The following is a 144,179-nucleotide window of genomic DNA, read 5'->3' as shown; positions in this document are numbered from 1 at the left end:
CTTTTTAGTTGCTTGGTTGGTCTGTTTTCTCTCTCTCTCTCTCTCTCCCTCACATTCAACACATATGTTCAAAAAACAGCTTACAGTTCTCATTAAAACACTTGAGTTTGCATGAACTTGCATCAGCAAATGGAATAAATTATTAAGAGCTTATTCACACACATTTTATCATTCAAGCCATGTGTTCCTGTAAATATCTTATTGAGTTGTTCTATTTAAAAATAAAGATGCTGTGTCATTCAATATATTAAATTCAGCATTTCATCTGAAATTCTCCAAGGCCTTGAGTTACAGTGTCATAGTTTTTTACCAAGGAAAGAATTTCTATCTTTGCATCATTCAATTTAAGATATTGTGGCTCAAAATTACCTTAGCAGAGAATCCACTCTCCCACAGAAACACTTACTGGACAGGAACTGATATTCTGAATGTTATATTTTTTTTCTTCTTAAAAGAATTAGCACATAGCACAGGGAGATCAGCTCGGTGCTTTGTGACCCGCTAGAAGGGTGGGAAAGGGAGGGTGGGAGGGAGGGAGATGCAAGAGGGAAGAGATATGGGGACATATGTATATGTATAACTGATTCACTTCGTTATAAAGCAGAAACTAACACACCATTGTAAAGTAATTATACTCCAATAAAAACGTTATAAAAAAAAGAATTAGCTTTGAAATCTTTATTTAAAATGTTAATTAACTTTTATTCTATCAAAAACCGAACAATCTCAAACTTCCGTATTTTGTGTGTTTTGTGTAAATGTATTTATATGTGTAAGTATCTATGGCTTTATATGTATTTTGTGTATGTGTACACACACATAGAAAGGTAAATGAAATAAAAAATAAAACAGAAGTCACAGTAGAACATTATATTTTCACAACTTTCTGTTAGTTTTACAATCCTACCACCACCAGAAAATGTCTCTGGTGGGCATTGAAAATCTAGCAGATGGAGATGACTACATGCACCCGTAGCTTCCCTAGAGCTCTGAAATGATCATGAGGCCATGCCTCTCTGTCATTCAAGGAGCCCTTCCGCTCCTCATTAATACGGGGCAGTTAAACTGAGTGCAATGCTTACTTCCCGGGTCTCAACGCCTATCACCACAACCTGAGGAGGTAAGAAGGTACTTCCTCTTTATCCACAATTTTGGCACAAGTTTCTTTGACCAAATTTCCAGAAATTAGTTCAAATTATCCACCCAGTTATATCTGAGAGCCCAAGGGAACCATATCACATACCCTCCAGGATAAAGATCTCAGGTTTTCAGATTCCAGAAGACTTGACCTGCAGTCACTCAGCTGCATCAGGTAAGCCATGGTCCATCTGCTGGCTTGGACTATGAAGGTGAATATGTCAGAAGTTAGAAGTTACACTGCTATCTTGCAGAGACGTGGAAAGTGATGTGTATGCTGTAGAGCCTAAAGCCAGACCCTGGGGACGCAAAGACCAGGGCTGAGGATATTGTGCGTGAACTCCACAAGAGGATGGTCACCACTGGAGAGAACAGAGGCCAGAGATGAGCAAGAAATGGTGGGTCTCCACCAGGAGTCAAGCAGTAAGATCCAGGCAAGTTACTCTTCAGTGAGACAGGCAAGAATGCACGTTCTCACCTCCTCAAAAATACGAGTGACAGTTTGTAGTTGTGCTCATTTGACATAATTAAACTCACTGCAGATGGTATAATTCTTTGCATTGTCATGTAGATTATACGACTACTCTGAAAATACAGCCATTTCAGTGGTGCATCACTTCATTTCCTCTGCTCTCTCAAATTCTTTGATGCACCAGCTTCATCTCCAAGTCATAGCACTGTTACCTTCAAGATTCTGCAAGCACTAAGTAGCAATTATAGTGACAACAATTCCTGTAGAATTTACGAAGTGTGTACTCAAGTTAAAGCCTGAGCTGAGAAAATGGAATGCCTTTATGAGATTCTATTGCAGAAATCTCTATCCTAACAACATGATACTATCTTCAAGGTGATTAATGTAGGACCAAGATAGCACACTTCTTCCCCAGTCAGGGTATAAAGATGATTACTACCGATGTACAAATATTCCTAAACAACATATTTTGGTTCTACCCTCTAAGTATAACTGAACTTGACTTCATAATCCCAAATTCTCAGACTAACAGTAGAAGAGCATCTTTCAAACAGAGCTTCCAGAGTGTACAGGCATCACCAGCCAACCAGCAATCCTGTCTAAAGAGCAGTGTCCATATGCTAACACTATAATCTGCCCTACCTAGAATGACCTTCCCCTGGAAGCTATGTTTTACTAAACTTTCCAGACTCTGACCCAATACAATTTAGTGCTTTTGTTCAACCACACACATGCATGATCTCAAGTCATCGTTTCATTTGTCAAGATTACTAACAAATGGCAAATGGATGAAATCATACTGAGAGAATTTCTCCAGGTCAGAGATAGACTGTGATTCTCGTTTCATTCACCTATAATTTCTTATAAGTAAACAGTTATTTCATTGATCCCTTCCAAATATTTTCAACTCTATTGTAACTGCTACATTCATGTTTACCTTGATTCCTCTTCATTTTTGGCCAGCTTCGTTTTGCTGTCTAGCTATAACCATTAAAGTGAGGAGTCAAAAAGAATTTTCAGTCCAGGATAAAACCTTTAACCTCCAACACGTCTATTTCATGACTGTGATGACGTGGACCCAAAGAAAAGCCCTGGGAATTGGATGATTTCATTTGGGGCCTTTGACCTTTTCCACCTGCTGTTCATACCCAGCAAGCTTAAAGCCTCACCTTACTCTCGCCCTGGGGTTTTCCTAACAGTGGGCAGTAGCATACTGTTTAGCTCTGTACAACTTTCCACTCATAGATACAGACCCGTTTTAGGAAGAAAAGAACCAAGTAAGAAATTTTACCATCTCATCTCAAGGGGTTCTGGGTACAATAATTTTTCTTACTCCTGACCCTCATGGCTGATTCCAAGATGTGACAACTGACTCTGACCCAGCTCCTTATCTGAATACTTTGGCTTGTTTATTTCTTGGTTCTCACTCCTGAATTCCTCCAGCAACTTAATATCCTGATTCATTGGTTTGACTGAGTTTTTGTACTAACTGGCAAGTCAGACCTCCCAGCCTCCCACAGAAAGCCCCTTATGCCTACAACTTACCCATACAGCACTCTAGCAGTACCAGTACTGCCTGGTAGTACTAATACTGTCTAGCAGTGCTGTCAGCTGAAGCTGAATCTATGCTGAGGTATTTCCATTAAAGTTCTAGCAACTACTAAAACAGTTGCTTTCTGATTGCCACTTGTTTTGGAGCTACTTGCCCATTTGACGACATTATGTATATTTATTTTAAAAAGTTGTCTTCTACTTGTAAATTTGCCCAAAGCCTCACCTCACTTTTTTTTTTTTTTTTTTTTTTTTGCCCCATTCAAGCCCTTAGCCTGGGTACATTCTTGAGGGATGACTTTGGCAATATGTCCAGTAGAGAGTAGAGACAGCCCCCATCTGAAGATGTGAATGAGTTTCACACTCCCAGGCTGCTTCTACTTATCACCCCCAGTAGAATTTGCTTAGGCAACAAGTGGAGATGTGGGGATTTTTCTTTTTTTTTTTGGAAGATTTTTTAGGAGGTTCTTTGTAAGAAAAGCCATCAGAGTGAGAAAAGAGCCCAGCTTTTCCAAGAAGCACGGCCACAGATGTCTTTGTGAGCGAGCAAGGACAAGAGGGCAGACAGCTGTTGGATCCTCTAGCTGCCTCTGAGCAGGCGGGGGCAGGTCCCCGGAATCACTCCCTCACAGGGGCGGCCAAGCGTGCCTTTTCGAGAGACAGGAAGTGAGAAGCGTGGGTGGGCAGGGCGTTCGACAGCATTTTGAGGAGTGGTTTCAGAATGAGGCAAGAAGGGCTCCAGATCTGCTTGATGGATTATAGAACGAGGGATAGGAGATTGTGCTGTCTTGTTTATTTTTCTCAGAAGTGGTGCTGTGGGCTGTGAGATACCCTTTAATGTTTTTCAAAAGACAAAAATAAAACCAGAATTAAATTTTAATGTTTGATGGTTATTGTACATTTTTTAGTGTCTCATAGGGCAGTCTATCACTTAGTATTTGCTGTGTAGCATATCACTCTAAAACTGAGTGATAAAACAACTAGTTATTTAGCTCACAATTCTGTGGACTGTCAGTTTGGCCTGGGCTCAGACAGGCAGTTCTTGTCTCAATGGGACTCATATATGTTTTCAGGCAGCAACTGGTCAAGCAAGGCAATTACGCTTCGGGGGGTTGCTGGCAATTAACTAAGCAGGAGATGGGGGGGCGCATCTGGGATACACGTCTCTCCTCTTGTTGGGAGAAACTAAAAAGTCGCATTGCTTCTACCAGCACTAGGGTAGAGTCTATTTCTCTGCTGCCTGAATCTGGGCTGGCCTTGTAGCTTGCTTTGCTGACTTAATGTGTAGGAAGCCAAGTTGCATCATTTCTGAGCGTGTTTGCTTCTGCTCTCTTTTTTTAGAACCCTACCAGGTTACCAGTGAAACAATGAGGAAATGTCATTGAAATCTGAATTGCAATATGGGGGTGAACACACGGTTCGACACTGGCTACTTCAGGTAGAGAATCAAACTTACATGATATTGTGTTGCTTCAATAACTTAAGGAAAACTCAATATCTCTCTCGTGAAGTTGTGAAGCTGTCATCAGTTTTCACCCAACATCCATGAAGCACTGAGTTTCCTGAGAAATGACAAATAGCTAAGTGGGTATCCTTCTTGCTTGGATTATTGCAGACTTAATTGCTCTGCTTCACTAATTGATCGCAGATTCTTTATGCAGGTGGCTATTACTGTGTGACTTGTAATCAAGCAAGCTTTGAATTATGGGCATAAGGTATTTCACCATAAACTGGACAAATTCACAAAGAGCATGCATCTCTGAGACCCTAAGGAGAAGACGGAGTCTTGTAAACTATACCAGTGACACAAGACAGGATGGAAGTCTCAGAGGCTGAAAAAAAACAGCAGGCAAAAGAGAGGTTTCTGGGATGGTTCATGATCTCAGAGACACACAGACCATGTAGAATGACCTCACTTCCCAAGAACAAGTGATTCAGAGTACGGTGACAAGGATTCTCATGGCTTCGGCTTCCCATTCCAACTGGAAGGCAACCTGTGGTCAAAGCATGTCGCCTGCCATGTCAGTAAACAAAGGATGTGGGGGCCATCTAGCGATCAGCCACTGCAGCTACCCCCCAACTGTGCACCCTGAGGGGATTCAGGATAGAAAAAACAGGACACTGGCCCTAGACAGCTAAGGTGCATATCAAAGGAATGATTTCAATGAGCCCAGACTCTTGCATCTTCCCGTACATCGAAAAGTGCTAAATTCATTAACTTGAGATATCCGGATTTTTTTTCAATTAACAGTAATCTTTTGATGTTCTGCCTGGTTTTTGTTGCAAAAACTCCTGTATATCCTGGCTCCTCCCTCACCTCTTCGGAGCAGTCCCTCAGAGCTCTCCGAGAGGTTCTCTCCCGGGCCTAAGTCCTCAGTAAGTTTGCCAAATAAAACATGATTCTCAACTTTTAGGCTGTGCATTTTTTTTTCAGTCGGCAAACCGCAACCGATCAACTGGGAGAAGTGACAGGAAGATGTTTGACAAAGGAGAAGAAAGGTCCAAGTGGAATATACTTATGGCTAACGACGGCTGAAGAATCTTGATATTCCCACCCTAAGATGAAGTATAAAGAGATGAGTCTTCTGTGGCTCTCCAGGAGCAACACAGAGGAGGGAGAGTCAATCCCAGAAAATGCAGTGGACTTTGAGGGCTGCAAATAACACCACAGCTTCTGAAGTCAGGCCCAACAAACAAGAACCTGGTGTTGGAAATAATCAGGTTCCCCTATTCTAATCAGCAGACATCCCAACCACAACTTACTGTCCAAACCCCCACCTTCCTGTCAGCCTGGACCTCAGACTGTGGCTACATTTACAAAGTTGACTTCATCAGCCTGAGATGGGTCACAAACAGGAGGGCTGCAATTCACAAACCCTGCCATGAATGGGCAGCTAAAAGGCTGCCTCCTTGGTAAGGTTCTGTTTCTTGAACTGGGTGTTGGTTACACAGGTATATTCAGGTTTTAAAAATTCATCAAGCTGTATACTCATGATACATGCACCATTTCTATATATTAATACATCAATAAAAAGTTTAAAAGAAAAAATGACTACTCCCTAGATGCTTCCAACACTGGGGTTTGGACATACCTCTGACTTTGCTTGTAACTGTGAGATGATACTTTCCAGAGAAACAAATATTCCTTTTCCCATTACTTGTGGTCACAACCCTAGGAATAAAAAAAAGAAATCATGCAGACACTTCCCCAGCAGAGCCTGGCAAAGGCAGGGGAAGTGCAGTGACACTGACCAGGGAAGAAGGAGATGACGGTTCCTGCTGGCCTGTGAATAGAAGGACGGTGAGGAACAAAAGGAGTCTGGACTTCTTGGAACAGAGGCTGACATAGATGTCATTTGGGCGTCACCAGAAAAACTCCATGATCACTTATGGTGAGAAGAGCAGTCACAGAGACAAAATTTGTACATTTTGGAGGATGGGTTATAAAACGCCCCAGTCCTCCACCTGTGAGTCTTTCAGCTGTTGTGTCTCTTTTTGCTTTTAAACTATTACCACACTCACACAGGACACTTCACATTTGACCCTCTGCTCACAGTACGTGTGGAAGTTTTCCCCCGCAGCAAGTAATTCTCTGCCACCTCAGCTGGGTGTCCATGAATTCAACTAAATTCTGGTAGGGCAGAGGGATTGAAATGGAGAAGTGAATGGGTAGAGAAAAAACCAGAAACAGCGAAGGCTTTTACATTTAGCTTTGAATCTACTTCTCACCCCAACTGACCTTAGAAATTCTTGATTTATTTGTGTAACAGTCATAAAATCACTCTGTAGGATAGTGTGAAAAATATGTTTCTGCCCCTCATAAACCAGGGTCTGAATCTTAGCTATGCTAATTACCGGCTGAGGTAAGGTGACTTAGATGGGTCCTTTGGTTCTCGGCAGGGTTGAATTGGATACCTGCACCTACTCTTGTTCCGTTCTCCTCTCTTATTGGCTGATGCCGTGTTGAATCAGGTGTCAAATATTTTGAATATTACCTCTGCTTCTCTGAGCTTCCTTTTCCTCATGGATAATAGGGGGCTAGTGACACCTTATTTGCTAGTTACTAAAAAGAAAAAATGAGATAATGCAGTGCTTCTCAGACTTTAGTGTTCTTTAATGAGATCCCCTCTTATAGCTACCTGGAGATCTTGTTAAAATGCAGATTTTGATTCAGTAAGTTTGGGTTGGGGCCTGAGATTCTGCCTTTATTACACTTTCTTACAAGTGTTTTGCTGGTCCAAAGACCTCACTTTAAGTAGCAAGGAGGTAATGTTTGTAAAGCAACTGGTACATAATAGACGATCAGAAATTATTGCTAGTCATTATTTTCGATTATTATCATCAAACTCATAAATGTAAATTGCTTCCATTTATATTTAAGTATCATGCAACACAATAATCATAAGTTATTAAGTTATGCAAGCTAACTTTTCTTATAAACTTGGCTTAATTTCAGCAATGGTCTCTGTCCATATGTGTTTATTCTTTATATTACATGGCTCATTTATACACAATTTTAAAAACCACAGAGAGAATGACATGAAAATCACTTCAGTTTATAATTTTTTAATTCTCTCTCTCTCCATTTTAGTATATAAAGAGGAAACTATAACTTATTAAACTGCAAGAGATATTCCTAGTTTCATCCAATCAAAAAATATTATTGTCACTAGTAATACTTGTTAGCTTCATCCAGTAACAAAATATTATGCTCAATAATGATACCAATTATTATGTGTATGAAGAAGAAAAAACCAAATAATAATAATAATAATAATGATAATTTGGTGCACCAAATTATCTGAAAATGGTGTTGTCTTTCGAAATCACAGCCTTATATCAGAAGTTCTTTCTCCATTTTTTCTCTTTCCTTAATATAGTTGTATACTCTTAAACTTTGCATAAGTCCTATGTTTGACCTTTGTAATTAAAAAATTAAAGGAAAAATATTTATTATTTTGGGTCCTTGTTTACTCTTGACTTTCCAGAACACTAGCATCTTTGTAAAATAGAGAAAATTTCCTTCAGAGTGAAGTACTTTCCCTTACTGTCAAACATTTTTACAGAACAATGAAGGACATGATGAGAACAGTTTTTCCTAAGGCCTAGTTACTCCTTGGTAGTAAATTCGGCATTCAAGTATACAACTATTAATTGTGCCGGGAGTCCAACTCTTCTAAGTCTTTAATACTTTGGTTTAAGAGCTGAAAGAGTTAATATAATTCCATGAGTAGAATCCACTCAGAGTCGACACGTGGTAGAACAATGTGAGAGTAAAATTTTTGTGATTTTTTTTTTCTCAACTATATAAGGGAACTTAAAAAGCATAAAGCCAATCAAAATGGAAATGTGTTGTTTGCTATTTAGGGTGTTACCAAATTATAGAATCTTTGACCTGGAAGAGATTTTCAGGCATCATCTGTCCCAGTCTCATTTTTAGGAAAAGGAACTGAAATCTCCAAGGGTTAAATGAGTCTGATTTGTAGTGAGGTTGTTAGAATGAATGCCATGGGAGAATAATGCATTGGTTTAAACTAAACTTCTATAAACAGATCTCAGCATTTTGCTCCTTGGTGTACAAAATTATTTCCAATACAAGCTTCAAAATTATCTTGTGAGTTTCAAAGTGTTGGAGGTAAAGTTTTACATTTGTTATGTAACCTTCTGAGTCCTTTGCGATAAAACACTGAGGGCCCCTCCCAAACTTTAGCACAGTAAATGGCTTTTCCTTAAAATATCCTTAAAGCTAATCATTTTAGTAACTGTTCCTACAGTTTTAAAGTTCCTGTCTATTCCCAAGTGTGCAAACCCCGCAATGCTGTAGATTTGGAGTTAAGATCTGAAGATCACACGAAGATCATTGGCTGTAAATGAGGGTCATAGAAGGTAGAAATCACAGCTTAAGATCAGAAGTTATTTTTCTGTTTTAGATTTTCAACTGAAAACAAGAAAATGCTGTAAGAAATATGTCTCTTCAAGTAGGATGTGTAGGCCTTCTAATACCCAAACTCAGTTTTGGCACAGATGGAGAATGTATAAATTATTCAGTGTTGGTCTTATAAAATTTGGTCCAAAATGCCTGACTTCTAAGTTAATGTTCTTTGGGTGGTAATTCCTGTAAGATAGGAATGATCAAAAGCAAATTTAATGTTGAAAACAGGTATGGTCCCTAAATTTGGATGAGAAAATATATTCATTCATATTGAAAACAGGAAGGAATACAGTTGTGGTGAAGATAAAAGTCTAAGAGGTTGAGTGTCAAAGATTTCTCCTGGGATGTCTCTACACTGTCAACACCTGGGGTTGCCTTTTAAAGATCACCATGTCTCTGGGCCTGGCATACAGTAATAACTAGACTTTGGTCCCAAACAGCTGCATTTCTGATTTATCTACAGCCATGATTCATATCCATTCTCTCATTCTCTTTAGAAATAAGATTTTTGCCCCTTCTCCCTCCCAACTGTTTGCCTGATATATCCTCTTTTATGGTAGAATTTTTCAGAAAAAAAATCAGATCTAGTCAGGAAAAAGTGATATTTCAATGGTTTACATTATATGCTATTTAGCCCTTTGTTATATACACTGGAGTTTTTTTTTTAAAAGCATGCACGCACGCGCACACACAAACACACACACAGTAATGAGGAAGAACTCAGTGAAAATGTGTAGAACTACTCAATTCCTTAAAATTTTTTTCCATTGGGAAAAAAAGAATGGACAAAAAAGTCAAATTTAACCATTATACCTTGAGTACAACTGTTCCCAGATTTTTATGAAGGGGTATTCAGTTTTGCAAAATGATGACAAAAATTATCTGTTCTCTATGTCAATTTTCATCCAGGTGAAATTTTATCAAATAGTGAAATCAGCTCTACTCCTGGTTGTTACTGGAGTTTGAATCTGAGAGAAAAAAATGCCTTTTTTTTTTTATGAAGTAGAAAGCCCAAATTAATACTAAGGTTTATTCTTCATAAACTAGGCTAGGAGACAGTAGAGCAGAAGTCGCAATATTACTCTTCTGGTTGGCTAGCCATCCAGATGAGGCTCCTGGCACAACTATCTCCGTCCTTGAAGTAATATTACAGGTGATGTCCTGAAGTTTTCATGGAAATACACCCTCTAGTTTGAATCTCTCATGGAAATAATGAGGACCAAAATTTGGCAAGAGGTCATGGCCTCCCTCTTGAAGGACTCTGGAGGATTATCAAATGTGTCTTATCTTCAGGAAGCTGTCACCCAACAGACGGAATCTAGTTTGAACAACTCCTGAGGACCCTGTATTTTAATGGGACAAACATTGCTAGGTTCATTTTACCATATTTCTTTTAAAAACCTTATGATGATGAAGCCTTTGAAAGTGAATTTCTCAACTGTGGTACCTACATGATCGTCTCCATTCAACCTCCACTCTTACTCATGATTCGGAATCTGGGATGTTGAGAGGCTGGGAGGAAAAAGAGCCTGAGTTAGGGGTAGAGAGGGAGAGGAGAGGGCCTGGAATCATGCCAGAAAGGAAGCATGTGGAAGCACTTTGCCTGTCTTCCTCAGGATGCCTGCCTTCCTCAGGATGCCTGCGGACTGCCTGCTCACGAGGCGCAGCTGAGGTCCATGGGAGCCTGGTTACCGAGCGACACATTTAGCTCATCTTTAGGGACAGGTTGGATTTGCCCTTTCCCAAGCCTAAAGCTGGGAAACTTCCTTACCTTAGCCTCTTTAATACTCTTAATATTACTTCCAGACAAAGGAAGAAATACTGAATATGACTTTCTTTTTCCCAAACTCAACTCTCAGTGGCCTTGTCTTATACTTTACCAGTCTCGTTTTCTCCGTTTTCCCCCTTTTCCCTCAGACACTTGTACCCTCAAGCCATGTGAAACTAATTTTGGATCAGTCACTTTAGGTATTAGTCTTCACGTTTCATTAAATTTTTTTCAACTCATTTCCTTATTTTTCCCTGAAGGTAAATCACTAAACAAAATGCTCTTTTGTGAACAGTAAAAACCATTTGGTCGATAGTCAGCTTTTGCTTGCCGTTGATGTTACGTGGCTTAGATGTGTACTAGAAGCAATGCAGTGCTTTACGGACCAGTAATGCCTTTATTTCATGACGGTGTTCTAGAGAGAGTCCAGCTTCCCTTTTACAGTCAGAATGATGGGCGGTAGAGATAAGAAGATCTGTTCTTGAGTTTTAGAGACTCTCCCTTCTCCAACATTTCATGAGGTAAATGAAAATGATGTCTTGTTCCATTTTCCATTGACCATCCCCCTGTTCTTCCCATAGTTTTTAATGGAAATAATCTTCTTGCTTAATCGTCAATAAACTCTGAAAGAAATGTCTATGCTCTGTCCAACACTTTAATTTATGGGATCATTACTAGATTGGTCCTGAGACACTCTGGGAACTCTTCAAAGTTTTAATAGCAGCAATTACGTGGTGCATTTGTATAGCACTCTGTAATTTTTATAGAAATTTCAGAAAAGGAAAATATCAGTTAGATCTAAAGCTTCCAATCTATAAGAATGACTTGACTTTCCACCTTATGCTGTTGGCTGATAAATGTCTCCTTGCTCTTTTGACATCACACTAAAATGGCATATCCTTGTGAAACATTAAGTAATTATTCTTCTCATATGGAAAGAAACTGACAGGGTAAATGTCATTTTGTGTTAACTCAAAAGACCTTTTAGAAGACATGTTCAAAAGATTTTAGGAGACCTTAAAGCAACAGTACTGGTATTTCGATGTCAAATATGTTTACTTTAATAACTCAGATTAAAGACATTGTTTACTTCCTAGTTTCTGTTTAGATTTTTTTTAGGTTGATTGTATGTGCAAACTACATTGCATTATAGGCTTTTCTTCTTGTGGAAAATTTTTGAAAGTACAGAAATAAAGTGAAAAAAATATAACAAACAGTCATGATTTCACCACTCAGTATTGATATTTATAACATTTTTGTCATAAAAAGATAATGTTGAAGTTCTCTTTGGAATCCACTTACTTTCCAAAATGTGTTTGTGGAAGTGGAATTGTAGAAGTGAAATATTCTCATGGTGTCAGTCTATTTTTCTGAAGTACAATGCCTGTTGTGATAAGAGCTGAAATGTACCAAACAGTCAAACTCCAATACAGTCTGTCTTCTCCAGCGTATTGCCCACATGCTGTTGGCAGTTTACTCTCACCATGTCTACCAGAAAAATTAACACTCCAATATAATCAAATGGTGTAAATAACCCCTAATGATTCCTATTGGGTTCTTCATCCACAATGATTTCATTTCTGAACTTGTAAAAATTTTTTTTATTACTTTGGAGAGGTTTGCCCCTGCTAAAAATTCTATGGACTATCTTCTCGTATAATGAGAAAAATATACATGATTCCTATCCTATAATGCCAGTGAAGCAATATAGAGGCCATAAGTACAATTTCCCCTCTAAGGAAACACTCAGCAACTCCTTTTTAAAAAGGGAGTGGGCTTATTTCTAAATTACTTTAAAGAATGAGTGTTTAAGTGTTAACCTGGCTGCTAGCTCTCTCAGGGAAAGAAATAGGAAGATGAAACAGAGGAACATTCCTAGAAATGAGTGTGTGACCTACGTGGTCCTTACAGTAAATTATACTAATTTTACATTTATGTTTATGTGTTGTGGCCCTATTAAGCTGATATAACTTTTCCATTAAGTGGGCAGGTGGATTTCCTGTAGTACCTCCAAGTGCCTGAAGAGGTATATTGTTTTCTTGTTTCCATTACAGCATAGAGACTAAGAGGGAATCCTCTGTGGTATTTTCACATAGGTTGTGAATCTTTTATCTGTAGGTTGTATTTGTATCCAAGAGGTGAATATTAGTAGCCTCTTGGTGGCAGAGTGACTTTCTTAAGAAAAAGGGGTTTCCCTGTGCATGGGGGGATTAACCTTTCAAAATATATGTTTCTACTTCAACCACTTAGTTACTGTTTGATTCAAAGGCTGTCATAAAGACAACCTCTCCACGTCTTTATTAGACCTTGTAGTACACTTACCTAGATCTGAGAGGAACTTTCAGTATAGAGCATGGTGAGTAACGTATCCTCCTGCCTTTACTTTCATTTCGCTTACTTACCAGAGTTTGCCGTAACTTAATTTCTTTTTAAAATGCCTAGAGTTTTCATATTAAAACGGCATGTGTGATTGGTTTTTGAATTTGGTAATATTAGCGATTAAGATCCGGTTTTGTGTATTCCAGGTGGGAAATGAGATAGAATGTATAAAATGTAATAATGTGTGATGTTCTCCTTTAAAATTTTTATAGCTTTCACCAGTTAGCCCCTTTGTCCGTGTCAGATAAGAGATTTTGAAATGACACATTTAACTATGTGATGTTATCCTATTTACTATTTCTAACAATTCTGTAAATAATAACCAAATCGAAGCACTCATATGAATAATTTTACTATGATTGTCCTCTTAGGCAATATTGCAGGGTTCAACAATCTTGATTAAGCAATGAGCCGTGCAAGGATCCAGGCAATGTGTGTCCCTGTAGTGGATAACCTTCATTGTATTCTTCATGGTATTATAGAATCATGTTGATGGGAAGCATAAAACGTTCTAAAAGAATGTATTTCTAAATATAAAGTCACTGGGTTGATTTATTTAAATTGTCAAATCTTCCAAAGGAGATTGGAAAATAAACTTCCCTAGGTGCAATTTAACTGTAAGCAATCAGATTGACATCCAAGGAAGGTTCATTTTAAAAGCCAGCGGTGGACAAAGGGAGACCAGTTGGCTGTGAGCACAGTGATGATTTTTTTCATTAATCTAGCAACATTAAGTTTCTGGCTTAGCCAAAAAATGTTCTGTTGTGAAATACTAAGGGGCTTCATTATTCTTGGGAATCTCAGGCAATGCCCTGTTGCAGAAACTCTGAAAGCCCCTTTTTAAATGGCAAAGCATCCAAGGACCTGCTCCCACAGCACAAGGCCTTAACATGATGGGTGACAAGCAAGTATCTGTAGAATGGGTCAATGTTAACACAGACAATTTTCAGAAATGTTCTCCTCAAATTTTTGAGGCTAATTTTATTTTTCAATTGGAATTGTAATGTATTTTTAAAATCCAGAAAATAACGGGAAACAAATCCTCTCATTTTCTCCTTTCCTTTTCACTCTGTATCTTTGTCTCTCTCTGTCTCTTTCCTGTCTTTCTGTCTCTCTCTCCCTCTCTCTGTCTCCCTCTCCACTGGCTTCCCTCGCTCTCCACTAAGTCTACATTTTAATTAGTACATCATTGGCTTCCAGTATAATTATTCCATTGAAATTTGCAGTCACTGTACAATTTCCCAGTTTTAATGAGATAAATGAGGCATGAATGAGGAAGAAATAATCATTCTTAAACATGGGAAATGTAGTATTAAACTCAATTCCTGCAGTTAAAGGAACCTGAAACACAGGTGTTAGAGGGGCCTGTGGAACAACAGAAGAGACAGGCACCATACTATATGCTTCATCAATCAAGGTCCCTTACTCCTTGACCATCTTCTTCCACTGGGGTTAAGCATCTTTACCTAGATAGTGAGGGGGTAGGGGGAGGGGGGAATGAAGATGCTTACCAAGTTCTTTGTCGACTGAATACTTCCGGCAGAGAATAAAACCTTAGGCCTTGTTTTAACTGTTAACTTTTAAAAATTGCTCTCTAATGTTTTATGCTTAAGTGCTGTAGCTATCACTTTGTAAACTTCGCTTCCTCATTAAGATCAGATAATGAAGAGGTCTCAGAGGAAAACCTGTTAGGCACAGTTGTTCTCCCATCTGTTTGGAGTTGTGACAGTTTAGATATTTCAAACATTGTTTTCATGAAGGAAGAAGGATTTAAAATAAAAGAAACATATTTTACACACATATGTCCTCAAGTCTTTAAGAAAGATGAGAGAATTTTAAAAATGTCTTTCTACTGAAATTGCACAGAGCATGAGTAAACAATCAATTTTATTTGAAAACACTGCCAAGATGAAATATCCCCAGGGTTTTAAAATAAAAACAACATATGGGTGAAAATTATTCTAGTGGCTGCAAAGCACAGTCCCAACAAATGGATCCCTTGATTGATCTAAGAATGTAAAAAACTGTGGATGACAGAGAAAGAGTCACAGTGGGGCAGTTAGTACACAGTTAATAGATTATTATGGTAAGTAATCAAAGTTAATTATTCTATACTTTTGCTAAGCTGAGAGAAGAAATATATTAAGTGGCATAATTCATAAAATACATTCAAAAGTAAATTACTCCTTTCACAGCTTTAAAATACATCTTTAATTACAAGATGGTGAAATGTTTCCTTTTTTTAAAAATTTTTATTTATTTATTTATTTATTTTATTTTTGACTGTGCTGGGTCTTCGTTTGAAATGTTTCCTTTTGATGTGAATAAATATTGATAGATTATGTCCAGATGACAGATTGCATGCTTACAAGGTATATCAGTACATTCTTCAGTAGGTTGCCATATTCACCTTTTTTCCTTCAGTTTTGAAGAATATGTTATCACTTTTCACAAACTCTTTACTAGGAGAAGCTGTTCAAAAGTGTTCTGGGAAGAAAGCTTACATTTTTTTCAACTACAAAAGGCAAAACAACTGTAGATATTAAAATAAGCAAAAAGCTTTTCAGCCTGAACAATAGGAAAATGTGCTTCCTCTTTGAATTTTTCTTGTAGAGAGGAACATAAAACATTGGAACAGTATCAAAACAATCAAATTTGATTTATAGTTGCAAAAAGTGAGTAGGAAGATTCTCAACCTTAAAGTGTTTCATGTAGACAAATTTAATCCTACCTAAATGTGTGTCAAAAAATAAGATAAATTTCTAATTAGAGATTATTCTGTTGCTTTTTTTTTTTTCATTTTTTAAAATATTTATTTATTTATTTATTTTTTGGCTGTGTTGGGTCTTCGTTTCTGTGCGAGGGCTTTCTCTAGTTGCGGCAAGCAGGGGCCACTCTTCATCGCGGTGCGCGAGCCTCTCACTATCGCGGCCTCTCTTGTTGCGGAGCACAGGCTCCAGACGCGCAGGCTCAGTAATTGTGGCTCACGGGCCTAGTTGCTCCGCGGCATGTGGGATCCTCCCAGACCAGGGCTCGAACCCGTGTTCCCTCCTGCATTGGCAGGCAGACTCTCAACCACTGAGCCACCAGGGAAGCCCTATTCTGTTGCTTTTTTAAAAATAAGAAAAAATATCAAAAAATAAAACTGTAAACATTAACGTTAGATAAGACTAAAGCAGAGACTATGTAATTAGTCTGGAAGGATCTTGAATTTCACATGTAAAAGCAAAAGGATGGATTCTGTATCTGAAATCCAGTGTCCGGAGGTCAGGTCTCATCTCAACTTTTCCTTACCAACAGAAAGCATTTATTAAAATCTCAGGGCTGAGCTCATTAACTATTCATTTTTATTATACTAAACAGTCATTTATTTTCCTTTGAGTTGTATTGAGATGGCATAGTTCTTTATATATGTATATGTTTGTTAATCTGGTGACAATCACCTGGATGTTAAAATTCCAAGGTAATTTCTATGTAGTCACGGATATTTAGATTTATCACAAGTCCTTGATGTTAATAATAATAATCTTATATTACTATAATAATAACATAATAATAACATGGTAAGTAATGTTAAGTACTTATAATAATAATAATAATAACATATTATTATCATTTTGCAAGTACACAGACTCGGACATGGCTTCTATTGCTAAAAATTTGGTGCAGGTCAGAATACACCCATCTGAAGTATATTCCCATAAAACAACACCTCCTTAATCTCCCAGTTTCATGACTATCAACAAAACATTCAACATCCATAAATAATAACATACATAAAATATTCATGTCCCATAAAAATCACTTTCTCTACAGGTTTTCCAATGAGTTTTGAATGTTAAACAGTATTTAAATTCTGCAATAGTTATTTAGAACTTACTATTCACCAGACAACTCCGGGCAAATCTCCTTGTAGTGCAGGCAAACTGGCAGTGCTTTCAAATGCAACCTCTTGTGTTTAATCTTTATGTTTTTCCCTTTGAAGATAGGAAGCATTATTGTTACTTCACAGATGAGGATATTGGGGCTCTGAGAGTTCAATTTGCCAAAAGTCACAAAGCTTGTTGAGTATAAGAGATAGATTGGGACTCACATCTTTTGACACTTACTTAATCCAATCATTCTTTGTAATATGCATGTTAAGAAAGGTGAATTTCTAAATTGGGGGACCTCAGGGGAGTCCTTCAATAGAAATCCACAGAAAGAGACTAATTCCCCAGATAGAGCTGGATAAAGGCCCAGAGCAAGCACATGCTTGTCTTGCTGCAGAATGAAAGGCCATGCTATGGACAACAAGACCCTCTCTATGAGGTAAGAATTGGCCACTGGTCATATTTCAGTAAGCCTCTAAGACATTGTGTCACAAGAGATATTGCAATATATATAACGCTAGGATGACCAATTTCACAGCACCTAAGTGTTGGAAAAGCTCTTAGCCATTATAATGTCCAATCACTTCAAATCTGTGAGATGATGATAAACAACTTATCCAGGGACGAGCAAGTTTAGTGACAGCCCTGGTAACAGAATCTTGGTCTCTTGACTCCTGATTCAGGAACTTTTCCAATTTCAGTCCCCAAATGTTAGTTTTTCATAAAGAGGTAGTGCAGGTGCCCTGAAGTGCTTGAACAATAGAGTATCTGTGGTGGTAAAGAATTTTACTCTATTGCTATAAAACAAAAAGACTTCTTAGAAGGAAATAGATGATGAAAGTCCCCTGATTGGGCAACTTTCTCAGAAATATGAAATGGAAAAAAAAAAAAAACACAGCTCTTCTTTTAGGTATCTCTTTCTTTTGGTTTAGCCAAACAATGTGTAGCCAAAAATCTCTTTCCTATTCTCGATCTCCCTTGAGCCATTACTGTAAATGAGAGTGATGTGTAATTTTTCTCTCTTCCAATTTCTTCCACAACTGTACTCAAAGGGCCTTAAGTACCTGTTTAGATATAGGGATCTTTTTTTTGCCAGAGAAAATAAATGAATGAAAACCTAGAACAAATGCTTACTTTTTTTTGAGTGGCATTATCGTATTCTTAAAAAACCCTGTGCATTTGCCTTATTTATCATAGAAATTATCTGAAATATTTCAGTGGAATTTAACCCTGTTTCTAGGCTAAGTGAATTCCTTTTTCTTTTTTAATTTTTTTGACTATAAAATTATTTTGATAGGGAGCTCTGGGGATAAAACTTCTTGAACATACAAACAGGTTTAAAGAGTGATTTAGACTAAACTAAGGTATTATTAGGAAACCTTATTAAGATTTTGTATTAAAAATGTTAAAGTTCCATGTACAACTTACTGCTGGCATAATTAACATCCTTCAATTCATTCATTCAACATGTGTGGCACATTTAGCATATTACAGACACTGCACCAGGTACCGGGGATTCAGCTGTGAGCAAAACAGATGTAAAAATCACAGAATTTACAGTCTGGTGGCGAAGAAAGGCCTTAAGCAAATACTCACACACTAAAATAGTGAAATTACAATTATGATAAATGCTACAAAGGGGAGATGCATACAGTTGTAAGAATGGATATTAAAGGAATTTGTACAAGATAAGTCAGGAAAGATTTACTTTCAGGGGAAGAGCAATCTAAGCCGGAGCAGCTTCAAAGGTTACAGCAGAAGGGAGCGTGGTACCTTCAAGGAACTGACAAAAAGGCTAATGGGTGATAAGAAAAGTGGTTGGAAGGTGCTTGTGGGTCAGTGGGTGAGAGAGGGGAGCATTTTCAGTTATCATAATGACTGGAGGCTGGTGATGTCAATACCAGAAGAGTTGCCACACAGCAAAGAACCATCACTTCCTATATCCAATAGTGACTGGTTTGAGACAAGCAGAGCCCTTTAGTTATGATAAGGACTTTGGTCACTGTAATGGAAAACCATGAAGGTGGTTTATTTGGGGGGTGGAGAGAGGGGAGATGACAAGATCAAACATGTGTTTTGAAAAGAACACTATGTCTACCATGTGGAGAGCCAATTGAAGGGAGCCAACACCAGGAAGAGGCAGACCAGTTAGGATGCTACTTTAGTGGTCCAGGTAAAAAGGAATGGTATTGTCAGTGGTTTGCAAGCATTGGAAAGAAGCTATACAATACTTGAAGTTATTTCTTACCAGCCAATGTAATAGAACATTAAGCATAAAGAAAAGTTTGGCCCTTTATCTCCCCAATTTGTTCTTGAGTTTTGTACAAGTCACTTAATTCTTAAGTCACTTAAGGAGAATCAGACACAGAGAACAATAGCACCCGTGTCTCCTTCCCACCATAAGGGTTGACCCAGTAGTGATCCTGGTCGTCATCCCCAGTGCTGACAGTAAATATTTGGCAATAATCATCATGGAATTTTACAATTCAAGGGACATTAGAGATAATCCAATCAGGCCTTGATTCTGCCGAAGAGGGCTGAAATCTAGAGAAAATAATTAAAATGCTTAAAATTTTACATCTAGTTAATTTAGGAATTGGGACCAGAAAAAACTAATAAAAACGAAAGAACTTCTAGTTTCTAATCTAGTGCCGTTTTTCATATTTCTTTCTTACTAATAATCGCAAGGATCTCAAAACTTATGCATGATTATCTACATATTGGCAACAAATAAGCTCATGCTTTGGAAGTTACAAACGGCTATGAAAAATAGACTTGATAGTTGCTGAAAGTCAACAGAAATATTTTTTAAGAGCATTGTTTTTTGTTTGTTCACTTTGCTTTTTTTAAAAAAAATTGAATTTGAAAGCCTTGAGGCAGGACATTCATTTACTTGTTCTCCACAGGCCCTACCACCACCTAATGTGGCCAATTTATCTTAGCTTCCTGATACCCTGCAGGCACTTTCCCACTCCTGACTGAAACCACTGCTCTTTTTCCAAACTCCACTTAACCAGCTCAGCATGCATTAACCATTCTGTCTATTCTCTCTGTAAACTGGCACTCAAGGCACGCCAAATACTCCCAGCTAAGGACATTCTCTTATTTCTGCCTCCAAAAGTTAAGTGGTACGTTTACCAAGGGTCAGTCTTATTTTTTCCCCCAAGCTATGTGTGACAATTTTAATTTTTTGGCAATTACATAATTTAAATAAAATTTGTATAAGCTGATGTTTCATGAGTACAAAAAAGGTAAAAGAATTGTTCTGTACAAGCTAATGTGAGTACCTTGGAAACATCCAACACAGGTGAGTTGCCAAATTTAAATTGGATCTGGGTGAGGCAAATTTAAAAGACTGGAAAAATATAAACATCGAAAAGCATTCTATTTTCAGACAGCTTTGTAAATGTCTTACAAGTCTAATGCCCTTGTAAACAAAACTAAAACTAGAATTCATGGAGGATTTGCTGTGGGCCAGAAAGCCTACGTGGAACACCATCAGTTGATTCCTGCTGGGAAAAGAGGGCTTGGCGACTGAGGTGCACTTGTGTATTTTAAGTTACAATAACTTATTATGATAGTAATGTGTTATATTCTTCATGAGTCCCAGTTTTAACCAATTTTTTGATCAACTGACTACTTGTAGGTCTCTTATGTGATGATAAGAAAGCATTTGTGTGTTAGACACCAATATATCATTTCTTTAAAAATCAATATCAGTGATTTCATGTATGTAAGTTTGAGGGTATAAGTATGTATGTCTTCAGCATATTATAAAATCTTTATTATTTATCATATATATTTAGATATAAGGATAATAATTTTCATAATGGTTTAGTACTTACCTAGGACATTTCATCCTAAATCTATTGGACCTGGTTAGCATTTGATTTTGAATTTAGTTAAGGTAGACTCTGGAATGAAACAGATTTTCCGGGTAAGTATTATGAGTTCTAAATCGTATGCCCCAGAGGGCAGAGCATTTTATATAGATAAAAATCACTTGTCAGCCTCAGCTGACAGCCTTCTTTCTGTTTTAAGTAAAACTTTCATGCCTTTGATTGCTCATTTATTTTGACACATTCCAATGCTATAGCATAGACTTGACCAACATAACAATGTTATACAATTGTAGGAGAATTCTTTGGCCATTTTTAATGTGATATTTTCAAGGTCTGTAAAAACCATTTCTGCACAGTTGACCATGACTGGTAATGCTCACACCCTAGTCCTTGAACCTGACTTTAAAAATCCAAGTGTATTAAAAACTTGTCACCACAAATGGCAAAAAGCTCATAAAACTTGGTTTACTTCCAAAAGTAAGTTTATCCTCTAAAGTTGGGTTATTTTGGAACTGTGGATTGTGTAAACTTCTGCTTAAACAATCAAAGAGTTTATGATCTTCACTGATGTACTGAAATCCATCCAAGAATCCAGGACATCTTTTGGTTAAGTTAAACAGAAAGCAACAGCCGCTTCTGGAGCAGTGAGAAACTCCTTAAAAAGAGGAGGAACTGGTGGGGGAGAAGAAGAGGAAGAAGAGAGTAACCAAACAATGGAAACAAAGAAATGTGTTCGCTTTTAGCTGAGAGGACGCTGTCAGCCAGTTAGGTACTCTAACTTCCGTGGTCTTTAATTGTAAATCTTTTGGTTCCCAGACATTAAATGTGGTTTATACTAGTCTTCCCGCAGGAAAACAAAAGTATAAAACAACTTAAGCAAAATTTTAAGCCCTCTTGTTGTCAAATTTCCTTGATATAAAAGGTAAAAATAAAACAATGTAAATAATCCATTAAAAACATCAGAGCAACTGCTGTTGGCCATAGTTAGGTCCTATAATCCTCAAACTCTTAATTGTCAGTATCAGTTATTTTTCATTTTCACATCTCTCCTTTTATACAGTTAGGTATCCTTCTTAATTCTACTGTTAAAATATTTGGCCCTCACTGTGAGATAAGTACCAGGTAGGATCCTGGAGATATGAAAATAAGAAACACCTGGATTTGAGTCTCTAAGGCTTAGCATCCTACACTCTCAATAGGATGTGAATTCTTTGAAAGCAAGCACCTCTTTCTTTCCTCAGAATCTTAGAAGCAGAGAATTTTAGAGTCAAAAGGAACCTTAAAAGATATCATCTACACCAACCCCCATAAACCAAGCTCTCCCAGTATGAGCTCCTCCTACCCACCATGAGTCAAGGTGATGAAATGATCAGTTATTTACCTCCTTCCTCCTCAGACTCTGTCAAAATGACACCCGTAAACAAGTAGAGCACACTAACTACAGGCCAAGCACTACTGTATAAATTTTACATATATCAACATATTTAAGCCTCATTACAGCCCTAATGAGGCAGGTACTATTATTATCCCCATCTTACCAGAGAGGAAACAGAGACACAGGAAGACTGTAATCTCTCAATGGGTCACCAGAGGGGCCGGGACTCTACTTGGGCAGTCTTGCTTCCCAGCCTGCTCTTAATCACTATGCTACTCTGCTTCTATCCATACAAAGAAAACATATTTTAAAAGTTTACAAAGGAGGGAAGGAAGACAGCTCTATTTTTCACCCTATATTTTAAACCACTGATATTACTTAGCTTTACTGTCTTCACCTTATTTCCTGAACTTTAACCTGATAACTTAGGTCTTTTCCAAAAATTTTGAAAAGAATGTGCCATGAATTCTAGAAGTGATTTCAGAAGAGAGATGTCAGTACTTAATTCACAGGAGCTTTGTTGGCAGAGAGCAGTCACATTACGGTCACACTTCTTATCAAGGATGATAGGGTACAAAGGTTCAGTGGCTCGTGGACCACATAGCGAACATATCTGGGAGAAATAATGGCTTCTCGGATGACCCTGCAGGGTAGAGACCAATATCACAGACATGAGAGAAAGATCTGTTGACGTCTACCTAGAAGTTAATAGAAATAAGAGTAGAGCAGGCAGACACCATAATCAGCAGTACAAACTAGACTAGTTTATATTGCAAGTACTTCAGGATAAACTGAGAAATTCACCTTGAATGGGCAAAGGTTAAGAGGGGTCAGGTACCCTATCTTTCCTTTATCTTTCTACTATTTGATATTCAGATACTCTTCGTTTTAATGAAAGTTCACCCTGTTCTATATCTGACTTGGTTGTCCCATTTGGGATCTGCCTCAACCATTTTAAATGTTTAGCAAAGCAAAAATGCTTGAATTACACATTTTACAAGAAATGAATGAACCTCAATCAAGCTGCAGTAGGCTGCGATGTGCTGCTATAGAATTGGGGGTTCTGACCACAGTGTCTCCTGGTTTGGTGTAGCAGGTGCTTTGCTCCTGCCTGTTTCATGTCTCCACACTAGCCAATTAAATTTCAGGAAGTCCATTACCTCCCTTCCAGGCTGATTCTGTGAAAAATTAAAGGAGCAAGAACTTCAGTAGAATTCTTTATCTTATGGTTTAACGTCACCCTGACTTACAGTTAGTAGAGATAAAGTGCAGAGAGGCACACACATGTTTACTAAGTCTTATGAGACTCCTAAAGTGGTTCATTTTCTCTACAACTAAAAAAAAAGTGAGGCACTGACATTGAGAAAGGCCCTGTGTCTTCAAGGTTGGCTTGATTTGTTTGCTTTCACTTGAAAGAGAAGCCCTTTAATTGCTGAGTGTCTTTTTCTGATTGTCTCCTTTGTTTCTCTTCTGATGGAAAGACAGCCCCCATTAACAGAAATGTATAAACTATTGGAAATTATGATTATTCCCGTGATATTGACTTTTCTGATTATCATCAGTTGATATTTCGACTTCCTGGGTAGAGGAATAACAAGTGTAAAATTCCAGCCTATGAAAAGGCTCTTTAGAAGGAATTACAATGTTCAGTAAAGTACACCTTTGAGACAATACCTATTTCATCTGTTTCTAGTGCCTCGGAGGTATTATCTGTGAATTTTAAACTATAACATTTGGTAGGTTTGTTTGTTGTTTTTATTTTTTCATTGTGGTATAAACTATAACATTTTAAGTTTGGATATTTCCCTTTCCACATGCTGTTTTCGGGGATTTTTTACCACCAGAGTTCAAATAATACAATGTCCTTGCCTAAGAAATATGTTTTTATGAGGTTTCATTTATAATGTAAACATTTCATATATTACTTTTTAAATATTTTAGCATTAGATCTCATCTTATTTCAGACTTGAAATTTCACCTGTATAACGTTCAATTGTGGAACAACAATAGAAAGTCATGGACTAGGGGTCAAATGGCTAGACATCTAATCCTAGATGAGGCATTAATTAGTCAAATCATTTGTCCTCTATGGGCTTCTGTTTCCTCTTTTGTAAAATGATGATGTCATAATTCTCAGTATTCTCCAAGGTCTCAAATTCTATGATTCTCTAATAATCCAGGACTCCATGTGTCATTTCAGCTCTTCTAGGAAATTAACATTTTTTAAAAAGTAATTTTAGGAATAATGAAACCATTGAAGATATTTTTTAAAACTTACTGCAATTTTATTTTATAAATGAATTGTTTTAAAAACCTCATCTTCCAGAAATTACAGAGTGCACACTTAATTGCAAGTCATGCTTTGTCAGGTATTACCTCACTTGCATGCCTTTTCAAAGCATCTGCAGAATTGTATGGTATTTCCAGAGTGCCACATGAAGAAACTGGGCAATTTTGCAAATTTATATAACTAAAAGATAGTCGTACTAGTTGGTGGTCTAATTCCTACAACAGTCCTGAAAGGCATTTGCTTTCATCTAGCAACTGGCTACTATGGTGGTAATGGATGACTTTTAAACAGCTGTCACAAGCTGAAAAGAAAACAAAATAAAAAAGCCACCCTCCTACACTATGTAAAGACAGCTTGCCAATAGCTAAAACAAATCCTTCTTGGAGCAATTTAACAAACAAACTTTTTGTTGTTGTTGTTACTATTAAATAGAAACTCATAAAACTCAAACAAACTGGCTTCATGTTTCCCACAGACTTGAACAGCCTAACTTTTCTAATGGGATCACAGCAATTAGTGGTTTCCAGATGTATTTCAAATGTGTTAAGTGCCTGCAGGTATTGGCTTTTAAAACATACACACGTCTTCAAATGCTTCAAACTCAAGAATCTACTATAATCCCCATGAGGGACTATGATGTCTGTGTAATGTTTGACCACAGTTTGGTGCTTAAGTTGCAATTAATATTAAATAGGAAAAAAAATTGGGAAATGAAAAATATTCTTACACACCTTTTAAAATTTCCTCCTTTTTTAATGATCACATTACCAGTTCCCTTGTTATCCTGAAAATCATGGAAATAATCACTAACTCCTAGTGGAGAAAAAGCTGGAATGAATGAGATTCTGAGAAGAAAGCTCTTGGTGTCACTGGGTCGTTAGGCACTCCTGGAAAACTCATTCCTGGACTGTGGCTAATTGAACTACAAACATGTCAGTCTGACAGCATTAACAGTTTATGACTCGTGCGTTGGAACGTCCAGCTTTCTTCACTTGCTCCTGGACAATTTCTCCCTGTCATGAGACTCTTCCTTAACTGGAAGACTGGGTCCTTAATGTTTACACCCAGTATTTTACCTTTGATTGAAACTAGACAGAAGGCAAGTTCATGGTCTGTCTTCTCGTAACTGTCAGTGCTGAAAACAAGACATGAGAATAAAAACATGGCTTTTGGGAAAAATGCATTTAACAAGTGGTTTCTCCTCCATTGACTGACATAGTTATCTTCCCTTGAGATACGGCCAAGTCTCATGTCCTTTATATTTTTTCCTTTTAGTTTCCATGTGGACGACTCTTAAATAAAAACAAGAAACACGAAGAGAAACTAGTCATGCTCACCAATCAGTCAGAAGATTCTGAAAGGTAATTACAAACACATTATTTAGAGAATACATGCCTCTAATAGTAATATTCTAGTAGGAGCACTTCAGCTTTCAGACAAAGGTTTTCAGTCTATTAAGAATAGACGAGGGCTTGCCTGGTGGCGCAGTGGTTGAGAATCTGCCTGCCAATGCAGGGGACACGGGTTCGAGCCCTGGTCTGGCAAGATCCCACATGCCGCGGAGCAACTAGGCCCGTGAGCCAAAACTACTGAGCCTGCGCGTCTGGAGCCTGTGCTCCACAACAAGAGAGGCCGCGACAGTGAGAGGCCCGCGCACAGCGATGAAGAGTGGCCTCCGCTCGCCGCAACTAGAGAAAGCCCTCGCACAGAAACGAAGACCCAACACAGCCAAAAATAAATAAATAAATAAATAAATAAATTTATAAAAAAAAGAATAGACGAGAACTTATCTGGATACAACCATAAAGAGTTGATAAGAAAGATATGGTGGATAACAGTGTGGACTATTTGAACACATTTTTTTTCGCTGCTCTTCAAGGGTCAAGAATCATAACAAGTTACGGAAGTTATTTGATTTTGTTTAAAGTATTTGATAAATTTCCCTTGACAAGTTTGGTTCTTCAGATAATTTCTCCTGAAGAGCACACATTTTCTCCTAGGAAACAACTCTATATCTTTTTTTTTTTTTTTAATTTATTTTTTGGATGTGTTGGGTCTTCGTTGCTGCGCGCGGTCTTTCTCTAGTTGTGGCGAGCAGGGTCTACACTTCTTTGTGGTGCACAGGTTTCTCATTGTGGTGGCTTCTCTTGTTGTGGAGCATGGGCTCTAGGCGTGCAGTCTCAGTAGTTGTGGCTCACTGGCTTAGTTGCTCCGTGGCATGTGGAGTCTTCCCGGACCAGGGCTTGAACCCATGTCCCCTACATTGGCAGGAGGATTCTTAACCACTGCGCCACCAGGGAAGTCCCAACTCTATTTCATTATTAGGGTGAAGAGTAGCTATATCTTCTCTCCTGAGTTCTTAAATCCTCAGCTCAGGTATAAGGTGAGAAATTTACTAAGTCCCTTATCAAAAGATCCCTTCTTCAGTCACTTTCTACATTCTATTGACCATTTATGGCTTTTCTCAAGCTTCACTCTATTCATTGACCCATGTAGTTATTCCTTTGACTTCTTATTTGGCACCTTTTTTTGTGCAAGATATTGGGCCAGCTGCTTCTAGACGATGAATCAGATCCAGTCCTTTTCCTCTAGCTGCTTGCAGTTTAGAAGTGAAAAGCCACACACCTAAGTTTAATAAATGTTAAATGTTTTGTCTCATAAAAGAGGCACAGATAATCTGCCCTGAGAAATCAGAGGAAGGTGAGAATCCTAGTTGTGAGCATAAAGAGATGCGTGAAGAAGGATTTGTTTGACCTAATTTCTGGCAAAAAGAAAATAGGGAGACAGATGATGGAAAAAGAGAAAAAGGAAAGCGTATTCCAGGCTGAAGGCAGAATGTATACAAAAAAGTTGTGTAGGTAAGTTGAGGACTTGTGTTGGTTCCAGTGAGCTGTTCGGTTTGACTTCTACATCTGGCATGTCATACAAAACTCATCTTGAGTGAGAGACTAAATAGTTGAGGACTTACTGTACACGCCAATGTTTCTCTGTGTATAAAGACAAAACTTCTTTCAAGTGAAAGATAATTTAAAGAAATAATTACCCTCAGGTTCTCAAGTCGGTGTTGCTCAAACTTGGGCTCTCATAACCTGTGGATCTGGAGACATATTCTCAGGGTTCTTGGTCTATGAAAAACTTTTCATTAAAAGAAGTCCATAGGTACTTCCACTGTGAGAATCACGACTGTGCACAAGGGAAGCCAATAAGAATTCTGAACAAGAATTGACAATAGGCTAACCTGGCGACAGTGTCTGAAGTTGGCAAGGGGGGGAGGTGACTAGAAGCTTGAACAAATATAGAATTACTGATTTATCCCATTCCTCTCAACCAGTTACATTCAGTATCGATAACAAGCATTTTAGCCTTTAATTGTATAAATTTAGCATTTTATTATGTATCACAGTTTATTATTCTATAATTGTGCTGTATGTGTAAGTCTTGTCTCCTTGATGAGATTTTATCTACCTCAAGGGAAAGAACTCAGCATACAATGGTATAACCCACTTTAGCAGTAGGCGTATAATAAGCATTGATCAATTTCATATAGATTATTATAAAATGTGTAAGCAAAATAGAAATTCAGCTCACAGGAGTAGTTTGAGGATTAACCAATTATACTGACAACCTCTAAGATACTATAGATATCGTAGAAGCGTAGAAGACAACATATGATGTTGAATGATTTCTAGGAAAGATGATACCCCATATTTGCCAAATATGGACCTTTGGTAGCAAAGGTCCATATTTGGCAAATTTTACCAGTTTAAAACCAAAAAAAGAATGAAAGAGAGGAAAGGAAAGAGAAGAAGGGAGGAAAGAAGGAAGGAAGAAAAGCAGGCAAACAAACCTATTGTTTCTGTGTTTTGAAGTTATGTATAGCCTAGCTTTTCCTTCAGTATAACCACAATGCAAAGAAGTAGGGATTACCTCCCCATCCCATCCCACCCCACACACCATTTTCTTCCAGGTGGAGAATTATAAGGACTCTGTAAGCTCCTGAGTCCCATTCTATTGCCCTCTCTCCTCAGCAACCCAAATTAATGTTTAGATTCTCTCCATTTACCCATGATGAAAATTACTCAGAATTTAGTAGTTAACATATTTTTTTCTACAGTAGTAAAACTTTTGTATTTCTAAGAGAATGAGACAGGTAGGTCCTTTGACAGTAATTTAAAATGCTCAGGAGCTGGTTTTCAGGTTAACCTTTTTGGTGTATATGGCTTGGGGTCCAGAAGGATGGTGGGTGAGTCAGATGCTGCAGTCCATACCCTCCTCTCAAGGGAGGTGAGAAAGAGAGAAGAAAGCAGGGAGATGAGAGGCCACAGACTAGGAACTGAATAGTGAGCGCTGGTCATCTTTCCCTCTTTCTCTCCTGAACTGACCCCTTTCTACTTGAACCATTTTAGGTTCTGCAGGGTAAAATTTGCCACTTCTTGAAGGTGATACACTGATATCATGGTTGTCATACCAAACTTCTTTCTAAAGTAAAGGGGCAGAGGAAACAACTTTGATCCCAGTGAGAAACTATCAAAGTCAAAACAGTATTTTATGGTTTTTATATTTCCTGTTAACAAAATCTCGAAGCATATTGTTTAAAAAGCAGCCCCACTCAATATGTCATGATCCTGGGGTCATCCTTGCTTTGATGTACTCTTATAAGACCAGCTCCTCATTTAAATTTTCCTAAAGCAGAATTTTTTCCCTGTCCTAGTATTTATTTTAAGAAATTTTTTTAATAAATTATGTGTTCAGAAAATTATAATTATTACCTAGCAAGGAAAACTATTATGATTCATTATAGCCTCAAGTAGAGGTAATCACAGTAGAATAAAATGAATGTTAAATTCCCATGACGTGCCTCCTTTACCTGGCATTAAACTCACTCACATTAACACCTCTTCAACCTACGTATTGAACGTGGTCAAATACAATCTCTGTTATTCATTGCTTTCTGGGAACAATACACTGGTTTCAGATGCCCTTAAGGAGCTCCTGTGTCTTTCCCCATATTCAAAGCATTTAAATGTCTTGATGCAAAACACTGGTGGACTTTAAGAAACTAAACAGGTTTTTGTTTTTTGGTTTTTCTTCCCCTACATGAAGAGTACACTACCCGCCAGATGCAGTATTTGGCAGCCAAAGAGCTGCTGGCTATTAAACATCCCTTAAAGCTTCATTTTTTGCTCACAAAGGGAAGAACTGTGTAGGGACGTTTATGGGGTGATAGGCAGATGTTTTGGTTGGAACAAGACTGTGTGGTAACCGAAAGCTAAAAAGATCATTTTTATGATATCATAAGCATTTTTACAGTTCTTTTGGCCTCTTCATTTTTAACCTACTTCTTACCTGACCCTAAATTAAACTATTCTGGGAGGGCAGAATAAAGGGCCATTTATACAGCTGCTGTCCACATGGTGAAGAGAGAAGTGAATGGTATCATCTACTTTCTCAGGCTGGCATACGTATTTTCTATCCATTCACATTGTTTTGTCAGATAAAAGAGAAATTAATTTTGAAGTGCTAAGTGTTTTTAATTACTCACAGAACATCACAGATCCTCACCTATATTTTCTCATAAATTTTGTTAATTCTTAGTCATGCTTTAAACAGTTTCAATATTTAAACTTATGAGACAAATTTGTCAGTTTTTCAGAAATTATAGTTCTTCAAACTAATAAACATCAAAGTTACATTGGGTTTCTGGACAACAGTCTAATTAAGTCTCTTCTCTTTCCAAAATAAGAAATAGCATCTCAAGCATGTGTTTATGTGTAATATATTACATAAAATTAACTTTTATTGGATGGATACATTCACAGAGATATAAGACAGGGGGCTTTTAGAAAACTTGTGTTTTCAGCCAGACTCCATAAAGCACATTTCAGAAAAGCTTTTTCCAGACAAGCAACGCCCATGGGATGAACATAGACTTTCCATTTTCTAAGGCCCAGCTTAAACAAAATGCCAAAGAAGGTATCTATGGTATATCTTGTGTCTGTCTGTTTTTAATACTTTATGCCCACATAAACTCTTTGTTTGATTCAACGCGACAGTAACTTGTAAAGTTACTACCATGTGCTAGGAAGTGTTTGGGGAAATACTGTTGGAAAGAATACCAAATTAGAATTCTCCAAAGGAGTTACTTATCAGTTAATCTTGGAAGAACTGGCACTACCTCTCAGCATGAAATTTGTGTATCTGGAGACTGGATCTGCCAGATTTACCTCAATGGAAACATCTTTGGCATTAACTGGGAAGGCACAGAGCTCACTTGGAGGTCTAACTAGGCCCCAGGCAGGCTGCAGACAACATGCAGCCAGCTGAAGGGGTTATAAGTCTGTTCTTTCTGTGTGCGGCAGTTCTTGAGTTGCCCTTTTTTTTTGCAGAAGGCTTCAGAGTTTAAGCTAATGGCATGTCCTCCAACGTGGTAATTAAATACACAGACCCTTCTAAGGCAGTACATTTAGTTTCGTGGCTTGAATTTGATGTGGTTCAAAGCCAATTAACATGATGGAAGATATTGTATTAGCAAAATTCCAGTTTTCAGGGCAATTTGGAAATAACAAGTTCACAACTCTCTTTATGCTGCTCTGACAGGAAGTTATGTCAAAACACTAAGTGAGGAAATAATGTGGAAAAATGAAGGGACTTGAGTTTGGAAAATTCAATTTGGTTTTGGTTTGGATCTTTCTCTTTTATTCCTTCATATAAATTGAAATTTTAAGTTTAATACCCTCAGTGAACTGGGTTTTTTCATTGCTGGTAGGCTTCTACTTTGAATACTATATATGTCTCTGCTCAAACATAGGTTTACTTTAGAAAGGAGGGAGGTTATGTTCAGAATTTGTTTGAAATCAATTTTTATTCCCTGCTTTTAGTCATTTATATCATTTGCTAATTTTTATATTGACATAGTGTTCACTTTATATTCTGAATATATTGCTCTGTTAGGAAGGATTGTAATTACTTAAATCACACATCACCTCACTTTCCAAGGCAACTGCACTAGGGAATCATTTTTCCGTTTCACATCTAGGAAATATTTCTAAGCCGGAGACATCTACTTTCCAAATACAATTACTTTCATTGTTCTAACCATGTGGGTTCCATTATTCTCCTTATATTACCAGCTCAGTATTTTCAATTATCGCAGAAAATATCAGCACATTAAAAAGTGAAATCAAATTTATTTTAAGACTCCAATCATTTGGATGATTTGCCTTTTTAAAAGTTTTTACTTTGTACTATATCACACTTTATTTATTTTAGAATATAAACAGGAAGGGAAATGTAAATATTAGCAACAAAACTTAGATGAGTTTCACACCCTATACTGTTGTTATTATCAGTACTTGAATATGACACTCTTGAGGTGCTATTGTTCAAAATCAGATTTACATTTATTTAATATCTTACACAGCTTGGACAGTCTTTTCACATTTATATCTAAATTTAGAGTAGATTACAAGCTACACAGAAAAGTAAACTTCAATATGTGATTCTTGGTTGTTTCCAACTGCTTCTGTGTCTTACCTGCCAAAAGGTTAGTTGCTCTTTATAGGAAAAGAGCTGTTCACAGTGAGTAGCACATGGTAAAGGCTCTGAAATGTTTGCTGAATGATTAAGTGGAGACTAATTTAGCTGATAAGTTTGCTCTGCCCCTCTGCTAAACAGAACATTTTTCTGACCATTACAAATGAACCAGCCACCATGCCATCTTATTCTCCTTGTCTCTTTCTTTTTCGAAAATAGTTTCTATTTTCTAATTATAACAGTAAAATGTGAGTTATGGCAGTTCTTTCTGTGTGTGGCAACTCTAAGAGTTGTTATATTTATGTAGAAGCCTTTAGTGTTTGCAAATACAGATGAAAAGAAAGAAAAGAAAACTCAGGTTTAGTCCTAACACCCAAAATAACTGCTGATAGAATTTTTCAGATCTCTCTCTACCTCTTTTTATCTTTTTCTTTAAAAACGGGACTATAGAGAAAAGGTTGCTTTTGAAAATTTTTAAGTAGGTAGATTATAAATATTTTCCCAAGTAAATATTCACCTCGATCGTATCCAGTTATATAGCCATATCAATATTGGTTTAACTGATTCCCTGTTTGAGACATATAGGTTGTATTCAATCTTTTACTATTAGGAACAACGCTGCAACAGATATACTTGTATTTAAATCTTTGTGCACATTCACTTTTGTTTTCTTAGGGTAAATTCCTAAAAGTGGAGTGTTGAGTGAAAGTACAGAAAAATTTAAAACTTCTGATGTGTACTTAACAATGCTCTCAAGCAGAATAACCCGTTTACCTTCCCTCCAGAAATAATTTTTCTACGTTGTTATTATTGCTCTAAATATTATTCACTGTTGAACCAAGTACTTCACTCTGGTCAAAATTTCTTTCCTAAGAATACTATCCCTTACTGGAGTTAAAGTTGCTCTGCCACTTCAGTTGGTCAGCTTTCTAGAAGTCCTTCTCACCAAGTGAGACAACGTACCCATACTATTTTCTCTACAGTCAACCCTGTGAGTTACTTTTTTTCTAACACCCTCACTTCTCGAGCTCTCTGTCCTTCTCTCCAATCTGGATTGTTACTCTTTGGCCAGCAGTGCAGTCTTTCCTAGAACCTTCTTTACCACCTCAGAATTTCTAATCGTTGGTCTTTTCTGGCTGTTCAGTTTTTCTAGTGAGGGTCTTTCCAATTTGTAGTCTTGAGATATATGAACGGCTGTACTATTTAGAGCAAAAGTGAGGGACGAGATCTCAGACTACTACAGTTTACTATGCAACCCCTCAACCCCACCCCAGACCTCTTCTGTGCCTTCTATCTCTGAATCCAGAGGCTTTGGGTTTCATCTTCCCAAAAGAATCAGCCTCTGGCCATGTCTGGGGTATCAAGACAGCTAGCTGCCTGGGAATAAAGACGCAGACTTGAGAATGGACTTGAGGACGTGGGAAGGGGGAAGGGTAAGCTGGGACAAAGTGAGAGAGTGGCATGGACATATATACACTACCAAATGTAAAATAGCTAGTGGGAAGCAGCCGCATAGCACAGGGAGATCAGCTCGGTGCTTTGTGACCACCTAGAGGGGTGGGATAGGGAGGGTGGGAGGGAGACGCAAGAGGGAGGAGATACAGGGATGTATGTATATGTATAGCTGATTCACTTTGTTATAAAGCAGAAACTAACAAACTATTGTAAAGCAATTATACTCCAATAAAGATGTTAAAAAAAAAGAAGAAGATAGTTGCCTGGCTGCCAGGTTCACGTGAGAGGAGACCTCAGGGACTCAAATGCTCCAAAAGCAAAGAGTGAATCCCTTCTCTTGTTTCAACTTTTTCTTCAGTCCTTTCAAGTGCTCAGCCTCTCAGAGATTCTACGGGGCAAACTGGCCTCAATTCTCCACCGCTTCTCTCTCTAAAGACATGGGTTTTAACTTCCTCTGCTCCAGTAATTCAGCTACGACTTCTGCTTTTCTTTTTCCAAAAGTTGATTGAAAAAAATTCGTCTAAGTTGTCTCCTCTCCCAGTTCTGTGTTCTTGTGGATTAATGATGGCTTAAAGAATTCATTTCTTGGTATTTTAACAGGGCTTTAAGAAAAAAAAGTTAAATTCATATGTGCTATATACATTATGGATATCTGCCTATTACTGAAACAGAGTAAGGCAAGGTCAATCCTGAGAATTATTTTATGAGTGACACTTGCTGTTTCCATACTATCTGAGGCTTAATGTGTTCTGACATTTTCAATTCAATGGCCAGAGACTTGGTATGTCATCAGGTGTATTCACATCCAGTTAACTTCAGAGAGTATTAATTTGTCTCATTTAATGCTTTGCACCCAAATTTTACCTTGCTGATCTCAACCCCGGCACTCTTACTGTTGTTTTCGTTTGTCTGCTAGGTCAATCCCTTACTTTGAGCCTCTCAGGATCACTTGGTTTTGGAGTGTCTTTTCTACTCAACATAGATATGGGTTTTGCTTTGTAAGCCACATTCAAAATCATGTTCATTAAATAGCCTAATTAAGTCCATTTACATTTGTTGATATGATCAGCATGTTTGTTCTCAATTCTGTCTTATTATTTGATGTTAATATTAATGTTAGATTTACTATGTTTCTTTCTCTACTTGATCTGTCTTCTTTGCTTATTTTTAGTACTTATTTTTGCATTTAGAAAAGCTTATATTTTTATTCTAGTAGTTGCCTAACTCTATGCTAATAACTCAAACTTCCCTTGATCTTTTTTTCCCCCTTAATTAGGCTTCTCCTATCTGCTTTGTTAGATTTAAGTGATACTCTTTGACTCCTGTCTATAATCTATGCAGCTACGAACTTATTCTAATTTTACTTTTTCCCTTCTCCTGCAACTTTTTAAATTACTTTTATTTTGTCAGAACCCATATTTAGATAATGCTTTTTCATACTTGTTCTCCCTTTTGTTTTAGTCTTGGGTATAATCTTAGATCTACTATTGTAATACTCATCAACAGTCTTTTTTTTTTTTTTTTAAACATTTATCCTCCTACAGTTTCTTTTTTTTTTTTTTTTAATTTTTATTTATTTATTTTTGGCTGTGTTGGGTCTTCGTTTCTGTGCGAGGGCTTTCTCCAGTTGTGGCAAGTAGGGGCCACTCTTCATCGCGGTGCGCGGGCCTCTCACTATCGCGGCCTCTCTTGTTGTGGAGCACAGGCTCCAGACGCGCAAGCTCAGTAGTTGTGGCTCACGGGCCCAGTTGCTCCGTGGCATGTGCGATCTTCCCAGACCAGGGCTCGAACCCGTGTCCCCTGCATCGGCAGGCGGATTCTCAACCACTGCGCCACCAGGGAAGCCCCATCAACAGTCTTTTTGCCAAAGTTTCCTTTAGTTGTTTTTTTTTTTTTTTCCCTTTAGTTTTAATACATGTAAAACAGCTTAACTGGATACAAGATTCTTTACTCATACTTTCCTAAAATTTTTTTTAAAATGCTGTGTCATTTTTGTCTTGCTTCTTATGTTTCAGTCAAGAAACTTTGTAAGTTTCTTGGTATTTTTTTCCCCCAGAGGACGGATTCTTGAAAACTAAATAGTTTTACTAGACTCTGCCTTGTAATTTCGAAGGTATACGGGGGTGGGGGGGGCACTTTCAACAATAAGATTAAGATTTCCTTTTTTTACTTTGATTATAGTTTTAATGGTTGTTCTATTTCATTGTTTTATTTTTCTTATTCAGAAAATCAAATGTGCATTGGATATTTTTTTCTGTTCTATATGAAGCACTTCCTTTCTGATCCTATTTATTTCTTCATTTGATTTTTGTTCCTCTACTCAAAATCTCTTATGAGACTTGTAGCTAAATCTCTTCTTCCTTGGATACTTTGTAATTTCGCCTTCACCCATGAGATGATTTTTATCCTTTTTTCAATTTTTCTTTCCTGAATTTGGTCATATCTCATCTTAAATTGTGCTTTTGCTCACTTCTGTCCTGGGTTTTCTTGAATTTATGATTTAAGGTCCTCTTTTATATCTAAAAATGCTTATTAGAGATGTTTAAAGCTTGTTGGAGTTTTATTACAGTTTTCCTGTGCATCTTTTATTACAGTTTCATTACAGTTTTCCTGTGCTTCATGTTTGGTTTTTTAGAGAATATTTGGATCAGCTAAAATCTGGTGATTCTCACTTTCTGTTTTTCTTCTTGTAGTTTTTAGTGGTTGTCAACTGTCCATTTTATAATCAGTTTCCTAGACTGGAAATAATAGATGTCTCGATGTAAACTTGGTGAGAATGTCTTACTAGGTTTCCTAGTTCAAGAGGACCCTCCTCTGCTGGTAAAGATAAATGCTTTTATCTTTGGTGGTTGGTGTGTTCAAGGGTGATGTATCTTCTGATTTTGTTTTTATAGGGTTCAATTCCACAGCCTGCTTTCTTACATCCCTTCACCACCAGACTCCACAGGATGTTTCCTCCTTCCATGTCTCATACTCTCCTTCAGAGTGGTGCCCACCCAAGGCCGCCACTGTCAGGGGACAATTCTCCATGGGTCTCTCATGTTCACGCATGTCTTACAAGCAGAGACACTGAGTGCCTTTGTTCTGGGTTACCTTCCCAAGACATTTATTTTAAAAAATTCTTAGAAGACAAAAGTAATGTCTTCCCTGGACTGAAGGGCACGATTGCTTACAGTTTTGGAATATGGTGTCCCCCTTCATAGCAGGGGCAGTCATATTTACTGTCCAGTATAAAATATTCATTTTACTAAGATCAGGGCTCCTCCTCTGTAATGCAATAAACTTGGTCACATGTGCTACCTGGCTACCTTTGCACCTCGCTACGAGAACTAGGCTTGAGGAACTAGCCCAGCTTATCAAAAACGCCGATACCTGGCTACTGCTATTTCTGTGAGCAATAAAGTCCTTTGTCTCTGATATATAAGTCTCATCTCTTCTGTCAGTATCCATGAAACACTGATGGGCTAAATTGTTAGTCTGCAAGGAGAAAGTCTCAGCCTCTTCACAGTTCTTGACGGCGGCCTTTTGATCTTTGGGTCCCCAGAAGCCAGTTCTCAGACACATTCTGAGTATTTTCTCATTCAAAAGGGGACTTTCACCTCCTTTTTTTTTTTTTTTTCAAAATTCTGATATATTCCTTTTGAAAATGTATTATGAATATTTTCAAACATATACAAAAGCAGAGAGAATATTATGGTGAAGCCCTTAATCATCACAGCAGTTTTTATAATATTCAATACATGGGCAGTCTTATTTCATCTATATCCACACCTACCCCCCAACTTTGAATTATTTTGAAAAAAATCGAAGATGTCATTTCATCTGTGGATATTTCAGTATTTCTGAAAGATAAGTATTTCTTTAAAAAAACATACTCACAATATCGTTATTACAACTAACATATTTAACAACACTTCCTTAACATCACAAAATATCCAGTGTTAAGATTTTTCGCAATTGACTTGTTTCTATTTACAGTTTATTGAACTAGGATCAAACATTTGATAATTCTAGCTAATTATCTTTTGGTCTACAGCTTCCTCTTCTTCTTTTTCTTGCAGTTTTGTTGTTGCTGTTTTGTTTTGTTTTGCTGTTGTTGTCTCTTGAAGAAACTGGGTAATTTATAGAGTTTGCCAACAGCAATCACGATCATATAATAGATGTTCCTCTGTCCACTGTATTTACTATAAATTGCTTCTTAGATCTAAAGGCTTGGTCAGAATCAGATTTTATTTATTCATTTGGCAAGACTACTTTATAGGTGATGTTGTATACTTCTACCAGAAAATACTTAATGTTTGCTCATCTCTTTTTTGGATTACTATCAGCCTCTGATAATTGCTTAGATCCATTCATTTATTATTATGATTATAAAATAGCAATAGAGCATTCTACCATTTCTTCTTTATTATGTAGAATAATTCTATAAAAAATTTCCCCAAAACTATATGACTATTCTGAGATACAGATTATATAGGAGAGGCAATATAAATAACTTGATTCCGTCATGTACCTGTTTTGAAATAATGGGGACATTTTTTTCTCAGGGAGATTTTTTTGATGTTCGTCACTACTAGACCACAATGGGTTTGCTCCTCTTTTCAACTCATTCTTCACCAGACCCTGTTCTGGCATGGTTCCCAAATCTAGCTTTGTTGGTTTGAGATTGAAATTTGTAGTACTCTCTGTCTCTTATTGCTATGAACTGAATGGTATTCTCCCCAAATTCATATGTTGAATCCCTAAACCAGTGTGACAGTAACTGGAGATAGGGCCTTTAGGGGATAATTAAGGTTAAATGAGGTCATAAGGGTGGGGTCCTGGTGCAATAGGATTAGTGTCCTTATGGGAAGAGACATCAGAGAGCTGCCTTGAGCTCTTTCTCTCCACACACACACACACACACACACACGCAAAAAAAGAAGAGATCATGAGACGGCACAATCCTCAAGCCAAGAGAAGAGGCCTCAGAATAAAACCTACTTTGCTGGCATCTTGATCTTGAACTTCCCAGCCTCCAGAACTGTGAGAAATAAATTTCTGTTGAAGCCACCCAGTCTGCAGTATTTTTTTATGGAAGTTTGAGCAGGCTAAGATACTTATGTATGCTACAGATGCCTATTGTGGATTTTATTTGCCCTTCTTGTTGATCTGTAAGCATTTTGGAGGATGTGTGGAGGAATTTGGATTAAGCAACTGCTAAAATGTAACAGGAATCTAGAAGTCCATGCAATATATTGAGAAATAATCCCCTAAAGAAACACATGCACTTTTATTATCAAAGATATGATTGATTACCAAACCTGGTTCAATTTAAGACTATTAGAAATGTTCCAGAGTACAAGGATTTATTTCATCTCTATATAGTGGTAACCTTTCTTTTCTTTATCATATGGTATAATTTATTAGAAGATGATGAGACCCCTTCCCATCAATGGCTCAGGAAAACTCCTACCTATCCTTTTGAGCAAAGCTGATAGAAGTTCTTATTTACTGACAAGTAAAGAGCATCCACTATATCAGTGACACCATTTAAAAACAGTCTTGTGGTTGAAAGTGTGGTTTCTTGAGTCAGACTGCCTGAGTTCAAATCGCACTTTTTAGGTAAATTACTTAATCTCTCTAAAAATCGTCGTTTTCTCATCTTCCTGATGGGAATAATAATAGTCATGAGGATTAAATAAGATAATACATATAGAGCTTCTGACACATAGTAAGCATTCAGATGCATTTAAAACAACCAACTTAGCTTATGGATAGAAAATGTCTCACCTTAAAAATATTTCAGTTGTCAATAATTTTCTCTATACTTAGAAGCAGTCATGTAAAATTAGGTTCAAGTATATATAATACCCCCAAATGTGTCACTGACTTGTTTCTTACAATAAGAAATATAAGAAGCATTGAGGACAGTTCTTGGCCCATAGTAAACTTCAATAAATATTTGTTAGTGAGTGAATTAAAATCACATAATAAAATTATGTATCTGATATTTATCTCTCCCCATCTGGGATCAAAGGATAGAAGACCTTGATTCTTCCACAATTATTTTATAGAGCTTCAGAGACACACATGAATACATGTGAGACTTTCCATAACTTTACTGATCTAAATTTACAAGGCAATATTCTTTCTGTGTATAATGCTTCTTGGATTTATATAAGCATCACTTATGCCCATTGTAACATCTTTTTTCTGACACCAAATGAGTGACATTTTCCACAACCAATTCTCCAACACCAACTGTGTGTCCAGCAATTCAATTCAATTCTGACACTAGCTACCTGGAGTTAGACCCCACAGGTTAAGGGCTCAGTCCCACAAGACTGGCCTCACTTTGAATTCCAGTCACAGGGGCCACCTATACTTCTGACTGACAGGTTATAAATTTGGGGGATCCTATAACCCTCTCCTCAAGTTCTATAATTCACTAGAATATTAATACCTTAACTCAGTGTTAGAGCAGTTAAACAGAACATTTAAAAATCACCAGACTTATGAAATAGTCTAGAGAGATTTAAAGAAGTAGAGCATCTATATAGAATTAGTTGCTTAATTCATTAACATTTAATAAATCATGTACAGAGGTCCCCAACTTATGATGATTTGGCTTATGATTTATTTAATTTATGGTGGTGCAAAAGCGATATGCACTCAGTAGAAACTATATATCAGATTTTGAGTTTTGATCTTTTCCCTGGCTAGCGATATGCATACCATACTCTCTCATGATGCTGGGCGGTGGCAGTAGACAGAGCTCCCAGTCAACCGTGCGATCATGAAGATAAACAACCAATACACCTACTACCATTCTGTCCCCATACAACCATTCTGTCTTTCACTTTCAGTAAAGTATTCAATAAAATAGACTTTGTGTTAGATGTTAGATGATTTCACCCAACTGTAGGGTAGTATGAGGCTAAGTCTTGATATTGGGTAGGTTGGGTGTATTAAATGCATTTTTGACTTATGATGGGTTTATTGAGATGTAACCCCATCTCATAAATCGAGGAAGATCTGCATTAGTGTATCCTGGTTTCTACAAAACTTGAATAGATTTAATATTAATGAAATCTTTGATTTTCCTGAGACTTGTTAATTAATTTCTCTCTGTGATTTAGAAGTTCCTGCACTTAAAGCTGTCAAAGCTTAATGTCTTCTTTATGTTCTCAGTTATACATCATTGATCACTGTTTTTTTACTGATCTTGAGGTTATTTTTCTCTGCGCTTCTGAACAATTCTCTGAACTTTCACGGTCCCTTTATCTTTTCTCTTCAATTGTGGGTATTTAACAACACCAACAAACAAATGGCAAAAAACATAAAACAAAACAAAAAAACCCAGACCACATGTAAAGTAGTCTCACTAATGTGACTCTCCATGACTGTTCTTTTCCAATGAGAAGATTTTACTCTACCTGACCACCTTTTTCTGCTCTTAGCTCCTTGCCCTTTGGAGTCAATACTTAAATTTGTTTCTATTTTGAGGCAAAATGTCAAGAGGCAACTCCCATAAATATAAAATTAGATAGCTCTGTACCCTCAGGGGCTTAGTACAAGAAAAAAAATCCAGGTTATATCTAAGTCTAACATTTCAACACCTTTAAGTTAACTTGTATTTAAAAAGTCAGAACACTAAGTAATGTGTCTATGATAAAATGCGTCTGACAATAATGAACACTTTGTAGACTTCTCATTTCTCAAACTACCCAAATTTGCTCCTCCCTCAGTCTTCTGTCTCAGTAAAGGGCAACTAGCATCTCTGCCCAGATTACTGAGTAGTCTCAGTAGTCTCCATGCGTTTTCCCTTGCCTCCCTGCAGGCTACTCTAAACCCAGCAACCAGAGTGATCTTTCCAAAATATGTCACATCATATTACCCTTTTGCTCAAAACCCTCATCTCCTCAGAGTAAAAGTCAAGATTTTGTTAATACCTACAAGCCCTCCATGAGCTGGCTCCCTTTTACCTCTAGTATTATTGACTACAACCTCCCCTCCAGCTCTGTCTACTCCAGGCACACCTTCCTCCTTGGGTTCGTTGGACACACCAGGCAAGCTGCAGCCTTCGAGTTTTGACACTAGCTACCTCAGCAGGGAGTGGAATGCTGTTTCCCCAGTAAGCCACAGGCTCACTCCTACACCTCCCACAAGGCTTGCTCAAATGTCACCTTCTCAGTGAGCCTTGCCTTTGATTACCCTACATAAAGGAATCCCTACTTCCCCTACTTCTGACACTCCATAGTTCTGATCCCACTTCCCTTGCTTTGTATTGTTTTCTGTAACACCTCTACCTGTTAAAATGATGACTAGACAAAGAAGTACTACAAATGGGAAAGGGAAAAGGCATCCACAAAGAAAAGTCAGTCAAGAACCAAGACTAACAGTTACAGAAGAGAACAAGCAAATAAAAACAAATATATTGAAATATGATCAATATCATTGGTAATTAGGAAAATACAGATTAAAACAACAGTGGAATACTCATTGTTGGCAAAGATGTTAATACACATAGAGCTGACGTCAGTTGTAGGAAAATAAAAATTCTTATATATAGCTGATAGAAATGAAAATTGCTATAACTAATTTAGAAAGTAATTTAGAAGCATTGTTAAAAGTTTAAACGTTTATACCCTTTGGCTAACAATCTAAATCTATTCTATGTAAATAAAGCACCAGTATGTAAGAATATATCTAGACAAATATTTCTTTTATGATGTTAACTAAAGTGACATTAAAAAGAAAAAACTGTTAGAAACAACTTGATATTCCATCATAGGGAAATAGTTAAATAAATTTGGCCCATTTATAATTTTCAATATTATTCGGCCATTAAAAATAATTGGTTAGATCTATATGTATGAACCTGGAGGAATGTTCAGAAAAATGCAAAATAACCAAATAATTAGCAGAGTAATGTATAATGTGACTATATTTTACTTTTTAGAAAAGGAAGAAAAATTATCATATATATCATATAAATATACACATATTTGTATGAGTATAGAGAAGAATATGGAATACTGGTGCAAATACTAATTATCACAGTAAGGTGGAACTGAGGGAAGAATAAGTTTATTATTTTTTAATCTTCTCTAGTGTTGGCTTGTTAAAGCGGGTGTACTTTTATAGTGTACAATACAGAAAAAAATAAAACAGGCTTTTATTTGAAAATACATAGCCTAATGCTTTGATAAATGCAGAATAAGTGTATGTATCATATCAGAGGACCTAGATTTTTATCTCAGTTCTCAAAAAAAGGTGACATTTAAAATTAATTATATGATTCCAACATTGAATTGATCTAGGGTAGTTCCTTTAATTTACACATGAAGAAAATGATATTACCACGCACAAGGCAGGTTCTCAGTATAAGGCCATTGAATAAATGAATGGATGCATTAATTACTAGACAAAGAACCAGCTAAGTACTTGCTCAAATCACAGCTAGTTAGTGGCAGAGGTACATCTAGAATACAGATCTTCCGATTCCAGGCGCAGGGCTCTTTCCCTTGACATAGGCTTGGGAAAGCAACATGGAGAAAAATGTGTGTATGGCCTAAAGCAGTGATAAACTCCGGCTCTAAATTTGCCTAAGGCAAAAATCATGATGCACACGGTAAAGGACCATAATTATCTTTTCCTCTTAGAAAGCTTATTACTTTTTGTTTTGGGTTTTTTGTTTTTGTTTTTGTGTTTTGCTTTTTGAAACATACAAAATAATGCTTAGAAATGAATTTTAAACACATGAGACACAAAACAATGCCTAACAACCAGATGTTCTATGCTGGAGCCCGCTGCCCTGTCAGAAGCAGGCCAGTGACCACACACCATCTTGCACGGAACAGCCTCGTGGTTTCGGTGTTGAGTCCTACTCTGGTCCTTCCAAGCACTACATAAAGTGTCAATATGGCTACCCAGTTGTCCCCTTTTGTGGAACATTTGATTAGCATGTTTTCTGGACTTTCCTTACACCCCAAACTTCCTCTCTTGCCCCCTACTCACTCAGGCACGTCAGAAGCATCCACTGACGTAGCCTAGAGTCCATTCATAAATTAACTCTAGTTATTGCAGCCACCAAATTTCCCCCTTGACCTTCAACTCCTACTCTTTTCCCCAGCACACAGTTCTGCTTTTACTAACATTCAGAGCCTCTTACCAAAAAGTGACCTTTACTTTCACTCTCACCTAGCGGATCCAAAGAACCAGTTTCGCTTTTTAATACTTCCCTCCGGATTTAGTTCCACCTAAGGTACGTTATTTTCCAGTACAGTTCTGGTTTTCCTCTTAATAGAGCCTGAGCAGAGGACTTGAAATGGCCAGCTGGGCTGGGGGTTCCAGAAATCTGCTGGATGAAAGGGAACAGAAAGCTCTCTGCGGGAATCAAAACAAAAACAAACAAACAAAAATCTGTTGAGGAAAAGATAACCAACGTGCCTGTTAGCTGGCAGTAATTCCCTGATCATTAAATCAGTCACACAGTAAGTGTCAGCTACAGTTCTGTTTGAACTAGATTGTTCTGTCATAGGAAAAGGATGATTTCTAATCAGCAGTCACTGGTGGTCACCTAAAGCACCAGAGGAGCTGGGAGCCTGCTGGTCAGGACGTGTGTTCAGGGGTCCCTTTCTGCATCCAGAGACTGCTGGTGACCCGACAGCTGCCAACTGCCAAAATTTTGTGTAAAGATGAAAAACGTTGCTCAGAAGTGTGGAAAACCCCCCTGAGCCTAGCGCATTCTAACTAGGTACAGTTTTGAGAAATTGGGTCTAAATAAAGACAGTTGAGGCCCCTACTATGAGGTTTTTGAGAAATCTTGGACTCGAAAGTGTCCTCTTCTTAATTTAAGATTATGCAGAGGGAATTTGTAATTTTCATAGCGTCCTATTCATCACAATCTTTCTGCAGTTATCCCAGTAAACCCACTGTTTAGCACTCTCAGGTGTGGTTTGTGTCGCCTATTCGTGTGAGAACAAAAGCAAGAGGAATTTCCTTTGCGTGTCTGTGTCCATTTGGGGGCGTTAAAGAACCAGTCACAAGTGGTGGCCATGTCTCAACATACAAACAGAAGAAATGCCAAATGCCACCCCAATGTTGCCAGGTATGGGCTTTGCCTCTGACGATGGTTTTTGACAGGGGACACAGTTTCCAGGGCACTGTTAGCCCAGAGAGGGCCTTTGTGTAATTGAGAAACAGGTGCTCCCCTTTCTGGGTGTACGCAGCCCCACGCGAGAGCTCCTGGCTTGGCAAGAGAAGCATGGGTGAGATGCCAGCCTTCCCCAGAACCAGCCAGGGGCTCTGACACAGCAACCCACAGAACTGTCCTCAGTGAGCTACCCTGACAGGTTACCTGCCCTGTCACCTCAGAAGGATTAAGTAAGCTTCCTTAGCTTCCTTTCTTATCTGAGGGTATCAGAGGGATGCTTCAACTCCAGACATTGTGACTTGGGGTTGACATGATCCGTTTCCTCTTTTCTGGGACGTTCTTCCCCAGCCATTGTAGCTAGGTGCACACAAGTAGTTCCAGTTCTGTGGGGGGGAAATTTGGAAGATAAAAATCAGTTCAGTTATTAGTTTAGACTCACATCTCTCAGCTAGTCATGGTTGAAATCTTCAATCAATGATTCCCAGTTGCCACTTCCTTTTCTAATCCATTGACCCTGACTCATGGCCAGGACACCTGGAGTCCTTGTTTTCCCTGCCCACTTACTTCTGCCAGGCAGGGGTATTTCCAAGCTACATGAATAGCAAGACTCCTTTCTCATAGGCCCCATGCCCGACTTCTTTTACTTTTAAATGAAAACTGCTGTCAAGGTAACAATGAGCTTCATCGATATATCTTTAAGCTCAGTACCCTACCGATATTACAAATACTTTACTGAACTTTTCCTGGCTCTCACATTCCTCACTTACAGCGCCCCTAAGGTGGCGCCAGCCCCCATCTCCTTGAACACTTCTCAGCTTTCCTTTTCTCCTGATTTCCTCTAGATCTTCTTGTTCTGTTTTGGGTTTTTTTTTTTGGTTTGAACTCTCTCTTCTCTCTTGTCCTTGCACAGTGCTTTCAGCTGGGCCTGCCATGTTGCATCTGGGTTCTCCCAAGTTTTTTATTTGTTTTGTTGCGAGTTTCACTAAACTTCCTCCAAATTTTTTTCCAACTTTGTATCTCTAACCATCATAGAAGGTCTATACCCTTTTCAAAACACCTCTTTAAAAACATTGCATGTTAAAGATAATCTCTTTCTTAGTAAGCTCCATAATTCTTCTTTTTTTTTTTTTTTTTTTTGATTTAAATGCCTCAGAGCTGTATGAGTATTTTACGAGGAAAAACTCTAGGGTCTCAGTGCCTACTGCAGTCACTTTTGAGAGGAAGGGTTCTTCTCATAACGTATCCCATGATTTTGTTAACACTCTCTTTGAACCTACTCATATTTTCCAAGCAGATATACTAAATTCTTGATAACCTTCAGGCAGTTAATCTTCTTGATCAGCATAGTTGACCCTCACTGGATCTTCTGAGCCATGTTTATTAATGAACTTGACAGCAAATTCACTACAGTTTGTTTGGAGGCAGGAAAATGTTATAGCGGCCGTTTGTAAGAAATCCTGTAAGCTCCACAAGCGGAGGCAATTTTTTTTTCTTTTCTGCTCGTTGAGATAATGTGCCAACCACTAGGAAGAGTGTCTGACGTATAATAGATGTTCAATAGTTATTTGCTGAAGGGATAGATGATAAACTCCAGTCATTTTTTGTTTTACTTTTTTTACCTCTGTAACTCTGTGAGGATGATTCATAAGCAAAAAATCTTCAATGCCTTCAATGCCATGTAAACCTCTTTGTAGCTAAAAATTTAGGCCGCAGATATCAAACTCATATGTTTCGGGTTATATTTTCTCGGAATGTGATTCTCTACAGTGAAGGTCATATACTACTTTTCAGCCTATTCCTTTAAGTTTTTGTATCTTTCCTGTAGTCCATTCCTTTTGCTTTAACATTTTGGTTTGGAAAGGCTATTAAAATGCCATTCATTGCTATTGTTTACCTTTCCTTCCCTGTAGTTTACAAAAAAAAAAAAAATGAAATCTTTCCTAGCCCAGATCCCTAAGAGGAACCAGATCCCTAGGGTCACCCAGAAATTTGTCTATTATCTCACTCCCTTCAGTTCTTTTCTAGAATCTATTTTTAAAACGTGACAAAACGTTTTTATATGCATTCAATTTTTAAAATTGCCTTTGCCTATAATCTTAGTGGAGAGATTTTATGTGTGTATTTAATCAATCAAGCAAGATTTGTCCTTACAGAAACTTTTCTTTCCACAGCTTAAATTACTTTCGTGTTAGTAAGTCTGTATCATAAATTCTACTTCTCACTGATAAGGTCTTTGTATTTCTTACATGGCTATTCTTAATTAAAATAGTATTAACAAACCTTGTTTCTCTGTTGGCTAACAAATATTGAGGAAAAATCCTAAATTTGTCCTCAAATTCCTTCAGAATTCTTGGGTGAATCCTACTATTTTGGTTTTTTGTTTGTTTGTTTTAATAATTATTTATTTACTTACTTACTTATTTGGCCGCGGGGTCTTAGTTGTGGCACGCGGGAGCTTAAGTTGCCACGTGTGGAATCTTCCTTGCAGCAGGCGGGCTCTTTTAGTTGCCGTATGTGGGATCTAGTTCCCCGGCCAGGGATCGAACCCGGGCCCCCTGCATTGGGAGCACGGAGTCTAAACCACTGGACCACCAGGGAAGTCCCGCACAATTTTGTTTATGTTTAGCTTTATAGCTAGGCTTAGACTAGATCTTATGTGTACTTAAGCTTGGCCCTAGATGTTAAGGGACACTCAAAATCTTTAACAGTTAAGTCAAAAATCAAGTTTCTTAACTCTGAACTGCCATCTACTTGATGAGCACAACTTTTACGTTGTACTGATAACTTTCTAACTGGTTTAAGTTCATTAAGCCTAATACTTTGACCCGAGTCTGTTCATATTTGGTCTTGAATGTTTTAAATTGAATTTCTATGCTACTCATGGATCTCTTTACTGAAGGAAAGGCCTTTAATACTCTGATGATATATTAATCAGAAAAAAAAATACAATACTTTATATACCCCTAGTCCCAATTTACAAAAATATGTATGTGCATAGAAAGGAAAAGGGTAAATTTACCACGATTTTATTCTATACTAAAGTTGTATTACTATTATAATAATTATAAAAATCTTTATTACTGAAAATGCTACTAGATATGCATACTTATATTTGATATGAATGTATATTTTTAAGTAATTATTAATTTTTTTTGTCTTCACAACTAAATACTTTTCCCTGGCTATTTATAATCCCATTTTTCATTCCTGAGTCTGACCAATTCTTTAGTTTTCCAAATTTCACTGGAATTCTGAATTTAATTGCATTATGATCTCCATTGCACAGTCAAGCACGCGCAATTACTTCCTGAACCAGTTCTTAATTTTTAACTCTTAAAAACCGAACATCGTATGTGGCCCTTTCTTTTCTTACTGTCTTTTTTTTTTAGAAAAGTACTTATATAGAAAAATGAACTGTTTATTAAAAAGATCTGTTTCCACCAGTATTAGAATAGGTGATCTCTTCTAATTCTTTACCTTTGGCAATCTACACAAAAGCTCTGCTCAATGAAATGCAATGAGAAGAGCTCACCTGGGGCAAGTTACTTCATCTCTGTGCACCTCAGTTTCCTCAACTGTAAGGCAGGGGAAGCAGTTCCTACCTCAAGGAGGCCTTCTATGCAGTGAATGGGATAAAGCATATACAGTGCTTAGTGCAGTGCCTGGCTCAGTAGACGCTGCCATCGCTGTGACTAGCCTGGCCAGGGGACTGTGTGTTTGTATATATTTCAACAAGTGTCAGGTAAGTAAGGGTGAATGTCATTTTTTTAGTAGAATGCTACTGTTTCCCATCTATTCTGTCATCACTCATAAGAACAATGTCACCTCACCTACCTGCTGGTCTTGTTTTCACTACAGAATGCTACCTGGCCTTTAGAGATGAATTTTTTTTTTCACTTCATCTCGAAAATACCAGTTAAATGTGAGATTTGCTTTTTCTGCCAAGTATTCTAACTTACCCAGTTTTAGAAATGCCTCCTCTAGTCTTTGTGTAGTTGCATTTATACAAATACCTGAATTGCTTTTATGTCAATCCTGTAAAGATGTTTGAAGAACAAAAAACAATGTACACCAAATAACTGTTTCACTTTGCTGGTTTCTCGCATAATCATGACCCTTGATAATTTCCTTCCAATTCAATGATTTGATGTTTTATAACAAAGAGAAACCAGTGGGTTTTTTTCCATTTCACTCAGAATAAATGATCCATTCTCTCTACTCAGAAATACACAAGGTCAACAATAGTTTTATTTTATAGTTTTTGAATCTAAAAATAATGCTGTGATTAAAATCCATTTTATTTATTTATTTATTTATTTTATTTTTGACTGCATCAGGTCTTAGTTGAGGCATGCGGGATCTTTCTAGTTGTGGCGCTCGGAGCACGGGCTTCTGTAGTTGTGGCGCACAGGCTCCAGAGCATGTGGGCTCTGTAGTTGCAGCACACGGGCTCACTAGTTGTGGCGTGCAAGCTCAGTAGTTGCAGCATGCAGGCTTAGTTGTGCCACAGCATGTGAGATCTTAGTTCCCCGACCAGGGATTGAACCCACATCCCCTGAATTGGAAGGCGGATTCTTAACCACCAGACCAACAGGGAAGTCCCTAAAAATCCACTTTAAACCCCTGTGCTCTTCCTTGATGCCAAAGGTCATATCGTGTTTAAAAAAAAAAGTAATGAAAGAAAAATATCTCCCTTTATGCACATTTCTTTCTTTTGGAATCTCACGCAAAATCATGAGGACAAAAAAAAAAAAAAAAAAAAATCATGAGGACATAGGCTCTTGAAGGTTAATGGACTTTATTACATAAAGAAGTTTTAAAGAAATATTTGCTGAATTAAATGAGAAAAAAAGTCTTTCTGAGTTTGGGTTTTTTCTTTTTCTATTGTGCATGGATTTTAGCACTAACCCACATTTCCAAAGGCAGGCTTCTATAATCTGAGGATTTCAACAATTTTCAATATGTTTATTATGAGAAGTCCACAGGGAGGTGAAATGTCAGACATTACAGAGCAAAGATGAAGACATTCAAGGTTTGGGAGTTTTGTTTATTTATTTTGTGTTTTTTCCTACTTGGGCTTTAAATATTATGGTGGAAATAACTCATTTCATTTTTGGAATCCTTGGGCTAGAACAGACTATCAAAGTAATTTGATTCACACAAATGCTCTTCTTCCACATTCTCTTAGAAAAGCAAAACACTAAATCATCTTTGCTTTGTTTCAGTTTGCACTAATTTCACAAATCTCAAAGAAGATTTATTGGCCTGTATCTTAGTTTCTGCAATATAATGAAATGCTAATTTCATTTTCATAAGATGATTTCTACATTGAGTATAAGATAAAGTGTCAAACCGATTTTATTTTTTAGGTTTAATATTTATGTACTTTTTTATTTTAAAATAATTTCAAACTCCCAAGAATTTCTAAGTGTATCAAGATCTTTTTTTTAAATTTTAACTGAGCCATTCAGAAATAAATTAACACTGGATTATTTCGTGTGCATTTCCTATAACCAAAGACATTCTCCCATGTAACCACAAGAAAGAAAAACTTTTCCTCTACCCTCTTAGGTTCAGTGTCGGGGGGCCTGCTAATTTAACTGACAAAGATTGATTAACAGGAGAAAAGCAATACACACTTATTAATATTTGTATTTTCATGGGATTTCACGAAAAGAAATGAAATTCAAAGAAGAAGTTAGACTCAGGAGCTTCTATACCCTTCTTAGCAAAGGAAATAGTGTTTGGGCTTCAGGGGACAATAAATTGTATGGAAGAAACTAGGAAATATATGGGCTATTTTAGTAAGGTTTGTTTATGCAGACTCATTTTGGTTGCCGGGTTTTGATCTCCGGTGATGAGTTATTCTTCTCATCCTGGTATAGAAAAAGGGCAAAATTTATGCCACCTTCACAAAAGGAAATTTATGCCCTGCTTTTAGGGAGATCAAGGAGGGCAGATAACTCTTACCGTACTTGTTGATTCTTCAGCTCAAAATAATCTTCATATCAAAGTGGCATATTTTGAGGGTGGCAAATTCTGATCCCCTTTGCATCAAAATCAGAAAATGAACATTGTTACAATACTATCATATAATCCTCGAAGCCATTCAAGTTTTTGCCAATTATTCTGTTCGTGTCTTTCCTAGAAAAAGAAGGATCCCATCCAGGATCATAGATTGCATGTAGTTTTCATGATTTTTAGCCTCTTTCAACCTCGGACAGTTTACCAGTCTTTGCTTGACTTTCATGACCTAACACTTTATACATTTTTAGCAGGAATACCACAGATGTGAAGCTATGTTTTGATGCATCTTATCAGATGGTCAGTTTGGATTTTTCTCATTACAGGTGATTTTATTCTTGATCATTTCATTAAGGTGGAGTCTGCCAATATTCTCCAATGTAAAGCTACTCTTCTGTATTTCCTTTAGTATTAGCTAAGTATTGGGGGAGGGAGAGCCTATGAAATGATGTAAAGATCCCATTCCTCATCAAAATTTCAGGCATGAGTTTTAGCATCCATTAATATTTCCTATTTAAATTATTACTATGATGGCTGAATAGTGAATTTCTGATACCATAATTTCTTCTACATTTATTAGTAGGTATTCTAATGTAAAGAAAAAAGATTTCTCCTGTCCCCATTTATGTCTATTTCTAAATTTTTTATCAGTATAAATTAACTAATCCTATTTTATTTAATGAGTTATAATGCATTTTTATCATTACTTATTTTGATGTGAAATTGTCCCATGTTTAACCAGTTCTTTAAGTATTTCCTAATTTCTGGCACAAAAAGAAATTCTAGGCTCATCAATTTCACATCCATATGAACACTGAAAAAAAAAAGAGAAAGAAAATGAATATGGACCATTTCAATCTTTAACAAAGTTAACTTACCACTATAGTAGGAAAGCTATTCGGTGTAAGTCTATTACATAAATGTTAAACAACGGCTGCAAATTTTTAAAAAAACAGAACTTTATTAAAAAAGAAAGAAAATTTTTATTAAAAGTTTAAAATTCGGTAAAAAAAACAAGCTACAATTATTACAAATGTACACACCATACACTTCTCTCTCTTTCTGCTGACCTCAAAATTCAAAATAAATATCATAACAGAAAATGTGAGCAACTTCAGAAACTAGTTTCTACCTGAACTGAATGCAGAGTGCCCTCTAGAGGCACCATTTAATCAATGCAATATTTCCAACTGCAAATGAACCTATTTATAACATAGCTCTGCAGAAAGTTTTCAGAAGCAGTTCTCATTCAATACGTAGGTTTACTCTACGCATACTAATAACTCATCATGATTTGATTCAGTGTATTATGTACCACCTCTAACAAAACTAATGCAAGGGATCCAACAAAAAAGTGGCTCCCACCTTATCAGCTAGACAAGAGAATTGAGACACGTGATCACAAGATAAGACATCAAATTGTCATATGTCAGTTTGTAACTTTTGGTAAAGCTATTGCCAAATCTGAAATCTCCCAAAAATTTTATGCAGAAGAAATGTCTCCATAATTTATTCCATTATTTCCTCACCATCCATAGGCGAATCAGCTGTAGATTCAGCTTGTAAACCGCCTCACTTGGCTCTGTACCTTTTATGTACTGCTGCAAACTTCAAAACTGCTGGTGAATTAAAATCGAGAACTGTAGTCACATCTTGAAATGAAACTCCAACACAGATGTGAAAAATTCACATTTAAACTGATATCGTTTAAATAAGTATTACTTAAAGATCAAGTAAATAGAAAGGTAAACTACTTCTCCTATTATAAAATTTTTATACAGCTCTCAAGTATATGGGGGTCTAAATTACTTTATACTTCAGCTATAGTTATTGAAAGTATCACTTTCTCACCTTCTTTGCAATAATTTAAAATAATTCGAATAAAATTATTTTACCAATGGCTGTTCCTTAAAAAAGTCCTTTCAAATATTTGTCTGAATGAAATTCAGCTATAACAATATAGATTTGAGTTAAGAGAATAGTTTTAAGATAATATTGTTTTATTTGATCATATTTTTTACCTAAATACATAGTCAATATTAAACAGCAATGAGATACTAGGGAAAATATTATAATTAGACATGACTCAAAATTTAGTCTTCCAGTCTTCCTAGAGAATGTCACAACTTGGTGTTGTGTAAAGAAGAGATTTGAGAGGTACATTTTGATAAGTTAAAGGAAAACTATAGGTGACACCAAAATGTGGTTATATCAGATGAGTGTAACCAGATCTAATTTATCTACTTTGCTTTTTTGATATAGATACAATTGTAAAATATATAATTTAATGTTCCTGTTGAAATGCTTATTTCCAAGAACAGTGTAGGGGAGGAAAATTCTTGAATGGGCTCTGCAAGAAAAGACAGCTTAATAGGAGAAAATCGCACAAACAAGGTTTTGGTGACATGGGAGCCTAAGAGGTTAGGAAATGAAGACCCAAAGGAATGGCAAAACCTAGTATAAAATGCTTTTATACTAAATTGATCAAAGAAAGACAATTAGGGAAAAGTGAAACATATGATGAGGCTAAAGGAAGATAAGAATTATTTTAACAAGGTCTGTTTGTACAGATTTCTCTTCGTCTTAATTTCCCATCCTTGATGATAAGAATGCTTCTTTCTTCCTAGTATAGAGGGACATCTTTCACAAGGGAGTTTTATCTCCTGTTTTCAGGAAGAAAAAGGGAAGATCAGAATGCTCTTTTTGTATTTGCTGTTTTTCAAGTATCTTTTGTTCAAAATAATCCTTATGCTTAAGTGGCATATTTTGGGGTGGCATTCTCTGCCATCATTTTACATTCACAATAAAATATATAATTTTGCTCTGCATGTATAGCTAGTTTAATTTTGTTTTCAATAAATCAGTATGAGCATATTTACTCTGCAGAACAATGTGCAAAAGCTTTAACTGCGTGATACAAACGCTAAAATGCCAAGGTTTTCTTGACCTGAAACTAGAGGCTTAACTTATTCACAATGCTGGTTGGGAATTATGTTTCCTATCACCTGAATCTTTAAGAGTATTCACTTTTTATAGTCTCTGCTTCTTCAAAAGAATGGAATTTTAAGTAAATAAAGAACAACCTTCATGATAGTCTGCCATATTAAAAAAAATAGTAACAAAAACACCAAGGAATCTATCCCCTATTGACCCATAAAGCTCTCAAGCTATGTCCCTCCTGTATCCCTGTTAGAGGGTGTATTTTGTGTGTTTTCAACCCCGTAATAAATAGTAGGGAGAGTAGCAATATTTGCATGACTTCTTCGTTTTTCTGCTGTTCCTCCAACAGGGTCCCTGCTCCCTGGGGTAGAGAAACTCACATCCTAACAAACCTTGGTGTTCCAGGTTTCAGTCTATCCAGCAGATCTAAGACCTAAAAACGGTGTCATTTTTCTCTCAATAAAAACTCAGAAAACTTGCTAGGAGAGGAGAGAATCATGCTTACCACTTGCCCTCGGACAAGATTTTATCCTGATTTATATTTCTTCTCAAGCATCAACCTGACTACAGGTTTGATTCCAGGGAATTTGGAAGGACTCCACAACTCCGAAATCCCTCCAGAACCCTGCTTGCTGATGCCTAAAGCTCTATGGCTTGTAGCAGAAAGTTGTGTCCCCTGTTACAATCTCCATAGCTGTTAGGACTTTGTCAGCTCCTTCTCCCAGAGGCTGACTACTGAGATGAGGAGGGAAGAAATCATATGGATCCCATGGAGAGAACGCATCTAGAGAGAACAGATGAGCAGCCTACACGTGACTTTTTAATACAAGCGTCCCCTCCTTCAGGACTACCTGGCATCCTCGTTGACCTCAGACCTGGTTGTTCTTGACTATCTGTTCTCTTGTCAAACATTTCATAATCACTCTGAGACTCTGGAGTTACAATGATAAGCAAGCCAAACCCGAGCCTGCCTCCAGGGGTTTCTAATCTAATGGAGGATACATGTGAGTAAACATGCAATTACAATCAAGTGTAATAAGCTGCCTAATGTAGGAAATACACGTTGCTATGGAAATACATAGTTGGAACACCTCATGCAATCTAGGGTCTTGTCACGCTCCCATACTTAAGGTGAGAACTGCACAATGGCTAACATTCAGCCAGACGAAAAGGCCAAGGTTTGCATGTATCACAATATCTCCTGTCGAAACAGTGTGTATTCATAGACGCTGTATCCTGTCTCATCTGTCACTCTGCCCTTGTGAACGAGAATGTTTCACTGGCGCAGGATAGTTCCAGTAAGATGGCCAAACCTTAACTCCGTAGGGTAGTTATAGGAAGATGTGTTTTCTACAGAACTATGCTCACCTGTAACCTTTTGCGGTCTGAACAACACCTGCAGCTGCACCTTATCTCCACTCCAATCTGGCTCCTCTGTCCACGCGTTCCTCCAGGAAGCGGCCACAAGAGGTTTGGCTGGGGTATGTGGCATCAGCTCAGCGACCTGGCACATCACAAAAAGCAGAGAGGAGATAAATAGGGATCCAACCAAGAAAGCAGACTGAGGGCAGTAACAGAGTCCATGTTTATAAGGAATATCCCTATCCTCCAGGCTTTTGTCTCAGACACGCAAAGACCATCTTTAGACGTTTATTTAAATTATTAAGCCACATAGCCTTGGGTTGAACTCTAGAAATATTCACTCTTCCCCGAGGCCAATGCTACTCTGAAAATTTTGTGAGCAAATCTTTTCTCTTCCATTACCTCTTTAAACCACAACTGTTAAAGCTCCCAATTACGAAATAATTAAGACACCATGACTTGTGGATCTAAAGCACATTTACACAGAGTAACTTCTTTATTGAGTCTTTATTGAGTCATCTGTTTCTCCCTCTTATAGCCAGTAGCACACTCAGAGTACTAATCACAATAACAAATAGTAAAACCTAAAAGTCACGGCTTGATTATAGTATTTTAGACAACACTTTTCATTCTGGGTCCCCAACGGTTGCGATTCCTAGTCTTTGAACATCTGGAAGTGTTTCCATTATAGAAGAACATGCTATTGATTCTTCCTTGTCTTGTATTTGAAAACTTTGTTCTCCGGAATCTTCCCTAAAAAGACTTGGCTTATGACATAAGATCAAAGCATAACATGTGACCTTGGCGGCAGGCTGGGAGAAAATGTGGACATTTGAGGAGGGTGAGTGTGCAGAGGAAGAAAGAACACTAGTGTCCTTAATTCTCGCCCTGGCTTTGCTATCTGCCAGTTAACCCCTCTGAGCCTCATTTCTCTGCCTTCTAAATGCAGGAGAGGAATTAAATGATCTTCAGGTTATTTCCAAGATTGTGGTTTCTGTTTTGTCTATTGAGTGTAATTGTTTTCTTTAGGAATTTACACTGCTTGCCAATACTAATGAGGCAAGCACAGCATGTAACCATAGAAACCAAGTCTGGTGGGGTTTTGGGGTTGTGTGTTCACCTGAAGTCATTATCGGTAAGCGGAAGTTCCATGGTCTTAAAGTATAGATATCCAGTGATGTTAATGTACAAGGCACAAAAACTTAAAAATACAACCGTCCTACAAATATAAAATGAACATATGCTCACAGTTTTAATTCAACTCGTTAATTAATGAGGTATCCAGAAAGATAAGAAAGCTCATTCAAAGAACATTTGAAGAGCTGGGTATTTACAGGCAATTTAATAAAGGAATGTTAGAATAAGATGTTAGATTAGATACAAAAATGGTAATTCCCTAAGAGGCAGTAAATCATAAACTTTGAGATTATCTTTTCTGCCAGAGAGGATTCTAGAAATTAACAATGTCCTGGCTCTAATCAAATGGTAAAATTTAAATAATAATCCTTGCGTGAGCGTATTAAACGATGGCATACGAAGACTTCGCTTTATTGGATAATTTTTTGGAGGCATCTGTACTGGAGACCCTTGAATATGTAATAAAAGTCTGAGGGCTCCAGATATACTGGCAACTCATTCACCTCTTTCCCTGATCTCTCTGGTTGCTGGGTTACTGGGCAGATTGTTACCTCCCCAGGGTAGTCTAGGGGAAAAAGAGTTCACACATCATACATAACATAGGGAAAACTATTTGTAGAATAAGCTTCATGGTCACATTGGCCTAACCTATTATCCTATTGGTAAAATCTAATTCACATTAATATCATTTCTATTTACTTTCTAGGTTGATTTATTCTTGTTGAATGAAGGGTAGGAAGGAGCAATAGTAACATAGGAGATTTATATCCACGTAAGTTTAAGACAAGCAACGAATGAGCCAAGGATCTAACAGGGATTTATTGGACTTCATTGAATTTTGTCACCATCATCTTGGAAAACTCTTAGCCTAACAATACTGCCTCTATAATTCCCTGTTCACTTGCGATTTCACAAGGACGCCACCTCAAATAAAGATTTATTTAAGAGTCATTTTTGAATTTTCATAGTTCTTCCATGGTAAAAAGAATATATTTTTTTAAATCAAAGTGTACTCTTGGACAAAGAAAGCCACGATGAGATTTGAATTTAAAGTGGTCACTCATGGCAATAACTCAAGATGGGTCAGTGATTTTTAGCTTTTTTGGGAGGTCGAAAAAAATATAGACCCTCTCTTCAGAAAGAGACAATGAGCATATAACACATATATTATAATATATATATAATTCTGTACTTAATTTGATTTGGGATGACTCATGGACCCCCCGCATTTCATCCTGGACCCTGGTCCATAATTCCCAGCTTAGAAAAACAAGGAGGCTTGTAAAAGACCATCAGTGAAGCACCTGGTCCTTATAGCTTGTCTCCCAACCCTCTCCTGATATCGGACTTTATAAGTCAGCTACCTTTCAGTTGCAGGCACCAATAAGTTGTTTTCTTTGGCACTGAAGCAGAAATGCCCATCACAATGGAAAACCTAAACCCAGTTATTTGGGAATAACACAGTCGTCTATGGTCTTGCTGTAGTGACAATTCCTAAAATCACTAGCAACCCAAAGGTAGCTTAAAAAGTCATGGGCTTCAGAGCGCATTCTTACCCTGCCCCTTATAAGTCAAGTGACCTTAAAAAAAGGTACTTAACTTCACTAAGTCTCAAGTTACATAATTAAAAAATAAGGATGATTAAGGGGTAGGGCCCAGAGCACAGATATCTGGAGCCATACCCCTCACCTAATCAGTTGAGTAGAATCAGGGAACAGATCCCAGGTGAGGATAATATGGACCCAGTAAAACTAATGCAAGGTTATGTAGGATGTGTTCTATTTGTGTTTAAAAGTTTGGTAGAGCGTTTTTCTTTTTTTACTATACTCCAAACCTTGGGTCCTAATGTTACATACAGTGTTATATGTTGCATGCAATTATTTAGTGATCTAAAGAGGAAAGCAGAGCTTACAAACTTTAATTAATTCTGCCTCTCAATTGTCACAATTTTGAGCTTTCTAAGAAAGAAATAAACCTAGATAAATAGTATTCTCTTCTGTAAAATTAAGGCCAATTGAATTTCATGAAACATAATGAATTTCACAAGTTAAAGACAGAATATAAGTATATTTTCATTCACTAAATTCTTATATTAAAGAATAATCTAAAAGATTTGCTAAGAATTTCATAAAACCCAGGTAGGTAGCAAGGCTGTCTTTTAAGCAAGGTGCAGCTAAACTTTTTGATTATTTTTTTAACCAAATTAAAATGTTTGTGCTTTTTAAATTATTTTTCCTTTCAGCAATATACTAAATTTATGGTTCCTACTTTCCAGTCTCATTTGTTAGAATGTTTGGTAACTGTGCCGGACCCTCAGAATAATAACAGTGATATCAATTATTAAGTACCTACAGCATGCCTGGCAAAGTGCACTGTACCCATGTTATCACTAACCCTACGGACAGCCTCACGGTACAGCATTATTTTTATAAACCAGGCTAATAGGACTCATAGAAGATGGGGGACTTACCCTAGGTCCCACTGTTATGTTCAACCCTAAAAAACTTAGTTTCTACTTTCTTCTGCAACATAATGCTTCTTTCAGAGGTTTCATATGTAAGTTCTGAGGCATACTCATTATTGGGACAACGGCTGTGACAATGGCAATGAGAAGACAGAGAAGCCCTGAGTCCCGACTGAGATATAATCCCTGGAGCTCCATCCCTCCCCTGTCCTTTCAGCTCCCAGCTGGGTTCCTAGGTGCCGAGACCCGCCATCTCCATAGGTGTGACTGGAAGCTCCCCGCCTCCATTCACCACCATGTGCTTCTCTTCCGCTTTGCCGTCACTTCTCTTTCTAGGGTGGCCGAAGTCACCGCAGCTGTGGTCTCCACCCTGAGGCTCACTCTGCTCCAAGTTCAGGAACCCACAAGCCCCACAGGGGCCCCTCGCTCTTTGGCTATTGTTCTGAGGGACATGTGTGAACCCCACTCACAAGAGAGGGGGCAGGGCCCCTGCTCTGAGGCAGAACATTCACTCACCTGTCCCAACAAGAAAGGAAAGGGTGGCTGTTGGCCTCTAAGCAGGTTCACCACTAAAGTCCAAACAGTTTGGGGATCATCGTGGATTGTGATTATTCCTGCAAAAAGTCAGAACCCTGCAATAGTGGATACTCAATGAATTATTATTGAATATTGAAGAAGGCACAGAATTCAAGGATAAAAGCACAAGGCAGCCACGAAGGCAGTAATAACTAAGCTCACGTGCCCATTCTATAGCTGCCATTAATGTTTCCATGCTTAACGATTTGTGCCTCCACTTTATCAGTCCTATGAGTTTGAGGTTATTTGCATACATTTTAAATAAGCATCTAATTTACTGTTAGATTTGAGTTAATGTTTTGAATTAAACTTCATCACAGCGTCACTTTTATTCAATAACATTTATTGAGGGAGGTCATACTATGTGCCAGGAAAGAGCAGTGAATAAAAGCAGGCAAACACCCTTTTTTTTTAATTTAAATTACTATTTATTTATTTATTTTTATTTATTTATTTGGCTGTGTTGGGTCTTCGTTTCTGTGCGAGGGCTTCCTCTAGTTGTGGCAAGCGGGGGCCGCTCTTCATCGCGGTGCGCGGGCCTCTCACTATCGCGGCCTCTCTCGTTGCGGAGCACAGGCTCCAGATGCGCAGGCTCAGTAGTTGTGGCTCACGGGCCCAGCTGCTCCGCGGCATGTGGGATCTTCCCAGACCAGGGCTCGAACCCGTGTCCCCTGTATTAGCAGGCAGATTCTCAACCACTGCGCCACCAGGGAAGCCCCAAACACCCTTCTTTCATGGGACATATATGAGGCCTATATTGGGGTGGGAAGAAGAACAGTAAACAAATAAGAAATCAAGGTAATAAAAAACTTCTGAGAAAATTAGACAGAATTAAGGGTCATTAGTGATGGGTGTGAGAAAGCTATTTTAGATAGGTTTGTCAGCAGATGCTTTCTTGATAAAGTAACAGTTGAGACAAGCCCTGAATGGCATGGGGAGAGCAAGACGTGTGGAGGAAACAGCAAACGCCAAGCCCCAGTGTGGGAAGCATGCTTGGCATGTTCAATAAACTGTGATGGGGCAAGTGTGCCTGGAAGAAAAAGGCAGGGCGGAGGGGAGCGGACGATGAGCTCAGAAACATAGCAAGGGAGCCCAATCATTTGGGGACTTGGAGGTCACAGTGGGTCGTATCTAAACGATCCCCTCTGGGGGCTGGGCTCAGTAACATGTTTGCCACAGAGGAATGTAGTACTGGGAAGTATTGTGACCTCTTGGCAGGTAAGTGTGGTTCAGAATAAGTCAGAAAGCTGCCTCAGGGGCTTAACATTCAGTCTAGTCCAATTCCATAGGACTAATTAATTAATTGAGAATCTAATTAACCTGAAGGATTTGGGGCAGTTATTAAAGGAATTTTGTGACTCTTCTCAGAGAGTTGTGGGAAACCTTGAGGATAGGTCCAAACTCAACGCTACACATATACAAACTTTTGGGCCTTGAAGGGTTTTACCGTACACCCAGTAGTTTGTTGTATATGGTGGCATCATATGTGGGACGTGAGGTACAGATATTTCACAGCCCAAGAGAAAGAATAAATAGAAATATGAGGGTTAAGGTGTATTATTTAGAGATTTTTTTTTCTATTACAAATAACAGACACCAAAAAGCCAGCTTAAAAAAAAAAAGACAGAGATAATTCATTATAAAGATATGGGATGATTAGCAGAATATAAGGGTAGGAAGGCAGTCATGCCTTAGAAAGGGTAGATTCAGGACTAGAAAATTGCCAAGACTCTGTCTCACAGCTCTGCCTTTCCCTACCCAGCTGCTTCATTCTTGGCTCCCTCTGCACACAGAAGAGAATCTCATTGGCCAAGCTGGAATCAGTTGTTTACGCTTGGTCCAATCAGCTATAACCAAACAAGTGAGGTCAGCAAGCATGGCTGTCAGAGCCTTTTCCTGGGAGCCACTCTCAAAGAAGGCAGAGGGTTGGGCAGACAGCCCAAGCAACCTCTGCCACATGGACATGCCATTAGGTCATCCACCTACATATTTATTTTACTTGGAGACAACTTTAAGAAGTATTCCTGAAAAAACTCCTACCCCAATCCAAGGGGTTGTTTTTAAGGGATGAAAAATGATGAGGAAGACAAAAATATATATATATGTAAAGAAAAATCACAAAATGAATGCATTTTTCTCTTGAATTGTGTTTTTAATGAGAAGATTTCTCCATCATGCCAACATGATATAATGGAAAGAAAAATGGACTGGAGTCAGAAAATCTGATTTAAATTTTGATGTTACCTCTTAATAGTCATGGGAATGTAAGCAATTCATTCTGGTTCTCAGATAAATGATGCAAGTTGGACTAAGTTCTTTTTAAGGTAACTTGCAGATACTCTTTGACTCTCATATAATATTTCCATTTGGTGGCAAATAATTCCTTAGGGATTTGTTCTCAGTTTAATTGAAGACATACAGCAAACATAGCCAAGAGACAGGCCATAGAACCCTACAGATCTGAGTCTGATCTTGGTCCTGCCAATGTTCTGCAGTGCGATTTCACGTAAATTAGTAAGTTATTTAACTTCCTGAGCCTGAGTTTGCGCATCTGTATAACGCAGGTAATGCTGACTACGGTAACGGAGTGTTGTACCCACTGAATAAGAAAATGGATGTAAAGCACCGGGCTTGCTGGGAATGCTCAGTTCTGGTCATCGTTATCAGACTGTGAAAATCCCTAAACTTGCCTGTATCTTACTTGATTACTTAGAATAAATGTGCAAGTAAGTGAAAATTAAACTCCAACACTCTTTAAAGTTCTCTAATGGCAGCAATTAATGAATACAGAATGAAATTAGAGAACTGGAGATTTTAGAGGGATATCATACACTAATAACACCTCCACATCGTTCACAAAATTATAATCATTTTTAATTACCTTTGTAAAATGTGACTTTCCCATGTCCCCTGGGCAGATGTGAAAGCATGGAGCTGGATAATAAAATCTGTGATCTGATTGAGAGGAATGCTTCTCCTGATCCCAGAGGGGTCACCCCGGGGCCAGTGCCGAGTCACAGAAGTCCGTGTTCTGTGAAGGTAAGAAAACATCTTCTTTCGACGTTTTCTCAATACACCCTTCAGCGGCGTGCTCGCCGAGAAGGATGCGTGGGGACGGTCCCCAAATCATTTACAGTAACGCACTTCCTTGACGGCTGAGAGGACAAAGTGAACCAGTACCAACTTCTCATACACAGTCACTTCCTGTTACCAAGGAAACCCTCAGCAGAAGCTCCTTCCAGTTTAAAGCATGATACCAGGGGAAGCAGAGCTCAAGCCGCAAGAAAGAACGCTTAATGCAGCGACAGCTCTTTTACTGGGAGGCGCTAACCTCGTTTTGGTAAACCCACTTACACTGGGTTACGAAAGTCTGCACAACTCATGGCCATTTTTTTGATGAAAGAACAAGGTTTTCCTGATTAGAGAAGTTGTTTGACTTTGACTTTCCTCTTGTTTTAGGATATTTGTCTATGGTGCTTTATGTAAGCAAAGAAAATTCAAGGGTAAGCTCAAGCTAGGAATTTTGTGCATGACTTTCTAGAAATACATCATAAATGACAACATAAGCTCTTAAGCTCTGCAGCCCTTCTGATTAGAAACCGTCTCTAATGATCATTTCAAAAGAGATCTAATGTAAGTAAATTAGAGAGCATGGCTGACATTAAAAACATTGACATAACTTCTGCTTTGTTTCTTAGTTCTAAAATAATTCATGCTCCTTGTGGAAAAGCTATACTAAGCATAGAGAATACTATAAAAATCATGTAGAGACAGATTTACTGTGGAGCTAATTAAGCTTGGATTCCCCTAAACAAATATTTACTTTTGTAACTAATGAGCATTCACAGATTTGTGTCTTTTTCTCTTAAAGGAGGTCCTGGAATTGTATAAGCCTCAGGCCTCACCAAACATGTATCAGCCTCTGAAATCCCCTCCATGCCCACAGCTCCTAGAGAGCCTCTCTCAGCATTTGGGGTCTGTCTGTGTGTCTCCTTCTGTCACACACACACACACACACACACACACACACATGTGCGCACTCTGTTTTGTTAAACTCACCTTTTTTCACTTAATAAAATGTTGTGGATATTCCTATAACTCTTTCATTCATTTAATGACCAAATAGTATGGTGTGTGTTCTTCCCACTTCTCCCTGAAAAAGAAGTATTGCTTTTCAAAGTTAGAAATGACTCTCTGCTAATGATGAGGGGCAAGGAGGCTTTTCTTTCTTCTCTTCTCACTCCCACCCCCATACACATACCTCTTAACTCCCAGTTAAGACTTCCTTCCTTCACGAAATGTGTGCTTTTTTGTAGTGGCCATCTTGTCTAATCCCGGAAAGAAATTTAATGATGAGAATTTGAATCCCCTCCGGTACCCTGATCTGCATATTCTCTGATTATCAGCCCCCAAGACTCATTTGACTGACTTCCCTCCCCATTCCGTTCATTTTGTTTTCTGGATTCCTCCTTATATGGTAAAGACCTCTTCTCCATCCTTATTGCTACCATCTTGGAAATTAGCTCGCTCTGTTCTGGGGACTTAACTGGAACTTCTACCTCTCTTTAAGATACTGTTTCCCCTATCACTTTGTTGATGAAATTGGCTCATTTTCTGATACATATCCAGGCAAAGGAGAACAGGTACCTGGCTGATGTGAAGTGTGAGGGAAAGACATCTACAGAGAATGCGAGGGTAAACGTGAAGTTCAGTGGTTAACATAAGGGAAGATATGAAATGGCCATTGAGAGACTGAGAGACAGGAGAGAGGTGCAAAACTAAAATTAGTTGCTGAGTAGCAGTGAGGACCACTTAATAACACCAGTCACTAAAGAGTGTTTGGACTCCTAAATCTTCAATCTCTCCATCACCTCTTGCCAGCTTAATTCTCCTCAACTTTAAACATTTATGAGACCTTATATTATTTTATGGGTAATGTTCTTTCTTTCTCACCATTAAGTATGATTTTTTTTTATTTTTTACTTTTTTATTGAAGTACAGTTGATTTACAATGTTGTGTTAGTTTCAGGTGTACAGCAAAGTGACATGTATATATTCTTTTCCAGATTATTTTCCATTATAGGTTATTACAAGATATTGAATATAGTCCCCTGTGCTATACAGTAGGTCCTTGTTATTTATCTATTTTATATATAGTACTATGTATCTGTTAATCCCAAACTCCTAATTTATCCCTCCCTCGGCCCCATTTTAGGGGTAATGTTCTAACTCACTCTAGTACATGATAGCCAAGCTTATTGATCATGACGTCCAAGACTTTCCAGCCCCTTATCACAGCACTAATAAGCTCTACCCTGATAAATCCACGGTCATTTTGCATCTGATTTTTCACTTGTCCTCCCATCTGCATTTGATACTATTCACTAATTCAACTTTCTTAAAATGTCTTACTCCACTTACATCTATAAAAATATCCCTCAACACCCTCCTTTTTCCTTCTGATCTTTTCTTCTCACTCACCTTCACTGACTTCTCTTACATCACCTGCCTGTGTTATACTAGTGTCACCCAGGGATCTGTCCGTAATCATTGGCTCACTAAACTACAAAATATAGGCTGATGACTTCCGACACATACACCTACTAAAGGTCAAGTTCTTTTCTATACTCATATCAGCTTCACTCAGCATTTTCAAAGGTGAATTCAGTATCTTTCTTGTTAAAACTGCTTGTTTTCTTTTTTTCCACTCTCCATTTCCCACTTCCCCAAATGCACCCATGTCCCAACACCCCACAGTCCTCTAACAGACCATGAAGTTTCATGTACTATGCCTTTTCACATGCTGTTTATTCTTCATGGAAACCCTTGTCTCCTTGCCCACTGGATGAACTATCTTTTATGCCAAGGTTTGAACATTTCATGACTCTTTAGTCCCACAGATTTCTCCAGCCCCCTTTTGCTCTGTCCTAAATAAATACCTTCTTTATACCTCACTCATAGGCTTTATCACCTTGGTTTTGTAATCATTTATGTATAGACATGTCTTCCCCACCAGTCATGGACTTCCTGAGGATGGGGTATAAAGTGTCACATGAATGTGTAAAGTATCACAATATAGGTTTTTCTAGAGGGTACCAGTGTTATGCAACATGTTTGTTTTCATGCACTATGAGAAAACTAGATATACAAAATCAACTTATCTCTAGAATCCCTTCACAAATAATTCTCAAAGTCTACAGGGGAATATTGAATATACACTTATAAGCCCAGTTTCTCATCCTAAAGCTTTTGACTGCCAGTGATTGTCAGATGCCCACCTATCACTGCTGCTTCTAGATGTCAGCTGTACCACTCTCGGTGGCATTGTTGTGGTACCACTCACTGTGACAAGTAAGCCTAATATTTGGATATATTCTCCAGAGCCCAAATGCAGTTAAATGCTATTGCTCTCTCCATTTCAATGGAAAGACCTTTTCTTTTCCAACTTTAGCTACACAGGCCCCCAGTGCTACTTTACACATCCAGTGTTTGCCAGAAATATGTGTAACAGTCTTTTTGACTTTCATCCTTCTGCAGATGGGGAAACTGAGGTTCGGTGAAGCTAAATCATTTTCTCATGGTCCTACAGCTAGTAGAAATTGGTTTCTGGACCTAAACCCAGATTTGTCTGGGTTGCCCTATATATCCTGCTCTTAATTTCCCCTCCCTCACATAAGAACCATTCAGTGACTGGGCCCAAGTTCAAGCTGGTATCAGGAATGATGCTATTGTCAGAGCAAACCCTCCTTTCTGGCTTAAAGCATCACCATTGGATCAAGCTACTGTGCCTTTACTCTCTCTTTGAGGGTAAGGTCTCCCAGGAAAAATCCCTGGAAGATTTAATTCTCTTTATCTCATGGACTTCTGGCATCTCCTCCTCAATTGTCATCTGAAGTATCTTAAAATATTTGATTCCTTAAGTAAACACAGCTTAGTTTCCAGCTGGAAGCTCTGCTGAATTACTGTTTACAATAGCACTCTGCAGAAGTAAATCCTACGTTCAAAACAAACAAAAACTGTTGCATTCTCACTGAGATACTGATGGAACTAAAAAACGTATAGGAAAAATCTTTTGGGGTAAGACAAGGGTGAGCCAATGACAGAAGAACAGTGGAGGGCGTCTCTCATTTTTCCACTGGAGGAAGTAAGCATAAGAACGGTAAGGTAGACTCCCTTTCCAGGAAGAGGAAATGAATTTCTTTATGACATTATGAGATGGGAAGAGTGTGGCTGAATAAAAGAATATGATTTAATGAAACGTCCTGAGACATATGTCATTTTCCCTTTTTGCTCTATCTTTGCCAAGAATAAGTAAATAGGGAGAATTACTGTAAGAGAAAATGAGCAGACTGACTCATTGCTTTGAGGAAACAGAAAAACATTATTGATGAACATGAGGAACTCCATCAGTATGAAAGCAGGTTTTAATATTCTGGGAGAGCTGAAGTAGAAAGCTGGTGAATAGAAGGCATTTAAAGTCTCATAGGCAAAGGACAAATAATTTTCTAAGTGAGAATAATATTCAATTCCAAAATGGGTGTTAAATGGAAGTTACACTAAACCAAGACATGGTCTTAATACTATGAGAAAATTAACATATGAACATTAATTTATGACCCTTTAATTGTATGTCTTCAAATACAAAAGAAAGTGATAGGAGACTTGAGATGTATTTCTTGGACAAACAAATACATTCCAGTAATGCTTGGAAACAAGGGTGCCACTTGGGAATGGGAAGGAAAAGTGTCCAAATTTTAAGAAGATATACCATAACTGAATTTGCTTAAGGGCATTGTCTTGTGTTTAGATTCTATTTTGCTTTTCTGATTTTAACTGAGACAGCACTAGAAATTGGCTTTTAAGAACTTTGGTACCAGCTAAGGGAAGATTTCCCAGTAACTGGAGAAAAATTCTAGATCTGGACATTCTTCTCAAGGCAAAAAGCTTTGGGAAAATGTTTCGAAATGTTCAGAGAGTAATATGAAACTTCTTGGAAAGTACAGTAAGTTGACACACGTTTTTTGTAACCACATTTGTTGAAAAAAACAAAAGATCTAGTTTCCGTTTCCTTATTTCCCTTTTTAGAAAGTTAAGCTATTTCTTTATCAAAATAAAATTTTGATTATTGAAATCTTGTTTTCTCATCTCTAAAATGGGTTGTCACAAGAATATACTAAAGTGAGTGAAGGAGAGTGAAGCCGCGCGCTCGCTCAGCAGCCGCGGGCCCCGCTGCTCCCCTGCTGCACCAACGCCGCAGCCTCAACTCGGATTTTCTCCTGATTTCATGCCTCTTGACCCGGGTCTCTTACCGTTCTGTGGAAGGCAGCTCCACACACGCCTCCTCCTCGAGGTAAATACTTAGGAGTGGAATTGCTGAGTCGTATGGTTGTAAATCTGGGAGGTCCTTATCCTGGGATCATTTAATCTGCAGTTATCTTGAAGGCTCCACTGTGGCTGGAGGGTCCAAGTTGTCTTCACTCAGATGTGTGGCAGTGGGTACTGGATGTTGGCTGAGACTCCTCAGTTCTCCTCCACATGATCTCTCATCTTCTGCCATGTGGCTGACAGGGTCTTGGTGCTCCAGCCTGGAGTCAGGCCTGAGCCTCTGAGGTGGAAGAGGGGACTTCAGGACATTGGACGACCAGAGACCTCCCGGCCCCACGTAGTATCAATCAGCGAGAGCTCTCCCAGAGATCTCCATCTCAACGGTAAGACCCAGCTCCCCCCAATGGCCAGCAAGCTCCAGTGCTGGACACCCCATGCCAAACAACCAGCAAGACAAGAACACAACCCCATCCATTAGCAGAGAGGCTGCCTAAAATCACACTAAGTTCACAGACACCCCAAAACACAAAACCGGATGCAGCCCTGCCTACCAGAAAGGCAAGATCCAGCCTCTTCCATCAGAACACAGGCAGCAGTCCCCTCCACCAGGAAGCCTACACAAACCACTGAGCCAAACTTACCCACTGCAGGCAGATACCAAAAACAACAGAAACTATGAACCTGCAGCCTACGAAAAAGAGACCCCAAACACAGTAAATTAAGCAAAATAAGAAGACAGAACAATACACAGCAGATGAAGGAGCAAAGTAAAAACCCACGAGACCAAACAAATGAAGAGGAAATAGGCAGTCTACCTGAAAAAGAATTCAGAGTAATGATAGTAAAGATGGCCCAAAAAATAGAATGGAGAAAATACAAGAAACATTTAACAAGGACGTAGAAGAAGTAAAGAGCAAACAAACAATGATGAACAACACAATAAATGAAATTAAAAATTCTCTAGAAGGAATCAATAGCAGAATAACTGAGGCAGAAGAACGGATAAGTGACCTGGAAGATAAAATAATGTAAATAACTACCACAGAACAGAATAAAGAAAAAAGAATGAAAAGATTTGAGAACAGTCTCAGAGACCTCTGGGACAACATTAAACGCACAAACATTCGAATTATAGGGGTCCCAGAAGAAGAAGACAAAAAGAAAGGGTCTGAGAAAATATTTGAAGAGATTATAGTTGAAAACTTCCTTAATATGGGAAAGGAAATAGTCAAGTCCTGGAAGTGCAGAGAGTCCCCTACAGGATAAATCCAAGGAGAAACACACCAAGACACATATTAATCAAACTATCAAAAATTAAATACAAAGAAAAAATATTAAAAGCAACAAGGGAAAAGCAACAATTAGCATGCAAGGGAAATCCCATAAGGTTAACAGCTGATCTTTCAGCAGAAACTCTGCAAGCCAGAAGGGAGTGGCAGGACATATTTAAAGTGAGGAAAGGGAAAAACCTACAACCAAAATTACTCTACCCAGCAAGGATCTCATTCAGATTAGACAGAGAAATTAAAACCTTTAGAGACAAGCAAAAGTTAAGAGAATTCAGCACCACCAAACCAGCTTTACAACAAATGCTAAAAGAACTTCTCTAGGCAGGAAACACAAGAGAAGGAAAAGACCTACAAAAACAAACCCAAAACAATTAAGAACATGGTAATAGGAGCATACCTATTGATAATTACCTTAAATGTAAATGGACTAAATGCTCCAACCAAAATATATAGACGGGCTGAAAGGACACAAAAACAAGAGTCATATATACTGTCTACAAGAGACCCACTTCAGACCTAGGGACACATACAGACTGAAAGTGAGGGGATGGAAAAAGATATTCCATGCAAATGGAAATCAAAAGAAAGCTGGAGTAGCAATTCTCATATCAGACAAAATAGACTTTAAAATAAAGACTATTACAGGAGACAAAGAAGGACACTACATAATGATCAAGGGATCCATCCAAGAAGAAGATATAACAATTGTAATTATTTATGCACCCAACATAGGAGCACCTCAATACATAAGGCAAATCCTAACAGCCACAAAAGGGGAAATCGACAGTAACACAATCATAGTAGGGGACTTTAGCACCCCATTTTCACCAATGGACAGATCATCCAAAATGAAAATAAATAAGGAAACACAAGGTTTAAATGACACACTAAACAAAATGTACCTAATTGATATTTATAAGACATTCCATCCAAAAACAACAGAATACACTTTCTTCTCAAGTGGTCATGGAACATTCTCCAGGGTAGATCATATCTTGGGTCACAAATCAAACCTTGGTAAAGTTAAGAAAATTGACATCGTATCAAGTATCTTTTCCAACCACAATGCTATGAGACTAGATATCAACTACAGGATAAAATCTGTAAAAAATACAAATACATGGAGGCTAAACAATACACTACTTAATAACCAAGAGATCACTGAAGAAATAAAAGAGGAAACCAAAAAATACCTAGAAACAAATGACAATGAAAACATGATGACCCAAAACCTATGTGATGCAGCAAAAGCAGTCCTAAGAGGGAAGTTTATAGCAATACAATCCTACTTCAAGAAATAAGAAACATCTCAAATAAACAACCTAACCTTACACCTAAAGCAATTAGAGAAAGAAGAACCAAAAACCCCCAAAGTTAGCAGAAGGAGAGAAATCATAAAGATCAGATCAGAAATAAATGAAAAAGAAATGAAGGAAACAATAGCAAAGATCAGTAATACTGAAAGCTGGTTCTTTGAGAAGATAAACAAAATTGATAAACCATTAGCCAGACTCATCAAGAAAAAAAAGGAGAAGACTCAAATCAATAGAATTAGAAATGAAAAAGGAGAAGTAACAACTGACACTGCAGAAATACAAAGGATCATGAGAGATTACTACAAGCAACTATATGCCAATAAAATGGACAAACTGGAAGAAATGGACAAATTCTTAGAAAAGCACAACCTTCCAAGACTGAACCAGGAAGAAATAGGAAATATAAACAGACCAATCACAATCACTGAAATTGAAACTGTGATTAAAAATCTTCCAACAAACAAAAGCCCAGGACCAGATGGCTTCACAGACTAATTCTATCAAACATTTAGGGAAGAGCTGACACCTATCCTTCTCAAACTCTTCCAAAATATAGCAGAGGGAGGAACACTCCCAAACTCATTCTGCAAGGCCACCATCACCCTGATACCATACCAGACAAAGATGTCACAAAAAAAGAAAACTACAGGCCGATATCACTGATAAACATAGATGCAAAAATCCTCAACAAAGTACTAGCAAACAGAATCCAACAGCACATTAAAAGGACCATACACCATGATCAAGTGGGGTCTATCCCAGGAATGCAAGGATTCTTCAATATATGTAAATGTGATATCAATGTGATACACCATATTAACAAATTGAAGGAGAAAAACCATACGATCATCTCAATAGTTGCAGAAAAAGCTTTCGACAAAATTCAACACCAATTTATGACAAAACACTTCCAGAAAGTAGGCGTAGAGGGAATTTAACATAACAAAGGCCATATATGACAACCCTACAGCCAACATCGTTCTCAATGGTGAAAAATTGAAACCATTTCCTCTAAGATCAGGAACAAGACAAGGTTACCCACTCTCGCCACTATTATTCAACATAGTTTTGGAAGTTTTAGCCACAGAGAAGAAAAAGAAATAAAAGGAATCCAAATTGGAAAAGGAGAAGTAAAGCTGTCACTGTTTGCAGATGACATGATACTATACATACAGACTCCTAAAGATGCTACCAGAAAACTCCTAGAGCTAATCAATGAATTTGGTAAAGTAGCAGGATACAAAATTAATGCACAGAAATCTCTTGCATTCCTATACACTAATGATAAAAAATCTGAAAGAGAAATTAAGGAAACACTCTCATTTACCACTGCAACAAAAAGAATAAAATACCTAGGAATAAATCTACCTAAGGAGACAAAAGACCTCTATACAGAAAACTATAAGACACTGATGAAAGAAATTAAAGACGATACAAACGGATGGAGACATATACCATGTTCTTGGATTGGAAGAATCAACATTGTGAAAATGACTATACTACCTAAAGCAATCTACAGATTCAATGCAATCCCTATCAAAAACCAATGGCCTTTTTCACAGAACTAGAACAAAAAATTTCACAATTTGTATAGAAACACAAAAGACCCCGAATAGCCAAAGCAATCTTGAGAAAGAAAAACGGAGCTGGAGGAATAAGGCTCCCTGGCTTCAGACTATACTACAAAGCTACAGTAATCAAGGCAGCATGGTACTGGCACCAAAACAGAAATACAGATCAATGGAACAGGATAAAAAGCCTAGAGATAAACCCACGCACATATGGTCACCTTATCTTTGATAAAGGAGGCAAGAATATACAACGGAGAAGAGACAGCCTCTTCAATAAGTGGTGCTGGGAAAACTGGACAGCAGCATGGAAACAAATGAAATTAGAACACAACCTAACACCATACACAAAAATAAACTCAAAATGGATTAAAGACCTAAATGTAAGGCCAGACACTGTAAGACTCCTAGAGGAAAACACAGGAAGAACACTCTTTGACATAAATCACAGCAAGATCCTTTTTGACCCACCTCCTAGAGAAATGGAAATAAAAACAAAAATAAACAAATGGGACCTAATGAAACTTAAAAGCTTTTGCACAGCAAAGGAAACCATAAACAAGATGAAAAGACAACCCTCAGAATGGGAGAAAATATTTGCAAATGAAGCAACTGACAAAGAATTAATCTCCAAAATTTACAAGCAGCTCATGCAGCCCAAAATTAAAAACAAACAACCCAATCCAAAAATGGGCAGAAGACCTAAATAGACATTTCTCCAAAGAAGACACAGATTGCCAACAAACACAAGAAAGGATGCTCAACATCACTAATCATTTGAGAAATGCAAATCAAAACTACAATGAGGTATCACCTCACTCCGGTCAGAATGGCCATCATCAAAAAATCTACAAACAATAAATGCTGGAGAGGATGTGAAGAAAAGGGAACCCTCTTGCACTGTTGGTGGGAATGTAAATTGATACAGCCACTATGGAGAACAGTATGGAGGTTCCTTAAAAATCTAAAAATAGAACAACCATACGACCCAGCAATCCCACTACTGGGCATATACCCTGAGAAAACCATAATTCAAAAAGATACATGTACCACAGTGTTCATTGCAACATGATTTACAATAGCCAGGACATGGAAGCAACCTAAGTGTCCACTGACAGATGAATGGATAAAGAAGATGTGGCACATATATTCAATGGAATATTACTCAGCCATAAAAAGAAACGAAACTGAGTTATTTGTAGTGAGGTGGATGGACCTAGAGTCTGTCATACAGAGTGAAGTAAGTCAGAAAGAGAAAGCCAAATGCCATATGCTAACACATATATAGGGAATCTAAAAAACAAAAAACAAACAAACAAAAAATGGTTCTGATGAACCTAGGGGCAGGACAGCAATAAGGACACAGACATAGAGAATGGACTTGGGGACACAGGGAGGGGGAAGAGTAAGCTGGGATGAAGTGAGAGAATAGCATTGACATATATACACTACCAAATGTAAAATAGATAGCTAGTGGGAAGCAGCTGCATAGCACAGGGAGATCAGCTCGGTGGTGCTTTGTGACCACCTAGAGGAGTGGGATAGGGAGGGTGGGAGGGAGACGCAAGAGGGAGGGGATATATGTATACATATAGCTGATTCACTTTGTTATACAGCAGAAACTAACACAACATTGTAAAGCAATTATACTCCAATAAAGATGTTAAATAAATAAATAAATAAATAAATAAATAAATAAATAAATAAATAAATAGAGTGAAAATGTGAAAGCATTTTGTAAGTAACTGTAAAGGGCTGAAACACAGCACTATTATTATTATTATTATTACACTAGTGGGATTAGCTTGGGCCTCAAAGTCCTCTTAGTTTTTCTCATACAATTACTGGCTTCCTCTCTGAATTCCATTATTTAATTTTCAGTTGTGGTAATCATGGAGTATTTCGATCCTTTTTTTGTTAGGAAAAACCGTTGCATTGTTGTGTGAGGACCTGTTTACTGTTCCCTGGGAAATGTTTGAATAGCTGGCTGGAAAAACAGCAAGTTCTTAGGCAACAAGAAGACCTGTCTCAACTCAGCTGCTGCACTTTGTGGTGTTTGAAGCTCACAGTTGGCAACCTGGGTGAAGTCATTTAAATGAGCTATGTATCTTTCTCTTATCTCTAAGTTCAGCTAGTAGTTTTTAGTCTTATAGTTCTAAAAGTATAATCAAATCTCAAAACCAAACAGATTAGTGGATAAAGAGGCCAGGTTGTGTTTCCCAAGATATCACCGTGCCTTATCTACGACATATTATTCCTCCATTCATTACAAAGATTTTAAAAGCTTCCACTATCCATGAATATCAGGTATATGTCCAGATAAGGAGATCTTGCTGTGTCTGTCCACCTTGAACTCTATTTTGTAATAAGGTATAACACCAGGCACCACAGGAAAACAGACACACAAGTCTGTAAGCTAAAATCGAACTCTAAGACACAATTAAATCTCTTATAAAAGAAGGGAGACAGAAACTCTCCCTAACACTTGAGAGGCGTCCATTGTTGGACAGATGGCTGTCTATTGGATAGAAGTGAGGCGATAAACTCAAGCTTCTCTCGGTTAATAAGTAAGAGACGCTTTTGAGTAGGACACTTTCTTACTCAAAGGTTTTCTCTTCCATCGCTGGGAGGATTTGCCCCAAGTTCCACAAGAGAGGGAGTTAGAGAACACTGGAAGATGCAGGTTGTCCTTTCGAAGATGCCGGCAGTAGGTGCAAGAGGAGTCCATCTGCCTCTGAACATAATGATCCTGGAAGGCCCAATGCAGGCTGCTTCGGTGGCCAGGAGAGCAGCATGCCAACACGAGGTGGGTGTTAGTGGAGGAAGCCACCAAGTCTTGAAGTGAAGGGTGACATCTGGGTGGAAATTATAATACATTTTATAATTTTAACGGAATAAACAAACATAAGGCATCCAGGAGGCTGCAAAGAGAAGAAAATGAATTCGGAGTGTCAGGGCTTCTAGCAAACAGACTTTTGGAACTAAAAGTATTATCCTTACTTTTGGAATCGTTGCCCTCTCCTAGACTTAGATGACTTCAGCAATTACATTTGAAAAAACTTTAGATATGTCTTTCTTATTATGCAGAAGGAAGAGTAACATCAGCCTCTGGGTTCAGAGATTTGTAAATTTGTGACACTATTAAGGAAGCTAAATTCTTGGCTTGGGAGATACCACGAATAAACACGTTCGTAAGAGTTGTTTAGCAAATATGTATTCTTTATATTCTTGATCTGTTTAGCTTTGTGACAGAATGTGGATCTCTCGTAGGGACTTCTAAACCTAAGATGGGTTTTGGAATCTAATGCCTCAAGAAGCCTTCTTTCTCAAGCAAGCCTTCCCATTTCTAGTTTGGTTAGAAACAATTTCTTTAATGGGCATGGGGAAAATACTAGCGAAATGGGCACTTTCAGCTCTCACTGAAGAAGGCTCATAGTATTCTAATGTCTACCATCTAGATGAAATCCACCTTAAGACTCTTTTTACCTTCTTTTGTACTTGTGAGGGGAGTGAGGCTGGACCCACAAAGTATATAAATATCTTTTCCTATGGGATTCTGGGATAGGTAGCAAAAAGTGAGATAATTTATTCCTTTTTTTTTTTCTTCAGTAAGGAACATTTACTTTTTTAAAGTAAATGTTCCTTAAATCAGTAAGATCAGCTAGTAAATATTTGCAATATTTTCAAGCTATCATATTGAGAGATTTTCTTTGAGTCAGGCTCATTTTCAGACAAAACAGTCCCAATATACACTATTTGATCACTTGTGTTTCCACAAGTCATCACCATAGGCTCCCATTATTCCCACGTCATCTTTATATGTACATGCCCTTTCTTAATTACTATATGTAACTATAATTTTTGCTATTTAAAAATAGTATCTAAAGCTATGATATGTTGAGATGTATTGTCTCAGGAAGAAAGTAGTCTCTTTCACCTGAGGTCTCCAGGCTAATCGCTTGGTGATTATGAAATGATGCAGAAAGGATTTCATCATCAGTGGAATGACCCCTCTAATCTTCAGATTTTATATTTAAAAACCAGAAAATACATGAAAGACATGTCTGTTTTGCTCATCTAGTACTTATCACATGTCCAATACACAGTCCATAATCAATAAATATTTATTATAAGAATGAGTACATGAATGAAGGTGAAGTCAACACATGTAAGCTAAGTACAAGAGAAAAATAAAGTGATTTGCAAAGATACCGAGTGATCATGGATTAAAGTCCTGGCAGAGAAGAGAACATTAAAAAATTCAAATGCAGGATTACAATTTTCAAAGGCTAAATTTCTCTTTTCTGACCACCAGTCACTGGCAGTAGAAATTAATCTCTAGGCAAGTAGTGACGGGAACTGGTAAGATTTTGTTTGGATATGATCTTGAAGGTCAAGCCAGTTCATATGTAGCCCTCAAGAAAGCTCAACTCCCTTGAAACTTTTCTGAATTATATTTCTTAATGACTCAGGCTCCTGTATCAAACAAAGTAAATTATGTTTTGTCCAATAATCTTTAGCTATGTTATTCATGTCTCCTCGCATAGGTGAAAGGTTCTTTGTGGGGAACAAGCCAGGGGGACTGAGTTCTGGTATGGGTTCAGCCACCCACTCATCACGTAATGACCATGGGCAAGTCACTTCTCAACTCTGAACCTCAATTTAATCCTTCTTAACATCAAAGATGCCTCTTCAGACAGCTGCATGGGACTGTTAGGAAGTTCAAATTGAAGCAGATAAAATTTTTCAAACCACAGAACTCACATGTGCAAAATTGTAATTTTCTCCATTTTTTAAGCTGAATTTAGTTTCAATCTAGGACCCCTATCCTGTCTTTTAGAAGATAATTTAATCCAGTTGACTTCAGGAAATCTCAGCCACTTCAGCGTTTTCTCAGGCAATTTATATTTTCAGTGCAGCCTTATGCAGGGGTTCTCTCCTCTGTCTTCTTCTCCCCACAGCAGCACCTACAGTCTGTGATGCAGATTTTGTGGAAAAATGCAGGTGGAGTAGAGTTGCCAGATGTGACAAATAAAAATACAGGATGCCCACTTAAGTTTGAATTTCAGATAAACAACAAAATACTGCATCGGACATACTGTTACAAAAAAAGTTATTGTGCATCTAACACTCAAATTTATCTGGAGGTCCTATGTTTTTCTGGCAACTTCAGGGTGAAGGTACCAGGTTGCAATAATCCATCATCTTACACTGCCATTAGCACTGGTATAATCTGCTCCTTGGGCTCTTTTCATTGGCTTATTGCTTCACTGGCAATCACTGAAGCTCCCAGGTTCCTCTTCTCATCTCCTGTCCTCGGATCCATGTGATAAATACTGCATTTTCCCCAATTTGACAGCAAAGCATTCTTAAATCCACAAAACCCTAGTTAACCACTGTTACATCCTTCTCAGGAATGCAGGAAATTTCTGACTCTGCTTCCACACCACTCTGTGTTTGAGGTGTCTGTCTCAGGACCTCCCTACCTAGACTTGCTGCGAAGTCCCAGATGTGTGCTATGCAGAAGTTCTCAAGACTTGCCCCTTCCCCAGGTTTACCTCAGGGGGTAAGGCCAAAGCTCTCTCTGCTCTTTGATGTTCAATCTAGGCTGTTCGATAGATGATGGATGAGCCCCTAGAAGAGTTGTACTCAGTTTCCCCAAGAGGACTCACAACATTCAGGGCTCTTTTCCCCTGATTCTTTTCTCATTTTTCCTCAGGGCCATATACCTTTTTTTACTCTTCTCTGGGTGGGATGGGGTAGGGAGTGTGGAAGAGGTAAGGAATAGGTTATACCATCTCTTCATCTACCCTCTCTTCTGTCAGTTGTTTATGGTATAAGATTTTATGGCTTGATTCTGATTTTTCTCAAACATTTTGTTATGAAAATTTCAAATATATAGCCAAGTTGAAAGGATTTTATGGTGTACACCCATAGATTTTACTATTAAAACTTCACTCTACTTGTTTATCATATATCTATCCATCTACCCACCGCACGTTTCATCCATCAATCCATGTTACTTTTTGAAGCATTTCAAAATAAATTTCACAAAAGGAATTAATCTTTAAAAAATTTTTTTAAATATATTACTTTCAGAAATACTAGCTCTTGCAATTCAAAGCTTTGGTTTTCAGGATTGTCTCTAGAGTTTGAAGAGTCTATTTTGAAGTTCAAAGGCTGAACAGGGACTGTTTTTCCCTTTGCATTCAATGACAAACTTACTCAGCCCTGAGACGAAAAATATCTCTTACTGAACAAAGAAAGGATTAGTTACATGAAACAAAGAACCATATGTGTTTGGGGGAATCACCAGTTAATACTTCAAGAGATTAACTTATCTCATAAGATATAATAAAGCACTGTATAAATGCAGCAGATATTATTGAAGACCACATTTATACCTTTTAAAAATTCCCTCGTAACATGTATAATCATTTATATTATTTATTTATTAAATATTAACTAGGATTAGGAGAAAAAAATTTAAGGAGGTTTTGTATGGAGACAAAATAATATTGATCACGTAACCAAAATAAAAAAGGGTGAAATATTTACCTATAAAATGAATAAAAAGAAAATACATTTAAACAGAACAGCTTTTTAAAAATGGAAACCCCTACTTGATCCTTTCTGATTTGGAGACAAAACATATAACGTTGTTTATCCCTGTGGTCATTCTCCTCTGGGCTGTGTTCTGAGATGTAGAAGTGTACTATGATTTCCTACTGAAAATTTATACATAAACAGGTTTATTTTTTTTAAATGTGTATGTCACTACTCTGTACTCTGAAGGTACTATGTCAGTTCCCAAGGCTGAAATCATAAATATCGACCCTACCTTCCAGAAACTTACAGCCTTGGGAGAGAAAGGTACATAAAATTAATGACAGTTTTACAATAAGTGCAGGAATTGATGCTTCACAAAGTGCCCTGGATCACAAAGGAGGAGGTAACTAACTGCTCTGGAAAACCAGGGGAGACTTCAAAGGGGCTGCTGGTCAGGCTGTGTCAGATGGTTTATTGCTTTGGGCAACGCTGAGAAATCTTTAGACGTGGAAGTTTCATAAATTCTGCAGTTTCCTAAAGACTAGAGAATAGTCAGCAAAGTCCAATTTGCCCTGTGATGTATCTGCAATGCACTAAAAACTAAAAGTGTGCAGTGGAAACAGACATGTATGTACTGCATGGAAGAAGTGCTTCAAAGCGCCCACCTGGAGGGACACAAGCCCGTATCCCCCTTGAGGCTGTGGAATTTGGGACATGCCTCTCATGGGACTCTTCTAGTCCAAACCCAGGTTTGGGGTATGAAAGAGAGGTAATTTACTAGTTTGGAGGCCAAGAAGTTGACTTTTCTGATCTTGAGATCTTCTACAACCTCTTGAGAAGATACATAACTCAGCAACATTACAGATTTAGTTTGGGGTGAGGAGGAGGCTTTACGTGTGTTTGAGCACTACGTGTACTTGCATAAGCACTAACATGATTGGCACTATTTTAGGTTCGAGAAATATAGAATGAACACAACAGACAACAACTGCTGTCATGGAGTTTAAGTTCTAATGGTGGGAGGCAAAGAACAAAGAAGAAAAATATATAGGGTATGATATACAGTGCTGTGGAAAAGCACTGGGAAAGCAGGAAAAAAAAAAAAGCAGGAAAGCACTGGGATGGAGAGTAATTTTAAATGGGGGAGGGGTAGGTAAGATCTTAATAAAGAGATGACATTGAAGCAATTACCCATTTGGGGTGGAGGGTGGGATGAGCCATGAGGTTATCTAGGAGAAAGATAGTTCTGGGCGGACAGAACAGGGAGTGTACACGAGAGGTTCATGGACCAGCAGTGTGGCCAGGACATAGAGCAGAGTGAACAAACAGGAGGACACTGAGAAAGAGGTCAGAGGAGCACAGGCTAGAGTGTCTAGTACCCTGTGGGCCACTATAAAGAGTTTTGCTTTCTCTCTGAGATGGGAAGCCATTGAAAGGTTTTGAGCAGAGGAGTGACATGAAATGACATATTTTAAAGACCCACAGTGGCTACTGGGCTGAGAATAGATGGGAAAGGAGCAAGAGGGGAAGCAAGGAACATTGCAATAATATTGCAATAATCCAGGTAGGAGATGATGGTGGCTTGATCAATGCGGAGATGCTAAGCATCTTGCCCAAGGTCACATATTTAGTAAAGGATGGAACTAGGATTTGACACAGAGACAGATGTCAGTAACTACTGGATGTTCTCAAGAATTTTCATGTGAATAAAATCAGGAAGTAATCATTAAAGTTTCCATTTTGAAAATTTATAAAATTGTATGTTTATTTCACTCTCTCCTTAAACTGGGAAGTCTCTAGGCTCTTGTGGCAACATGCTACTCTCCTTTCTGTGTATGTTTATAGAGAGCCTAAAAAATGTTCAGATAGATTGGGTACAGGCTGTGAGGAAAAAGAGGAGTCAAGGATGACTCCACAGTTCTTAGTCCAGAGCATGGAATTTGTCATTGTCATGGGGAAGACAAGTTTTGTGAGGGAAGATCAAGAAATAGCTTTTATGTAAGTGGATAAGGAGGTACCTATTAAGCAACCAAACAGGTATGGTGAGTAGGCAATTAATATAGGTGCCTGGATTTCAGAGGTGTGGTTCATTCTGAGTGCCCCAGGTGAACTGATTATTAAATATTTTGATTACCATGAGATGTTAAGTATTTTGAATATTACTTTTGATAATGTCTATTAAGTGGTATTGCAGTTGTCTAACCCATTTAGTACATAATGTGCATATCCAGGTTTATTTTTACTAAAAAGCCACTTTGATCATATAATTCCTTTCCTCAAGGGTCTTTAGCAGTGCCCCATGGCCTATGCAATAAACTTAAAATTTCTTAGTCTGAAATTAAAAGCCTTTCACAATTTGATCCAAATCGACTTTAGATAGACCACATGAGCCCCCCTCTAGTTACACTGAGCTTGCTATAATCCTTCATATTTAGGCTTGTCTATCTCTGTTTCATTTAAGTTGCTCCCCTTACAATAATATATCTCAGTTCTCACCATCTATGAAAATCCTATCCAGCCTTCAAGGCCCAGCAGAAATTCCAACTCTTGCAATAATGATTAAAGCTGTGAATTCTTACGGTCATGTCTCTCTCTCTCTCTCTCTCTCTATATATATATATATATATATATATATATATTTATTTATTTATTTATAGATATGTAAATTTCATTAGAAGTAGGAACTTTTGTTACTTTTGTTTATTTTCCTTTGGAACCCACTTAGTGCCATGTGCATAGTAAGTGATGTGTAAATGATTGATGGTCCCTATCTTTAAGGTCATATCATTATTAACATCTAAGCTCTTCTATGTATTATCATAGACAGCAACCCCAGGAAGAAGACACCTCTACTATCCCTAGTTTACAAATGTGGAAGATGAGACTTAGGGGCCTTAAGCATCATCCCCAGATTTACAAGCAGTGAAGGTAGAGCTGAGATATGAATCCAGATGACTGGACTCTAGAGTCAGATGTTTAGTCACCACTACGTACGTACTCTGTCTCCTACCTAGATAGCACATTCACTTAAAAATCTATGCAAATAGATTCAGGAAGCAAAGGAGGTTTTTTAACCCCCATTCTAAATGGATATTAAAGAAAAAGCCATGTTTATTTTACCTGCCAAAGAATCCCTCCAAGCATGTATAGAAATGTGATGATCTCTCTTGAACTAATTTTGAGAGAATTATCATCAACCGGAATGATAGTTACAGACCACTGACCGGTAGTTCCTTGGTCCTTTACTTCACCATATTTCCCTCTGTTAGTTATTTTCCTCTAGAGATTATTTTATTCACTTGAGAAATGAGGACTCTTCAAAATCACTTTGGAAACATGGAGTGACATGTCCATTTCTCTGAAAGTTATTGCAGCTAGTGAGACTTCTCATGAAACAAAGCTTGACTAAAAGCCAGACTCTTAAAGTATATAGCATATGTGAAAGGGATGGAGGTGAGGTGAAGAGAGCATATGTAACAGAAAATATCCAGTTTATTCCTAGGACTGTACTAATGCAAATTCCTTTTTTCTCAAACCGAACTTGGGACACTCCAGAAGAGTTATTGTTTATTCATAAATCACCAGTTGGCTCTCTGGAGCTAATAGAAAATCTGTTTGTTGTTAAACTGCCATAGCAGAAAAAGAGGGAAAAATTTATAATGAAAAATGCAAAGATACAGGATTTCCATTCAGTAGAATCACTCACATCATGATGGGTTACAACGATGAATGTGCAACAGGATACCCACACAGAGGGGACCCAAAGACGACAGTGCCTGGCAAGAAAATGTTCTTTCTAACCATTTCTTTAGGTCAGTGTTAACACATCCACAGGGTTATTATTACCAAATACACAAATAAGGCTGAAGGGAACCTTGAACCATATATAATTATGTTTTGTGTGTGTGTGTGTGTGTGTGTGTGTTTGGGGCAGGGATTGAGAGGGAAAAAATATATTTTTATGTTATTGTCTTTTTTATTCTTTTCTGATGAGTAGATTTTACTGTTAATGAAGTGTCAGTCTCCAGGAAATCCCTGCTTATATTCCCTAAAATCGAATCATATGTGAGTCATAAGTTTTACCTTTAGAACTCTGAACAATTTCATTCCCACTTGTATTTTTGGATATTGCCTTAAGGAAATATCATTCTATTTCACTCAAGTGTACCCCCCAAACAGACCAAGAAACCAGCAGAAAGTAAATACACACACACACACACACACACACACACACACACACACACACTCCAGGTGGAGAGAGCCACAGATATCAGGGGGCGTGACCAGTTCAGGAAGCAGAGGGAATTCAGTTCGTCTGGAGCCCAAGAATTGGAGATGGGTAGAAGATCTAAAGGAGAAAAAGGAGGGCCAAATCTTAGCCACCCATTCATTCCCTTTTAAAGAATCTGAATTTCAGGAGTTTAAGGATTTATCCTACGTATATGTGGATATCAAATAGGGAGGTCTAAAGAAAAACGTAAATTAAGTGATTGACTAAATTCTTCCTTTTCTCCTTTCAGCAACACATTCTTTCCTTTCTATATTGTTGCCTTGTCTTCTGTTCCCTCTCCTCCAAGTCAAGAATGAGGTCTTCTGCTCTATCACGGCCCATCTGTGTAGCTCCAAACATCTGCTTTCCGTGCTTTTATCTGCCTTACTTATAATGTGCTCCATTATCTCAGTGCCCTGTAAAACGACAAGCCAACTCATTAAAGCTAAATGTTAGTGCAAAGATTTTACTTCCATGGGATCATGGAGAAAATGTGGACAACCTATGGAAAAGACAGTCTTGAGACTTTACACTTGAGAACCAAGTTTAAACTTCCTGCCAATACAGAAGATTAGTTTTTACGAACAATACCCAATAACTTTGTAATGAATTATTTTCTTTTCAGTTCCATGAGAATTATGTATGACTCATTAAATTCTGCACAGCTAAGCTGACATGTATAAGGCGTTGCCAGAAAATCCTTCCCTTAGGGAAGCAAGGAACTGGGCTGTCAAAAAGTCAACAGTTACCTAATTGATCTGGAAATACAGTGAAGTTACGGCAGCTAGTCTACTGAGGAAAGACTTGGCTTGCCTAGGCCTTCTGTGGTAACTTCTTCCTCCAGTGGGAGAAACTGCCAGTAAGGGAAGAATGGCAATTTACATACCATAGCAAGGCTTATCTGCCTTGTGTGTTAGTCACAGCCTGCAGCTTGAGACATGCTGGGAAATCCCTATCTGGAAGAGAAGAAAAGTTATAATCACACTTGCTGTGCTTTTAACCTTATTCTGTATAATTCACATACAGAGTCACTTCTGTACATTTTCAGTGAAAAACTGTTGCTATTATTTTCTATCATCAGTTAACTATTTGTGTGGTATTTTAAAAATTATATATATATTTGCTCTCACTTTAAAAGACACCATTAAGAGATATTTTCTTTGCTTTTTTCTTTCTGCTCTCCAAGACTCCAGGAAAGCCAGCTTCCGTGACACATTTCCTACAGTCCACAACTAGAATGAGTGGTACAGAAAGTTCTACGGAGCATGCAGAGGTAAGAACGCACTTCTAGGGGATGAATTGACCATATATATCATCGACAGCATTGCTAATGGCGAATTATGCAATGATTAATAAGAGTAGAAATGGCTAGTTTGCTTTCTTTAGCTAAGATCTGCTCTATATATTTCAAGAATGTTATTCAACAAAGGAAAAATATCTAGGTGACTGGTTACATTTCCTTTGACACCTCTGAGCTACATTTCTTCTTTTACAAAGTGAGAAATAAAATCTTGTCCTGTCAGCTTTTCAATTCTATGTGTTTCATATTTTGCTCTTGATTTCAAGGAATTTGGTTTAATGTAAAATGTAAAAAGAATATTATATTTGTGTGGTTAGAAATAAAAGCTATTATAGCAATAGAGTATCTATGGTGAAATACTTCTATATACGTAATTAATACCACAGTCATTGTTCTGTTACTGGTTACTGCAACAGATACTTACTAATTGAATGAATGAATGAAAGTGCTTTCTTAAAGATTTTTTTAGAGATAACTAATATATAATAGGAAATTGAGACTTTTTGGTACATTTAGGTATTTAATTTAGCAGTCTCAGAACTTGGATCTTTTAGAAGTTGGTCTGGGTATTAGGGTAAATGAGAAATCAAGGTCCAAATACTTTGAACACAGATTACATTTTATAGGGGATAAATGTTCTTTAAATGAGCCCTTAGAAGGACCAGTGACTAAAAATCTTTCTATGCCTTTATTAGCAACTGGGAAGCACAGCAAAAACAAGTGAAAAGTTTCCCCAAAACTTTGTACTTAACTGATTTTCTTTCATTTTAATGCACACCTAAGACATATGAATGGTGGTAAAATGTTGATTAACCCTCAGAGAAATCCCTTGTGATACATTTATGACTTATAAGCCATACCTATTGCTGTGCTTTCTCTGTCTTGCAGATTTAATATCTTTACTAAATCATTTTATAAATGATTTTTATAAAGTTATTTAAAAATAACTCATTTATAAGAAAATCAAGGGTCAAAATATTTCATAATGTTTTTCCAGAGAAAATTATATATGGAAAAAAATGCATACTATCTGATTACTCTTAATCTAGATTCCCAGAAAGTAGGGTCATACAAATATTTGTTGGTCACAGATTTTTTTTTTTGGTCTATATCACAAATAGAAAAAAGACTTTTTGAGGACCTAAAATTCATATTGCGAAGCATGGTATGGAATGGAAGAAGCTTGAACTTTAGTGTAACTCATGATAATCAGTGGTATTTATTAAAAATAGAGGTGGGATGAATAGGTGGAGCACAGAGGATTTTTAAGACAGTGAAACTATTCTCCATGATACTACAAATGATAGATACATGTCATTACTCATTCGTCTAAATCCATAGAATGTACAACAGCAAGAGGGAACCCTAATGTAAACTGTGGATTTGGGTGATAATGATGTGTCAATGTAGGCTCATCTATTAACAAATATACTGCTCTGATGGGGGATGCCAATAACGGGGAAGGCTACCCATTTGTTGGGGCAATAGGTATGTGGGAAATCTCTATACTCTCCACTCAATTTTTCTGTGAACCTAGAACTGCTTTAAAAAGTAGTCTGTTAAAAAGAAGATAGAGGTGCTATGGCTCCCTTTCAGAAATTCTGATCGGTGTTCAGGGTGCCCTACGTTTAGCAAGCTCCCAGGGTGATTCTGATGTGCTCTAGTGGTGAGAACCACTGGTCTAGAATCCAGTCTCACCAAATCGCTGCTTCACAGAGCCCAGGACACACTAAGTAGGGTTGGCTCACAGCATTCTCCAAATCAAAGATGCCTGATATTTAGTCTGTGCTGATCCAGAATAAGTCGAGTTCCTTGGAAGTCTTCCTAAAAAAGGGAAATCTCAATTGCAGGACCCAACATATTTGTCACCTGGAAATTGATGTCACTTCTGACACTGGGCTAAACCACCTTGAGGTCAGAAGCAGGTATAATCATTCTCATTGTGTTGACCTACAGAAGAATGGCTTTTTAAATGCAGTCTTACTTACACATGGATCTGAATAGGAAGTAGCTAAGAAAACTAAGAACAGCATCTATAGAGGTATAAAATACCGTCAAATCCTAAAACATTGTGAGACAAAGGTAGGTAGAGAAAAGATAGAAAATAGTTTTATAAATCATTTCTAATGAAAAAAGTCCTTGAAATCCTATGATGATTGCAAAACAGCATTTCCTGTAACGCTTGTGGCAAAGGCCAACATGTTTTGAAAATATTTCTTAATTGCTCATGAATACCCTTAAGCAATTTCGTGGTCCACAATAGCTATTGAGCCTGAAACTGAATAGCAGATTTAGGGACGACCCTCATTACCCCATTCATTGTATTACTTATATGACTCAGCCATGCGATGGTTTTAAGACTACTGAGTTAAAACAGAGAAAACAGTACTTAAGAAAACTTTGTTGATGGTCGATTTAGACAGATGTCAGGGAGTTTCCAGAGCTTTTGTGCTTTCTTTAAATGAATAATATTTTTTTTTTAAAAAACTGAAAAGAAAGGTGGTTAGTTTTTCACCATACCAATGATTTATTATTAATCTAAATTTGTCACCTAGTAGCTTTATACAAAGGGCTGGTTAAAATTACAAAATACCAGATAATCTATGCCCACCTCTATAACATAATCATAATGATGGTCATTGAGGTAGTTAATTTATTGTATTATTGTTTCAGAATCAATTTGTTGCCATTTAACTGTAGTGTGTTGGTCTTTTTTTCTTGGTGGTTCTATCACTTCTCTGACTTTTGCCAGGGCCACTCTTCAGATCATGGGTATGTCTACAAAAATGAGTTTTTAGAAATGTTTACCAGGTAAATACCTAACATATATCCATGAAACTTACTTGATTTCTATATACATTATACTCTGAATTTTCATTTTTTTGGAAAAGGATTGAAATCCAAATTCATAAAATCCTAATTTCTTGCTTGTCCATTATATAGATACATTTGTAATTTATTAGAGAATTATTTTGGTACTTAATTCATATAAAAGAGTCTAAAATATAAAGCTTTGTCATCAACAGGTCTCTATGAAGGACTATGGTGTGAGCATTATTATTGCTAAAATATTTTTATGAATTACAACACGAGAGTTTGTGAAGAGAAGCATTTCTCCTGTTTATAGACTGTTCTGTTTCACTCTTTTTCTTTTTTTTTTTTTTTTTTAAGTGGACTCAATCATCGAGAAGAAAGAACTTAACAAATTCCCTTGAACAAAAGATAAGGTGCCTGGAAAAACAGAGAAAAGAGGTAATTTTGAAATATTAGTTGAAGCAACATGTGCCGTGGATTAATGCTGAGAATAAAATAGGCACCTAGTGCCTTTTATTTTTGTTATTGGGTCACAGTATTTATCTTAAGGATACTGGACTGCATTATTTTGAGAGCAAATACTTCTTTCTTATTCACCTACATATCTCTTACTCGGTCTCTCAGTGCTTGTGCAAATGAATAAAAATGACAAAGCCATAAATCCAATAATTATAATCTTAATTTTTTTTTAAACTTAGACATTTCCTCCACATGGGCTAGGTGAGCTTATCATCTGTGCCCTTTATGCTTGGCACTTGACACTCCTTGAAACTCAAACTGTCAGAGGCTTTATTGCATCATTGATTAGGTGCTATGACTTCATGAGTTGGGCATCTGACCAACAGGGGTTAAGGAGCATTATCATAAAAGAAATTTGTTTTAAAATGTCATCGGGAATGTGATGGATATTATTTTGAGTTCTGTTTTTCTGAGTTTAATGAATATTAGAACCTCTTTATTCTCCTTGACAGAGAAAAAGGTAAAAAGTTAACAGTTTTGGCACTCTGTTGTCAATTTTGTAATTCCTTTTCGAAATCATTTTCTATGCTACAGCCTTCATGTCTTCTCCTATGGTTTCCTCTACCCTTCTTTGATACTGCATAAAATAGTGTGCCCTTCTGGAAAATTACTGAACTATAGCAGAATAATGTTACCATAGCATAGAAATGTTAGTCCCTAAAATAACAACAGATCAGGGATCTTTACATAATAATATTATATAGTCTTATACTAAATAGTCATATCTATTTCCAGCATAAGAGTTACCTAGCAACTGCCACTCTGGATTAGTGTTTTGTTTTGTAATTAAGAGAAAGTCTTGCTACATTTTAGTCATTGTGACAGTCTTCTCCATGTCTGTCCCATATTTATAGGGGTTGGAATTTCTCTTAATGTGGAAAGTTGTAGACTTCCCTTACAAGAAAACTGAAAACAGGTCTCAGTGTTTTTTCTTTCATCTATTTGGCACACAGTTTTAAAACTTTCAAATTGTTTGCAGCCTAAATTGTTTCTAAATATTTTCTTATGACAAGACTATTATTCCCTGAAAAACCTATGCTTCCAAAAAGGTGATATTATCCATTAGCTGAGTATATAATACAAATCATGTACTGATTTTTTAAAAAAACACAGTATTGCAAGCAAATGATTATCAGTTAATTGAACTTGGAATTTTTTAATATAAATTCTGCCTTTAAAAAGCTAGAAGAAATATTTCATTATACAAATCAATGTAAGCACAAAAAATATGGAAAGGTTTGAAAAAAGGCCCTTCAAATATTAATAAATCTTACATAAAACCATTAATACTTACAATTTTTTATCAGATTCTGGTTAGATTAAACAAGAAGATGAAAATTCAAATAACTAAGCAAAGTTAGAAGTTGCTAATAAACTGTTCAACTGACTAGTCAAGATATACCTAAGGCTTAATAGTTTTTCATATGTGAACCAATTATGAAAGGCGAATGTGTTCAATTAACTTATCCCAGATCTACCAGAACTTGGTGGAAGGAATACTGTCTTCACCCATGGCTTCCAAAACCTTAGTAGCCTCGGAAAGTGATTTCATTTTGGCTAAATTTCCAAATGGGCAAAATCCTGTGTTGATTTACCAAACTTTAATAATTTCAGCTCCTGGAAGTTAACCAGCGATGGGATCAGCAATTTAGAAGCATGAAAGAGTTATACGAAAGAAAGGTAAACACCGCTCTGTTTGGTATTTGCTTTAAATCAGTAATCTGGGGGAGACAAGTATGTGAAGATTCTCATTGATTTCAGCTACAGGAGATTTGTGGATAGCCAGCTGTCTGTTGAAAAATGATAAGGGGGAGGGTGCTGAGTGCATTATTGGCCTCTTGGTACTGAAGATTAATGAACGAAGGAACGTGTCAGTGAAATGTCTTAAGCATGGCAAAAGGTACTAAATATAGCCCCCAGTGCTGTCTCTAGAGTTCTTGCCCACATTTATCATAGCTCACACAGTATCCTGGCCTCTGCTTTGTTACTAGCAGCCATAAAAACACAAGGTCATAAGTGCGGTGAGAAATGGCTTAAAGTTCATACTTTTTTATGCAAGGCTACTTCTCTAATTCTTTACAGCATAAGCTGTTTTCCACAGTAAAAGAGACAAGCAGTGTTAGTGGTGAAAGTGTGAGGGGAAGTGGGGAATCCCTTCTTCTCTCCAAAGCATGTTCTCTGTCAAGAAACTTTTGCTTTGGTGAGAAAGAAATTTTTAGGAGGAAATATATTTTAAAGGGTAAAAGTCAGTTTATAGTTTAAAACCATTCCATGTTCTAAAAGAGAGGAAAGAGAAAGTAAACTCCCCCAAATAATTCAGAATCAAGAAACTTGACCACAAGTGAGTAATACATTAGTATTGCTCTTTTCTTCCTCATTTTGATACTCAGAGTATTAAATTTGGAAAGAGCAGGATAACGTTTCACTACACCAGGCCATGGTCAAGCCACCTTATAATATTCGGTCTGGACAGCTTTGGGATCTCCGAATTTTAAGGCACATGATCCCAGAGAAAATTGTTTAAGCTGCCTTCCTGAACGGCTTGCAGCTGCATGAAGACCCAGGGTTAACAATGGTCACAGTTCCCATCTTTGATGAACTGCCTGTCCCTAAGGCTTTTCTCACTGGACCCTTGTCACTCAGACGACTAATTTGGCATTTAGTAGCAGGTCAGATGCTGCAGGTTACTGATGAGTTAAAGGTCATGTCTGTTTTTCGGCAAGGTAGGCGTATTCGCTTATCCCCTATCCTTCACTGTCCTTTTCAGATCAGATGAGGCACACCTTGCGAGCTGAGAATAGAATGACAAGCCTAGAAGGCTCCCTTAAGGTCTACGGGTCTATTTCCTCGAAAGTGGCGCGGTCTAAGAGAAAGGAGGCTGGAGGCCGTTTTGGTGTTTGCTTTTTTTTCTTGTAGAGGAAACTTCTTTTTAAAAGCAAAAGACCCGATCTTGGTTTGGGGCGGTGGGAAGAAGAGCCACTCCCTAGGGGACGCCCAAGACTGAGTCAGTTCTGTCCCCGGGTGCTTAGGCTGGGAATAAATCCAGGGGTTTGTGGGCTTCAGGCGAGGTGTCGGCAGCTGTCTGTGAACCACTTCTACAGGTCGCAGAGCTGAAAACGAAACTGGACGCCGCAGAAAGCTTCCCAGGCACGCTCGAGAAGGAGCTGCCGCAGAGCCAGAGGGAGAGCGACCGGCAGCAGCGCGAGGAGGTGGGCGGGGCTCGGGGAGCGACCTCCCCGCCCCCAGGAGCGCGCGGTAGTGGGTGGGGGCGGGGGCACCTGCCTCCAGACGGTTGAACACCAACCGTTTATTCAAATCAACCCTCTGCAGAGCGGTGACCGATGGGCAAGGCTGTACGGGTTACGCAAGTCCCCAGAGCCAAAAATAGGGGCCACTTCTCTAGAATCAGAAGGCGGGAGGTGCCCGGCTCACTTCCTTCTTTGCCGCGCAAACAGGCAGACCTTCATTTGCCCGGCTCCTCCCGCGGGGAGAACTGAGCCGGGGCTTCGGGGTATCTTTCTCGGACATTGCCGCCTGGGAGAAAATTCATTCTGCGTTTTTGCTTTTACTCATACCGATCATTTTTATTACCCGTGTTGATGATAGGACAATTCCTTGTATTTGTACAGCTGCTTTTCAGCTTACAGAGCGCTTTACAAATAAGTGTTACTTTTGTCATCTTAAAAATATAACATTTTTGAAAAGTATCTCACCCTCGTCGTCTCATTTAACATCCTCAGCCCATCTGTGAGGAGACTCTTATTTTTGCCGTTTTAGAGATGAGAAGGCTGAGACGTAGGGCTTCGATGACTTAATGTCGTCGATCATGTAGCATGTGGAAAAATGGGACTTGAGCCCAGTCTCCAGACTGGAAGCCCCCTTTAATCCTCCTGAGAACTAGAAGGTGGCCATTGAGGTGATGGCCTCTCTTAAAATAGACTCCCGGTTTTACTTTACTTATGGGACTCCATGGATTTGTAGAAAATGGGAGGAGACCCTTGAGCTCTAATGGCCTCTCACTTTTTTCAGGCATGTTAGGAAAGAACGAGAAGGGTAGATTTTCTCAGGTGAAGTCTTGTGATGCAGTTGGCTGTATTTTCAAACGTGCACAAATCTTAAGGCAAGGTCACAAATCAGTGCAGACATCATCAGTCCAGGTTCCCTTCCTTGCTTAGCAACTCCCTTTCTGCCACGTAAGAACCTTTCGGTTCCATGTACTCGCAGCACAGGAATCATGGTAATTTTTTCCCTATGCAGTTGGGACCATTTTCTTGTGGAAATAATTTTCTCTTAAACTATGCTAAGTTAGAAAAAGATTGGTAAATTTTCTATGTGTGCATATGGACCTATTCTGTTTAAACAAAGGCAAAGAGAAGTGTTTTCACTTTTAAAGAAAACGACTCACCTAAAGTGGATTTCTTTAATCATTGTGATGGGAAATATTAGCTATTAAAATAATATACTTTAACATATATCTTAGCTACTTCCTCATCTCGATTTACCTAAATTCCAGAATGTTTATTTTACTGGGTTAAAACTGCAGTCTCATTAAAAATTCAATTCACTCCACAAAAAATTTACTGTCCAGAATATAAAATTAAGAGATAGGAGGCAGATGTTGTCTGAATCCAGAGTCTGTTAGTGTCTAAGCCACCGACCTTGCTTCAGGTACTTAAAACACTGGATTCCTTGAAGGTGATCTGGAAAGTGGAGGAGTGATGGCAGTTGGACTAGCTCATCTCCACCTTTTAAAAGTAATCATCAGAACAATACAGTGCTCTGAATAATTATCTGTGGTGAAATGTCTTTTTTCCTGAGGTTTTATCTTTTATCCTCTTCTCCTTCTCTCACCAGTCCTGAATGATGCAGGATTGGGCTTTGAGATATTTGGTATCTTTTGTTGCAATGACACTTTGCATATTAGAACTTTCAGTTATTTTTACCGAGTCACTTTTTCATCACCTTGTAAGGGTGCATAGCAAGTAGCTTTTTCTGCAGACCCATTTGACCCTTGAAAGTGAGGAGTGGGGATTCTGATGGCTTGTTCTGGGGTCACGAAACTTAGTAGCAGTAAGGATAACATAAAGATTTCTTCTATCCTAATCCTGACCTCCACCCAGAGATTATTGCTCAAATGGAATGTTAAGTGAAAATCTAGCAGGTCCTGTTTCTTGTTTGTTTTTTGTTTCAGAAGTAGTCCTACAATATCATCTCATCTGAATTTTATTGATTTTGAATTTGTTTTCTTGCTTTCTACTTCAGAAGGAAAAGGAGAGCCTAAATGAAGAATTACATGAATTGAAGAGAGAGAATAAGCTTTTGAAGGAAAAAAATGCTCTCGCGAACCAGAAGAAGCAACATTTTGAATGCGAAATAAAACGCCTCAATAAGGTATCAGGCCAGGTGAAGCTGGAGAGATCACATGAGAGGTTTCTGTATAAAGAGCACTTTCTGGGCTGAGGCTGACAGCAAAATCCACACTGCAATGCAGCTCACAGTCTCTGGGGCTTGCACGGGAGGTCTCTGTAATTGCATAAATCACTCCTCTCTGCTTCGTTCAGCCATACTTGGCTAAGAATTTTTTGGGGAATTCATGTCTCTGCAAAGAATTGCCATTAAAGAAAGAGATAAGGAGAAATTATAGAAGAGAGTAAGAACTTTTTTTTGGTAGTTCAAAGAACCACATAAAGCAAGTGGGTGTTTGCGAATAGTAGCGTTATCTCTTGGTCAACCGCAAAAGTTTCCTGAGGAAAGCAGGCTGCTCTTTAAAATCATCACTGTGGAGCTGCTGAGTGTAATACAGACTATCTGGAAGCAGGCTAAACGCCAAACCCAATAATGAGATGGCAGCCTTCCTGAGAATAAGCCTAAAACTCACCTTTAATGGGGGGTTGGGGAGTAGGGTGTAGGTCTATTAAGAAAATGCTGGTGATTTAATGCCTTTGCTCCAACAATTCAAAGGAGCCTGTGAATTGTTGCAAAAGGATGACGTGTGTGTGTGTGTGTGTGTGTGTGTGTGTGTGTGTGTGTGTTGTTTTAATGGACTAAACCTTAATTTTCTTGGGGGGAGGGATTACTGACTTGTTCAGGGAAAAAAAATAAATCCTTTGCTGTTGACTTTTCCAAGAGCCACGTCGTATGTGGACCATAGTAATACTTGTAGTACATGGTTGAGTTGAGATAGTCATCTCTCAAGCTAGATATTTCTTGACCAAAGTAACAGAAATTATCTTCTAAAAAAAGAGTAGGTGGTTGACTGGCCTTAAACACGTGCTCAGTGCTTGCCTTTGGGACCATGTGCCATCTTGTAGTTAAGTAGTGTTCAGAGGTGTAACTTAAATATCCCCAAAGTGTTAACTATATGCCTGTATGGTTGATAGGGTGCTTTACAAATGTCATGCTATGTTTGATCTGTTTATAGGGCAAGTTATTATTCAGGAGAAAATGAGAAATTGGAGATTGGCTTCGTAAACAATGTACTTCTCTGTCGTTTAAGAGAGAAAAACAATGTTCAGAGATACAAATTCAGGGCAAATGAATTTTCTGTCTTAATCACTGCTGGAAATCCTTCGCAAATGAATTAGAGGAACTGAAATTAATTGAGATTATATTTGAAATCTCTCCCATTTTTGATATGTTATTACTTATCAGTTTTCTTCTGTTCTCTATTTCTATAAATGTAGGCACAAGGATATAAAGCCTGTAGAAATTAAAACAGCCAAGAACTCTGTTTTTTACTCAAACCCATGTATAACCTTCATTTTTGTGTAGGTGTGTTTATAGAAAATTTTTTTTAATTAGTAAAAACTTTAAAACTCATGATTATAATCATAAAATCTCAATGAGAAAAATTAATTTGAATAAAATTCAGAGCTTGTCATCTTCTCAAAGAGGATTTTTCTGGTTATCTTAATTAAAATTGCATACTCCACTTCTAATATTTCCTGTTTTAATTTTTCTTTGGAATTCATTGCATTCTAGTATATGCATAATGTCTCATATTTATTATCTTAATTGTATCCTGTCTCCCAGTCTTGATTGTAAGCTCCATGTGGGCAGGATATTTGCAGGGCAGACTTCTCTCCTAGGCAAGATGGACACAGTATTGAGGGCCCACAATACTTACAGTGGCCCATTAATATGCTTAATTCCTCTTAAAGTCAGAGGAAAAAAACTAAAGTATGAAGTTGAAAAAACATTTTCATATTAATATTAACATATTCATCTTTGTAAGAATGCAATTATAATATATAATTTTACTACATATTTATTTGGAGGAAGGGACTCACAAAGACAACAGTCATATGGGGCCCTGAGTTTCTCTATTTTGTTCACTGCTATATTCCAAGTGCCTAGAACAGGGCCTTGCTCATAATATGTTCTTAAATATTTGTTGACTGGATGAATGGATGAATGAACTAATTAATGTAATTTGCTGGTACATAATATGTTCAGTAGCCAACTTTGGCCCTGAGATTCATGCTTTAATAGGCATAACACATTACTTATGAGTAGTAAGAAAAAATAAAAGGTACTTCAAGCCAGAAAAGATTTCATCTCACACATGTATACCTTCAACTGTCACTTTAAAAACATAGATAGAAAGTGATGAGCTATAAAGAGATTTTTTTTCTCATTTTTTTCTCATGTAGTGCAAAGAGATTTTTTTCTCATTTAGGTTTTTTCTCATTTAGTATTAGTGTCTAATGAAATGTAAGAAATTATTATTTTACAGTATAGATTTTTCTTCTGTTCTCTTTTACCACTGTAATAAATAGAAGTTACTCAAAATGATGATTTGGGTAGCTAATTGTGCACACCATTCATCACAGCATGGAAATTTGGGGTCCACCCTGCTTGCACAAACCCACTGCCTGCTGACCCGGTCTCAGCAGAAATTGGTAGCATGTCACCTTAGCAATTAACATATGGTTTTCAGAAGTTCACACAACTGTGTGTACTGAATTTTACTTATTTGCTTTGAGGGAGATACCTAAGGGCATTGTTTTCATCAGGTTCTTGACAGAGAAGCCAGATGTTTGATCAAAGTGAGAGAAATTACCTGAGGCTAGTCAACCAGGGCCACCCATGGGCAAAATTGATGTGTCTGACATCTTGCCATTGTGAGATGGGTAGATCTGTTTAGTATATCCGTGCTTATGGTAAACTGCTGCTCTAGAGTAGGTTACAGGTGTTTGTTCAAGGAAGTTGGAAAACCCCAAGATGGAATAAATGTCTACTAGACTCACCTTTCGTTTATGACTCATTTGCAAAATTTCTAGAAGTCTGAATAGCATGAAAGGTAGATCAGAAAATTCAAATATTACAAGACCTACAAAAATAGTCTATTCATAGCTGTAGGATATAGAACCAGCATATTTGATTATCTTGACTCACTTGGCTCACCCCACCCTAGATTCTATTACTAGTGACACATTTTTTAAAAATATAACTATTATGATAATTCCTAGAACTATGTAGCTTAGCAATAAATTCTAACAAAACATAAATTATTAAACAACTTCTGTTGTCTAATAATTCTTGGAGGAAGAAAAAAGTTCTTGTTTTTCTTACAACTACCTGGAAAATGATATTTACATCAGGCTAGACTATAAGACATTCTATTAGGAAATTTCTAATCTTAACTATGCATATTTAAGACCTTAAATTTGCTTTGCTTTTCTATCCTTATGACCATATTGTATAGTAATGCAGGGAAGTGAGTTACTAATAGATTCATCAAATGAACACCATCGAAGCTACTAAAGAAATACAGAGGTAGTAAAGTCTTGGAGCTTTGGAAGTGAACCTTTTCTATTTGTATAGAGGACTCATTTGATAATGAGCAAGTAGTCATATTGTGTGTGGGCTCTGAGACCACAACAGGATGAGGTATGTTCTGTCACAATTTTTGGTGGCCGTTTTATTTAACTCATCATGAGCCAGAAGTCTTCAGAATAGAGACAATGTCTTTCATATAATCTGAAAAAGTATAGTATATATAAGAGTGCCATGGAATTATGAGTAAGGATGATGATCTGGTTGGCAAATCTAAGTGTCTCTTATTCGCTTCACTTCCTCACCCCACGGTGAAAACACCAAGTTGTACTGCATGTCAAGAAAGCAGAGCACTCTCTCCACCCTCTAGTGGGTTAATGGATGTTTTATTGGAGAATAAATATGACTGTGTCTAGGCCAAGGCATGTTATGCTGAAGGAGTACAGAGCAGAACCGTACAACAGTGGATAATGAATCTGCCTGGGTTTCCATTTATGTGAGTTTCCCTCTGTCCTGTAAGGGACATGGTTATATAGCAGAAATACATTATTCAAAATGCCATCTGATGGGGATATATGTATATGTATAGCTGATTCACTTTGTTATAAGCAGAAACTAACACACCATTGTAAAGCAGTTATACGTCAATGAAGATATATTTTTTTTAAATGTCTTCTGAGATCAGGAGCTCAGCTTTTGAGGAATGCAGATTCTCAGGCCGTGCTTCCAGATATACTGATTCAGGATCCCTGGAGGCAATACCCAGGCGTGGGCGTGTTTGCTACCTCTCCAGGTGATTCTGATGCTCCCTAAATCTTGAGCCTTATTGATGGAGCATATATTTGACTGAAGCGGAGACTCTAGAGAATGGCTGTGTATCTGTTTTCCACTCATGGTTGACTAGGTGGAAGGGGCTCTAACACCAAAGCCTTCTCAAGTAACAATGAGAGTTGAATAACATAAGCACCATCATGGAAAAAAGATGGAGATTCTGAAAAAAATGCATATATGAAGAAAGTTACTCAGTGATGAAAGTAGCATTAAAAATGAAATTCTACCTTAGGAGTGCATTTGAGATGACTGTAAGAATTGTAGAGAAATTCATATGATGTGGCAACTCTCAGGCCAACAGTGCGCTTATCTTATAACACAGGCCCTTCAGGATGCCTTGAAGATGGAGTGTTCTTCATCTCCTGAGGACTGTTTGGGGAAGTCTGAAATGGAGTGCAGCCATGAGGAGATGAGAACAGAAATGGAAGTTCTCAAACAGCAGGTGAGAAGTTGAAAGTGGAGCGATCATGCAGAGAACTTAGGGCCCATTGTTCACGCTGCTTTAGCCAGTTCTGGAAGTCCTCCTATTCAAAACGTGTCAAAGGTTTTTGCATATATTTTAATTAGAATTACCTAATTTTAAAGCTTTATGGGAAAATATAGATCCCCTAGTCCAACTCTCACACTTTATAAAAGAGAAAATTGAGTTTCAGATGGGTTAAGTGGCTCGCCCAAGATCCTACACTTAAAAAGGGGGCATGCTAATTAACCTTTTAGTGAAATTCTATTAGCACTGGGTCTAGAGGGTTTCATGTAGACATGATTTATTTTGAAGACACTATTAACCCAAACTCTGGACCTTTTCAGAAAATGGTAGCAGCCGGGCTATTATTCTGTAGCTGTAGGCCTCTGGGCTTTTGAACAATGAGGGCAGCTTTAAAGGGAATACTCTGCACAATCACAGTCACTGAAGAGCCAGGTCTGTTCATCTACCCCTACATACACATGGCACCACCTAGGAATTCACTGATGTACAATGGTTTCCTCCTCCTACCTCGCCCAACTTCACTCACTGTTTCCAAGTGCACAGCAAGAGTAAAGGGTGTTCTCTCTAAGCTTCTGCATGCACCAGCTACATAGGGCTGTGGGGATATAGCACTGCCTAAACTACTTGAGTCTAATTTTAGTTCAGCCAGCTGGAGCTGGCTTGGCTGAGGAGCCACCCATGCATATCACATCTCTTTTCCTGTAAGAGGTTAAATAAACGAATATAAGCAAAGGGCTGGAACAGTTCAAAGTGATATTGATAAGTACAGGAAATATAGGAATTCCAGTCCCGGAAGCACACATTGTCAGTAATATGTTAGCAATGGCAGGGGCAGGGGATAGGATGTCATAGAACAAAGAGCCGAGAAGTATTATTTTCTGATGCCCCTGGGTATGACTTGTTGGCTGTTTTGCTCTGAGCAAGTGCCAATTACAAGGATTCCTGATGCAATACAAGGAAGAATAGAGCAATTGTGATGTTGTTGTTGTTATTTACTTTATTGTTATTACTTCATAGGAAGTAACCTATCTATAAATCTAAAAAATTCAGAGCATTTGACATAAAGTTGGATTTTCTCTTCCATCAACTCAGTTTGAATAATCTGCTTCATTACATTCAGGATCAAATATACAGCTTGAAAATAGACCCATGGAAAGAATAAGTGTATAATCAGAGTGTTAAAACTGCCAAATTCTCAACCCCTAAAGTACCACTGGCGCTAGCCAGGATTCCTCTGAAAAAGGTACTGCTTACGTTCAGACACCTGAGTCATCTTCAGTGCTCCCATATAATGTACACCACATGCGAGAGAGTTGCTCTTACACGTGTTTACCGTAAAGGTTTAATTCGTATTTGATACAGACAATGGCAGGTATTCTTCTCATAAACCCCAAGAGTAGACCAGAATCCATCTCCTTCGTTTCTGTATGGCCCTTTTGCTAGCTTTCGGCATTCACATTTTAACTGTGCACATTTCTAATTGGGTACCCACAATCATTACATCACCAAGTGCTGCGTGAAACCCTAAAGGATTTAAATTCACAAAGAAACTGAGCTTGAATCTTGGCCATCTAAGTGATGAAATTGCTATCAGTGCTGTGTTTGATACAGAGTGTTCTGTTCTAATCAGATGGACTTCTCCCACTTCAGATGCCTCTGGTAGTTATTTACAGAGCATTGGTTTAACTGTGTCTGGATTTGAATCTCAGCTCTCAACCAAAAAAAAAAAAAAACACCCCAAAACAAAATGTCAGCTTGGCTGGGTATAGTTCCCTTGCAACCTTCTGGTGGCTAAAGCCTTGAAATTAAATATGTATATCTGCATCTAGATCCATGTAAAATGTTTAATTCTCCCCCTTGCCTGTTACATTTTGTTCTATTATTATTGACTTAAAATTGATAATCCTTTAGTTAAAATTTGTTGCACTGTTGCTGATGGTGGTGCAATGTGCATTAACTTTAATAGACGAAATCTAGCTACTAGGTTCGCATGTAAGTTGTAGTTTAAATCTGGTTTTAGAGGAATTCCTTTGCTTCATTTCTTAAGCTTCATTTGTTTTCATAACTCCACATTCTAGTCTCCAAGCCATCAGCCAACACTACTCCAATTAAAACAACAATAATTAAATCTGTTTTTGGGGGTTGGTTTTGATTACTTTTCTGGAATATTTGGAGTACCTCTTGAGAGGCATTCCACTAGAATGTTACTCTTTTTTATGATATACTCCCACAATTATTTATAAAGGCCAACTCTGGTGAATATCTTTCAATAAACATGCTTTGCTTTCCCACATACATGAGCCTTCCATTTCTGTCTTGTGCTAAACTTATAATTTATATTTAGAAACTTTGGCATGTCAGTTTTTAGTGGCTTCACTTAGCAGCTATTGTCAGTAAACTGTCTTTCAGAACTTCAAGCAATATTTATACATCAAAGCCTTGTTTTAGAGATGGATGATTTGCTCCAAAACAGTGAAACTTAACACTGATGGGGTGGGAGGAGCAAGGCTTCATCACAATAATGGAATATGCAATAAAAAATCGGTGAGGGGAATTATTTTCAAAATATCCATGTTATTACTTTACTTATGAATTTCTGATATATGCTCAAGGAGCAAAAAGTTGAGAACTGCCATTATAAGCAAAGTGAAAGATAAAATTATAGCCATATGTATCAAGATAGAGCCCCACCATAAAGAAATATTCATGAAAAGAGGACGGGAATGTCTCAGATTGGACAAATGCAGATAGCACCACTCCAGAACTCATTTAAATGGCTTAAGAGAAAAGGAAGCTAGCAGTAACAGTAAGTTAATATTTCCTAGGTGCAAATATACGAAGAAGACTTCAAAAAGGAGCGATCAGACCGAGAAAGACTTAATCAACAAAAAGAGGAGCTACAGCAAATTAATCAAACTTCTCAAACCCAGTTGAACAGGCTGAATTCTCAGGTATAAGTCCAAATAATCTTTGCCAGCACGTATGTATTTTATTTTTATTTTCTCATTTAAAAATCCAGACATTTTGGCTTCTGTTAATTGCCGTTGGATTTTTTTTTTTTTTTGAGAGATTAGCACCTGGTATGAAATCATTCTTAAACAATCCTGTAAAGAGATGAAAATGACTAGAGATTTCTTTCATCTTAAGTATATTAAGGAGTTTTCCAAGAAATCGGATTCCAAAGACTTTTATAAAATCCAATTCTTTTGATCTTTTTCTCATAATATTTATCTTGGTAGAATGGGAGTTGGAACTACCTAGCACTCAAATTCAAAGCCAAAACACTCTAGTACAGTAAAGTTGTTTCTAAATTCTTATCAATTTCTTTGAAGGGCTATGTTGGAATGTTCTTGTCTTCTAAAAACACACATACTAAATGTCATTTATATACCTAGTGAAACCAAGAATTTTGTTCAGTGGGTTCCCAGATTTAAAGTAACTGGAGTGCTCTCAAGGAAGCCAGATAATGTTAGCCACTTTATTAGAATAGAATATTAAATGTAAGCATACTAAAATTAGGTACAATAGAATTTATTAAACATAGACTCGGGAAGTTGCCGTGATGGGTAAATATTGATGTTAATGAGGGAAATGTAGCTAACACAAATTTGGCTTAAGAAAAAACAGTGAACCACGAAATTTTTAATTTGCAAAATTATGCAGTGTTTTTCAATAAACAAGAAATTGTTGTGGGACAGGTTGTGACAGCTCTGTAGCTTCAAGATTCTTAGTCTTAGAAGAGATTTTAAACTTTGTCATCCCCTTCTTCCTAATACAAAGTAGATTGTGAGTTAAATTTAGTTTCTTCTTTGACATCTTTTTTAAAGATTAACTTTAAGTTCCTAGTTTTACATGGAGAATTATTTGGCAGAACCATTTCCTTTCTAAGAAACTGGAAGGAATAAAATAACGGTAAAAATATAATAAACTGCTTTTTCTGAAAATAATTCATGCAGCATACTTTTACAACAGTGGGTGAGAAAATGTTCTGATTGTTCTTGGTGAGAAAATCACTGTCTCAATTTGTATGCCTTACCTGCAAAGCTGCCTTAATTTTTTTGAAGTTGTCACTGCACAAATCATTTTACTTCCTGCCATATTTTAATTTTATTCATTCTACTACATTAAATTCAGATTGATGATAAATATTTGTCTAGACTGGCAATGTTCTTGCCATTATAAAAGCTGTAGTACAGCCAGAAACACACAACCAGATACTTACATTATAGACTGTAATTCACAGTAATTTTCATTCCTGTGTCATCTGTAATTTTTGACTGATATCAAAAAATAAATGTATTGTCTAATTACAGTACAGTATAACTGCTTATGAACTAGGGGAGGATCCTAGTGATATGCTAAAACTATCAAAATTTTCTATATAATGATAATCCAAGCATTTATTCTTCAAAAGTCTAATTTACTCAGGTGAAAGGAAGACAGAATTCACCAGATGTAATAGATGGTTTAACAATCTGTGTTAAATGTATTAACAGCAGATTAAATGCCGTGATAGAATAGGCATTACCTTATTTGAGTAGCATATTACCTGTGGTCCAAACGGACCACTTGACCAAAGGAATTTTTAGGTCAAATCGATCTGCCACTAGTTGCTTACATACCAGAGTTTATTCTTCCTATCACGAAGGACATTTTAAGGCAATGACTGGTAAAACAGTCAGTGTGGTGAAGTGAAAGATACTTAGGAGATACTTAAGGATAAAAGGCCAATGTTCATGCCTGCTTTGACAATCAGTGAGGACCTTGATCAAATATTCAACCTTTCTGTGCTTTCTTTTCTTCATCTGTAAAATGAAAAAGTTGGAGTAGATGATCTCTAAAATGTTTCTTATAACTCTAAAACCTCTGTCTCTAAAAGTAAGTTGCTTAACCTCTCTTAGCATAGTCACCTGTAAAATATAGATAATGATACCTACCTCATGACTTCACAAAGTTGTTCTCAGGGTTAAGTGAAAAAAAATCTATGCAGAAACATCTAGTTCAAGTAATGGCTCACAGGTATTTCATAAATAATCTGATGGAAGGGAGAATTTTTAATAGTTTCATTTAGTTGTATAATTAGCCTGCCACATTCAGTGCCTCGTAATCTAATTTTGATGCTTTCTTTCTGCAAGGCATTCTGCTATATGCTGTGAGGGAACTAAAAAATGATCCATTCTATTAAAAGACTCACAAGATAATGAGGGGGACATATATAGTCTGTCCTCATCATTTTTGCAGATTCCATTTTTGTGAATTTGCCTACTCACTAAAATATATTTGTCACCCCAAAATCAATTTTTCTGCCACCTTTAAGGTCATTTGTGAACTTGTACAGAGCAGCAAAATACTTGAGCTTCCTGACACACTTGTTCCCAGTGGAGGTCCAACAGGTGATGCTGTCTTCTTTCAGATCTCATACTGTAAAAAGCGTCCTTTTCATGGTCTATATAGTGCCACATTTTTCACATATTTGTGCTTTTTGGTGGTGATTTCACTTTTTTTAAATAAATTTATTCTATCTATTTTATTTTTGGCTGCATTGGGTCTTCGTTGCTGCATGTGGGCCTTCTCTAGTTGTGGTGAGCGGGGGCTACTCTTCGGTGTGGTGCATGGGCTTCTCATTGCGGTGGCTTCTCTTGTTGTGGAGTACGGGCTCTAGGCGCGCAGGCTTCAGTAGTTGTGGCACACGGGCTCAGTAGTTGTGGCTCGCGGGCTCTAGAGCACAGGCTCAGTAGTTGTGGTGCACGGGCTTAGTTGCTCCGCAGCATGTGGGATCTTCCCGGACCAGGGCTCGAACCTGTGTCCCCTGCATTGGCAGGCGGATTCTTAACCACTGCGCCACCAGGGAAGCCCCCGGTGATTTCATTTTTTCTAAGTGGCCCCCGAGCATAGTGCTGAAGTGCTGTCCAGTGTTCCTGAGCACAGGAAGGCTGTGACGTGCCTAATGGAGAAAAGGCATGTGTCAGATAAGCTTCATTCAGGGATGAATATAGAGCTATTGGTCATGAGTTCAATGTTAATGGATCTATAATATTTATTAAATGAGGTGTCTTTAACAGAACACACATAAAACAAAATAATGTATTGATTGATTTACAAAAATGGCATGACCAGAAGCTGGTAGGAAACTAAGCCTGCATTTCCCTGGGAGAAATGGTTCAGTGTTTGCTACTTCAGTATTCTCAGTGACTTTATAGAGCATAACTACCATGAATCATGAGAACTGACTGTACATAGTACACATTAGACTATAAAAAGTCATACAGTAAATGTAAAATGCTATCTATATGGGAGGACCAAAGGAGAGAATAATTCTGATAGGTAGGACTTGGAAAGATATCATACAGTAGGGGACATTTGACCTTGCTTTATAGGGATATAAGGATGACAATAGCATTACTAAAGAGTCCAAGGAAAACCAGCTTTCCCTAGATGTGTCAGATGTTGGGGGAACCCAGCATAGGTGACTCTGCTGGATGAGGTTGGACCTTAAATAGTGAGAAGCATGAAGTGTAGCAGTGTGCCTTTGAACAAGTTACTCAGCATCTCATGCCTTAGTGACCTCATCTGTAAAATAGGAATAATAATGTTAAGTATCACGTAAGGGTATTGGGAAGATTGAATGTGAGTTATTAAGTGTAAAGCACTTAGATCACTGTCTGGCATGTATTAGGTGCATATGCAACTTATAAAATTTATTGTGGAAGCCTTTGACTGTACAATTGACCAATTCCAATTACATTCAATAGGCAGTAGAAGCTGTTTCTATATCCATATCTATGTCTATAGCTATATTTATATCTAGAGCTAAATACATCAACCTAAAACTGAGAATTATAATGGCCCCAACAAATTGGAATAACAATTTTAAACTATCCAACTTTCCAAACTTCATTTGGGAATTTCAAGATAGAACCAGTGCCTGTCTGAAAAATCCAAAACTCAGCTATTTTCGTTGGCATGACTGTTATCAATGCTTCACCCCCTGGATTTCTGAGTAGATCACTGCCCTCTGGGCCAAGAGTAGCTTTAGAACATTTGACCTCTTTCTGATATACAAATGCCTTTGTTTTGTCCACAGATAAAAGCTTGTCAGATGGAGAAAGAAAAACTAGAAAGGCAATTAAAACAGGTATGTTGATCCTTACTTAAATTCACCAGCCCTCTTGTCGTGTTTGAAATGCCAGCTTTAAGTTTTACTCACACATTTATTCCCAAGTACAGCAGTTCCTCATGGTCCCAATTGAAGGCATTTTCAAGCTCTGCTACAGATGGCCTAGGACAACTCATGCTTTTCATTGTCAACTAAAATGTCAGTGGAGAGTTAATGCTTAGGTACCACCAAGGCCTCTCAACCCTAACACTCTTGAAAAGCACATGTTACAGAACACGTTTTTACAGTAGCACAAGCTTTAGTGTGTGTTCATGCAAACGGAGATTTCTCCATAGACTCACAAACTCCTGGGAAATATATTTCCTTGGTATTCCTTGCAGTTGCTTCCACAACAGTGGAAAACTACGTCAAAGACTTGTGCCTTCTTTTGAGAAAGTAGAGTGTCTTCTTGGGTATTGGAGCATTCTATTCCATTGGTTCGCTAGTAGCCTTAAGGAATGAATATTGTTTCTCTTAATTCCTAATTTTCTCTCTGGACTTTAGTTATGTCATCAGTGTCTCTGGCTGCAGTTTAAGAAAATTTATTTTATGGCTTAAAGGCTGGTTCTTCTTAAGCAAGGACTCTGTGAAGATAACTCAGAGACACAAAGTTAACTCTACATACATTTTCAAGTGTTTCTAATTTCTTCAACATGGAAAAGTAGCTACAGCTTCACCTTAAGTAAAATTTGGCCTGTGAGCTTCATCTGTATCAGTCCAGAGTCTGCATTGACAGGCCTCCTATCTTGAATTTGTATTATGCCAGATTTAGGCTAAACCTTAAGATTTCAACCAAACTTTGTGGTTGTATAAAACAAGTGTCAGTGTGATTCCCCAATTTCACCCACTTCCCGTGAACCAACAGCATTGTTCTCCTCAGATGTATTTCCCAACCAGTAACTACGGCTGGAATTTCCACCTGCGGGATCCATGCCTACCGACAGGCCCTGGGGCTGTGCAGGATCTACAGAGGTTCCCAGTAAGTAAGAGCTCTCATTGCAACAAATAAGTGCTTATATCTCTAATAAGTGCTAATATTCTCTTTTGGTAGAAATGATGTCTGTCTCAGGAATTTTGGCACATAATACTGTCTACATAAAGAGTCTCTATTTATCTCAGCCTCTAATTTGCAGAGTTGCAGTGGTCTATGTACACTATAATTATCTTTGGGACACTGTATCCATAGGACATATAGATAGGAATACATTAACTGAAAGGTATCGAATTGAGCTAAAATTCCAGGAACAAACATATAACATTTTATATGGGTCATTTTTAATGACATACCTGACTCTACCAAAGACATTTCTGTGTATAAAGAAAAGCAAAATGAATATAGCAAAACAGTCTGGGAGATGCCTTTTTCAGTTGTAGACTTATATTCAACTACTATGAATATTGCTACATCTGTGCAAAATAGTTTTTGACATTTTCCAGTTGAAAGGATCTTCTTAAAGGATCCAAGAAAAAGTGACCCACTTAAGTTGCTCTCTATGGCTGTGTCTACCCAAGCAAAATGAAGTGAACAGTGGAGCCATTAGTTGTGAGTGAAATTGATTTGGACAGTCAACCTGAATAAGTCAGACCCAGAGCACCCTCCCTTTCCTTCTCAATAACAGTGTTCCACCCACCCTCCCCCATGGTCTGGAAGTTTGTCTCTACTCTCTATTTTTGCCTACATAGACAGAATCTTTATAAAGGAAATAAATCATGCATTTTTCTGCATTTTGGATTGGCTCAGACAACCTCCTCCCCCTTAGTTATTATTAACTGTGTTTCTAATTAGGAAAAGAATCTGAGATTTTAAATGGGATTTTCCTAGCAGGACACTTAAGGAGTACATAGTTCTCTTAGCTGCCTGAAACTTCTCACACTTTTGTATTTGAGTGTGACTCAGAAGCCCTTTTCCCAAGAGAGGAGATAATGACTCTTTGGGTGGTGGAAGGATGTCAGAATTTAATGAGCATCTCTTATTTGACCCTGGTGTGACACAGCATACAGCTGAGAATTTGGTTCTTTTTGTGTTGTTGTTGGTTGCTTCTTCTGTCTGCTCTCCCGCCTCCAATTTTTTTTTCTTTACCCGTTTGCTTACTTTTTACTTTTCACTAGAAACATTTCTGGGAATCTCCAAACACAGCTATCATTCTGGATTTTTTTCAGAATGTAGAAGGAAGTTAATATTGTGGGAAACAAAGAGATAGAAATTTACTAAGGAGTTTAGTTGTCTGCAGGTTTGGGAATTGGGGGAAATACTCTCGTGGAAGGTTAACTATAAATCCAATGAGTCATTCAAGTTTGCCTAGAAGTAAAAATGACTATTTTCTTCAAATCTTCGTTTGTGTAAAGAAGGCAGAAGTTCACCTACTATAAAAGCTCATCAAACCTTTTCTATCAATTACAAGAGATTAGGCAGTCCAGATCACTTAAAATTATCACCAAATAAACATCTGTGTTTGAAACAAGATTCCAAGCCATGTAATGACTACATTTTCAATCAGTATTCACTTAAACAAAATCTCAGTATAAGGAGAGAAATTACTTTTTTCATGTAATTTCATTTTTCATTTTTCATTTTAAAAGAAAATTTCATGTTTCATGCTTATTTCTAAGCCTGAATTAAAGCACATGCGATAGTGTTTGTAAAATTATGGTATATTCACCTTCTTTTGGCAACTGTCCTGGAATATAAAACTGAGGTTCATGTCACTTATCCTATGTGTTATTTGAGACATCTAAAAATAAACGAGGAGATGAAAAACGGAGGTGATCTCATTTCCTCTTTTAGCTTTTTGTGGACCAAAAAGAGCCAAGAGCCTAGGTGTCTGAGTGAGGGTAACGTGGGGTCAGACAGTACCAAATGCAGCATTTCTTAGCGTCTTAGATAATTGAACTCTTAGGCTACTTTCAGTGGTCTGGCAGCCTTGTAAAATGCCCCCTATTGGCTCGTTGTTAGAGAAAATTCTCCTGAGTTATTTTCAGGTGGTAATTGGATAATAGAACAAAAGGCCTGTGTTCTCTGTGTCTTGGAGAGAGGTAGAGGAAGCAGGAATAAGCATCTGGAGCAGGAAGACAGACCAACCTCCTTGGCAGGTAAAGCTGAGATTCCTCTGGTCTAAGTGGTTAAATACAAAGATTCTGGCCTTGGAACTGTATTTTGAAATTCAGGTCTATAGTTTATGATTTATCTCAATGCAATTTGTTTAACAGGTTTCCTGATGTTCAATGTCTAGCTGTTCTTAATTGGTGTAAATCTAGGGAAAAAATCCCAAGAGAAAAATCCAAGTCTACCCTCTCTTCTCACTGACTTTCTAGTCTAAACTAAGCAATTTAGAATAGTTTCTGCAGAGCAACATTACAAAGGGAAAGCTTTTCGCTCCTTTACCATCCTAAGCCTCTATAAGCCATGTCCTCATGTAATGGCTTAGATTCCTTCCTTGAGCCACCAGAAAACATTAAACTTGTACACTGTTGTCTTGGTCTTCCTGTTGCCTCCTGTGCGAGGGTTTTTTTTTTTTTTTTTTTTTAAATGTCTATTTTTCTTTCCAGTTTTATTTATTTATTTATTTTTAATAGCTACTTTATTTATTTATTTATTATTTTTGGCTGTGTTGGGTCTTCGGTTCGTGCAAAGGCTTTCTCTAGTTGCGGCAAGCGGGGGCCATTCTTCATCGCGGTGCGGGGACCGCTCTTCATCGCGGTGCGCGGGCCTTTCACTATCGCGGCCCCTCCCGTTGCGGGGCACAGGCTCCAGACGCGCAGGCTCAGTAGTTGTGGCTCACGGGCCCAGCTGCTCCGTGGCATGTGGGATCTTCCCAGACCAGGGCTCGAACCCGTGTTCCCTGCATTAGCAGGCAGATTCTCAACCACTGCGCCACCAAGGAAGCCCCTGTGCAAGGGTTTTATAAAGAGTATTTGTTGATGATAAATTCTTTTGTTTTATTTATGGGCTATAGTAAGTTTTACAAAAGTGTTTATACTTCTGCACATATCCAAAACACATCTGTGTTTTTTTTTAAAAAAAAAAGCCACAATCCCAAAGTAGTAGACATTCTGGCTGAACACAGAGTGGATTTAAGGAGGGGGGTAGGGAGATGGTAATAGTGATGAGGGAGATAAGAGGGGTGAGCAAGATTGGCCACAGGGTTGGATAGAAACCCCTTTTGTGTTGCCTGCATAACAACAGCCACATAGGGTACTTATATTTTTAACATGCCCCTATGTTTGGTTTGAAGCCCATGTTGCTATAATAATGTTTTATTGTTCCACGCAGCCAGACTATCAGTGGTATGCTCCCGACCTGTTTCCGCCAGATGTGCAGGACAAGGCGAATGGTAAGACCGCAGCTGTATTGAGCATTCTTTCATGTTTACATTTTAATGGGCTCTTTCGGGGATGTTTACTCGACATACATTCACTCATACTCGGGGAGGACCCACTATAAAGTTGAGTTGCATACACAACTCTAATGTGATGCACCTGGGGTTAAATTGAACTCCTTTGGAAAAAGAAAATGTTCGAATGCAGAAATGCATGGATCTCAGTTCTGGCTTCTGTTCCTATTCCATCTCAGAGTCAGTATTCCATCTGGGGTTAGAAATGAGAACTTCCAGCAGAGCTGCATTATAACAACAACAACAAAGTTCCGTGATTCTACTGCAAAAGACAGATGCACATCCACTATTCCAGGTTGAGTTTGCTAGACAGATGTTTTAAATGTCACTGGCAGACAGACAGAGGAAACCAAAGGCTCAGAGCTGTGTTCCCTAATGACTAAATGTCAGGCTCCAAGTTTAGGCCAGAGTTGCCCACAACGCCCACTTCTAAGTATGCTGAGAAAAATGAAAAAGTCACCTACCAAGTACTCACAACTAAGAGTACTCTTTTACCTTATTTTTCTTTGGTTTACTATTCTCTTCTTTCTTTCCAGAATCTGCTATACTTTCTACTGCTTGTTTCTCTGGTCTCATGAGGTCACCCAAGAGTGGGCTGAATAAACTGGGCTATAATTATAATCCCTCTTCTGTTTTCATCACATATAATCAAAAGTCAGCAATGTTTAAAATTCCATATGACACTTACCTGTGACTCTAAGTTGTTAATTTCCAGAGATTGGAATCTATCTACAAAAGCTGAAGAGGAGCCATATTCCAATTTCAGGCCATACTTGGAATGTTATCTCATTTAGTTCAGATCTGAGGTCACAGAATTCTAGTGTTTAGTTCAAGGAATCCATTATGGAGTGGAAGGAGAGAGCCAGGGATGCCATAAGTAATTTTCCAGTTGGGAACTTCACAAGTCCAAGGGCTTTTCATGGTCGTCTCCGTAAATGGAGCCTCCTACAGTTGTGCAGCCCACAACCTGGGCAGCTGTACACAGCAGCACTGACGGTGGCAAAGGCCGTAGCTCACAGCAGCATTATGCAGAAGAAAGATAAAAAGTGGGAACTCTATAATAAAATGTCTAGGTATTTATCAGAAAACTGTAGGACTTTCTTTTTTCTTTTCTTTCTACTACTAATATAACCATTGGTTTTAATGAAGTTCTTGGGTTCCAGTCATAAAGGAGAGCTTTTAATAGAAAGGCATACTATTAACCATAATGATTGTTGCATAATGTCTGTGTTTCTGAAATGCATTAGCTGAGTTGCCACCCGATTATAATGTCCCATTTTATATTATATTGGTCTGGAATGAATATTAAAGATATTTTCTCCTGAGTTGGAGTTCAATCACTAGAAAATACAATTATGCAGTAGTAATTCAGTAATATCATAAAGCCATTTATATATCACTATTGTATTCGTCCTGGACCAAAGTAATAGAAACTAATGATTATATAAAATAGGAATGAATTGTGATGATCTTCAGAAACTAAATAACATGCAAAAATATAATTTTATAGTCAGTGTGTGAAACCGACTGATTTTTGTCTACTTGGGAAGAAATATAAGAGCTCTGTGATGTATAAACATGTTGTGTGACAGGGTCTACATATATAAAGTAAGTTTTGTTATTATACCATTTTACAGATGAGGAAACTGAGGCTTGGAGAATTTAAGTAGCATGCCTAAATCACAGAGTTAGGAAGATTTCACCCTGGGATTAGATTCCAGGTGAATAACACTTCAAAACCTGTGCTTGAATCATATCCTGTAGTGCCCTTGAAAACCTACCTCTCTTACTATATTAAAATTCTCTAAAATGGTAGATATAAAAATGACAATGGGCATTTTAACTTGGATAATTATAGGTCTAGTATCTAACCCTCAATAATCTCTTCTTCCTAAGAACTCATAGCATATATTATCTGTGCTTCTCATTCGACACTTAGAATATCACAGGTAAAAGACACAGTACTATGTAAGAATAAGTGCATAATAAATGTGTTATGAGGTAAATCTTGCTTGGGCAGTCCTGGTGGAAACTGAAGGGTTATATTACCATTTGAAACCTGTCCTCTGTACCAGCACGGCTCTGCAGCTGACCGTGGCTTGTCTAGAGCAGGGAAGAGGGCTGATCATGACTAAGGGACTATTATAGAAAGAAACTCCTTACTTTAAAATCTACCTGCTTAGAACTCCTGTTGCCCCTCTTCTTGCTTCCAAAGCTGATGCTGTTTCAAAGCTCAAGCCAGGTCATGGCACTTGGCAGAAGCTCTGAAATCACCCTTGTCACAAACATCCCACGTGCCCTTATTTAATTTCGGTAGTGATTCTTGTTATTTTTTGTTTTATTTAATTGGAAAGCTCCTTTTGCTTTGTCGATCCAACACAATTGCTCAGAGTTCTTAAAAATAATTGTGTAGTATTGATTGTTAAAAAAAATATGGGTTTAAAGAGCTTTTATTATAAAGATATTTTTATTGTCTCATTATATGACCAATACATTTATTCTCCACTATTCAAGAATATACTGCTAGTCAATATAGCCTGTGTTTTGGACTAGAAATACCAAAATGCAAGCAATGGAAAGAAAAATGAGTGGAAAAATTAGACTGTTTCTGATAATCTATAAACAAACTATTTCTGAAAACTGCTATACATTTTATTCATATAATAAATACTTAAAATATTTTATTTATATTTAAATAAAAAGGATCCTTTTTAAAATGTGGATATTTAAATTAATATTAATTAGTACATATGCTTCCTAGATTGTCCTAGTTCTTGGTTTTTATTAATTTCCTATTACTCCTGACAAATTTATTTTTCTGACCCCAATATAAGTAGGATATTTTTGTCTTAGTATCTTCCTTTATAATTATTCCTCTTATTATAATTTAACCTGAAATAGTGGCTCCAATGTCTACCCATAGAGCGGTAGCCTTGTGATTTTTAAAAGGTACAGTGAGTACAAAATGGGTGACTAAACGACTCTGCTACCACTAGAGCCTCCTCTGACATTCCCAGGGTCTGCGACAAGAACACAAGGAAAGCTGCATACTTTATTTGTAAATATTTAAACGTTATGGATCAGGCTTAGAAGCTATTAAAGTATACTCTATCCTCCTATTGATAAATATACCTGGAAGGCCAGCATCAAATTTAGAACGCTCAGATTCCAACCAGTTCTGTGCCAGAACGCAGTGGCACAGGAAGACCTGAGCCATGGCCCACCCCCTTCCCTCCCACCTACCCACTGAGAAGGGTCTTGAGCGTGAATTTGAGGACAGCCAGCAGGCACATCCCAACTTCGTATACCCTACAAACAGCACCCCTTGTCTTCAGGCCTGGGGAAGAAGACCACATGGGGCCTGGAAGCAAACCCAGGGTCACCTGGCAAAGAATCTGGGGGTCTGCTTGTGGGTGCCAGGAGCTTGTTCTAAAGGCAGGTGGGCTCACATGATGAGGGGGAGTCTGGCTGGAGGAGGGCCAGAGCAGGGTCCTCTGAAGAGTGGGGACCCAGTGAAGGGCTCCCTGGCCGAGGATTAAGGTCAGTTGGTACTGAGTACAACATGGAACAGTCTTCAGGTCAACTGATTTCCAGCCTTGCTCTCAGCTACTGTCTGTGGTTATTTTAGAGTGCTTTGAGGACACAGTGAAAATCAAATCTTCTTTCAGAACCTCAAGATTTAAAGTCTCAAGGCTTTGAGACTTTCCTAGCTTTCTCTCTGCATAGCATTCAATAATGGCATTTTTCTACATGATGTAGAAAATGCAACATCTACATGATGTCCCCAGATGTCAATGGGTTACAGTTTCTGTTTAAACATGTGATTTTACAAAGAACTTTTAATCTCATTTTATCTGTTATCAGAATGAGATGCAAAATGACTTCCATGTTTGCAGAACAATTATGGCACAGTAGAGTTAGTATAACCTTGAAAGCATGTTGTTTGTTTCCTCCTTTTTGAAATGTCAAAAGGCTATGTTTTCTGACTCAATTGTATGCCAATCACTTCTGTACATTCCAAAATTTTCATATGGTGTAGAGTTGAACTTTGTCTAATGAGCTGGAGCTCAATTCTTACATATTTGGAATGGCATGAAATGTAGGCATGCAAGATTGTGTTGTGAGCAAACATCATTATTTCTTTACAGTATAGAAGATCAAAGCCCAACCATTATAATTGGCCTTTACCGATGTCTAATAATAACTAATTAATTGAATACTGCCTGAATTCATTTCCTAGGGCTACCATAATAAAGTACCACAAACTAGGTGGCTTAAAACAGCAAAAATTTATGCTCGCACAGCTCTGGAGGCTGGAAGTCTGAAATCAAGGTGTTGGTAGGGTTGTGCTGCCTTCAGAGCCTGTAGGGGAGGGTCCTTCCTTGACTCTTTCAGCCTCCAGTAGTCCCAGATGTTCCTTGGCTATGGCAGCATAACGCCAATCTCTGCCTCTCTTCACGTGGCTATCTTCCCTCTGTGTCTGTGTCTAAATTTTCCTCTTATAAGGACACCAGTCATATTGGATTAGGCTAATCCAGTGTAACCTCATATTAACCTGATTATGTCTGCAAAGCGCCTATTCCCAAATAAGGACACGTTCACAGGTACCAGGGGCAAGGACTTAAACATATCTTTTGGGGGGACACGGTTCACCCAATAACACTAACTATATGCCAGAAACTATTTTAGGGGGCTTATATTTATTATCTCATCAAAACCTTACAGCAACCATGTGAAATGAGGACTGCCATTGTCCCTGTTTTGTAAATGTGGAAACTGAGAAGCAGAGAGATCAGGTAACTTGCCCAACCCCACATGGCTGGTTATTGGCTGGGACACAGACAAGCCCACACGGTCTAGCTCCAAAGCCCACATTGTAACCACTAAGCAATATGGACCACCCCATGCTCTGCATTAAGTAAAATGTAATAGTGTCATACTTTGCATTTATTCTATTTAAATAAATTCTAATGGTCCTGTCCTGAAAGCCAGAATCTTTATTTCTCAGGGTGTGTCTTTTTATAACTGTCTTTATATTTAAACATTACAGGTGATTTTAGATTGGTAAATGGCTTGGATTAGTTGGATTTTTTCCAGTTCCTAATAGTATGAAGAGATAAAGGAACCAGTGTAAATAGTAAAAAGTACTTAAGAAATGTAAGGAACAGAAGAAACTTAAAGACCATACTTTGTATAATTTTCAATACAGATGGATAAAATATTACAATATTTTTCTTTTATAAAATACATTACTTTCTTAATAAAGGAAATTAATTGAAACTTAGAGGCAGATAATTTTATGCCTATTTCTAGATTGTTTGAAAAGAATTACAGGAGAAATGCCACCTCACCTTTAACGCTCTAAAGGTCAGCTTATCAGTAAACTAAATGATTTTGCTAAAAGAATAATAAAGTGCAAAAGTATATTTATATGTACAGGAACATATGAAAATACAGATGGTAAATATATTCCTAGTCAAACATTGATTTTATAAGCAAAGACTAAACATTCTATTTAACATTTTGTATGAATAGATATAGAAGATAGATGATAGATAGATCGATCCTAGATGAGAAAAATGCACACAGTAAGTCTAGACTAGTCACAATTCCACCAGGTCAATAAAATTGTAGTAATTGTCTTAAATGGAAGATAAAAATCCATAGGGAAGGAAAGCAAGGTATATGTTTTATATATATATAAAATGTGAACTCTTAGGCATGAACAGTAAGGAAACCTAGGTAAGTAGACTTTCTGCATCCCAACTGGGAAGAAAGTCTACTTACCTAGGTTTCCTTACTGTTCATGCCTAAGAGTTCACACTCAAAGAGGTTAGTGGGCATGTAGAGAGCAGAGTCCCCTCAATCCTTTTAAAACCCCCCTGCGGCACTGATACCCCCTCCACTCTTAACCACCAACTGAACTTTAGATTCAGCTAATACTTGATGTAGAGTTGAGACATGGCTTCTGCCACCAAGATCTCTGGGGTCTATTCAGATCACTTTGGCATCAGGCTACTTAACCTGTGCTCCTGTGAACATGGAAACCTACAGTGTAACCAACACCATTAATAGATAGTTACTTACCCAATTATTGGGTGGAGTCCTTCACCAAGCAATAAGGCAAAGCCAACTCTTCCTGGCAGGTGAGGACCCACATTCCCTTGTGGTGTTTCTCTTGTCCTGCCCCCATAACTGCAGAGCCAAGTCTCATGACAGAAGTCTCTAACCAACTTCACTATATAAGGACACTCTGCCTTCCATTCAAGGAACTCAAGACCTGTATTTGCCTTTGTTCAGATTTCCATTCTGCCATGGATTATCTCATGGGCCATAGCTGCTCTCCATCTAAAACTTGGGGGTAGTAGCCCTTGCCTCTATACCTATTTCACAAGAGTGTTGTAAAAATTACACAGGAACTAATTTTTCTTAATGTTTTAAGATACCTAGAGGTAGGTATCATTAATTAATGGATTAATTCTAAACTTCAGGATTGGTTAGACCAGTAGATCATGCTTCTGGATCCAAATTAATGTTCTCACCATATTAGATATCTTTTCTTTTCGGAAATGCAAAATCTTTTTAATCAAATTAAGGAATGCTTCCAGACTTTAAAAAATTATTGTAAAGTTATCATATTCCCATCTAAACACATTTTTACCTATATTTTTATATTTTCTCAGTTTAGTGCATAATCATGTCTACTCTGTCTTTAAAATACACCAAAAGTTCAGGTATATATTGTAAATCAATTCTTTGCCATAAAATGTAATTCAGTGCCATAAATTGCATGTAATTTCAAAAACGTACACCACAAATATCTTAAGAACGTTATGCGGCTAAGTTCCTGTAGAAACTGTAGCTAACATTTCTGAGAAAGTATGATACTTATTATGTTTAATATAACTTTCCAAAAAGGCATTAAATTTTTTTTTCTTTTTTTATTGAGGTATAGTTGATTTACAATATTATATAAGTTTCAGATGTATAACATAGTGATTCACAATTTTTGAAGGTTATACTCTGCTCATAGCTCATTATAACATATTCATTCATTCATTATAAAATATTGGCTATATTTCCTGTGCTGTACAATAAAGCCTTGTAGCTTATTTATTTTATGTGTGGTAGTTTGTACCTCTTAATCCCCTGCCCCTTTCTTGTCCCTCTCCATTCCCTCTCCCCACTGGTAACCACTGGTTTGTTCTCTATATCTGTGAGTCTGTTTCTGTTTTATTATATTCCCTCGTTTGTTGTATTTTTTAGATTCTACATATAAGTGATATCATACAGTATTTATCTTTCTCTGTCTGACTTATCTCACATAATACCCTCCAAGTCCATCTATGTTGTTGCAAATGGCAAAATTTCATTCTCTTTTATGGCTGAGTAATATTCCATTATATATATATATTATGTATTATATATATTATATATATCCATTATATATGTAATGGATATATATATAATACATATAATATATTTTATATATATATATATATATATATATATATATATATATATATATATCCCACATCTTCTTTATCCATTCATCTGTTGATGAACACTGAGGTTGCTTCCATATCTTGGCTATTGTAAACAATGCTGCTATGAACATTGGAGTACATATATCTTTTTGAATTAGTGCTTTTGTTTTCTTCGGATACATACCCAGGAGTGGAATTGCTGGATCATGTGGTAGTTCTATATTTAGTTTTTTTGATGAAACTCCATACTGTTTTCCACGGTGGCAACACCAATTTACACTCCCACCAACAGTGTCCAAAGGTTACCATTTCTCCACATCCTTGCCAACATTTGTTATTTGTGGTCCTTTTGATGATAGCCATTCTGGCAGGTGTGAGCTAATATCTCATTGTGGTTTTGATTTTCATTTCTTTGATGATCAATGATGTTGAGCATCTTTTCATGTGCCTATTGGTCAAATGACTGTCTTCTTTGGAAAAATGTCTGTTCAGGTCTTATGCCCGTTTTTAATTGGGTTGTTTGTTTGTTTGTTTTGATATTGAGTTGTATGAGCTATTTATATATGTTACATATTAACCCATTATCGGTCATATCATTTGCAAGTATTTACTCCAATCCAGTAGCTTGTCTTTTCATTTTGTTTCCAGTAGATACCTTTTTATATAATGGCCACAGTTCTCAGAAGAATATTTTTTCAGCCTGAAAAAGTAACCTTTTATCTTCCTGTTACTAAAATGTTGGTTTAGCATATCTCTGAAATACCAAATGCAGGGCAGCAAGTATAAAACATTTAACATATACTAAAACGTTATCATGAACCAGGAAAACACCTTATTTCTTGGCATTTATGCGATTTTTTTTTTCTGTTGCAATGAGTAGACTTCTTTGATTTTGTTTTCCCTATGGCACTTATTTGTGGCATTTTATCCTGGTCTTACTAAAATATTCCAAATTTTTCATATTGGTTTTCGTGATACACTCTCACATCGTAAGAACTGTGATCTTTTCTATGGCTTCGGCAAGAACGCACCCAGTATCGTATTTTTAAAGTACTTTATTTGGCAGTTATCTCTGTGTGGGATGAGTACTGAACCAAATAGTAACACATATGACTCACTTTCATAAGCAAATGCCAGAGCCACCAAAATGCCAGCAAAAATGAGAAGTAGTATATCCTTGTCAGGCGTGATTAGGACTAGGCCACAAGTGGTTTCACGAAATGGTAAGCATATGTCAGTCCTGAAAATAATAACCTTCCATTTGCTGCCTCTTGATTTCTCAGTGTAAACTTGTGGGTGCTCATGAACAAAATACTTCTTTTCTCGCCAACCTCGAAGTTTATGTTAGCCCTAAGCCAGAAGAAGAGAAATGAATTTTTAATTTTCAATCTGAAACATTTTCCTGCTGTTTTTCATAGGTTTCTCCTCAGAAAAGAAAGCCAATGCGTAGAAGCGCACGCTGTTGGAGGAGCACACAGGCCGAGGGAGAGCTTGGCTGAGGGCCCTCGTTCCTCTTCTTACTGTGGCTTGTGTCCGCCACACCTGCACATCACCTCCGCCACTGCTTATACCTGGTAATGTTTCCCTTTGGCACGGATGGAGGACAAGGCTGTGCCAGCTGAGGTCCTGATCAAGTCCTAGGGGCCAAAATTATACAACCTATCACAGCTTCCGGCTTCCTCGAAATGAGATTTGGTTGATGGATGAGGCACCACGCCTGAAACTCTCTTCAGCACATTGCTGTTGGACTCACAGGGATGACTTCATGATTTCAGCAGCTCCATTTGCAGTGCAGTAATATTGTATGTTGATTTAAATATGTGTTCCCTGGGGGAAAAGTTTCTGCGGTAGTAAGATTTTAACATTGCTCCCATTCTTTTTATCGGGGCTTAGTTCTTTAGCCAGTTTATCTAGATACTATGTTCATCATTGTTGTCCTTAGTGAAACTATAAATAGAATCAAAGAAGTGAATATACATTCTTAAACTAAGTGAGTGGTTCAATCTGAATGGTAAACTTGAAACTATAAACAAATCATTTTTTTAAGATGAGAAATTGTGAGCCTGCTTCATTTTTAGCTGGACTAGATTATGAAACATAAAATCCTAGCGTGATGGTGATGGCTTTGCTGCGTACATATATACTTAGAGAAGCAGTTCAGAGACACATCGATTTGCAGTTAAATCTGTGTTTTTCTTCCCGTGCATTTGCGTAATTATTAACAAAAAACATAACTCTGTCTTCTCAAACCAATTAAAAAGGAAAACGAATGTATCCAAATTTTATTGCAATTAAATTATACAGTGACATGACAGATGTCTAAAGATTAAGCAGGTTTAAAAGTATTAAGTTCATCCATTTAATAAGGGTTCTACTAGGACCAACTGGAGATCATCTTTACAAGGCGGTATAAAGCAGGAGTGCGAGATTCACGGATATCTGTACTTCTAGAAGTAACTAAAGAAAACCAGGAGCGTCAACTGAAGCTGCAGTCCAATAAACAATCCAGAGATAAGAGTTGAGACTATCTAGCTCCAACTTCCAAAAGTTATTCTGCTTAATTCCAGCTCTATCTTTTTTTGTTTTTTCAATTTTTGGAAATACTTGAAGCTTTGTGTAATAGGAAGATGAAAGAGCCTTACTAAGCAGTTAACTACTTTCAACCTCAGTCTTTCTATTTAATTCTTGATAATTCTTGAGAAACAATTATCCTTCTCTTACGTTAATTCACTAAAGCTTTGTTTTTTCTACTACTGATTAAAGAGACAAATCATTCTTGGCCAATACTTCAGTATAAGTGAATCAGAAAGACCATAGTTGCATCATAACATTTTGGTGTATTTTTTTAAATTTCCATTTCCTTGAATTCGTGAAAAAGTCATTGTAATCCAACTTCTAGTAGTGGATTAAGTTTGCCAACTGAGGTGTGCTCACCAGAATAAAAATTGAACGTATATATAAGAAGTACCCCTTGGTAGCCTTGTTATAGGTCAATTCAACAGCAGTAAAACATGATTTAATCATGCCATTACTATTACTGAAGTCATCCTATTACTAATTAGCAAACTGCCAAACATTGGCAAGATTGTACAAATGCTAATGTATTGGGAGAAAATCCAGTTGAGGCGAGACCTAATTTCATTTGAACTCCCGGTGGGTGACTGCAAATGTGCAAAGAGGACCCCTTGCTCAGGGCACTACTGTAGCTCCAAGAAGACAGGCTTCCACATCCCCGGCCTGAGAGTCAGCCAATCCCTCTGGTGACCCTCTCCCAGAATCATTTGGGGACGTCTCCGTCTCAGCTCATTATAAAGGTCATACCCCTGTGCTGTGGCACTTGCTTCATTATCACACACAGTTTGTAGAAACTGTGTGAGGAATAGCTCTATCCCTTTGAAAAGAGAGGAAGTCACACCACACGGTGGTCTCTATTACTTTGGAAATGTAAGACCAGGCATATTTTAAGTTTTCAAAGGTCATGGAGAATTCGATCTTTGACTTGAAGGTATCACATGAAGAGAAAGATGTATTCACTTTGTCATGGTTGTGATGTGATGTCAGAAGAAAACCTTCCTCGGAGTCTAGTTAGGTCTGGGAGTGAGGCCAGCCTGTAACGCTCACTAGCATAGATTTTTTTTTAACCCCATTTTCCTTATCAACAAAAATAATATTTCAGACTAAATTTCTAATATTATTAAGCATGGACTAACTTCAGATGATTTTCCTTAGTTTATTTATTGAGCTCTATCACCCAGCAAGAGAGGTATAATTATCCCGTTGTTACAGGTGATTAATCGAAGTCTCATGGCAAGAAAATGGCAGAGCCAGGATTCAAAATTGCCCCAGGGCTGGCCACCCAGTTCTATGCATGCTATAATTCTGCTTCCTAAATTATTCCAGCAAGTTCCACTTGTTTTATGGTTCTTTGGGTCTTCATCAATTTGCAGTTATAAGAGCATACTTCTAGGAGAAAGTATTTTGATAAAAAATGCTATATATTTTATAGAATTTATGTTACCCCCTGGGTTAAGAGAAGTATCTCATTTAAGCTCCTACATAGAAAAAGGAAAATGTACATTTAACGTTAAAATGCATTAAAGGTAGAAGTTGGGCCTGATTGGTTGCTTTCATGTATTGATACTTTTTCATGTAGCTCAGACACTGGTAGAATTGAATCTAAAAGACATATATCTCCCAATTCAATGATTCAATTTAACAATTATTCTTTAAACATTCACTTATTTTCAAAAATGTCCAGGCAGCTCAAAGCATCTCACACTGATTCTTTGTTTATGCACTAATTTTGGTTGAGTCCATATTTGGAGGGGAGGACAGAGTCATTTAGCAGCCATTATTCTCCCCAACTTGAGGGTCCCTTTGCCCCGTTTCATTTCTGTCATTTGCTTCTAATCATCCTGGGCACCTGCAGGATGTTAAATCCTAGGCAGATATAAAATCAGTTGCACTGCTCTTGCAGCCACACTACGATCCTCTTGCTGGCTTAAAATTGCTTAAGCTCCAAGTACAAGCTCAAAAGAAAAGAAAATGTTTGCTCTAATCCTCACTTTTCAATAATTTTAGAAATAATTTCTCTTGCCTAGTTTCCATCTTATATAACTACCTCTTCACTTTCATCAGTCTTTGCTCCAAGGGAAAAAGGTGTTACGGGGAAACAGTTATACCTCCAGCCTTTGTGATTCCATAGAAAAGGAAAGTTTTGCCAGCACACACATGCTATACACACACGCACACACACACACCACACACACACGCCCCGCCTCTGCCTCCCCAGCCTTCCAGACAGCCCTGTGGGACTCTAGTTTCTCCATTTGTGGCCGGGTAGATATATTCAAATGGAAAATTTTGCATAATAAAGTTATTTCTTTCCATTTTGCCTCAAATGCTGGTGTGTGTGTAATATATTGCCAAGAATATTGACAAACTCTATCTTAAGCCTCCTACAGGAAGTGATAATGTTGAGATCTAGAACCAATTAACTTGCCAATAATTGCTGAGTAATAGGGGGGGAATTCAATGTTTGTGGAAATGCGTGAGTTTCGCCAATTTGTGTCCTGCACTCAGAAGTTAAAATAATTTCTCTCTGCTCTTCTTCCACTTTGTTCCACTCCAGCGTCAGAAGGAGGAGCACAATATATGAGGCTCACGAAGTGCTGCTCTGGTAAACTAAGCCCAACCCTAGGGCTTCCCAATGCTCTTAACCTATTACTGAGAATTCATTTGTTGGGAGAATCATCACATGAGCTGACTTTCCTGAGTCTGCCCTTGACTGGGGGGAGCATTTGCACATCTGCGGGGGAACCTCACAGCTCCCTTCTTCCTCTCCCACATGTGGGTGATGACGACCCACATCAGCCAACACAGACACAGAGGCGGCTGGCAAGCACGAGGCCCCCTCCACTCGGAGACGCCTCTGCAGGTCGAGGGGCTGGCTTTGTGCTGGTGAGGGTGCTCAGTGTGTCGCTTCACGTGCATTTGCCACACTCGGGCCATTTCCATCTGCCCCGGGAAGGGGGGCTGAGGGAACACATGTGCGAGATTGCAGGGCCGGCCTAGGCTGAGATGATACTCCGCATTTCTCACAAGGGGTTACAGCATTGAGCAGGATTTAGCATGGAAAGAATGAGACTTAAGCCTTCTCTCCTCCTTTGATTCTGTTTAACTTCCACAGGTTCTTTCTCTCTGTTCCTGCGTGGAGACCCTAATGTCTTCCTGCTTCCTGACCACTCCTGAATGCCAACCAAAAACATGTCTTTCCCTTCAGTTTCCTTTTTTCAGACTCTTCTCATGTTCCTTTTAAGTAACAGAAGTTTCAAAAAGGCAAGATAGATGCTAGCATGAATGTAAACAGTATGATCTCAAGTTCTCTCAGATGTGGTAACTTACCCGGGGGTCTCCAGATTCCTATGACTTAATCCAGACCCCTCTCCTGATTCCTAATAAAGAGCTCAGTGCGTCCCAAACTGTGATGAATGCCATCGTCCCTTCTAAACCCACTCTGTCTTCTATTTCCTATTTTCATCTACAGAATTGTCATTCATCTAGTCCCATAAACCAGAGACCTTTGAAGCAGTAGCAAAGCAACATTTTCGGCATATTATGCTTTACTATTTCGAGAAAGGTAAAAATGCAACTGAAACACAAAAAAAGATTTGTGCAGTGTATGGAGAAGGTGCTGTGACTGATCAAACATGTCTAAAGTGGTTTGCGATGTTTCGTGCTGGAGATTTCTCGCTGGACGATGCTCCACAGTCGGGTAGACCAGTTGAAGTTGACAGCGATCAAATCAAGACATTAATTGAGAACAATCATTGTTATACCACGCAGGAGATAGCCGACATACTCAAAATATCCAAATCAAGCATTGAAAATCATTTGCACCAGCTTGGTTATGTTAATTGCTTTGCTATTTGGGTTCCACATAAGTTAAGCGAAAAAAACCTTCTTGACTGTATTTCTGCATGCGATTCTCTACTTAAACATGATGAAAATGTTCCATTTTTAAAACCTCTGCCACGCAGCACAATAACTCTGTGAGTTTGACCAAAATACTCAACCTCTATGAGCATCAGGTTTTCCTTGTATAAGTATCCCACATAGTATTTGGGGGCTTCAAGACCCTCTAGCTTGCCATCTCTGTTTTGCCATCTCTGTTTTACCAACTCACCATGACCTCCAAACCTCATGTCATCCTGGATGTAAACCTGGATATGAAATTCGGAACCTTCCAGAGGATCCGCAAGTAATCTAATCCCTGAAATGAGTTTCTCATGGTTTGTACAGTCTGTCCTAAATATTTGTGGGATCATGGGGATTGCATTCATAGCCTCCCACTACAGGTTCCTATCTAGTATTTGTGTACCCTGCCTTGCCCTCTACCACAGCTTTATTGCCTTGTTATTTTTATTTTTACTTTCTCTTCTGCCTTTTTCCACGTAGTATTCAGTCTCCGACATTTTCTCTAACTTGCAACTCTTTCCCTTCTTTCAGTAGCAACAAACATTTACCCCTTTGTCAAAAATATAATGACAGTGGGCTTCCCTGGTGGCGCAGTGGTTGAGAATCTGCCTGCCAATGCAGGGGACACGGGTTCAAGCCCAGGTCTGGGAAGATCCCACATGCAGCGGAGCAACTGGGCCCGTGAGCCACAACTACTTAGCCTGCGCGTCTGGAGCCTGTGCTCCGCAACAAGAGAGGCCACGATAGTGAGAGGCCTGCGCACCGCGATGAAGAGCGGCCCCCACTTGCCACAACTAGAGAAAGCCCTCGCACAGAAACGAAGACCCAACACAGCCAAAAATAAATTAATTAATTTAAAAAAAAATATATATATATAATGACAGTCATTTATTTTTCAAACGTGTCCTTGAGGTCTTACCCTCTACTCAAGAGTATTATCAATGTATTCTGTCACCAAAACAAACAGACAGACAGACAAATGGCAAGGCTCTCTCTGAAATGAATTCTAATGAATTCTCTAAGTGCTAAGGCACAAAATGAAGAAAATAGTTATTAATTTATGGGATTATTTAAGGATTAAATTATGTATATAAAGAGGTTAACACAGTGGCTGGTACATGGTAGGGACTCAATAAATTCCTTGGTTTCAATATCTGTAAAGAAAAATGTCAATGTTGATAAAGGCTGCTATTGTCAAGAACTGTAAAAGTCTGAAATACCTAAGTCAGCTGCCATAGTTTCAGGAATGCTAGCAGAAGACACAAGATTCCTGGGTCAGAGACAGAAGACTTCATTACTCCCAGCAATAGCAGTAGCCACAGTATCAGCATTTCCTTGTGCCCGTTATCTGAGCCTGATTCCCACAGGGCAAAGTGAAGAGGGCCAGGTGACACCTACACATGCAGTGGCCACATTACAGGAAAGGAACCCTAAATTTAGAGAACCCAAGCCTTTTATGATGGGCAGTAATCCTGCCTGACTGTTGCTTTGGAAAGAGACATTAGCTTTATTATATTGGGCAGCAAACTTGTCTGCCACCTACCCCAGAAGGAGGTACTTCCTCTATCTTCTGAAAAAAAAAAAAAAAAAAATATATATATATATATATATTTTTTTTTTTTTTTTTTTTTTAAATTTTTGGCTGTGTTGGGTCTTCATTGCTGCGTGCGGGCTTTCTCTAGTTGCTGTGAGCGGGGGCTACTCTTTGTTGCGGTGCACGGGCTTCTCATTGCGGTGGCTTCTCTTGTTGCGGAGCACGGGCTCTAGGCGCGCGGGCTTCAGTAGTTGTGGCTCACAGGCTCAGTAGTTGTGGCTCGCGGGCTCTAGAGTGCAGGCTCAGTAGTTGTGGCACACAGGCTTAGTTGCTCCGCAGCATGTGGGATCTTCCCAGACCAGGGCTCAAACCCGTGTTCCCTGCATTGGCAAGCGGATTCTTAACCACTGCACCACCAGGGAAGCCCCTGAAAAATATTTTTGAAAAGATAATCCAGAACTAAGGCAATCAGTGTCTCTGCTTGCAAGATGTAAAGAAATGGGATATTCCCAAGGAGGATTCTCTCCCAACAGATATATATGAATAAAATCACCAGTTTTCTAAATGCTGTAAAAAATTTCTCTATCTATACGAGCTCGGAGTTAAAACTTGGGTTACATATACGGTAACTACCTCATTTATAAAATGGGATACTTCCAATTAACTCAATCTTAGACATAGCTCAATACCTCTTGTCAATTATATGTTTTAAGGTCAATTATTAGGCAATATTATTCCTTATATATCTTTGCATGTGCATACTCAGAAGAATGATAAAAAATACACATAAGATTTCCTGGTTCTCTGAGGAAAGTTACTCTAGCATAATACTTTATTAAAGGTATTTGAGAGATTGTTGCTTTCTTGATTTCCAAACATCCATTCCATCTTCTTTTGGGAATAGCACCTTAATATCCTTTAGGAAAATTATCTTTTTCCCCACTGGACCCAGTTTGATCTAAAGTGTCCTGTCCTCTCCTAGGCAAGGGACACCCATGAGATGCACACCAGGCCGGCTGGACTTTCCCTTGCTGGAATTTGAACTTCAAGGCAGCAGGGTGCCTTGAGGGGATAGTGGTTGCTACCTTGGCCCCTTAAGATTGACCATGTTCTACAACTTCCCTCTTATTCATGTGAGTAACCCAGTATCTCTCCAATCAGTTCTTTAAGTCAGTCAGAGTTAGTTTCTCTAGTTTGAAACAAATGAATCTTAATCACAAATGTGGGAGTTAAAGCTCAGAGTTTAGATCAAGGGTCTTGTGAAGAATATATGTACACATACAATATACATATTTTTTTCTTTATTATATCTTTGAAAATGGAAAGTAGGACTGGTGGTAGCTTTATAATAATACAATCAGATCCAATATAATCAGATGAGGTAAACAATTCAAATGCTATGCTTGCACATCTTGCACATTTTAAAGTGGAAAACTTCATAATAAAAATAAAATACTATTATTCATTTGAATTTCCTCCAAAATCTGACAAAGCTCCTTAAGAAAATATTTCAATGAAGCAACTTTGGGAAAAGTTCCAGTGAAATAAAACCACCAAAGCCCATGTCTAATTTCCTTATTTCTTTCAATTAAGTGCCTACTTGCATATAACTGATAATCTACATTTTAATAGGTTGTTAATAAATAAATCATAGGTAATAGAATTCCTTTGTGAAAGAACTATACCAAATGAGTTCTGCTTTAAAAATCAGTGAGATGGTGGTGTTACTTTCCAGCAAAGTTGAACTCTAGCATTATAAACTTCAGATTATTCTGCAGCAAAATGTGAATTTTAATACAGGGCAGCTCCTCAATAAGAAGTTAAGGTAAAATTCCTGATGGCTTAAAACTTTCTTGTAAATCAATACATTTTTGGACATTTGGCCAATTCTACACATATCCTAACTCTCATCTTGATCAATGATCTATTTTGGATTATTATTTATCATTGTCATTTTATTGGAAATTTCTTTTATTTGCATAAAACTGTACTGTGTGTGGCGTGATGCGTGGGTGATACCAAAGAGAGGCAGTTCCTATTCTTTCTATTGTCTAAGGAAAAGTATTCTAGCAGCTGTGGGGAAAATGCATTGAAGACAGGGGAGATTGAATCTCCTTTTAATTTCCAACCTATTCCTCAGTCTTTCAATGTCTCTAGAAGTATTATCTTCCTTCTATAAATCACAGGAGGCAATCAGTCAAATTTTGGCAATTTAAAGTGAGCAAACTATTATAATATTCAAATATTCTAGCAAAACTTTGTAAGTTTTTTAATCAAAATGTATTATTCCATTAATTAGCAAAATGTAGATCCATTTTCCCCAAAAGAATAACTAGCCTTTAATTTATTTTTTCTTTAATTTATTATTACTCCTAGTTCAATAGGTTCCAACAGTATGGCAGAAATCTATCTTTCCCATTGAACATTAAAGTTAATCCCAGGACATAGATTAATCACTAAGAAACTTTACAAACAAAGTTAAAATGAATTTTTAAAATATAAGGAAGTGGTAGGCCAATGTTTCTGACATAAATTTATATTTATGTTCGTAAATTTAATTTTTTTCCAGTTTGTCATATGCTTTTCAAAAGAAACTACCACTAACAATATTTAGCAAACTTTTAATTTACCTTTAGACATTAATTCTTGCTTCATTACCAGATTATTTAGTATCTATTTCCTTCACCCTCCACTGATTGCTTTCCAGTAAAATGAAAAAATCGTCAGGTAAAAATAAGGGTTTTTTTCCCAATAGGAATAGTTGAGATAATTTAAGAGCTTTTATCTGAGATCGTCAAGAGATTCACTTCTATCAAATAAGAATGTAATGAATGAGTAAATTTTGTAGAAAATTTTGTAGAAAGAGCACGGGATTTGGAGTCAGGTACAGATTCTGGCCCTGATTGCACAGGTATGAACGTGAGCAAGTGTGCCTGATGTTAATAAACCTCAGTTCTCATAACTGAAAAATGACAAGAAAACAATCTCAGATTTTTGTAAAAAGTTAAATGATATCAAATATGTGATGTTTGGCAGTTGGGTGGTTTTCATCATATGTTAGCTCCCTTTGCTTACTGTGATGGTTAAAGAAATCTCTCTTGGGTAACGTTTCCCAAAATGTGCTTGATAGGAGGAAAAATAGGAGCTGTGCAGGAAAGGATTTCCTCGTAAATGTAAGAAATGCTTTGTCCAACCCAGTTTTTACTGTAGGAGTTCTCAGATCTTTTCATGTGAAATTGCAAGTTACGAAACTCACTCTGTGAACTGTTCCCAACTTGTGGAGAATTTAAGTCATGTTGATAAAGATACCATAAATAGAATTAACACAAAAATCAGATGCCATCCAAAGATTATCTCTGCAAGACAAAAGCATAAAAAGTGGTTATTCTCTGTTAAGTTTAGATATAGTATGCTTATTAAAAGAGTGGCTCAAACACAGAAAGGGTTATCCTATCACATACCACTCAAAGACGTAGGGTTAGCTTCAGGGGCTGGGACAGGCTAGAAGTACAGGAAAGGAAGTACAGCACACCCATAGGGTGGGTGGTATAGACCCAGATGAGGAAGACACAGCTGCAGATGATGGGAGGAATGGGTGGAATGTTCCAAGTCGATGGTGATAGACAGAGGGGCAGACCAACCTAGATGTAAGCCCCAGGAAAACCCAACAGGGAGTGATAACGATGTTCAATTTGAAAGCAACTGAAAATGGATCAAAGCATGCAAATTAAAAGAGCTCATCTTGATCCAGACAGAATGAACTAAAGACTATACAGACACATTCTGAAAAAACTATTTGTATTACAAAAATAATAATCATAAACTTTAAAAAATTCTCATACAGAAGGAACTAAAGTAAAGACTATACAGACACACTCTGAAAAAACTATTTGTATTACAAAAATAATAATCAGAAACTTTAAAAAATTCTCATAGAAGTTTCTAAACTAAAAACATCAGTTGGTCTACAAAGGAACTGTAGAGGGAATACCAACCAATGCTGGACAACCTGACATACAAGGAGATAATGGAGCAGCACTTGTCATTTTTTTGGCATTATACTTTCATTTTTCAGTTATCTTTTCAGTCATCTTTCAGGGGTATCCTTGTATAAATAACATACAAAAATTAAATTACATTACATTTTATATAAATGGCTTTATAATGACTTAATTTATGGTAAAGTGATTATAAATACCTTATTTCTTAGTAGTATATATTTGCATTTTAAAAAATACATTAAAGTGCTCCCATATCTAGGGTTAGTTAGAATGTAGCAATGGTACCATGCAAAGAGCCCGCCTCCCTGAGAGTTTATCTTTCTGTTTAAAAATCTGAAAGTTATTAGTTTCATTATATATAGGCCACAGTTCAAAGCCAAGGGCTACTTGGGCCAGAAGTGCTTACTTTTAAAACCTAAGAGCATTTTACGTTTTGGCTATTACACAAAATTCTTTTCAAAATTTTTATTCTATCTTGCAGTTCTGAGGAATTTCAAGTTAAACTCAGATTCCAGTTTTCACATTTACCTTCTTTAGAAAAACAAATATCACTCAAGGAGAAGATAAATCACAGGTGTGGATATGGGGTTAGCAATTTGCAGAATGAGGACTTTTTATGTTATAGCCTAGTTTGCAAGCATCCTTATGAAGCTGAACTTACATATGTCACTCTATGTAGAGACATTTTGGAGATCCGGCAATATTCCAGCTTCAGGCACACTCTTGATGTTCACGTCTGCAAGACAACTCCAATTTCCAAAAGACAATCAGATCGTCAATTAGTTCCAATACAATATGCCTCCTAGTTCCTAATTAGATTATTTCAAAAACTGGAAGTACAGATACTCCAAAGATACACCTGAAGCTATTTGTTTAAGTAAAAATGGAAATTAATGGCAAGAAACATATATGCCAGATGTTTTCCCTTTATATATAATATGTAAAAACAATTTATGTATGATATATATGTTAAATCATATACACATATTAAGTACAGAATTAAATAGTCTGATGGACAATAATCCAACAAAAAATTAACAATAAAAGAAAAACTAAACTTCTGATAAAAATTTTTTTCTTCTGATGACTTTCTGAAAGTTCTTTTGTACCAATAAACATACCACCTGAGTGCATTTCAAATTCTTTATAAGTGAAGTCCAAATTGATTGCTAAGGACGTTACATTGCAGCTTGTAAAAGTTAGCAACAGTCATGCCAGTGTGGCATTTACATGTTCTTGGATTGAGGATTGCTAGAATAAGAAGCAGAACTCAGAGTGTGGGAAGCTTTAAAAAGTTATTCTCCCATTCTCATCTAAACTGACCTCTTCACAATCTTCTGATATTACTAAGCTTTTGCAAGGGGAAGGAGGCAGTTGGCAGAAAGAGGAAAGGCTGAGGGTTTATTAGTGTAATGGAGAAAGGACGACATCAAAGAACACCCATCATCTGACACTCCAGGAGCAAAACCAATCAGCTTCGCTTCACTGGGAACCGCAGGAACATTACAGCCAGAAGTTCCTTTATACTTAAGTGTCAATGTCTGAAGCATTGAGGTCATCTTTGGTAAATTAGCAGCCACTACAAAACTACATTACGATTATCAACCAGGCCAGCAGAGAACACTTTTCTGAGAAAGGCTCTTTATGGAGTAAGAATCATCAAGCTCTTTTTTGGAGTTTCTGAATCTTCGCACACAGTTCACGGTCTAAGACATTTCTCTGTGTTCTTGACTAGCATCCTGTTAGCTCGCGCAGAAAGGGGCTGCCTCTCTTCTGCTATACTGGCATTCACTGAAATCACTGGCTTTTCTTTTTCCACTCTTCACGAACTTTCTTAAGAAAAAAGCTGCTTTTCTTTCTTCACTTTTTCATCCACTTGGAAATCACTGTCTTTGATTTTTGGAAGATAATTCTTGACTAAGAACCTTCCTCATCCTGACCCAGCACCTGCAGTGCTGGACCACGTGGTCCTTCCTGACAGGGTCAGGGCTCTAATCCTAAACCTTCCACGTGGTTGAGAGCAGCTCTCTGAGCCAGATGGCTCCCAAAAGTCAGAGAGGATCCTCAGAAAGTACTTGCCAAAACCTTATACCATGTGCCAATGCTCCTGTACATATATCTACAATAACTATATATCTATAATATCTATATAGCTATAATGTATCTTTAAAATGTTTTTGTTTAGGAGTTATGTTGTAGCTGAAGGGTTTATTCTAGATGGATTGAGGGGTAAAAAGGAAAATATAAAATCTTAAAAGAAAGACATAACTGAAAACACCTTACAGGGCTGTGCTCAGAGCAGGGAGCGAGAAGAAGTGGCTCGTCTCTTTACAGCACACTTGACAGGAATCTGGGCTCATTGTGACAAGGGGCACAAAATACCCAACAAGTACCCAACACACGTCCTCCACGTGGCGGCTGGGCAGGACCAGCGGCACAGGGCTCAATATTGGAAGAAAAGCTACAGTGTTTAGTGGGGGAGTTTGCCACCTAGAGCCTGTCCGGTCCTCGCCTGGGTGGGCCATGAGTGGTCTTATAGACATAAAGGCTTTGAAGCTCTCTTTTCAAGGAAAAAAGAAAAAGAAAAATAGGTTCTATATGCCATTCTGGAAAAGGCAAAACTGTGGAAACAATAAAAAGATCAGTGGTGGTCAGGAGTTTGGGGGGAGAGGGGAGAGGAATACAACAGAGTCCAGAAGTTTCTATGAGCAGTGAAAATACTTTGACATTATGATTGGTCTATATCATCATACTTTTGTCCAGACGCATAGAATGTGCAACACTATTCACTTCATTAAAGTGAAACTTAAGGTGAAACAAACAAAAAAGAATCTACAGATTTGGTCTACAGATGCAGCCATAAGTATGATGACACCACAAATATCATATGTGGTATTTATTGATACATGTAATATCTGTAAATATTTTTAAAAACAACATAAATAGGTAAACATAAACTAGAAAAACATACACATCAAATATGGTGAACAACTGGCTAACATGCCTAAAATATATTTAATAAATTTTTAATATGTAAGCTATTTTGTCACTATCAAAATTGTTTACAAAACTTTAACATGATAGAACGTTAACATAACTTTAAAAAATTTTTTTAAATTTTTTCTAAAATATAACTTTAAGTAAAGAAACGACACCATTTAAAAAAATGTGCTTAGGATCACAATTCATTATTTGCAATTCTGAAATCTAATAAGCTCAGAAAAACAAGAGACTATTTGTGACTAATTGTGAGTCAATTAATAGCAAAATATGACCGTAACTCATATGAGGCTGTTTATAGTCTTTATTAATCTCATGTATTATGAACAAACATTCCACTATTAATGTATTTGATTGCAGGGTCCTGCCCCAGACACACTAGGGATATTATGTAATGTACAATTTATATAAAATTACCTTTTTATACCCAATCATTTCTCAATTCTCAAGCACATTTTGGTTCCAGAGTTTTCAGATAAGCGATTGAAGACCTATGCATAGCCTCAATTAAAAAAAAAAACAAAACCTATCCATTTATATAATTATTTTTACTTCTATCTAGGTGGATAAAAGGAAGATTGGAAGGAAGGAAGTGAAGGAGGAAGGGGAGAGGGAGGGAGGAAAAAGGAAGAAGGGCAGGTATGAAGAAAGGGAGGAATTTTTCTAAAATATTAGTAGTTATCTATGAGTAGTGGGATTATGGGTGATATTTATTTTCTTTCTTTTTAATATTCTGACTTTCCTAAAATAAGCAAGCTTTTAGAATCAAGAAAAATAAAAAATATTATAAAAACATTCTCTGAAGTCATTTTATGCTATTAGAAGCTCTTCATGGAAAACACAAAGATAAATTTTTAACCAATAGAGTGTTTGAATTAATCACAAATTTTAAATTAGTGGGAAATACATTAATAGACTTTCAGTGTAAAAACATACATATAGTTAATATTTAATTTTAATGTAGCTTGTATTTATGTACTCATGTAAATATATATTATATTATATATACACATACAACTTTATAAGATATACATACATCTTTCACCATGAGGTCTACCCTATCCACCTCATTTAAAAAGGCAACGTCTCCTGTGCAGTAGAAGCTAACACAACATTGTAAAGCAACTATACTCCAATAAAAATTAATTTTAAAAAAACATAAAAAAAGAGGCAACGTCTCTTATGCTCTAGATTTTCTCACCCTGCTCTGTATTCCCCCATTGCACTTATTACTTTCTATCATAGTATATCTATTAATCTGTTATGTTTATCATTCATGGTCTCTCTTTTCCTCACTAGAATATTACCTCACAAGGGCTTCAATCTTTTGTCTACTTTTGTTCACAAATGTATCCCAAGCACTCAGAACAGTGCCTGGCGTGTATGAGTTACTGAATAAATAGTTGTTAAATTAATGAATCTGTATAGTTTTCAAATACTCAGTAACAAAAAGAACAACAACATTAAGTAATACATAAAATCTTAGAATTCTTGGAATCATATTAGATATGAAACGAGCCTGAGCTTTCTTTAGTACAGCTAAATATGGTTTAGCTAAATATAATTTTAGGACATTAATCACTATTAGATAGGCTATCCAAGTACAATTTTCTTTTATGCTAAAAAATGTTTATAACCAGTTTTTTTTAGTAGAAAGTCTTGAGGTTTGCCTTTCTTTAATGTTTTTCAAGTTTCCACAGAGAAGGTTAAGAATTCTTCTTCAAATGATATTGTTCTGTGATTCTGGTTTAGAGGTTTATTAAGATAACATCCCTTTGACCTTTTCAATCTTGTTTGAGGAAAAAAATCCTATAATCTACTTTGTAACCATAATGTAGAACATGATAAGAATATGCACTGTAAATGAAATTATCAACATAAACTTCCATTATATTATCTACATAATCTACATTGTTTCACAGGACCCTTACGTTGAATTCATAGAACCCAAAGAGCTCACAATTCTTCCTGAGAACAAACGCCTTCCTTTTCATCTCCTGTGCTCCTTCTCCCACAGGATACCACAACCCAAGGTCAGGCACACAGCAATGCTAGAAACAGCCATTATGAATTTGTGTGTGTGTGTAAGCACAAAGAACCCATGGAGTTGTGCTGGGGAAAGAGGCAGCTGGACCAAAACCCTTTTGCTGTCCCAGTATTTTGCAAGACAAGTCATTATCCTTCTTGTACTTTGTATACATACTAGCTGAGGAAAGTAGCCTTAAGATGTTAGTCTGCCTTTGCCTTTGGTGATTAGGAGTCAGAGATAAAATTCCCAGATAGCAGAAGGGATAGATGGAAACACTGACCTAATGTGTTTTCTTTTCTTTAAGTCCTCTAAGCATATCTTTCACTTATACATTCTATTTTTTTACATTTATTTATTTATTAATTTATTTTTTGGCTGCGTTGGGTCTTTGTTGCTGTGCACGGGCTTTCTCTAGTTGCCACGAGCTGGGGCTACTCTTCGTTGCAGTGTGTGGGCTTCTCAAGGCGGTGGCTTCTCTTGTTGTGGAGCTCGGGCTCTAGGCATGTGGGCTCAGTAGTTGTGGCTCGCAGGCTCAGTAGTTGTGGCTCGCGGGCTCTAGAGCACAGGCTTAGTAGTTGTGGCGCACGGGCTTAGTTGCTCCGCAGCATGCGGGATCTTCCCAGACCAGGGCTCGAACCCATGTCTCCTGCATTGGCAGGTGGATTCTTAACCACTGCGCCACCAGGGAAGTCCCTATACATTCTATTTTATATCAAGGTACCTTCCATGCTAAAAGTTTCTCCCCATCGATCTTTAGGGATGTGAATTTCTGTTGCTTTATGATGTGCCATGTAGGAGACACTTGGTTTTTTGCCAAGAGCCCTTTTTCCTTCTGTAGAACCCATATTTGATGCAGGTCTTAGGGCTCAGGAAAGATTAGTCCTGCCCTAGTCACAGCCCCAAGAGGGTGAATCTTGATTACCTTCAACCAATCATAACACAGTAGTTCAATTTCCCTTTCCATTTTGAGATTGAGCTGGAAAGAGATACCTGATCCAAATCTAATAAGGCATGAGTGGAAATCTGTTGGAGTAACTCCTGGAGAAAGATTCTAAGCTCCTAAAAAAGACATGTGAGAGAGGGCTCTTGAGTTTGTTTTTCCTCTGGACATTGATGTGTGAGGATGTAAAGTTTGCAGATAGAATCATTTTGCAAGCATGAAAAGGCCTATCCCAGATGGCAAGGCTGATAGAAGGAAAAGAATAATTCTGGGTATTTAACGGCTTTCTTAAGTTGCTGAATTAACAAACCCTGGAGGCTCCCTACATCTGAAACACTAGCTATGTGCGACAATAAAGTTTCCATGTTGACCACGTCGCTTTGACTAAAAGCCAAATGCGTGCCTCTTCAGCAACATGATAACAGCTAATTTGCACCCATTTGAACCTGGCTTGGCTATTTGCTGTAGTAATGATCCTCACGTAGTTTCAGTTTTTATTTTTGCCAACCTCAGTTTATGATTTCATTTTGAAGAATCATTTGGAAATTTTGAAGTTATCTGTCTACTGTTAGGCAACATCTAAGTCCTTTGGCTTTCTGATAAAGCAAAGTAGAACACAAAGACATGTATGACCCCAAAAATCTGGATATCTAACTAGCTGCAAATCAAACACTAAACAGACTCATTGGCAGTCTTATTTTAAAGCTATTCTTTGAACTTAAAAATTTGGCCTAAATTTGAATATCTTTCATTATATGGAATAGATGTGTTTCAGAATGTTAACTGTGCTATAAAGCTAATGCTGCTGATTTAATTGCTGTCTTACATGATAAAATTAAGGGCATATTCATAACCAAAAATTCCTCTAAGCAGAATTAAATTTTAAAACTTCCAGCAGAAAGAGACTGACGATCAGCAAGAAGACGTGCTTGCTGTTGGAATCGCTAGACGTCACTCATGGTCCTTTGAGAACTTGCAGAATTTCTCCCATGGGAGATTTTTATTGTAGCATTGTTACCAATTTTCAGTGATTCTGAGGTTGTAGAACTTCTCACGTTCCCCAAATTCTTTTGACCACGTGTTTGTGATTCCCCAAATTGAACATTATTTTTCTATTTTGATTGAGTATCTACCATACAAATGGGGACCCTGTGGTAAATTCAGATGGAAAGAATGAAGAATAAGAGTCTGTAAGTCTGTCTTCCCTGAACTTTTCTCTGAGCCTAGACACAAGCTGGAACATGACTTCTGTCATCTTTCAAACAAAGGGAATGAGCTAGATCCAATATTTCTAAAAGTTTTCCACTGAAGAACCTCTAATAGTAAGACAAAAATGAATGTGTTTGAAACAGAGACACTTTTAGATTTCCATCATAGATTAAAAAAAAAAATCAGGCTAATTGTGCCATCTAAGTCACATAAACATTTATTTTCGTATATAAATGTCGAATAAAATTGAGATGTCAGAAAGATGTGCCATGCATATTCTGTAACTACTTATACTCCAGACATAGTGTATTTTTCCAGGAAGATGCATTCTGTAATTTTAAAAACCTGACAAAATAGGGGCTTCCCTGGTGGCGCAGTGGTTAAGAATCCACCTGCCAACGCAGGGGACACGGGTTCAAGCCCTGGCCCAGGAAGATCGCACATGCCACAGAGTAACTAAGCCTGTCTGCCGCAACTACTGAGCCTGTGCTCTAGAGCTCGCGTGCCACAACTACTGAGCCCGCATGCCACAACTACTGAAGCCTGCGTGCCTAGAGCCCATGCTCCTCCACAAGAGAAGCCACTGCAATGAGAAGCCTGCGCACCACAACGAAGAGTAGCCCCCCTCACCGCAACCAGAGAAAGCCCGCACACAGCAACAAAGACCCAAGGCAGCCAAAAAATTAAAAAAATAAAAAATAAATAAATTTTAAAATAAATAAATAAAAATTAAAACCTGACAAAACAGTTTCTTCCTATATTAAAGTCTTTAGAATTTGTTTCTAATGATGCTAGACTGCAATATCGTACATTGTCAGTAGGTGCCGCTACTTCACATAATTTACTAGAAGGTGAAAATTCCTTAGTTCACTGTCCATCAACTAATTACTATATTTTAAAATGAGTGTCAATTTATGTAGAAGATGCAGAAAGTATCTTTATTTACTTTTTGCTGAGACGTCAGTCTCTTTTTGCTGGAAGTTTTAAAATTCAATTCTGCTTAGAGGAATTTTTGGTTATGAATATGCCTTTAATTTTATCATGTAAGGAGGGATTTTTCCTCCAGGAATCTAGAAAAAGTTAAATTCTGTAGATGAAGGCTATGTGAAATCGGTGGGGGAGGACTGCTGCATCCTTTAGAAAGGCGTCCATTATTTTCCCGGAGTTTGCGATACCAAACGTACTTTTATGATAGATTATGTTCCTATTCTGCCTTGCAAAATTTTAAAATAAAAAGATAATATTGTTTCCAAATATATTAAAATAATTTTCCTTCTTCTTAGAGAAAAACACCAAAATAATAACACATTGTTGTGGAAACTCATGGGATTTGGAGTCAGACAGACCTAAGCTTGAGCCCATCTCTCCCACTTACTACTTGGACAATCTTAAGCAATTTACTTGGGCTTTTTTTTTCTTTTTTTTTTGCCAGAGTCCCTATATCTTAATTACAAGGTTTACACATCTGACAGAGTTTTTGGAAGACTAATAATGTACATAAATCCCCTGGCACATAGTAGGCATTCAAAAAGCAGTAGTTATTAGCAGTTGTCATGTTTCAGCAAAGCCTCAGTAACTACATTACCACCATGGCATTAAACAGGGTAGTGTTCAACATTATTATTAATATTAGTAATATTAAAGTTAATTTTAATTTGCTCTAATGCCTATGAATCTAACATTTAAGAGGTAAATATATTTCCTTATCAAATCAAATTCCACTTACCTTTGAATCTGATCTTGAATCCGATCTTTTCCTTGGATTCATTTACGGTGAGCACACTGAAGGCCAAGCAGTAGGGAATAAACTGTAGGGACCAGATCATCCTCCTTGTTGGGGAAGCCCAAATGCTCACAAGCACTGAGGACATAAGGGTGCTGAGCGTGTCAGAAGTGCTTAAAAGAGGGGGTTAGCGCCCGCAGTTCCACGCCTCCGCCCGCCAGGGGGCGCTCGGCCGGACGCCGACCCCTAGGAGGCGGAGCCCAGCCCATCAAGATGGCGCCGTCCGCCTTGTTGCGCACTTTCTCCAAGCTGCTGGCCCCGGCCAAGCTCCCGAGCGGCTCTTCAGCGCGGTCAAAGTTGTGCATTCGGGAACCGCCACATGGCAGACCTGACTGGCTGAAGGTTGGACTGACCTTGGGCACCTCCATTTTCTTGTGGATCTATCTCATCAAACAACATAATGAAGATGTTTTAGAGTATAAAAGAAGAAATGGGTTGGAATAAACTTTTGAAATACCGATACAGTATGTAGTGTTTATAGCAGTTCCTCTGGATTCACCAATCTGTTGAGCTGTAAAAGTGAGAGAAAGAGTTACATGTGAATATATGTCAAGTCAGCATTTGTGTTTCACATAATTAAATTAAAAAATACTTCTGTATTAAAAAAAAAGAAGAAGAAGAAGTGCTTAAAAGAACATGAGCTGCTTGACTGAAGTGGGTTAGAGTGAGTCTTTGCTGGTCAGCCCATCTGGGATTTACGGTTACCTGGCTCTACCCCATGGGCAGAGTGCAAAATGGCAGCCATCAAAATACTTACACCCTGGGAAGAGGTCTAATCGAGGAGCCTTTGTGTGTACAGTTTAAAACAACACTCTATATTGGTCTTGGCGTCTTGCATGTATAGAAGCACATTCAAGACACTCACACCACACAAGCAAAGCATGTAACTAGAAGGGGAACAACTGTTTTTTCCCAGTATAACAGAGCCATAACTAAAGGTGCTGCGAAGGCTCTGTCACATTGATCTCAGCTAGTCTTTATTTCACCATCTGGCTCCTTTTCCAGGGCTCCCTCCAAAAGGATACCCCTAACTAACCCAACAGGGCCTTCTCTCCCACACATCAGTCCGCATAGAAACAACAAAAGATGTCAATTGTGCTGATCTTCTGTGTAAGGCCCCATACCAGGCTTGTTAGCAGAAGCCCCCTCCTTCACCCAGCCTGGCTGGCCTCCCCTTCACAGTCAGGAGTCTTCATTTAAGTCCCTTTTAATGAGAGGAGCTGAGAGCGAACTCAATAGTCCCAACCTTCCTCTTAAAGGAACTGGGCTCCACCCTCCCATCACAGCTACTTCCAACAGTATTCCTAATAAGACTTGGTAATGTTTTCCTATGATGCTTATTCAGTGCCTGCACAATTTTATTTTCGGAACCAACAGTGCCGTTGGTTGACCAGTCTGAGCTTATTCCACGGTAGTTCCAAACCACGTATCATTTTGTTGGGTGAAACCTGTTCATTGAAGAGATGAGTCCAGTGATCAAAGAAAGGAGGACAGTGTACAAAAGCTCTTTCTGCTTCCAATTATTTCAGTGATTTATTTGGGGCCAAATAAGCCACTCAATCTAAGCGTGTTTAAATAACGCACGGGTGAGTTGCAGCTGAATCTCAGTGGTGGCTCTTTTGATTTAAGATGCTTATGGGCTCCCAGACCTGCCTGCGGACATCACCGGGAAGTCTATTCCATGCTATTCTCTTTGTGCTTGTTTCCAGCTGATGGTATTCTTCAAATACAGAGTGGCACATTCAAAGATATATGTAGCATAAATTTTGCTCTGGCAGATGATTGGAGCAAATATATGCCCTCACATTTACCTTTAGGGAATCTTTTAATCATTTAATAGAAAATTCACAACAAACTTGTCTACAGTTTTCACATCCTCCATTTACTTGGTATGACCCAATCAGCCTTGCCTATTATAATCAACTCTCACCCACTGAGGTCAAATTTATGAAACACTGCTATATTGCACCTGTCACTTTGGGCATGAGATCTTTGGTAAGCAGACTGGGGACAACTGGCAATCTCTCTTTGTGGCAGAGTGAGAGGTGCCCATATTTCCTGGGGTGTTGTCTTAACTCAGTAGCTGTATCACCCTGCTTTATGAACTGTCCAACAGCTGTGACTTGGGGCATTTAGACACTGATTTCTTCATTGTAAGAAATGACATTTTTAATGTTTACAAATGGTGGTTCTCAAAGTGTGGTCCCCAGACCAGCTGCATCAGCAACAGCCGGGAACTTGTTAGAAACGCAAATTCTCAGGTTATACACGAGAAGTTGAATCAGACGCTCCAGAGGGTGTTTTAACAATCTCTCCCAGGGCCTTGATGCCTCCTGAGCCTTCACGTGTGAGATACTTTGCAGACAGCAGATTTTTACCTGCACATTAATTGGATAACACAGAGAAGAGTCTCTCTTGTGCTGAGGAAAGTCTGAACACTGCACTACATAGCAGACCTTAAATAATCTTTTTTGAAGCCTTTTGCCTTTACTACAGAAAGGTTGACATTTCAATATTTTCTTGTTCTCACCCAATCCATTTTATCACATGAATCTTATTCCCTGAAACCGAAAGTCCTGTTGAAAAGAAGCGGGTGAATAATTCTAGGCAGTGGAAACATCCTAGATGTGTACAGCAAGCACGGTTCCCACAACATAACTGGCGGGCTGTGCTTCTTTTAAATATTTAAAAAATAGGAATCTCCATCTATAGGCTATTCCCTTTCTTCCTTACTAAGCTGAATCTCTTATTTAGGATGTTATTTTGTCCAAGGACTCTAGCCTTCTCCTAATAGGCTTTCTCAAGCAACATTTTCTTAATTCTCTCAGGTCAACTCCAAATACAGCCACTCTGATAGTCTTCTCTGTTATTGTTTCTTGACTTGACATGCCAGTAATTTCCTTTCATCTTTTCCCATTAATCACCAAGTTCATATCTTGAGCCCTCATGTCCTCCAGTAATCTTCACCAGGCTTTTTGGTGCTGTGTGGTCTTCTCCATTCATTCACTATCTTCTACCCAAGCCATTATTTTATTAGTTTCCTTCAGTTGGTCCTTAGAGTCCCTTATCTTTGCCTTTTTCTGACATCTATTTAATATCTGAGAGCGTCACCTGGTCTGGATGTAAGTAAGCTGAGGGGCTGTCCACAGTGACAGGATGCATCCAAGACAGGATGAGAATCAGACAATCTCCTTGTGGGTGAAACATTTTAACACAGAATCTATCTGTGTGTGTGGAAAAGGATAGAGGTTGTTGAGTGAAATAGACCACAGTTGGAAGTCAGGTTGACCAGCGTGGAGCCATAGCTTCGACATCACTTGTTTTGCTCTGGGCACTCTAAACCACCTCCAATTCCATCTCACTTGCCCTGCTTTGCATGTTGCCTCCAGCCTTTGGTTTACCCCATGCCTTTGTGCAAGTTACAAAAAGGTGGCCCCTCTGAGCAGACATACCCACGGGGCAGACATTTAACAAAGGGGCCCTTTTGGGTGGAGGAAATACAGACAAGCGGCCCTGCCCGTATGCCCTCAGGGCCTAGCAAATGCAATAAGGGCTGAATTTCAAGGTCCGTTGCCACCCCACAGCCCATGCTGGTGTCTTTGTTTCATGCTAAAACTGCACAACCTGACCTATGGCACTGCTTGCTTTTCCCCCATTTCTTACTGCTCTGTCTAAATCAGTGGTTCTCAAAGTACAGTTCTTAGATCAGTATTACCATCACCTAGAAACATGTTAGAAGCACAAACTCTCAAACCCTGCTGCAGACCTCCTGCCTCAGCAAACAGCAATCTGTGTTTAAACAAGCCCTCCAGGTGATTCTGATGCACACTAAAGTTTGGAAACACTAGACAAATACCTGACATGTAACAGGTACTTAGTAAATGTTTGTTGGTTGAATGAGGAAATTAATTTCTCCATCAAAATTAAGCTCAGGCGTCATCCCCCTGAGCCTCCTCCAGCCTGCATCTCATCAGGCTATGCCCCCTCTGTGTTCGCACCTGAGTCTGTAACACTGCACTGTGCAATGAGATTTAACGCACTGCGGGAAATAAATTGGACAACTTGGCTCTTTCCATGACGCAAACTGGCGCTCCTTCAGGAGGAGAAGAGGGTAGAAACTGTGTAAACTGAACTTCATTTTTGTACCCCTCAACACAGTGCTTCGTCTGCAATAGGAACTCAATTCCCATAGAAGGAAGCGACGGAGAATGATGCAAACAAGCAAACAGGAAAAGAAAAAGTAGTCACCAGGCTGGGAATTGGTACTCCCCAGAGGACCCAGGGCTGGAAGTCTTCTTTGTATAAAATTCCAATCAATTCACAAACTCATGCTCAAAAAGATCTTTCCTTACTGTGCCTGAAACAATATGCTACTTCCTCTTGTTCAGTTGTTTTGCTTACTTTTAGTTAATAATAAAATTTGCTTATTAAAGTATTTAAGCGACTTGTGTCTAGGGTGGCATTTGTTTCTATTTCTAGGTCTATATGGAAACAGGATCAGGGAATGAACATTGCTGGACCCTTAAGATACTGATCTAGTCAGTAGCAAGAAATCATAAAATATTGTCTTTTTGTGTGTGGCTTATTTTACTTAGCTAATTTCATGTAATGTTTTCAAGGTTCATCCCTGTTGTAGCATGTGTCAAAACTCCACTCCTTTTAAAGGTTGAATAATATTCCATTGTGTGTACACACCACATTTGTTTATCCACGCACCTGTTAATGGACACTTGGATTATTTCAACCTTTCGGCTATTGTGAGTAATGCTACTGAGAACAATAAAGCTATTACCGTATAGAGTAATGCAGTACTTTCAAATTGCTTTCCATGGAGTTTCATTTGCTTTATATAGCAACACTACATTTGAGGGTTAAAAATAATAGTTTTACTGGTAAAGTAGAACAAGCTAAAGCTTTGGAGTCAGACGAGATGCCATTTCTGCCTTCTGTCTTCTATGTGAACTTGGGCAAGTAGTTTAACTCCTCAGGGTCTTAATTTCTTCATCTGTTAAATGGCTCGATGTAATAATTTCTGTTGTACAGGTTGTAGTGAGGATAAATAAGACAGCATATATAAAGCACCTAGTCTAATATCTGGCAACTAGTACGAAAATAGTAACTGGAAACCATTAGCATTCTTTCCAAATGGCCACATAATCCAGCCCCTACACTTTTAATCTAACTAAACTGCTTTCTTCATCCCCTTGTCACCCGTCTGGCCTTTATTCCCACTTTTTCTTCTAGTTGCTGTTAAGAGTTTTATTTCAATCACTTGCATAGGTCACAATACCACTCCCCAGTTTTCTAACCTGTTTAATATTTTATAGCAAAAAGTCTATTTTATCAAGTTTACCTTCGGCTCTAGTTTATAACTTGGAGAAAGATCATAGGAGAATATATTTTTAGAAATTCAAGATCATTCAGGTATGAATTACTCTGAGGCCCATCTATTAAAAAGTGTTTATATGGTATCAAAGACTTCTTCCATCCCAGTGAAAGGGCAAGGATGATTGACCTTTAAGGCCTAGATAGAAGATATTCATGGACCATATCACTTAACTACTGTTTTTTAATTGAAAAGTGGCATTAAATCGCCCTGCAAATATATGTAGATCCCTGGGAGGATCCTAGCTCATATGCCTAAGTCCAGGAAAAGCATTGGGAAACCCTGAAATTAGTCCCAGTGTGTGCAAAAGAGGTACAGAGATCCTACTTAACTCAAAACTGCCCTGGTAGGCAGTTTGTCTGCTCTGGGTTGAGCCACTCACAGTCAAGGATATAAGGGATAAAAGAGAGCCAGAAACGTCCTCAATCCAAAGACCCTTGCACCTGGAAATACAGTCTGCACATTCTAGAAGATTTATCCAGAGCTTAATAATTTTAATTTTGAACTGAACTAAAAATAAATAATGATCCAATCAATTATCAATGGTTGATCCAATCAACAATTTTGGTCTTTTAAAATAAAAGAGATCCATAGCTTTAGGTTTCAAGTTCATGAAATCAGGATAACAATAACAAGAACTTCTGGCTTACTTTATTCCAAATGTTTAGAGGTTTACTCTGTAGGCTGCCAATCTGCTTTTAGACATAATGTGATTAGAAGTAACACTGCCAAATCAGTAAAAAAAAAAATCCAGCCATGTTAATATTTTGGAATCATCCAGATGATTAATATTTGAATGAAACTTCTGAATAGATTGGCCATCTTGCTATTGTGTTGCAAATTAGAGCCACTATCAGAGGTCAAGTTTTTGTATTTCCAATAGTTCACTTTAGATGGTCACTGATATTGATAGGAAGCCCCTCTTGTGCTATAGGACTAAAGCAATTGTCAGTATCATAGAAGCTGGGAAGTGACTGGCATATATTTGATGCTGAAGGCCAATAAATATTGTTGCTGAAATGAATAAATGAATGATTTCTATTACTCTGCATTTTGGGAAACGTGTACCAGATATTTGTTTTTAATCAAATTGTAGTTTGTTTCTCGTCACAGTCATTCCAGTGTTACCTAGTTTGGCTCTCCACATTGATTAAATTATCGAATTTTTTTACCGCATTTCTAGTGTGTTCTTAAACATAGGAAAGTGTTTTATTTACAGGTAGATATTTTTGTTTGTTTTCCAGCGTAATTATTTGGTTTCTACCTTGTTACTTGTGAATTTAATATTTTAAACAAGTTATTTCTCCTATTATCCTTGTTATTTTCCTCTAATGCTCATTTCATTAAAGAAAAAAAACTTTCTCTAACTTTTGGAATCAAAGGTTTGTTTCTAAGTAAATGTCCACTAGATGGAACTATGGTTTCAAAAGAAGAGGTTGATGCCTTAGAAAGGACCCATTTCTAAAGATTTCCCACTGAACTTTACCTCAT

General features: G+C 37.8%; 1 protein-coding gene and 1 pseudogene across 3 annotated transcripts; both read left to right on the top strand.

The window, feature by feature from the left end:
* The first annotated feature begins 49,517 nt into the window (after positions 1-49,517).
* Positions 49,518-123,374, top strand: TNIP3 (TNFAIP3 interacting protein 3). 2 transcript variants are annotated; one of them, XM_082389691.1, is made up of 12 exons: positions 49,518-62,288; positions 83,753-83,839; positions 87,038-87,118; positions 88,814-88,879; positions 90,301-90,408; positions 92,462-92,590; positions 97,131-97,250; positions 100,121-100,246; positions 104,380-104,430; positions 105,332-105,430; positions 108,722-108,782; positions 117,748-123,374. In XM_082389691.1, the coding sequence occupies exons 1-12, from the start codon at positions 62,178-62,180 to the stop codon at positions 117,777-117,779; spliced, it is 1,071 nt and encodes a 356-aa protein (XP_082245817.1). In that variant the 5' UTR covers positions 49,518-62,177; the 3' UTR covers positions 117,780-123,374. The 2 variants fall into 2 exon arrangements, with proteins under 2 accessions (XP_082245817.1, XP_082245816.1); XM_082389690.1 differs by lacking the exon at positions 49,518-62,288 and having other exon boundaries at positions 68,856-83,839; positions 105,317-105,430.
* Positions 123,375-137,497: 14,123 nt separating this feature from the next.
* LOC309628659 (NADH dehydrogenase [ubiquinone] 1 subunit C1, mitochondrial pseudogene) lies at positions 137,498-137,869 on the top strand (annotated as a pseudogene). The gene has a single exon. The product of its transcript is annotated as an NADH dehydrogenase [ubiquinone] 1 subunit C1, mitochondrial pseudogene (transcript).
* Positions 137,870-144,179: the final 6,310 nt, after the last annotated feature.

Source organism: Balaenoptera borealis (genome assembly GCF_965194805.1).
Source record: "Balaenoptera borealis genome assembly, chromosome: 4".
NCBI classification, from domain to species: Eukaryota; Metazoa; Chordata; class Mammalia; order Artiodactyla; family Balaenopteridae; genus Balaenoptera; species Balaenoptera borealis.
The sequence above is the reverse complement of the archived record's forward strand: the minus strand, read 5'-3'. Positions and strand labels throughout refer to the sequence as shown.

What these genes read in the sequence shown, in the direction of transcription:
- TNIP3 (XM_082389691.1), top strand. Translation starts at nt 62,178, where the DNA reads ATGGAGCTGGATAATAAAATCTGTGATCTGATTGAGAGGAATGCTTCT. An exon ending in GTTCTACGGAGCATGCAGAG is followed by an intron (nt 83,840 to 87,037) that starts GTAAGAACGCAC and finishes TTTTTTTTTAAG; the next exon opens with TGGACTCAATCATCGAGAAG. An exon ending in TGGAAGTTCTCAAACAGCAG is followed by an intron (nt 97,251 to 100,120) that starts GTGAGAAGTTGA and finishes AATATTTCCTAG; the next exon opens with GTGCAAATATACGAAGAAGA.